Below are 109,641 nucleotides of genomic sequence, written 5' to 3'. Positions count from 1 at the left end.
TGGGGCCCCTCGCTGTTGGGTTCCTGCTGGAGGAGACTTTGTGGTTGTGCATCTGCCAAGGAGAGATGTTGGAGGGGATGTTCCTTCTTCCAGGCTGCATCGACTCCCCGGGTACATGCGTTCCATATAGTATGTAGGTTTGGTTCGAGCCTAACTGCCACCCGAGGCAGTTTTTCTGCAGCGTGATGATAATAGGACTGACAAAAACTGTAGCTAAAACACCCAACCTAACATTTTGCTGCTGCGAACCAAGGAGCTGGGAATGGCCGCCTTTCCAAAGCTTCACCCTGTGCTAGTTGCGTGGTAGTTCATTTTCTGCATGGAAAAGTGATGGTAAAGAGGGGAGGAAAGCAGTCCTTGCACTTTTGAAGGGTCACATTTCAGTTTGGCAATAGGGAGCAAGTGAGGTGGGCTTGGGTCGGCCGATGCCTGGCCCGCAGCCCTGCTGTCCCCAAGCCACAGCATACCTGGCTACATGCCCACTGGCTCAGGGCTGTAGCTCCCGGGGTGCCTTGAGCCCCAGTTTTCTGAACATTTTAAAAAAAACACCTGGCTTTCTGTCTTGGCAGTGGCATTGTTTGGTGGTTGGAACGGGCTGTGCAAGGCTCGTTCTTCATTCTCCACAGTCACTGGCATAACTTGTCCTTTGTCTCTTCTTCTGCAGCACATCCCCCAAATGGGCGTTTAACCAGATGCCAGTGTAGGAAGCAGGCAGCTTTCACCTGCCTTATCACCACTGCTGAAGTATTTCAGCTGTACTGCAGTGTGGAGGGGATTCTGCATCCTTCTCTGAGCTGTCCCTGGGTCTCCTTCTGTTGCCAAAGCGCTGTGTTCTTAACAGGAGCAGGCTTGGGCATGGCCAAGGAGGCCAAAGCTGGAGCTAGTGCCTGGTCAGGGGGCTATGGGGGATGTCCCTGCTCCTCTCCAGGATCTCCAGTGCCTTGAGATCCAGCAGCATTGCTTCTGGACATCAGCCAGAGCTGAGGGGTAAGTGCTGCAGTTTTGCCTTTCACCCAGCCCCGGGAAAAGCACTGAGACCTGTTAATCAGACCTTCTCCTTCCTCCCACCACGTGGAAATGGGGAAGGAAAAACCGGCTCCCCTCCTCTCCTGGCCGGGATGGGAGAGAGAAGCTGTTATTTTACTTTCCATTGCCTCGTAGCTGGAAGGAGGAGGAGAAAAGAGGATGTGGAAAGGGAGAAAGGAGAGGTTTGAGGCATGGGGATCCCCATCAATGACCACACTGGGGTCTGCCGAAACCTGAAATGGGCATACAAGGTGAGCAGTCCGCGGTGTGGCACCCTCACCCTCAGAGCAAACCTTTACCGAGTTGTATGGTAACAGCATGGAGCAAACTGGGAAGGCAACCCAGAGAAAAATCTGTCACATCTGCGGTTGTGTCAGGGGCGTTGCTGGATGTTATTTGTAATATTTAATCATTATTTTTAGTTGTTCCAGTTCTTCCCAGACAGAGAAGGTCATTCAAGCCATTGCTCAGCAAAGAAAATGATGTTAAGCTGGTAAAAAAAGTGAACTCCTGTGGGTTTGGTTTTTTCTCCTTTTCATAATTTTGCCATTTTCACTTTGGCGGGTGCTGAGATTTCCTGCACGCCTCACCTGAATGAGGGCTGAGCGTGGCAGTTACAAAGATAAGGGCAGAGCAGCACAGAGATATGGAGGTGTCTGGGTTAAGGCTTGCCGAAAAAACCCAAAAAAACCCAAACCGACCAAAAAAAAAAAAATGTCTTGGCCACAAGCACAAGGGGTATGTGCCAGTGTGGTGGGCGCTGGGCGAGGGGGAAGCTGGCAGAGGGAGTGCAGCCCCTGCCTGGCCCTGGCTGTTTCTGTGTGATGCCTGGAGTGGGTGGGAGCCTCTTGGAGAAGGGCAAACAGGCCTTCCACGCAGATGGGATGGGTCTATGCACCAGACAGCACATGCTGGTCCTGGAGAAGGTCACTGTGGCAGCAGGTCTGGAAGCAGCTCCGGGGTTATGGCTGTGGGTTGCCTTTGTGGTGTGTGGCAATGGTCAGGGGTGCTGAAAGAGCACCCCACGTGTCCAGCTGGTGTGTGGCTTGACGTTGCTGGCATCATGTACCTCAGTCAGAAGGAGCTGTTACTGCTGCAAGAGGAGGCAGAATCAGGTGTAAAATGTGATACATGGGAAGAACTTATAATCCTGTGGCAAGTTTCTCTTACTTTTTCTGCTCTTTATATACTTAAAAAAGAGAAGCTGAGAGGTTTGGGGCCTTCCACAAGCATTTATCTTGGGCTGCCAGCTCCAAACCTACCCTTCCTTGAGCACAAACTTCCTACTTTGCTGTGGGCTGGTGTAACAGTGTTGTGTGGGACGAGCAGTGCCTTCTCTGCCTCAGCAGTGTGATGCTACCCAGAAGTAAATGACTGCAGCAGCTGTCAAGTAACGAAAATTAAATGTGTGTGTTAACACACCTCTCCTCACTCAGATTCTCATAATTAGGCCAGATAGAGCAGCTACTAATTTGAATAGTTTCTGTGGCTCCCCTCAGACAGTCTTTGCAGCAGCAGTCCCTGATTTAATTGGGCTATGGAAAGACATTACCCTTTTCTGAACCATTTGCTAGACCTGCTCACCCCCACAAATACTGACACATGATTTTACTGCACAGAAGCCAAACATAACAAATCAACAAATAACTCATGGTATCTGATAATCCAGGTGACGTAGGTGAATAATTGCCTAGAAACTTACAGGAAGATGCTTGAGTGCTGGGTTTTTTTGGTGGTGTCAAACAAACTGTGAGTATCAGCTTGCATGGTTTGGCTTTTTGCAGGAATGGAGATAAAGATCTGAGTCCAGGACATCTAGGGCTAAGTCAGTTCAAAGGTTCCTGACAAGGGTTTGTCTCTGGGAAGAATGTGCTTCACACCCCATTAAAGTGGTCCTACGTGGAGATAGCTGTGGTGCACCAGGGTGCTTTTGCTGGTGTGTAAGGCTGTCCACACCGTCCCATGCCACCCTAGAGCTCCTGAATCCCCTGTGTGAACAAGACCCATCATTCATGGATCATGAAGTCAAAGTGAGGCAATGTAACCTTCAAATCCGATATCATGTGCAGTGCAAGCCAGGCAGCTTATTAATTTCAACTAAGGCGTCTTTTTTTCAGAAAAACCAAGCAAACAAACATTTGGGACTTAATAATTTCCAGCAATAGAGAGTCCACAGCATCACTGGGTAAGTTGTTGCAGCGGTTAATTATGCAATGGAGTTACTGTAAACTCAAGTTATACCAGTGTGACTGAATACAAAATTTGGCCTAGTTACCCAAAAGGAGCAGCACTTTGAAGTCGCTGTATGTCTTTAAATAAAATTATTCTCCAGCAGAGGATGCAGAAATGCAAGACTTTTCCTCTAAAGCGTGCTCAGCAGTCAGTCGGTCTCCAGTGTACTACTGGAATATTAATACCAAATCCAAATTGCACCCATGTTTAAGACAGTTAATTGGACTTACTTACACATAAGTCTGTCTGTCATCGTTAGGGCTATATTGCTGCTGGCTCTGATAACATTTTTATCTGTTAACTTCCAAGCTGCTACGACTAACACCAGCTACTCATGAAATGAGTCAGCTAACTTTCCTTTTAACCGTTTGTTCTGCTCCCTGAAGGTGTTACAAATGTTGTGGTATGACAAGCTGGTCGACACTCATTCCTTTAGAGCTTATGTAGCAATTTTATTGTCACAATAGGCTTTCTAAAAAATGGGGTCAGAGTTTTGCAGCAGCTGGGAAGAAACATTTCCCACTTCAGTGCAAAGACCTGAGTGAAAACAGTCGTTTTGATTTATTAAAAAAAGCGTCTTATGATGAAAATTGGCATTACAATATCCAGGTTTTTGCTCCCACAGGAACAATTCTTACAGGCTGTCTGAATTATCTAGAAACGGCCAAGGCAGACTTAAACTGGATTATAAGGAAATACCCTGCAAACCACTGCAACAAATCATTACTAATCACAATCAATTGGAGTGATTAAAGCTCTGAAATCTGTCCTGAAGTTGCATTAATGAATGAGAAACTGCACACAAGTGGCACTGCGTTTCTTCTTCCCAGCCAGCCGTTGTGCCTATCATCTCCCCTCTCACCCAGCAGGTCGGAAGATTTTTCCCTTGAGCTGATGTCCCGATAAATGGCTTTTTCATGCTGGGTGAAATTTTCATGGGAGGACTGGGGACATTTATCCCAGAGAAAGAAGCAACGCTGTAGCCTGTTACACCCTAGAAAGATGTTAACTCCTATAGACTAGTCACACCCTCACTCAGGTAAAACATTTTCAGACTAGCTAACTTATCTCTTCACGTGTAAAATGTCTGTGGTATTCGTCTTAACTTCCTGTGCCTAACTGCTGGTGCTATGGTTGCTATAGTATATGGCCAAGAAGCTACGCTTTCCCACCCCAGATGTGAACAGAGAGCTCCAGCATATATTTATCTTTTTTTGCATACTTCACAGAAAGATTTTGAAGCTTAAGAAGTCTCTGGGATTATGTTTGTTCAGTGTTTCAATAACCTCCTGTGAAAATACTCACAAAGGATTATTCTTCTTTCTGGTCCGCGATGATTTACGTACTCCTCCAACTCAATGTTTGTTTCATGCCGATTATAAGGGCCATAAAAACATTGCACTGAAGTGCATCATTTCCAGAGGCCACTTGCTCTCTTTGCTGGGAGAAAATGAGGAATCACACCCCAGAGGATGCTTTCTGGACAGAGGATGGAGCTTGCACTCCTCAGGCTGCACAACAAGGTGACAAAATGCAGCTGTGCCAGAAGTCCACTGTCACCAGCGCTGGCTGGGAGCAGAGTGCAATGGGTGCCCCCGGGTATGTTTGTGGCTGACAGCATCTGAGGAAGGCCCCATAAAGTCTAGTTCTCCTTAATCCATCTCCTCAGCAGCCCAGAAAGGCTGTTGTAGTTGGTGGGATGTGCGTGAATCTGAGCCTTTGAAAGATGGAACAGGATGATCCTTCCTCCGTGCTTACTGTACTGGTGTGAACTTGGTCTGCGTTACAGAAACCTTTTATAATGTCCCTGTGTTTTATCCTCATCCAAATCACCCAGAAGAAAAAAAAAAGTCCGAGATTATCCAGCGCCCACGTTTCCATGCCCCCTGGGAGACAGACATGAATGTCCACCACCTGCTTCAGCTGGGAGCTAGAAGGTATGTCTACAGACATCGGTGCACGCGCCTGGGAGAGCAGCAGTGTAATTGCTGAGTGGTGAACAACATTTATCGTGTCCTGGGATCCTTCCCCATGTACACCCACTTTATGTACTGCTTTCCTGTTTAGAGGGGAGATTATCTCAGCCTGCAAACACTCCTGTAGCGAGTTAGCTTTGTGCAGCTCTCCTCCGTGTGGCAGAAGTGGTGGTGAGGATGCCCGACGTAAGGAAACCTGTGCACCACAGGACCTGTCCTCCGGGCTGCCCTGCTGCTGACTGCCCTTTTGAGGCCATCTCCTCCAGCTGCTGTGCTGCAGTAACCCATGTCCACACCGCGCCTGCGGCACCGAGAGCGCCGTCAGCTCTCGGTGGGTTTCGCAGCCACTGGAAGAGGCACTGCTGGGAAGAGATGTCAACTCCTGCTTTAGGGTGCTCCCATATCCCAGGACAGCACAGATATCCCTCAAAGGCTGGGAGAGGTGACCCAGATCCAGCGCATTGTATCTCCCCAAAGGGTGTTGCTGCGAAGCGGTGCTTGTTGATGCAAGTGCTTCTTAGTGACAGGAATGACGTAGGCGTGTTTTAATGAAGAGTGGCTTTAGCTTCACCACAAGTCCCTGTGTGGGAGGATTGCTTTGCCGTGGGGGGGCTCACCCCACTTCTCTGCACGGCCGCTGGCCCCAGGCGCTGGGGGATCACCCCTCTGGCTCTGGGCAAAAGTCACCTGAAATCTCTCCTTGCTGGTGGTGCTGGTTTTGGTGAAGGAGGTGATGAGCTGGGCTGATAATTGTGTCTTCACAGCAACAACAGATAAGCAAACATTTGAGGAGGAAGAACCTAGTGAGGGGAGAAAAAGAACCTGTATTTCTCATGGTATCAGGACACCAGTGCTTGGCTCACAGTTGGATGTGAGCTGTGGCTGTTTCAAGCCAAAATATTCTAACACGGCAAAAGGGCCAACTGGTCTTGGGGGCTGATCACCTTCCCCCTTCTGTAGAAGCTAAAGGGCTGTTTCTCCAGTGTGTCTGCTCTGATTTAATACTCACCTGAAAGGAATCAGGAGTGCCTCTGCAAGCACCTAGTGCTTCTGTGAGCCTACGGTTCATCCCTACGCACATGGACGTGGTTCTGCATGAGCCAGTAACAGAGCATTTTCTGCTTCATTTTTTTTTCCATAGTCTTTGTAAGAATTCCCTGTTTTTACCTTCAGCCATTACTTACTGAGTAAACGGATGCACTTGCAGGGATATTCATCCCTGGCGTTCATCCAGGTTACCTGGACAGCTGCCAGAGATCCTTCACGTTTGTTCTTACCTTTGTGAGCCCTTCTCCCGCAGCATAGCTTCTCTTGGAGAAACCTGGCATCTGACCCTAGCATTGCTCCTCCATTTCTGTGAACAGTTTTGTGGTTTGCATGTTCGAGGCTGTGTTCTGCTTTTCTGTCTATCTAGTTCACAAATACTCACTGCTGAAATGATCCTCTAGCAGACCTGACTGCACGGTGCTGTGTCCAGCAAAAGCAGGTTTTTTGCTCTTCAAAACCTTTCCTGCTGCCTCTTAGTGCAGCATCACTTTGTGAATCAGTGTCTCACTTCTAATGGTGAAGAGCCCTATTCATAGTCAAGATGATATTTCTGGCACTGGACATAGCCATCTTCTGAAAAGTCTCTCCTGCTCCTGTCTAATCTTTCACTTTTTAATTGTGCGGGTTGTGCATCAAAAACCTGCTTCAGTAGGTACTAGAAACCTTTGTCTGAAGACTCTTGCAAAAAGGTTTTGCTTCTTTTAAGTGAAACAAATCTTTGGAGAGCCACCACTGCTAGTGTGTGGTTCTTCCCATGCTTTAGATGGTCATCAGTGCTGTTTTCTGTAAGTTCATTCTCAGTGCTTCTTGCCGGTGTCTCTGTGGACCCTCAGTTTGTATCCCCTTTCTGCACGCATTGCTTTAAAGTAGTTCTTTCTACCTTCATGAAAGGACAAAAAACCCCTCTTGCCGTGGTCAGTGCATTCCCGGGATGCTTTGATGGCCTGGAATCCCAGGTTGCTGCAGTGAGGTTCCTGCTCTGCTGGTCGCCCTGCCTCCCCATCGCTCTTTGCCCTGCCTCCACTTCTGATACGAAATCAGCGTTCTCTGCTGGTAGATAAGGTGAGCCCCGCGGCAAAGCAGCTAACGAAGATGAGTCTTTGTTATAATAACAGGTTAACAGACGAAGGGAGCGATTTGAGAGGGAGAAATCTACTTTACCCCACAGTAACAGTACTGGCTGACTCCATCTGCAGCTCTTCCAAACAAGAATATTCTGGTCTCCTAAAGGCCATTGGTAATTCTGACTATAATCCATGCAGGGGAATCAGACTTGAAGTCCTTGTCAATCTTCTCTCCCTTTCCACTGACACCAGCCCATTTTCAGGTCAACATATTCATTTATAAGTTGCTATTAAGTCTACAACACTGACATGGCATTTCAAAGTAAATTCAATAGCAGAGGTTGAACAATGCTCACAGATTATTAATTTATGTAACTTCTATCAAAACAAAGGACAAAGATGCTTTTAAAGAATAGTCTTTTATTAATACCATCAATACTATTATTACGCAGTACTAGCAAACATATAATTTTACATTTAGCTGTGAATTTATTTTACAGAAAAGAAGATGGTTTGCACTTCCAGCTGAAGATCTGTTGTATATAGCATGGCTGCTGCCTTTGATTTCTTGTCTGGAGTGATGTGATTCACCTTTGTATAAATAAAATGTGCGCACTCTCAGTCTTCACTGCTGTTGGACACCTGTAAGTCATCTCCAAACTTAGCAATATGTGAAGGCTTTCCATGCAGAATTGGAGCGACGGCGCTAGCCAACACATTGTCTTCAAACACAGAATTTGCCTCAAAAGTATCAGCTGATATTTGATGTAAATTGGCTCAAGCATTTGACAGGCCTTAAAAAAAAAAAAAAAAAAAAAAACACAACAAAAAGGCAGCTGATTGACAACTGTGAAAGCAGATGCTTTTTTTTAATACTGCTTTGAGGGAGGGCTTGCTTGGTCAATGTCCTGTCATGGTGTGACTGTAAAGTTTGAGCCAGAGCCAAAGCTTACCAACTCTTTCGCTTGTTGGCATGCTTTGATGTCTAATTTTGCGAGGGCTGGGATTACCCTCAGAGATTGAGCACAGGCTGTTGAAGCAGCTCGCCTACCTCTAGCAGCCTGCAGGAAGGATGGGATTTGCACCCAGCTGTAGAGGTGCGAAGGTCTCCAGGTCAGCACCAGCTCCTCTGCGCTGTTCCCATCAAGTCAGAACAGAGGATGGCTCAGCTCTCCTGGCTTTCAGGCCAGGCTTTGGATAAATGAATTTTCTCTGCCTGGTTTTCTTCCTCAACTACAAATGGAGCTGAAGATGGTTGGCAGGGACCTAAACATTATGTTCTAGATGCCCAAGTCGTGGCAGGTGAATCTAACCCACACGCTGAACTGCTAAAGGAAGCCACACAGGCTCTCAAACGCCTGTCTCCCCAGAAGCCTTGGCCAGCACAAAAACGGTTCGAAAGCCGCTCTTCCAGCTTATGACTGGGAAGATTGCAGGTACTTTCCCCTTTGCCTGGAGATATTGTTAGAAGGCAGCAGAGGCCCGTTTTACCGCCATAACAAGTTAATTAACTCCATTTTCCCCCAACTAAGCTGAGCAAAAGTTTTGTGCAAGCCACATGTGCTATAGTGAGAAACAGGGCTTTTCTCCCTCGTTCTTGCTGTGCCCACAGTGATATGGCTAACAAATGCTGTTGTCTTCTCAAAAGGAAAATCATGCTTCTGAATTGTTTCCAACGGCCTGGGTTGCTCTTTTGGTTTCTAACTAAACTCGCTGCATTAGAAGAAATCCCTGTTGCGAATTGCCTGCTTCCCTCACCAAGCCCTTGTGAATCATCCACCAGGGAACAACACGGTGCCGCTACCGTGCTGAGCGCAGCAGCTGCCAGGCTGCTCTCCTCGTCTGCTGCAAGACGATGCCCAACATGAGCATTCAACAGCTTTCACAAGTTGTTCATGCGACTTTCAAAATTTTTGGCCTTTTTTCCCCCCTCCCTGTTGATTAAAACAAGTTATGCCACCAAGGTTTTGCAAAAGAGGTTTCCAGATACTTTTTGATAGCAGGGTTGCCGATGACAAGAAGTGTTAAAACCCTCTGCAAATCAGGAAACTTATTCTGCGGTGCAATCTGTGTAGGGAAAAGTTCACTTGCCACTTTTTGTGCTTGGCTCTGCCAGTGCAGATTCAACATCTCCCAGCTTCGATTCCCGTGAAGCACTCTCAAAATATTTGTCACAGACTGCTTTTGCTCAAAACTTACAGGAGCAGAGCAAGCTGTGCAACACAGCATGCCAGCATGCTTGTGAAAAATCCCTTCTGGATGCCTGTCACTGCTCTGCTTAGCATTTACCTTTGCACTTGCTATAGCCATTTTCTTGACCTTGCATTTGCCTCCATGGCACTTACCCACTTCCTTGCTCAGCTGCAGATCTCGTTGGCTGGCTCAGACATTGCTGCACACGCAGCAATCTGTCAGCTAGACAGTAACTCCACTGAGGAAGAGATGTGCTGATTTCATCTGACATTGGCACATGAATCTGATGAAAATATCAAAGAAAGAATCCATTGACGCAGGTGTTTTTGTAGACCCATTTGCACGATTTCACAGACGTTGCTCAAATAGATGGTTTTTCTGACCACCATAAGGAAACCTTGGGTTTGATCATGGAGGAAGAGTCACCACCCATGCTGTAACAGCGGTGGTTGGGATGAAGAGTTGTGTAATCCATGTGCCAGTGACCCACAGCTAATGTTTTGCATACCCTCCATCTGGCTGCTGAGCTACCCTGGCTGCTACTTTCACAGCACCAGCAACCGTTGAGTCTCCTTTGTCACCTGCAGCTGGATCAAGCTGAAAACCAAAGAGGGGATGAAAGAGATCTGGGTGACAGCTTCTGCAGGGACCTTCTGGGCTGTGTTGGGCCACAGGGTACTGTCATGTCCCTGGAGAAACAAGGATCGAGGGGAAGGATTATAATGCATGTTTGTAATGCTGCAAAACTGCAGGAGGACAAAGAGATATTCGTGAAGACCTGTCAGAAAAACAAATAAAACTGAGAGCTGTTCTGGTGAGTCAGAAATATTTGGCACTTTGCAAACTACAACACTTGATAACCACTCAGCTGCTGAGAAATTCAGTGTACTCAAGGGTAAGGTTTACAATCTCCCCTCTTAGCTACCAGATTTTGATAGCTTTTTAGGAAATTATGACATCTCTTTGGGCTTCTTTGCCCTTGTCGTCTCTCTTTGTTGTCTTCTCCTTTTCTTATCTTTCCCACCCTTCACAAAGACCTCCACAAGATGACAGAATACTGCCCTTTTAACTCTTTCTTCCTCTCCTCAAGCTGCCAGATGTTCAGCACTGGTTAAAATTGGTGCCCTGGAGGGATCTGAATAAGACAAGAAGTGTGAAACACAGTTGTTGTCCATCAGTCAGCCTCCAGGGTGACAAACCTGCAGGCTGCTGGTGACAAACCAAGTCATCTCCCAGCCTTGGGCTCCTGCCTCTGTAGCTTCCTTCTCCACAGCCTTGGGGCTCTGGAGAGGGTAAGCCATGCCCTTGCCTCTGTGCTTTTCAGCAGGCTGAGGCATAGAGCCTGCCTGCTTTGGGGAACTGACTTTGGATGGGTCACACGCTGCTGTGCTGCGTTTTGGGTGTTGCCCTGGAGGAGGCTGTACATCTGCTTCATGCCGTAAGTGCCCCTCTGCTAACAGCGGGGAGTGTCACACAGGGTCAAACCGGTGCTGTATTTGCACTCCTGATGTAGTTCCAATATTGAAAACACCCAACTCATTAGATTCACATGATGGAGCAGCAAAGAAAGTGCCTATTTATGGAGGCTGAGGAGAAATCCACAGAGATGTGGGTTGCTGTTATTTGTCTGGATGGCACCTCCTGACATCACGAGTGGCTGGAAAGGCTTGCTTAGGAACAACGGAGAAGGCAGCTCTGCCTGGATGCCTTAAAGCCCTCATGCAATGCTTTCAGCATCTAGAATTGCATTTCTTGGGGTTTTTTTTACAGAAATCTTTTGCAGGAAGTTTGATGTACAGGGAGGGTAATGCTTTCTGAGTCTTGTTTGCAAAGTGATTTTTCAAGCACACCATAGAGATTTTACAAGGAGTAAAATGAGGTGTTTAAGTAGAAAATAGAAAAAAGCCATAAGAAAAGATTTCACTAAAAAAGAGTTATAGGTAGATATCAGCTGAAAGGAAACTCTGGCAGGTCTGGAAAAGGAACAAGCAGTCCTGCTTTTCTGCACTGAATTTCCCGTAATGTGAAAATGCAGTTTTGTAACAAAACTATAAAAGGCTCAAGTTTTTAACAAAGTCATATATGTTAGGGTTTTCTTTAAAATTTATTTTTGGCCCTGGTCCATTTTATTTTGACTGCCAAGTTCTTCTTCAAGAGTGTATCCAAACACTCAGTGGCCATCAGTGCTGGATCCTCCTGGCCAGAACGCTAGCAAGAAATGTTGAGGATACCTTGGCATTTATTCAGGTGGGTCAAGAAGAGAGCAGGTGGCTGCTTGGGACACCGTTTCATCAAGAGCTGTCAGTCCCTGGCATCCCTGAGCCAGGGACTGAGTCGATGTGTTGTGCCCGGCTATTTGGAACGGAGCACCACTGGGTGAGGGCTCCTTTGCCAACTCCAGATCTCGTGTCTTTTTGCAGCACTGCCTGGCTTTGCTGGAAACACCTCAGGGAAGCACAGCCCAGGGGTGCTTGCTCTAGACTTGTGGTGCTGCAGGGCAACGTCAGCTGTGCACCAGGAAAAGAAATGCTGAATGGCTGATGCACGCAGAAAGTGAGGCGCAGGACCAGCTCTGCAGCACACGCTTGACCAGGTGAACTTTGCTGCGGTGTAGACTTTGGAAATGCAAAATTACTTCTGACTGCAACAGGGGCAGGAGCTCTGGATCTGTTCGCCCATTAAATCTCTGCAAGGCGCACTGTGGCGGGGATGTGAATGTGGCTGGAGTGAGCTCTCTGGGAGACACCCATGCAGACCTGCCCTGGACGCCTGCGGAGGTCGCCTGTTGTCCCTTGAAGGCACAACTCTGGGATGACAGCCTTTCAGTGCCTTTTAGGTATTCGTGTGGATTCTTTGTTTTGCAAAAGCTCTGATTTAGGGTGCTTTGATACATGACCTCTTTCTTCATATAATGGACAAGTCTCATTTCTCGTTTCACGCTCGTTTTCCTCCTTTCTACTTTTTGCTTTCCTTTCTTGTTGTTTTTTCCCTTGTTGTGACTTCTTTTTGTGATTTTCTTATTTCCCCGCACCTTTTCTTCCTTTTTTTTTCTCTCCACTCACTCTTTCCCTTCTGCCCCTTCGTTGTGTTTCCCATTCCCCAGCAGCTCTGGCACCCATCAGAGAGGACAAGGCATCCCTGTGAGTCTGTGTCTCAATGAACCGATCCTCACCCCAGCAAAGTGGGGGTACCAGAGAGTCCAGCTGCTGGCTAAGATTCTGCTTTGGTTTTTGTTTGCTTGGGATTTTTTGTGTTTTTTTTTTTTTTTTGTTGCAAGATGCTTCATCAGCCCGTGAGGTTGGTAGCCACAACTGGAGCAAAGAGTGAAAGTGGGTGGCTTTCGGGGAGCCACTGCTGATTTCTTTGCAGCAGCAGCATTTCTGTAACGTGTGGGTGGACAGATCCGACAGCCCCACCATTTACCCCTTCGCACCCAGGGCTTTTCTCTGCCTCGAGCCCCCTCCTGAATCTCGCCGTTCCCCATCTCCTTCTTGGATACAAAGAGAAGCCACCAAGCTGCTGCCCGCCATGTGCCTTCCTATTACTGATCATGTGGCACAAGCTCATCTGATCCTGGTTGGGGTTTGCTATTCGGGGCTTGGCAGATACGAATGTAAAATTGAAACTACTCGTTGCTCATTTTATCTGTTTTCAGGCCGGTACGTGGTGTGCCTCTGCCTTGAGGCAGAACCTGATGCTGGGACCTGGCTGGTTTCAGTTTCATCAGTATATTCTCCTCGCAGGCCAGGTGTAAGAAGGTTTGCATTTGCAGTGCTGGATCTCAAAGCATTTAAACTGTTAACTAACAGGGTTGCAGACACTTTTTATACCTATTTTACAGAAAGGTAAAAAAAAAAAAAAAAGCATGGAATTACTACTGTGTTTCGTGAGAAGAAGGAGAGTGTAGCTGCCTGGGGTGGTTGTCCTGCTGTGGACGTTTATACCGTGGAACAGTATTTGTATGCTACAGACCTTACCTGTTGAGCATCCGGCTCGAACACTGACTTCTGTAATGGATCAGTCACCAGCAGCACAGGAATATATGCATATATGTCAAAATACTGTGTTACTATTGTTGTCTAACCACGTTTGCATCTATATAAATCGAGCGTAAAATGCATATAATGATACCATGCATACGCATTTGTGCAGCATATACATAATGCACTCATTTGTATGCAAATACAGTTGTATATGTATATAAATATGCTTTTCAAGCATGACTTTAACAATGGAAAAAACCACTTTTTCTTAAAAGTAAGCTTCTGTTATGGCACAGCCTCCATGCTGATTCTGGCTATAAATTATTTTTCTCGTTGATGACAGGTAGCTATCAGTTTTCCAGTGAAACAAAGGAAAAGAAGATGAAATAGTTTTCAAGCATTGCATTGTACCATGCCATGAATTTTCCTTCCTACAGGCTGAAGAGAAACCACTGAATTATACTGTAACTGTCAAGCGTCCTGTTTTTAGTTTGTTGCTCAAACACAATAAAATTATTTAATATACAAAAGCTATCATGCGAAGCCAGTCAGTTTTTCCTCCAGCAATATATCAAGGAAAACAAGAAATGAGAAACGCACCTGAAAATGTTGAAACATTGACAGTAGGATGTGGGAGAATATTGTAATAGATCATATTTACGACAAAACAGAAACTCAACACCCTGAAAAACATACACACCACTTGAACTGTGTTTACTTCGAGGCACGTTGGCCTTTGCATAGGGGTGGGCCGGGTGATTCAGCTGAATCTGAAACCTGATAAACTCTTGCCTTCTGTTTTTACATCACAGCCAGTGATTGCACATGACACACTAAAAACAGATATCGCTATGTGGACACTACCTTTGGTATTTATCATATCAATCCTGGTAAGGATCATTTCTTGTGCATATTGTACTTCAGTCTTTCACTTACGGATGTCTATACGTGGGTGATGGGGGATGTATGTTTAAATGGGAGATCTTGAGCCTAGATTGTAAGAGTTGAGAGATGAGTTTGTGTCAAGTATTTTCTTCAGTTTGCCTTCTTTTTCTTTTTACAAAATGTGGCAGCAGACTGTTGTTCCCAGTAACACGGGATGCCTCATTTGAGCTTGTTCAGTGAATATGGTTTTGTCCAAATGCTAAGTAAGAGCCAGACTGAGCAGGAATTTGAGCTGCATTAATCGCACCAACCAGTGAAGTTGTATTATTATTTTTCTTGGCCTGGAAAAAACTTATGAATGCTTCTGACGTGAGCTCTTGCACAAGGAAATTTAAAATTAAATTCTGATTCCTTCAAATAGTGCAACTTGGAAATGGTTTCCATGAAACCTTGTTCTCAAATCTTAATTGTTTACATTTTTGCAGATGCTGAGAACAAATGAGGTATGAACAACATCAAGGGAAATTGTCCAAAAATACATAGTAAAAATTTTTACTAGCTATTTTTAATAAAAAAATATGTTTTAATATTAAATTCTTTCTTCATTTACGTAACTAAATATTTGTTGTGGTACTTCTTTCAAGCCAGGGTGGTCCAGCTTCAGCAGCCGCTAAGTCTGCAGTGACATCTTGGCAGCCCAACGCCCAGCAGCTCCATCTCCCAGTCTGGGGAGCACAACCCCACCGTCGCCCCTCTTGATGTCTCCCTTTTAACCTTTCTCCTGGCAGCAGCACCCACTGAGCCCTCCGGCTGCTCTCTGCCACCAAAGCTGCTGTAGACAAATTGGGGAAGGAGGAGGGCGTTGGCTGCAGCTGTGGTTGTCCAGTTTGAAGACTTACTGCTGATTGCTGATGGTGAAGAAGAGGAGGAGGAGGAGGAGAAGGAGGAGGATGCAGCAGCTGCTGTGAGAGCCCCGGTCGCAGCAGCCCAGCTCCCTACAGCATGCAGTGAGGAGGTGAAGGAAACGGCACTTGGCTGCATTTGGGCAGCTCTCCCACCAGCATCCAAGGTTCTCCATCTCCTCTGAGAAGAAGGGGTGGGCTGCCTGGAGGCTTTCTGGAGGCCGGAGCTGCACCACTTTGTGCGAGGATCTGGCAGTTCTCGACTCTAAAAGATGTCCAGTGAGGTGGGCAGCCAGCATGGACACATGTGGCCCTGATTTCAGCTGTCCAGGTGTAAGTCCAGAAGGGCCTTCCTGCCTCTACGGGGAATGTTCAGGACTTTGTACTGTGTGTAGCGGGAGACAGACCTGAGACAAGGTAACTTCAAATCCCTCACCAGCAAGTACCCTGACAACACTTTGATGGCATGAATTTTGGTAAACCGAAGGACTGGGTCTTGGTAGGCTTGGCTTCTCTGCCCAGGCATCCTCTGTGAGGTCCTCTGCACATTATGTGGGTTCACGGTGGTCCAGTTCCCCCCCTGCAAAGCAGGACTGATCATTTTGCCTTTCTTTTGCCATCTCTCCGCAGTGCCTGGCCAGCCTGTTAGCCTTGTGGTATGGCCTGTTTCTTACTGTTGAGCTCCGGAGGGCTGCAGCCCTGCTGGGGTGTATAGGTGCTAGCATACAGCGGGTAACAAGAAATATTATAAAAGTTTGTGCCAGGCAAGGCTGAGTGCCGCGTGTTTTGCTCAAGGAAGTGATCCCTTGAGATTATCGGCGTCCTGACTGTTACTTCTGGCTTGCACAGAGCCAGCGGACACTTCTGGAGCCCTGAAAATCCTGGGGATGCTATGGCATGGGAATTGGAGATTACACATTTTCCATGCGCTATAAAACAAGATGGGTGGGATCTGCTGGCCAGAAGGCAGCTGGCTGAAGGTAAGTGTGAACTACTGGGAGCAAGAGCCTGGCATCCCCGTGGCTGGTCAGCTCCACCACCTGGGGTGGTAAATCACCCGTGGGAGGGATTTGATTCCCTCCATTAACCATGGAGTGACCGTAAATGTGACACCGGCCTCTCCCCGAGCCAGCCAGACCCTGACCTGCCAGGCGGGAGGCGAAGGGCGAGATGGAAGGAGAGCAGGGGAGCGGGGGCATTAGCACCACCTAATTGTGGTGAGGGATTAGCAGATCCTTAAATTCCCTCTGTGGTTCTGTGGTTGGTGGGGAGAGATGCGCACTCCCAGGAGTGAAGTTAAGCTCCTGCTCTGAAACGTGCTGTGGAGGGACTGCCTTTCTCCAGCGGCTGTGTAGAAGTCCCCAGCTGTTTGGGAGAGCTTCAGACACCCTGAACTCTCTTAGCTAGGCAGTGCCAATGCCCTGTGCACCCGGGAACTGTTCAAACCCTGCCGTGTAGGGAAGCCCTCAGTTACCCTCGGCTGGGAGGGGATGTGACTGAGGTGCCATGCCACCGTTCTGAGACCCAGGCTCCTTGGAAACGTGGACTGCAGACAAAGTCAATGCCTTCTGAGGGATGTGGGAGAAAACTGGAGGTGCTGAACTCCCTCATCCTTCCTCAGAAAATAAGGTTTGCCCCAGCTCTTAATGATACCAGGTGCAAATTGGTATTTTATCGTTGCTTTTTGTTCTGTTAAAACCTTTGTACTCTCTCACCATGCACATATCTGTAAAAAAAAAAAAGAGCTGTACATATACTACAAATGCTTTCAACTTCATGTAATCTCCTGCTTGATTTGATCAAAACCTCAGAAAGTGAATTATACAGACAGTAGTAAAAAGACAGTGCAGATCCTTTATTTTGGCTGCCTCAAACCCAGAATATGAATAGAAGCTCTGCTTTATTCCAGTGATGATAAAAGGCAATCTTCAGGTCTTTAATTTGAAAAAAAAAATAAAATAAAAATACAAGTCGATGCTAAGGATGATAGGAGATACTGCATTGTAGAGGAGTGGAAAATGGGAGCAGGAGTAGGAGTAGAGAAATAAAAAGGTGGAGTGTAGGAGGAGGGCCGTGGGAGTAGAAAATGAATTGTGGTGCATCCATCAGCATTTTGGCATCGTGGGAGATGAGATAAACTTAATGCTGTCATTTGTAGATGCAGTAAAATTTCTTGTACGGAGCCATTGCTGTGCTGAGCTGTTTTAGGAGGAGGAAGCCCCCCTCCAACAGCCAAATGGATGGTTTGTTCACTGCAGTGTGTCCTAAGCGTGGTCGACGGCGTTTGGGGTGCACTGGGAGAGCGGTGCAGGCGGGTTAGAGCCTGCAGCTCGTGTGACCCTCATACTGTGTATGGCATGCATGCCACTTCGTTGCTTTGACTCTAAAATTGGTTGATGTGAAAGGATTCCGCCCCCAAATACTTGATGGAGAGAGATCCTATGAGGAAAGCAGAGGATGATGTACATGTGGACTGGGACATTGCAGAAGGACTCACTCACTCAGGCGGTTCTGCCAAAGTCGGAGCAGACTGCCTGGATTACTCATCCCAGGAAAGTGCACGGCATCATCTCATCGGCCTTCATCCTTCCTCCAGGCCTCAGCAGACCTGGGCCCAGCCGAGAGCCTGCAATAGTCAAAATCCCCATGGCAGAGATAAGCGCTGCCTGTTGCGTTGTGAGTCACGGGGCCCCACTTGCCAAGCAAATGCAGCATTTTGAAGGCTCTGGTTTAATCAGTCTCTACTTCCACGTCCTCACTCCTCACTGCAATCTGCTGTCTGTACCCACTGCTAAGTTTTAAGCTGCAAGAACATCAGTAACGCGGGGCACAAATGTGGCAGAGCCCTGCCAAGAAGGTGAGGTAAGCAACGGCAACACCACGTAGGGCCAAGAAAGGGCACTACAACCCTTATCCTGCAGAAAGAGCCGGGCTGAGTGATGAACACACCAGGGCTTCCTAAAATTCCCCAGCAGTAGCTTTCTTTGAGGTCAGGGAATAACATCTCTACTTTTGACAAAATAAAAAAGCAAGGAGTGCAAGATTTTAAAAAAATCCTTAGAAGAAAGCCTGGGTAATAAATCCATTTCATTTAGCAGGATGGGTGCCAGTCTGGCTCTTAGGTTTTTTGTTGGTTTTTTCCCCCCCAGACACCAAGGAAAGAAAAAGAAAATGTTTCAGTGTTCTTGGGCACTTCTTTTGTTCTGGCTTCCATTTAAACACGTCAATTCGCTGTGCATCCCTGGCTGCTTCTCACCATTATATAATCTCTGCTTCTTCAAGACGGGGCTCTTTCCCTTATTGCAGGGCAACTACTACACCGAGTTGTGTAATGCTGCTGGATAAAGCTGTTCCAAGCTGAAATGTGGCATGCAAGTTATTAGGCTGGACTTGGACTATTTGCCTTTTTTTTTTTTAAAAAACTGGAAAAAAAAGGGGGGTTTCTAAAATGCATAGGCTAAACAATATAAATTTGTGGGTTAAATCTTTTAAAGAATTTAGAAAACACAGAAATGACTTAAAGGCAAAGCGACTCCGAAATCTGACAAGCAGCCAACCTATAATAAGGTATAATCACCTTTGGCGTTTGGGAAAATAAACATGACAAAACCAGTGCTTTAAAATTTGATCAGTTACTATGCACTTATGCATATGTTGGACTAACTATATGGTTAGGTGTCATCACATGTCTTAAAAAGTGTTTTCATAATAGACGTTATGTATATGTAGATGTATGATCTGTCACTAAATTATATGCTGTGGGCCTAAATCCAGTTTTATACTCTCTCTCCTTCATTATTGTTACTCATTTTCAGGAAATATTTTTATAGGAACAATGAACGGCATTTAAATAACATTACCGCTCTGTGCCTGGGTACAGAGGAGGGAAAAGTAACAGGTTTGCTGGCTCAAGGGTGACAGTTACCCAGCTCCAGCGGTTCTTTGATGGGCAACATCAAATGCCGTGGCTGGCTGTGAATTCTGTGACTTACGAAGGCACGTCTAAAGAATGTTTTTTAAAAGCACTCCTCCTACTGAAAACAAAACAGATTTTCTAAGAAGTTGGGCTTGCCAGTTTGAACAAGGTGTCGAGTCGTGCCTCATCCCTGGGATCGTTTCCCTAGCTTAAGCAAACGTCTCCCTTGTAATTTTAAACGGAGTAACACTCCTGTGTTGCCTCGAACATACATCTCTTTGTATGTTTATGCGCTCGGGTGGCAGAGGTGGCGTGTTCTTTAACTGCCGCCTCTTTGGAAGGGGGGAATACAAGCCTTACTAAATTGTGTGGCCTTGGGGTTTGCCTGGAAAAATATAAGGTTTGTTTACTAGTCGACTTAAAATGAAATTATCCCGAGCTCCCGTGCCTGCCCACGGAATAAAGCACCAGCTCACGGTATGAAAACACGCTCAGCCAAAGGGGAGGTTTATCACTTCGGGAGGCGCAGCCACTTTCTGGCGAGGAGCCGGCTTGGGAGGCAGGGATGGAGGCAGGGAGGCTGTCGCAGCCGCCGGTGCCGTCCCCCCGGGCGCGGGGGCTGCCCGGTCCCCCCCGCGGCGGGCAGGCGGGCGGCAGCGCACAGAGCCGGCGCCGCCGGGCTCTGCTGGGAGCGGGGAGCCGCCCGCAGCCCCACCGTGCACGCTCTCCTAGCCGCCCCCTAACCCCAACCCAGGCGCCCGACGCCCCCCGGGTCGGCAGGCAGCGACCGGGGCGGAGATCCTCCTGGGGGCACGTTCCGTGGCGGTGCCCCGCAGCTCCCCTGCCCCGGCTGCTCCCCGCGCAGCCCGCGGCCGACGGGCGCTCACCCCCCGGCGAGGCGGGGGAGCTCCGGCCCCGCCCAGCCCCTCGGCGGCGCCGGGCCCGGGGCGGCGGGGGGCACGGCCGCCCGCCCGCCGCTGCTCGCCCTCCTCCGCCGCCGGAAAACAAAACCACCCAGAAACAGCACGGGGGCACCGGCACCCTCCTGCCAAACCGGCCCCGCGGCGGGAGGCGGGCGGGCGGCGCGGCGCTACCATTGGCGCGGCGCGGGCCGTCCCTCCCCGCCGGGAGGAGGAGGAGGAGGAGGAGGAGGAAGGCTGGAGGCGGGCCCGCGCGGGGCGGTCGCTCCAGTCGGTGCGCGCCGGGCGGCCGGGTCGCTGCCGTTGCTGCCGCCGCGGAGGGCAGGGAGCCGCCAGCCGGGTAGGGGCAGGGCGGCGGGGCCGGAGCCGCCAGGGGAGTTGGCGGCCGCGCCGTCGAGGCCGCGCCGGTCAGCGGCCGGAGCCTGCATGGGGCGGCGGCGCTGAGCCCAGCCGCCCCGCCGCCGCCGCCGCCGCGCTCCCGCCCCGGCCCCGCCATGGCCGAGGCACCTCAGCTGGTGGACATCGACCCCGACTTCGAGCCGCTGCCGCGGCCCCGCTCCTGCACCTGGCCCCTGCCGCGGCCGGAGTTCAACCCCCCCAGCTCGGCCACCTCCAGCCCGGCGCCGTCGTGCGGCGGGCAGCCCGAGGGGGCGGCCGGTGCCGCGGCCGGTGCCGGTGCCGCCGCCTCGGGAGCGCTCAGCGCCGACTTCATCAGCAACCTCAGCCTGCTGGAGGAGAGCGAGGACTTCGCGCCGCTGCCCCCCCGCCGCCGCCCCCCCAGAGGCGGCCGCCTGCCGCTGCGGGGATTTCCCGGCGCCCGAGGCCGGCTGCCGCCTCCACCCGCCGGGACCGCCGCCGGTGCCGCCGGTGCCGCCGCCAGTGGCCGGTCTGTCGCCGGGCCCCGTGGCCGGGCAGCCCCGTAAGAGCAGCTCGTCGCGCCGCAACGCCTGGGGCAACCTGTCCTACGCGGACCTCATCACCAAGGCCATCGAGAGCTCCCCCGAGAAGCGGCTCACCCTCTCCCAGATCTACGAGTGGATGGTCAAGAGCGTCCCCTACTTCAAGGATAAGGGCGACAGCAACAGCTCGGCCGGTTGGAAGGTGAGGGGGGGGTGGCGGGGTCCCCCGTCGGTCGGGGGTCCTGGGAGGCTCGGCTGCGGGCGCCGCACACGCTGCCGTCCGGGCCGGGAGCCGCGGTGCTGCGGGCGGCCGGGCCCGCTCCGTCCCCCGGGCTGCTCGCTGCCCGCCGCGCCGTCTGCAGCGCTCCAGCTCCCTGCCTTGTTTTCTTTTTTTTTTTTTTTTCTTCCTGGAAATTGTACTTTTTTTCACCCTTCCTCGGGGAAAAATCCTAAGGGAAAAAAGCGTTTTCGCCCTCCCCCCGGTGGGGCGCAGGAGGGGCCAGGGCGGCTCTCCGCCTCCCCCCCCCCCCCCCCCCGCCCCGCCGAAAGGAAAAGTTCACGCCGTGTCACGGCGCCGTCCCCGGGAAAACGCGGCGAGAGCGCCGCCGCCTCCTGCGCCCCCCGGGGCGGCCGGCCGGGCTCGGGGTCCAACACCCGCGTCGTGAGGGTGGCTGTCGGGCGCTGGTCCCCGGGGGCTTCCCAGCCCCGGGGCGGGTTGGGGCGGGGGCGTGCCGGCAGCCGGCGCGGCGGGGTTTGCCGTCGGGCGGCGGAGAGGGGACAGAAGCAAACAGGGATGGGGAAAGAGCGGGGGCAGGACAAGGGTTGCAGAAACGGCGTGTGTTTAATGAGTAAGCCGCTGTACTTGGCTCGATGGCTTGGTTAAACTTGGGTTGCGGGAGCGCCTTTCTGCTGCAAAGTGCTGGGACAGCGCTGCCTCCCGCAGCCGTAGCGGGGGCAGCGGCAGCCCGCAGGCGGCGGGGGCAGCGCCCAGCCCCGCGCAGGCTGGAGCCGAGCGCCCGGTGCCGCTCACAGCCGGAGCCAGGCCGTGGGGCCAGCTGCCGCGCCCCGCCCGGGGGGGGCTGCGCGCCGGCTCCCGGGGGGCCCCGTGGGCACCGGGTGGCCCTGGGCCCGGCGTCGCTTGGCGCGGGGCCGGGCGGCCGCGCTGGCTGTCGCCCAGCGTGGTGGGGACAGCGCGGGGCCCGTGGCCCCGTCGCCTCCGTGGCCCCGTCGGGTGGCGAACGCTTCGCTGTGCTGGGGACAAACGCTCCTCCTCGGCCTCCGGGAAGGTGTCACCCACCTGTGCCCCTGCTTGCGGCGGAGGCAGGGCGCCTGGCGCCGTGGCACTGTTGCGTGACAGCGTCGGCGGAATGAGCTTCGGCCGCCTGCGTCAGGCAGAGCCTGGCCGCCCCGCCGGGGGTCGGCGGTGGTAGGGGACTGTCACCCTGTCTGCGCTGCGTCTGACCGCGGTTCAGCGCCGGCCGACTGGGCTCCTCGCTTCGCTTTCTAATATCGGTGTTATTTGCCTTTCCCAAACAAGAAAGCGTCGTCAAACCCTGTGTTTATGTATTTTTAATCGCATCTAGTTAGGAATGTTTGTTACCTTTAAATGTTTGTAAATCTACTTCATTTATTTTTTGGAGGTAAGCGATGTCCTGGTAAGGAAATGCAGATCAATCTTGAACTCATTTTTAACCAAAGGCTTTTGAGGTTTTTTAAAGTAATTTGTTAGTTTTTATCATTGTGTTGGTCTGAAAAATTTAAAGGGTATTTGCCTGAAGACATCTTTCATTAAAACCTTTAATAGTGAAATAATTGATAGCTGACAACTTTTAAATACGGTAACTTGTCACTTGAAGATGCTGGTTCTTTTTTTTTTCCTCCAGTGATATGTTAGTCTCCTTGAAAAAAGCAAGATACATCAAGTGCTTTTTTCAGAATGAGTAGAAGTGACCTAAAAAACACAAACCAACCAAAGTAAAATCAAAGACCTCCCAAATTCAAGCAAGCAAAGAAGCTTTGCTAGCCGTGTGACTTACTAGGTGCTTCCTATTTTATTGCTGCTCTTCCTGTGGTGCTTCAGCAAATACAGAAGCCTCGCACACCTCCCTCTGACAGGCTGAGCTCTTCTGTGCCCACATACCTCCGTTATGACGGGGACAGCAGTTACCAATATGTTTTTTGGCTGTAGTACCCTCTGGTAGGGTGCAGTATGTACCCTGCCACTGCTGGCGGGTAAATACACGTGCTCTCCTACCATAGTTAATAGTTGCTGTGTTCTGCATCAGGCACATGTTGCCCAAATCCCTTCCTTTGGCTGCGTCACTGCCAGGCTGCTCAGAAAGTTACACGCTTACAGGTTTTACCGATTTAGCCAGGTAAGTGCAGTGTTCCTTAAACACACAAGTTTAGTTACTGGCAGCCACAGGGTGTCGATGCTATAACTGATCTGGTTGAGGCACGCAGCCCGTTTGCTCGCTCGTCAGCATTTCTCCATGGCTCGGCTTGAGCAGGGATCGTTTTTATTTTTCGATTTGGGAGCTGTTGGTTTGCTTGTGGTCTGGGGGCCGGGAAGCTGTCGTGGGTGCAGGTGGAGGGCTGGGAGCGCAGCCTGGAGTCAGCCACGGGCCCTGGCACAGGAGAAGCATCACTCCAGCGATGAGCACAGATGAGTGGTGGACTTTCCTGCCGACAGAGAGGGAGCGTGGGTTTGCCTTAGAGCCTGGTACCGACTTAGGGCTGGGAGCACATCGTGCGTGTGTGTTCTGCAGGCTGAGGAAGGAGGGGGTGTTGTTTTTTCCGCCCCCCCCCCCCCCCCCATCCCCTACCCCCCCCCCCACATCCACCCCCCCTTTAAACAGAGCTTCGAGACACTTCATCTTGGTGGAGTTTGCATGTTTGTAAGTGCAGCAAGGCACCTTTTTGAAACGATACACAAAATCTATGAAGTACACAAGGAATTAAAAAGAACGTGCACTTTCCGCATAGCGGCAAGGCTGTGTTTCTCACCCAGAAGATGAGGGCTGACTGCTCTAATGCTTGTGGGTATGTACTGCCTGGATCTAGTGTCTGATGCTGAGCTGCTTTTTAGTTTTTCACTGAATAAAGAAGTTCAGCGGTGTCAGCGTTATCTGTTAGGGGCTCAAAATAGCATCCAGGTTCTTCTGAATAAAAACATTCACATAAAAGAGGCTTTTTAAATAAGGGTAGAAGCCAAAGGTAGTAGCATGAAATTGTCAGTGGTGGCTTATTAAAGGAGGTAAAATTGTGCTCAGTTCTACATACAAAGTTTATTCCAGACTTTCTTAGCCCAAACTCTGCTTTATGAACAAAAGCCCTGTTGAACTCTAGGGGAGCAAAGTCCACATGACCCCCCAGGATGCAGCGGCTATCTTGAATGAGGCACTCGAGATACGCTTTGCCAGACCGGTCATGGTGTTGGTTGTGAACGGGTGCCGAGCGGCCAGCAGAGAAACTCAGCGAAAATGGAGTGACTCAGAGAAAGCTGAAGCAAGAACAAGATCTGTTTCAGAGATAACAAAGAAATCTTTGTGGAAGCTGCATGGAAGAACAAAACCTTTCTCCTAGTAGTAGTCAAGTGAAAGCAACATTTTCCCTTACCTGTGCTAGTGCGGGACATAGGGCTTAAGACAGTCTACAGTCCTCCAAGAGCTCTGCTACAGCTGTAGGTAACTCTTCCTTTACTCAAATCTGATAGCTTTTTGGCTAATCATCATGGATAAAATATAAAACATCTCCTGCAGTGCGCGTATTTCATGATGCCTCTGCTTTATGGCAAGATTGTTGAGATTTATCGTAAAGGAGCTACCAGTTAAGCTTCCTTGAATGGTCTCATCCCTTTAGCCTGCTTTTGAAAATGGGTCCAAATCAAACCCTGTGATTTTTCTTAAACAGAAAACAAAGAGTTTTGGTGGCACTCCTCTCGGGGTGGATGTGGTGTTTATTTTTCACAGTGGCAGGTGTTAAGGTCACAAGGGTATTTACACCTCCTCAGCTTCCAGTCTCAAGGAAACCTGATCCCTTGAATTTATTTGTTACCGTTGCCAAAGGAATGAGAATAGGTGATACCTAACTGCAGAAGGATGAATGGGTGTAAGCCTGAAGGCCTGAGGATGAAACGGGTGTGGGCAGGGTGCTTTGGGTGGCCTTCCCATAGGAATACTCTCTGGTCATGACTCTTACTCTGTAGTGGGTTGGTCTTCGTGCAAAATAAATTCTGGGTTGTGGTGTCTTTGATTCAAAAGCTACATGTAGTATGACATGTTTGAAAGACTGAGAAATTAAGATTAATCTTCACATAAGTTGTCCAAATTTTTTGATTTTACGTCAGTGACCAGTTTAAATTGTGACAATTTATACAATTTATTTGAAGTGAAGTGAGTACATCTTTTGAGGTTTTTAGTGCACATTTTTTTCCTACATGGACACAGCACAGCTGAAGATTGCATTGAAGAATTGCTTTGTATTCCCTCAGTGCTGGTAACATACCTGTAGGCATTTACCTCTGTCGTTTTAGATGCTTCCCTAGGTGATTTGCGGACCCCCTAGCATCATGCATCGTGTCATACATACATACATCACACACGTGCATATGCATATGTAAGTATGTATGTTTGGTTTCCTATTTATGGATTATACCAAGTTAAATGCTATTGCAGTCATACCTTTTTATGTGTGACATTAGTAATAGACTCAACAGCTGGAAGCTCCGCTCTGCAGAGATGCCTGCTTTCAGCTGGGGCACACTTGGAGAAACAGCCGGAGCAGTTCCAGCCTCTGCCCACCCTGTGGTGAGCTTTGCTGTTTCATGGCTTGCGTACCTGCTTGCTGCCACTAGAAAGTCATTCGTAGCAGCCTTCGTTGTCTGTCTGTGATTTTTACCAGCTTGCGTTTTGCTTAGTTTCGGGCACGAAAGTTCAGTTGAACCTTTGCAGGTGCAAGGTGCTCTCCTCGCCTGTGCCCGAGTAACTCACAGCAAAGCTGTATCGCAATGCCAGCCCTTAATTCTTTGTTCCTTTTAAACTTATTTTTGCTTCTCCTTTTATGTTTGCCCTTTTGCCCTCAGCCCTTGCTTGAAGGAAAAAGCCCATTCTGACCTCAAACCTGTGCGTTGCTGCCCTGTTTTTGGGGTGGTGTGTGGGCTTCCCTGGCCCTGTCCGACAGGCAGGCTGTGGCCAGGAGGGATGCTCAAGATGCACCTGCTGCCAGTACCTTGTGCTGTCTGGTGCAACGTGTCCCAGCATTCATCAGTGGGTTCGAGCTTCCCACCAGGGCCTTGAAGTATGTGTTGGAAATACTCTTCATTTTCTTTGCCCGTTTCCTATTTGCTGTGACGTCTATTCAGTTACTCCTATGATTATAGGTAAGATTAAACACTGAAACTAAACACCTGAGTGGCTTTGTATGCTGATGTAATGAACTAAATTTTCCTGAAGTGGCTGACTTTAAAGAACTTCAATACAAAACTGAGGTAACTGCTGTCTTTGCCACCATATTCCTTATGACGGCCTCAGTCACTTCCTTAACATCTTGATTTTTGTATCACACAGTTTCACAAGTTGCCAGTGAAATTAGTGGTTTAGGGAATTGGGGCTTTTGCTGCCTGGGATGGAAGGGGGAAGCAGTGTGGTACAAGGCAATAAAGGTGTTTAGGTAAGGTATGTGAAGGGTTTGGGTTTTTTTTAGTACAATGATCAACAGTAAAATAGGCACAGTTTTTGGTGTTTTAGGTTTTTTGTAAGACTCCAGAAATTATGTACTTCTGAGATGTCTGTTTAGACTTTTTTTCTGTTTCCAAAGCATACTACTACCTAAATATATGCTCCTCTGTTTACACAACTGGTGAGTATTTTGTGAAATGAGTGCTTGGCTTTTGGAACAAAAATGCTGATACATTTTGTAGCCACAGATTTGTGAAATATGTAGGGCTGCGGCTACAGAGATTCAGCATTCAGCCCTTTCTGTTTTGGGAGAAAGTTTGCGTATGAAGCAAAGATTTCAAATGGCACGGGTTTTATAACCTTGAGTAATGAATACTGAAGTAAGACATAGTGAAGGCACTTGGTTAATAGTTTATTGTTTTCCTCTTTCAGAAATACATGAAAGATGGAGATATTTACTTAATTGTCAATTACCATGAAGAAGGAACTTCAGATTCACTGACACTGTCTGCAGATAGTCGTAGTTAAGCATATGGTAGTGCATACTAATATTTTAATGAATTTTGTAGCATTTTGTTTGTAAGTCTGGTTGCCAAGAAGGGTTTTAAATATTGGGGAAACATTTCTGTTCGCGGTGATGGGCTGTATTTCAGAAATGAAGTGCACTGGGAAGAGTCACGTTTTGAAGAGCAGCATCTCTGCTGCTCCATAAAGAGCTTCAGCATGAATTAAATCAATCTCCTGAGGACAAGCGCTATTCACATTTAGGTATTATTTCTAAATATACTTAGTAAAAGTTATTCACGTGTGTTCATCAGACAAAGGTACTTCTTTCCTGTACTGTAGTTTGTGATATGCAGATGTCTTAAGTTAGTTGTGCAGCAGCTGTATCGTGGGGTTTCTTGGTAGGTCTCCACTCCTAATGGAGGAGGTGGAGGAGTAAAAAGAACAAAGCCAGCTGCTTTTGCTGGATTGATGATTATCTGTTAAGAACTTCTTTAGACCTCGTGCTGGATTTCGATAGTGGATACTGATCTTTACCAGATCACTTAAAATAATACTTCAGGAGGCAAATGTATTTAGTTTTGAAGCACTTCTGCAGGAAATGCTAAAGGTTTAGCAATGCTTTGTTTTGTAGTACATGGGACCAGAAGTGGCTAGGTTTAAAAAGGTAGCCACTGAAAACCTCCTGTGACTCTGCAAGCTGCTGCATCAGTCAGAGATGTGAAGTTTGCTGGAGGAGCAGAGGGCAGTGCTCCATTTGCTCAGACAACTTTCTGTTGTTAAAGGCATCTTGCATCGCTGCACGGTATCAATGACGCTATAGTTCTGTTTGAAAATACGTCTTATTCTAGAGCTAATTAAACTTAAAGGTACAAGTCTTCTCTTGTTCTAGTCTTAGAAACCTAATTTTTGGGAATGCTAGGAATCTATGCAGCTGGAAGCTCATTCAGTCCTGTCGCTGCTTCAAGCCAGTGCGCCAGGGATGGCTGTGATTGCATTTCTGAGCAGCCCATGTTTCCCCATGTGCTTCGCTGCTGTGTGCAGCCCAGGCTCGTGTTGGTGTGAGTGTGCAGGGCTCCTTTTTAGTTTTGTCAAGGCTGTTCTTGTTGCCTAAGTCTAAGGGGTGTAAATTCTGGGGCCTGGCACGTACGTACTGGGTATGCGTGGGGCATGGTCTCTAAATAGTACATATTCAGATTTAAGTTTGGAGTGATGGCCAAAAAAACGCTTGCAAACAGAGGTGCCCTTAACCCATAGTATTTGCTGAGTAAATTATATCTCCTAACCATGCTTTGTAATATGTAAGACCTCTTATTTAATTAACTTTTTTTTTTAATATTTATTACTCAGAGGCCACTTCCTACCTGGTGTCCATGTTCTCCTGCGCCAGGATGTGAAATGATGAAATATGCTGCTCTCTGCTTCTTGCATGTGGGTGCCTCCCTCTAAAAATGTTAGAGACACCCCTCTTTTAATTTAGTTAGTGCCAGAACGAAATTTTTACCATGCGCAGAAATCAGGAAATTAAAAACTTCTAACGAAACGAACAGTGTGTGTACATGAAGGAGCCATACGTGTGAGCAGCCTTTGTGCTGTCCTTGGAAACTGTAGTTTTGGGGAAAGTTGAAGGTCCATAAAGGCAGAAGATGCGGGGCAAAAGGGGGGCCACTTGCTGGTGAGGCTGATCTGTGGCTGGGTACCTGAGCAGCCGGGGCAGTGCTGCCTTGCTCTGCTGTCCGTGTTGCAGAGCAGAAGGGTAGCAAGCGAGCAAAACCGCTGTATCTGGGAGGGCCCTACACCACTGATGGCCACCTGGAGCTGGTCTTGGCTCCCTGCGCTGGAGCTGGCGGTGTGTAGATGGGCAGCGGCTGCGATGAGCAGGCTGTGTCCCTGGCTGCCCTGCTGCCCTTCTTGCTGGCAGGTCCACCTGGGGAATCCCTGTTGTTGCTGATGGTCTCTGCTTTAATGCTGCAGTGATATGTGCCTCCTGGCATAGGCAGAACTTGTGGCTCTTTTGTCTATATGCTGACCTATTTAAATCTATACAATTTATCTCAAGTTTTATTTGTTTTCCTGTTTTGTTTTGGTTTTCCTCCTCTTATTTTTCTTTTTTGGCAGTTACCGCGAGCAGGCAGCAGAGGGTCTTTGATTTTGCTTTTATTGGGAAGGGGAGCTCCAGGGCGTTGGAATATGGACATATATTTTGCAGGAGAAAAACAAAGTGCAAAGTGCATGCTTTTTTCTCTTTCCTGAGTAAGTGCTATACGCATAGTTCAGAATATGGACCCAGTTGTCAGAATACTGTTGGCAGTGTCACTTGCAATGAGAAGGTAGCAACTTCTTCAGTTTTCTTATGCTTAACTCCAGAAACTGTGACGTGGGTGGAGTTTCACTTACCCGTCACTGACTTTTCAAACTACGCAGTTAGATAAGACTGAGGCAACTTGCTGTAAATGTGGTGACTTGTTAGACCGCATTTATTGTGCAAATGAGCTTACATCCTGCAAGATCAGCAGAAATGCTTAATGTTTGCCTCGATGGAAATTAATTAAAATTTGGCGACTGAAATTAAAGGAATGGGTTTGTTGTCCGTTGTGTTATATGAAGCAGCCTTTTGGTTCCCACAGTGGGAATTAGTGCAATTGCAAATGTGTTTTGGCATATGTGAGTTTCAAGTCCGAGCCATTGCTAAGTTCTGGCATCTGTAGCCTTCTCAGATTCAGACTAAACTTGTTTCACTTCTGCTGCTGCCCTTTAATACATGTTAAATGTATTTGAAGCTGCTAACAGGAGTAAGGATACCAACAATCCAAAAATACACTGTGGTGGTGGAGGCTGATTTGCTTGTAGCTTGCATTTGCTTAAAACTGATTCAAGTTAATATGCTAATTTGAATGTAGTTGTTAGAATAATAATAATAAAAAAGTACCTGTGCCATACGTATCTTGGATATATATCTGGATTTAAATTTTGATTGCCAAAAGCATACTTACAGACTGAGAGATCTTTAGTGTTTGCCCACTAAATTATATCTTACAGTGATGCTTTGCGGTACATAAAACCTCCTAATTAGATATTCAAAAAATGAAGATGCTGTTATTCAGAGATGCTTCATAGGAGGCCTCCGCAGTTCTCCCCTGTCAGGATGTGAAAGGATTATGGGCTCTGTGCTCCCGCTTGCTGTTAACGTGTTGATTTTTCTTTCCAAAAATACTCTCTTTTAAATGTGAAACTTCAAATTAAATGTAATTATTTGCAACCCCCACAACACCTTCTCCCAGAAAACCTGGCTCTTGAAGGCACTCTGGTGGTGCACTGAGGGAAGAGGGATTATTCCTGATGTTGTCCCCCCTCTGGAAATACGGAATTAGTAGGTATCATTTGTAATCGTTTGGTTAGTCCCCCTCTTCTTTCCTTGCCCCTTTGCACCGTCCCCAGCAGGACTGCCCTGTGCGGCTCCAGAGTGCCGCCAGGCCAGGTCCAGGGGCGGCTCCTGGCTGCCCTTCACAGCAGTCCCCTCAGATGCAAACATGGGAAGGCACGAAGAAGAGGTGGGGAGGTGTGAGCAGAAGGCTTTTGGGGGAAGCCTGGAGCCTGGCTTCTGCCCCTGCACTGGCAAGGTGCTGCTGTGCAGAGGTCCCTGGGTGTTAGAGCCGTGACCTGGCGCTGAGCCCGCTGAAGTGCCGCGGTCTGTTGGGCTGCTCTTGGGTACCTCTCTGTTTTCTGCTCGGGTGTGAAGAGGAGGTCAGGGAAGGGAATCGCATTTCCTCTCAGCAGTTACAGGGAGAAGTCTGTAGTGATTCACCACACAGGTTCCTCACGACTTACGGTACATCCCTTGGCCTCTCCGGAGGATGCCGTGCTGTGCTGTTACTCCTCAGTAAGGTCTTCCAATGTCTCTGGAGGTTCAGGTGAGGAAAGCAATGCTTGTGCTAAAATGAAAGATTTGTGATGTAAGTGTTCTAAGAGAAATGTTTATTGATTAGGTTCATTACTACTACTACTACTATTCTTTTTGTTTTTTAAATGAGCTTTGTGGTGATGTTAAGGTAGGTTAAGTTGACAGAGCCAGCTCTGGCCCAGGGTTTGCAGTTGCTGTTTGCCTGTCGCCGCTGCTCCGCTTGTCCTACTTCAGCCCTGCCTCTCTGAGCTGAGTTCTGCGCAGCTGACGGATCTGCAGCTCAAACCAGAAGCTGCTTGAAATTAAGGGTGAGGATACAGCCACACGTGTGATCTGATCAAATTATGTTACATAATGCAAACGTAAAGGAAAATGCACTACATATTTTTATCTAGCTAGATATATTTGGATCTTGATTAATATTTAGAAATCCATAGTGGAGGAAGCAAAACCAGAAGATGGTGTATTATTTTTTTTTAAGATGTGAAACCCCAGAGTGTGACTGCATGTTTAACTCAGAGCAGCTTCACTTTTTCATACTTGTTACAGTATCTTGGCCCTGCCATCCTTGGGATGGCATTAAATAGGCAGAGCTGGAAGGCACTTCTGCATTTTAAATGCAGGTGGCACCATGCTTGGAAACCTCAGAGACGGATGGAGTGGGCTGAACCAGGAGCCTTCTCTTTCAGCTCAAGTTGAGGGATTAATTTTTTTTGCCTTACTTTCCCTTTTTCCTTGACAAATATACACAGCCTCCAAGTAAAACTGCGTGTCAGATCTTTACGGCTGAGGGTTTGCCTTTGCTACAAGAGCTGAGAGTCTCTCCCAACATTGTGTGAGCATATATATTCTAGCCGGTGGGGTACTGATGCTGGTCTAGGGTCTGGTCCCTGGTGGTGTTGGTTTATTGGGCCCTTATCCACAAATGTAGTAAGTCCAGTAAATGCCTTCTTGAAATAAAAAGGAGGACGGGAGTTTAAAGCAGTGTTTTAAAATGCAGCCTGTTGCAATTGATTTTGGGAAAATAAAAAGATGCTATCTTGATGCAGAGTTTTCCATGCTCGTTAGGAAACTTGAGTCACTCTTGAATAATCCAGTTTGTTCAGTCTTTGAAAACCTGATACTGCACTCTTGCCTATTTCTTCTTTACAGTTCTGTGGCAATGACATAGTAGTAGGTATTAAAAGGAGCAACCATAATCTTCTCTGCTTGCAGTCCAAGCCAACACTAGTCATTCCCTGATGCTATGAAGTCATCCGTTGCTTTGAGGTTTCTAACTAAGACTTTGCTCCAAATGTCTGCTCTGGGTGAGCAGTAGTGGCATTAGTGGGGGATTCCTGGTGCCCTCCCGCTGCCACTGACCCGTCTTCAGACCATCGTCTTGTTGCTGAGGGGACCGGTTCTGCAAAGTCCACCCCATTCTTTGACAGTGATCCCTCCTTCCCCGTTCTGGAGCTCTGGAACAAAAATGAAGATGTAAATGGATTTGCAATGATTGCACAACCTGATTATGCAACGAGGCTGACGTGGTAGCGTATACATATGTAGAAAACGCCTTTTTGAAGAGGTGACATTAAGCGCAGTTTCACCACCTTCTCCCCAAAGATGAGGGCAACTGCATTTCTGGCTTCACCCCCTGGATGGTTAAGCTGCATATTAAAGCGCACCAAATACTCGGCTTCTGTTGACTGAGGATTATTGTCGATGGAGCAAAAAAATAAATTGGTTCCTGTGGACTGTTTATTTAGGAAGGAGTTTTTTAGCTTGAGGCCCAGAGTCCAGGTAATTAACATTACAGTAGTCAGTCTTGGGGCAGTGTCCCACACTGTAGTGAGTTTTTGTACTGTCAGCATCATCTGAGCCTTCTAAATGTGTGTTTTGTTTCTTTTTTTCAAATGAGTGATGGAGTTTCAGTTAGAGGCAGTTCCTTGCAGTGGGGAGCCCGATTTTTTACTTCCTGCGGGTTTTAATTTCTCTAGAAGAAGATGCGCAGCACTGCCGACTCCTGTCTTTTGTGTGAAGGGGGATACTGATGGCATGGTGCTCTAACTGCGTTTTTGGAGTGGGCTGGTTTGCAAGGCTGCCTTGACACCGAATGAGACGCAGGCATTTGTTCCATTGCTTCGCTGGCGAGTTACCCTGTGTGTCACACGGGCTGGTGGGCAGCTCTGCCCTGGGAGCCTGGAGCAGGACCGCAGCTGAGCAGAGGTGGGATACCCCTCACCACATTCATTCACCCCCTCAGGGGTGTCTGCTGGCTACCTGTGTCCTCCGTGGAGCTGTGAGGGAGCTGTGGGGCTGCAGCTGGGGCTGGGGTTGGCTCCCACAGTGGGCGGTAGCAAGTAGCTTCTTGCAGATGTCTTGGAGGTAATTGCTGATGCCTTGGGGCAGAGAATAGGCTTCCTGAGGTCCCTTCTGTGTCTTCAACTCAGCGGATTCACATTCAGCTACTGGCCTTGTGGGAAGTTGTTCTCCCAGCTAAGATGTGCAGTGTCTAGAAACTTGACTCTATCCCATCTTGCCAGAAATGGCAGGTGGCGGTGTTAATGTGATGTGCTGCGGCTCTTCGCCTGGCTTTGGCTGGTACTTTTTTACTTCTGTGTGGGAAAATAAACCTTTTTGTCCCTCAGTTGCTTCCCTTCTTGCTTCTGTATTAATTCCTGGTAGGTAGAACAAAGAAACTATGGTACCTTCACACATAATGCTTACTGCCGATTGAAAGAAGGATTCTGCAAACTAAGCAAGTAGACTGACCTGACAACTCCTCATGACAACTGCCTCGTTTAAGTTAACGTTCAGAATATTTTTATCCTAGTCTTCTCCTTAGAGGCTAATAGAGTGCTGCTAGAGTAATTTTCAGATGAATCATGCCATCTGCCATGCGTGCTTTGCTGTTTCAGCAGTAGGGGAGGAGAGGGAATATATATACATACAGTGGTCTGAAACAGTATGTTTGCATTCACTGTAATACTAATTTAAGTTTCAGAGCTGCTGCCTCCCCCTCCCCAGCAAGCATTTTATGTTTCTTGCTTTGGTTATTAGTTTAACATGCGGCTCCAGCACTGATACTGCTCCGTTGGATGATCAGTGCCAAACTTTGCAGAGACTCACAAGGCACAGGGCACGCTTGATCTGGCCCGCTAGTGAGTGGAAGCGGACCACTGCAAAGTCCTTTTTTGAAAACACAGTTCAAATGTTGACCTTTGGGACTGCCAAACTGAGCCAGCTGTTATTTGCACACACACCCCCCCCCTAAAAATATATATAAAAAAGTAATTAAAAAGTTGTAGACAAATGAAACTGGAGCAGGCAGTCTGGCAGTATAGAGGGAAAGGTCACTTGTGGAATGGGTTCTGTAGGGCTGATGTTCAAGACTTGCTCTTCCAGGAGCTTTCCTGAGCCAGGGGAGGAGTGTCCTCCAGCTGTCTTACGTATGGGAAAGAGCAAACTGGCATTTGAAACCAAAAATGCATAATCACAGTGGAGCGTTGGATGTGTCGTTTCCCATCTCGTGTTTTGTCCAGAAGCAATTATTTGGGAGGCCAGCCAATCTGTTAGTAAGGTTCATGGGTTTGGAGAGGGCTGGAATCATAATTTCAAGGAGTTTGTACTTCAACCCTATCCCATCTTTGAGAACAGGCTATGATATTAGATAGTGCTTTAATTATTACCAGGCAGAGTGAATTCTTCTGTTCTAATATATTAAAAATCTTCCCTTGCTGCCTGTCCAAAGGATCTAATTTTCTTATAAACTGATTTGGCTGGTGAACTGTTGTACGAGAAAGTACTAATAGATTTTGTGCTTTGTTCATGTCTTTAAGCTTTTTACAAGAATTTTATCTCACGTGCTTGGTTTTAGTGCCCTGACAAATCATATTTGAAGAAATTGAGAGCAGAATATTGAAGTGCGGAGCAATGAAAGTGTTTGCCTCCCTGTGCGTGCATTTCACCCGCGCCCCTCAAGGGAATGATATATTTGGTAAACTCCAGAATTACATGAGGTCAGTTGAAGGCCTGAGCAATAGCATGCTCTCTTTTTCACACAAGACAAATGATTTTTAAATGCCAGGAATTAAAAACAAAGATTGCTTGCCTATGGAGAGGAGTTGTTGCACCAGATATCGAGCTGACATGCAGGCAGATTTCTGCTACCCTTAGACGAGGGTTAGTTTATGCCCTGAAGCAAATGGGTTATTAACTCTTGTAATTTTATTTTAGCATGTTTAACAACAGATACTGTTGTTTATAAACCCCATTTAATCCCTTTTTAATCACTGCAAGTTATTTTCCAGTAGTTATCCTGCAGCCATGGGTTCCAATGGTTAGTTATTTACTGAGTAATACATAGCATTTGTCTGTCTGTGTATTTTTTTTAAGTCATTCTTTAATGCTTTGGATTGGAGTTTAGAAGCTAAAAGAAAAGGAGGAAAAAACCCAGACTTGCGCCTCTTCCTCCGTTGCTGCCTTCTCCTCCCTTTTCATTCCCCAACTCTTCAAATACCTGTCGCAGCCCCTTCTTTTTGCTGTTTACTCTTTGGGCTCCATCTGCTGCATCTTCATTTCTCTTCACTTTTTGCTGGCTGCTGCCGTTGCTGATGTGAAGCACCAGCGGGGTAATCCTAGTGGATATTTATTAGCTTGGGCTTTGCTCTGCACCTCAAGGCATTTATTGATAAATAAGGGCCTTGTATTATGGGATGTATAACGGGCCTTGTATTATGGGATGTATAACCACGAGCATGTGATTGCCCTCTGCGTTGGATTTGAGGATGTAGGAAACAGTGGTGGCATCAGTGGCGTCATGATGCTCTTAAAGGAGGCAGTGCTTTCTTAGAGCCAAGGGTACTGTGGGGGGAAGGCTGGCAAGCAGGAGGTTCTTTGTGCGTGAAATCAAAGCTGTCAACTTCAAAACTATATAGCTGAGAAGAAATACTTGAACTTTTAAAGAAGATTTTTAAATTTTAAAGAATCTTTTAAAGAAGAACTTTTAAAGAAGTATCTACTGGCTATCTGTGTCCTCCGTGGACCTGTGAGTGAGCTGGGGGGCTGGGGCTGGCTCCCTCGGCGGGTGGTATTACCAAGTAGCTTTGTGTTAGAACTCACTGCCTGTAATATAGGTCTGTGGTCACTTCTGCACTCCTTTCCATTTAGCATTCCTATGTGAAATCTGAGGTAAAAAACCCCCAAGAATCTAAATCTAACAGCAGTGTCTCGCTAAGTCATCTAGTTGGGGATGGAAATTAAATTTTGCTCTTTCCATCTCTATAATGGCTTCCCCTTTCAATCTTTTTTGAATGCAAGAGCATCATTGGCGGGTGTAGAGAATGGGCACCAGGGGAGGTGGAGGGCTGAGTAGCTCTCCCAAGTGAGAGGGAGATGGAAGCTGTTGGAGCTGGAGAGGTCAGTGGGAGGGGAGGAAAAGAATAATCCACCATAGTTTTTGGCATCATTGCTTGATCTTTTCCCCGTGTTTCCTATCTGCTCCTGGGGCGAGAGCTGGTATTTGCTGTTTTTTTCACTGCCAGCCAACTGCTGCACCACGCAGCACAGATACCCAAGAGACAAACTGGTGCTGCAGCCTGTCCTTTGGAAACCAGGCTAAAGCAAAAATGCACCAAATACCTTAATTTTCAAGTTACAATCCAAGTTGAGACAGAGATAAGAAATGTTTGCGCCAAAAATCACTTGCCAGGTTAGGTGTCTTTAGTGAGGCACATTGTGCAAAGGTAGGAGCAAATGATGCATGCACAAAATACTGCTCACACCAAGGTCTTCAAGCTTTTTACGTTAGCCCATCTGTGACCCAGGGGAGTGCTGTGGCTGTGGAGATTTCTTCTGAGGTAGAAGTTTCCAAGCTGCTCCAGTTGTTCTGCTGAACAACAGGGTTTAGTAACACACCAGCTGAATGTGCAGCTGTGGCTCAGGGAGGCGTTTCATTTTCGTGAGCCAGTTCTCGGGGCGGCATTGCTGCGGTGGCCCAGCAGCCGATGTCCCTGCCCGATAGCAGTGTGCAAAGCTGGGGATGCGGGCTTTGCTGTGCTGTCCTCTAAACTTTTGGGATGACTAACTGTCTCTTTTCCTCGCTGGAGGTCAAGGAAACTGGGAATCAGAATTTTGCTCTTCCGGCCTGTGTATGTTTGGATACGTGTGGATGTCCCACCTGCTCAGAAAGAGGGGTGGAGAGCCTCAAGCCTTTGCAGGTTTGTTGCTCAGTTCTGACCACTGTGCTGGGACCTTTCAGCATCTTTCGAATATCTGCCCTCTCCATGCCAGCCGCTGGGATGCAATGCTGCCTTGCATGTGGGGTTAATTTTGTGCTGTCAAGTGTGTGTCTGAAATGGAGGTGCATATATATGGATATAAGCTGCTTTCTAACACAGCGTGAAAGATGAAGAACGAGAATGAGACAGCTATAACATTTATGTCTTTCTGAGTGTAGGAGCTTTGCCTCTTGGCTCTGATTAAGCCAGTGTTTAGGCCATGAACTTTTTTTTTCTTTTAACGCTGGGAGATGTGCTATTACAAGAGATTTTGCCATTGGGGCCGGATGGCAAAAAGCAAATACCTGACTGACTTGAAATAATTTGATTAGTCTGTCTTTTGCTGGGAGAATCCCTTGCTCAGGCCTATCCCAGGGATAAATGAATCATGCGGAGGAGAAATTGAAATTGCCAACCAAGGCTTTAAGTTTGTTGCTGTTAAGTGACTGTTAAATGAGCTTTGCTGTAGGAAATGTGCCTTTTCCTAGAAACATCTTTAACACAGTCTGAATTATACTGAAATATGAATTTCCCTTCCAAATTTAAGGGAAAAAGATAATCAGAGGGCAGAATACGCTTTTATTGTCAGAAGCTTCAGACTGGGTTTCCTGCTTGTGCTGCTGATTTGCTAAAGTACCGCTTAACACCGAGTTTTATTGCATGAGGAATAGAGATAGAGCAGCAAAACCTATCAGTACTGCCCTGCATATTCCCTCTCCCCATTAACACCTTTTTCCCTCTGCAGTGTAAATCTTGGGTTAATGTTCACATAGGTAGCACCAGTAAGAAAAGTTGACCTTGATTACCATTTAAAATTGGAGTTTTCATCTTGTGCTGGCAACCTAAAGATCATGTGTTTAACTGCTGATGGGAACCGGTCCCAGTGAGGTTCTGAGGTTCCTCTGTAGCGTCGAAGCTTCAAAGAAGGAAATAGAGGTTTCTTCTTTGTCCCTGACCAATTAGCTGGTGTGTAGACCACAGTCCTCTTCTGAACTCTGTATGACAGTTGCCTGAAGTTAGAAAGCCTAATAGTTGCCTTTAGTTAAGCCTAGTGGTTCATTCCTCTCTGTGCTTTGACTTTTGTGATTCAAAGTGCCTCTTGGTGTTGCAAGGAAAGCCCTTGGGTAACAGGAGAAGGGAAAGAAGACTGCTAGATATGAAGAGAGTTACGTAGTCCACTTTTAGCTTGGGAGGCTGGTCTGTTTGGGATTGGTAGTCAGTAAAGGACAGTAGGTTCCTGCCCTAACTGTTTGCAAGCAGAAACTTCATCAAGCATGGTGAATGACTCCCTAGAAAGGAGGCAGCCCTTGTGAACATCCCCAGAGGTCTTTTTTTTGGCTCAAATTGGTGCACCCATCAGTTTAGGGAAAAGGCCAAGGGACTGTTTCAAATGTTGACAAAATAACCTCATCAAATTCAAGGTTGTAGTGCTGAGTGTGTGAGGCTAAGATGGTATCTCAGACCACGTTGTTTCCAGCTCAAGTGAAGACTGTGTATTTTGGCTCCTTGGGGAACTGGCCGGATTTACCCTGTTGTGCTGATCTTGAGAGTTCAGGAACTTCCAGGTTTTTCTCTGTATTGGCTGTATTTTGGCAAACTGATTTGGAAACCAGGCTCTGGGCATCTTCTTGTCCATACCACAGTGGCCACTGAAGGACTAGGAAGAAGGTTCTCTAAGAAGGCTAAAAAAAGAAAGAATCTCCTAGTCTGTAGAGAAGTCACAGGCGTCACACGCAGTAGCAACAGTCTGTTCCTCCAAGGAGGTGGAAGGGTGACGGTCCTAACATGGGGTTTAACCAGTGCCTGACTGGGAATTCTTAACTCTGGTCTCTTGAAAGTCTGAGCAGAACCACACAATTCATGCATAGTATAGGTGTTTTTTTTCAGTCAAATAGTGTAACTTCCATCCATATGCAGTCGGAGAGGGTTCTCTCCCTTTTCCATTTTGTAAGCAGGAGCAGGGACACAGGGCAGTATGCTGCGCGTCCTGCTTGCGTATGATGAAATATGGTCTTGGAGCCAGAGGTGGCTGTGACGCCCGTCAGTCCTCAGGCTTGCCCACTCTCAGGACAGACCTAAGAAATATCTGAATTGCAAGTTGTTTTGTGCTTCCTAGAAAGTCTGCAAAGGCTGGATGATTTAGATACAGGGACAAAGGCTATAACATGCCGGTAACCTCAGCGGGTTGCAGAGAAATTTCCTCATATCTGGGAGCAGTAGGGTTTTGAAAATCAAAGCAAACAAATGTGTTTTGGTTGTGGTGTTTATAAGAAAAGGTGAGAGAGGAAATGAGAAGACTTTGAAATGTGAGTTAAATTGTGAGTGCCATGAGTTGTGTTTTTCTCTGTTTTTGCTTTGTAAATTACTGCTTTCTCTTGCTGAGGCTTAGTAAGGAAAGTTTTACTTTCTAAAGAGAAGATAAATTGTGTCATAAAAGAGAAGGAATGTCTTAAAGGTATGTAATCTGCTATGTAACGGAAGGATTTGTTATGGAGAAAACCTGCAAAAGTAAGACTGTATAGGTTTTTCCTATTTAAAAAAAGTTTTCACCTGGAAGCATGAACTCTTCAACAGCATTGTTAATACGGGTGAGAATTAAAGAAAAAGATACAGAATTAAATGAGTGTTGTAAACAAGCTGCAATTAATAAGGAAGGTAACTTGCTATGAATTGTATTTAAGAAAATGGCTATTCCCATGCAGAAAATTAAAATAATAAAGAGATTTAAAAGAAGGCCTTGTGCAATTCAAAGCTTGTGTGCTTTTTCCAAATTTGTTGTCCAGTATGAGGTATAATGTCTGTCTGCAAGTCTTGTCTTCAGACACATGTATGATTTTCCATGATCTTTGGGTCAGAGGGAAGAGCTTTTTTTGCTCTTACTGGTGTACGACAGGAAAGAGCAGACTTTTGCTTTCTGAAGCAGTGTTGTGCAATGTCATTGAGCAGACCTGTTTGCATCACAAGCCAAAATGGAAATAAATAATAATTAAAAAAACAATCCATAAGCTTAAAATAACAATCCAGAAGCTTAAAATGAACTATTCTTCCTGCATTTTTAAGGGTTGAAATCCAGAGTGTGAAAGGGATTAAAAAATTCTGAATGTTTCTGTGGGATATTTATAAATCCCATTTTTTTACCATTCCAAATGCTGGGTGCTTGTGCTTCCCTGTAGTGTTGTCATCAAAATTGTTTTGATTTGTAATGCTTTTTGAAGTGTAGCCCTGATGTGAAATGTGGCCCCCAAATTATGGAAACTTTACTCAGTTTAGAAAAAACCTTTAATGAGTCACAAGGCAGTAATGAATCCAGCTTCTGTGCTCATCACTGTAATATTCATTATTATGGCTAACTGTCGTAAAACAACACAAAAAAAAAAAGAAAAAAAAGAAAAAAAAAAAGAGAAGGTTCAGTTCAAGAGTTAAGTAGCCCTGCTTGGGATCTCCTGTTTTGCTCCTGGTGGGTAGCAACTTGCTGACAGGTCTAAGGTCTGTTGCGGACCTGGTGGTCTCCCTGAAGGACGTTGCTTAGGAGGGGCTGAAGGGTGCTGTGGAGTTTGGGGGCTGTGTACTGGGGGCTTGCAGTATTTGGGGGCTGCGAAATACAAAGGACTGAAGGTAGCTAAGTTGAAAAGGGGGTGCAGATCGTGGCGTTGGGGTTATGCCAATGGGAAGCTGTGTGGGACACAGCAGGTGTGGGGTGGGTAAATCTGCAGGAAGCCATGGCAAGGCTTGTTGTGCTTGCGTAGCTTTAGTGTGTCAACCTTCCACATGCCAGTATTTTCACTTATTTTGACATGTATTTTTATTGAGGACAGCTGACAGGAGCAACTGCAAGTAAAGGCAACCCTGACTGTATCAGGAAACTCCACAGAAGGTGGTTCCTTCTATAGCCTAGTTCCAGCCTATAGCCTAGGGCGGCCCCAGAGGAGCAGGGTTTCAGTGTCCTCGCTGGCGGTGGTGGGACAGCTGAGAAGGAGCATGGGGCAAAGGAGAGGACTGGCGCTGCGTGGGGGCTGGTGGTGGAACCTGGAGCTGAATCTGGGACCATGAGTCAAAGTCCCATGACTCCATTGCAAGACCATTAGTCCTTTTAAGTAGCTGCCAAGAATTAGGGCTGATGGATAGCACCAGAACAGAACTCAAATTATTTGGGGTTTTTCAGCTAGAAAGCAGCATGGGGTGGAAACCAACACTGCAGTGTGTTTCACAGGCAAACTTTGGCACCGTCAAACATGCACGGGAAGAAAAAATCTGGCTGGCTGCAATTGTAGCTTTTGAGTCCTGGCCACTGTTACCGAAAGGATCTTGAGGCTTTAAAGGTCATGATGAATATGAGTTACCAAAGCGTGCGTAAGAAGCTGCAGAAAGGATATGCAAGAAATAGAAATTGTTCATTTGTACATTTAAACTGTGGGTTTAAAAAGCTTGCAGTCAAGAGACACCACTTTAAAACGCAACTTAGTACTTTTATCTGCATGTTTGGTACAGTATTAGACTTTTGGTCACAAATGACTTGGTAGTTATTGATTGCCGGTTTATTAGGAGTAGAACCCTGGGAATTAGCATTTGCTTTTCATACTCCAGTCTAAAGTACTAGTTTACAGTTTGTTATTCTACATACAATGCAGAAAAATGTCTGGGTTTTTTACTACAGCGAAATATTGGAGAAATTTCCTATTCTCAGTACGTGTTATTTTAATTCAAATAATTCTGCATTCTTTGTATGTCTATGTCAATTACTGTATGTGTCAAATATGCGGAGTCATGGAGCTTGCAATTCTTTCAGACAGATACTTCCCCTGGAAACACTCAGGGCTGTCTTTGTGATGTTCACCCCAGATTTTTCCTTTTGCAGTTTGGTCAAATACAGTCTATTTGTGTTTTCTGCTATTTCAGGTATTTTTATTTCTTTTTAAAAAATATATGCTACTTAGGACTTTTATATAAAATTTTCTTATGCGTTTTTCTATTCTACTTTTTTGCTTTATTATTCTGTTGTTTTAAGTGTTCTAGGTATGTAGGCCACTCAGTGTGTGCTTATAAAAATATATGCGCTCCAAATCTGAGCTTGAAATAGCCATCTTAATTGGTCTGTGCTTTTATTCTAAGTCCGTAAAATAATGGTGCTTATTTTCTTCTACTTGTTACAGTTCTTTTAGCTTGCAAATTGTGTAAGGACTGATTGCACCTTGCTTGCAATGCTCCTGCTATTATGTATTTCTGTGTTAGGTAAAGGATGAGTATTTTGGGGATGCTGGGGTTTCATCTGTCTCCTAATACTTTTCGGTGGGACATCTTGTGTGGTTTGTATGTAGCGTTTGGGTAGGCCTGCCAGAAGTAGGTCACTGTTTTCTTAGTGCAATGCACAAAGCAAGAGATAGCACCTTTACTCTAGAGTTCACAGCCAGAGGTCCCGAGTGTGCAAACGCACGACTGAGCGGTTGTGAGCATGTTGTGAGCACTGGAACCTGGTTAAAGACAGCTCCTGGGGAGCAAAAGTGCAGGGGAGGTGAGAGCCTAGACCTTTACCTCAGCTCAGGCAACCCGTTGTTTACAGGAGCAGAGTGGTGGAATCACTTTGGCAAAGAGGCTATTTGTCACAAATTTCATATTCTTTGGCAGTTTCTGCAGTATTTTTTCTTCTGTATTTTTTCCTAAGGTATTGTTTTTGCAGACCATATTGAAAACATGCTTCTTTTTCTTTTCTAATTTGATTGTAATAAGGGCTTTGTTAATCAAAAATAAGTGCACTAAGGCAGAATGACTTGGTTATTTTTACATTTTCCTGTTTAAAAAAAAAAAAAAGCCTCAGTAAGTGAGCCACAATGAGCCGTGATGTATTTCCTCCATCAGGATGGAAAATAAGCCATTTATTATTTCAGCTCTGACTCACAGTGAACCTGCTGACACTGAGACATTTTTATAATCATAAGGAACAGGTTAGGGCAGTAACTTGGACGCCAGGCTGGGGATTACCTACTTATTACAGTGTTTTACAACCTAGATGCTTTAGGTTTTCTGGCAGAATGTCCTAAACCTCACACCAAACACCATGTTGTTATTGTACAATTACTGCTTGCAGGTTTTGCTGTAGGTGGTGCCAGCTAGACAGATGCCTTCATTATAATTACTGTTTTTACTATATATAAAGATTTAATCCCTTTAATCCATGTAAATTTTACTGCTCTTGAAAGTGACACTAATAGTTATACTTCTTGCCCTTCCTCTTTTGTCTTACGTTGTTCCCAAACCGATCGGGGCTGGGCTGGCTCCATCCAGAAATGGGAGATTTCCGAGGAGAACCTGGGGTTCTGCAGGAAGCGGCGCTGATGACTCAGTAGACAGCGCTGGTGGTCATTGTACAGTCCCCTGACACAGTCTGCAAGAACAGCAGCTCTAACTCCAGTGTCCTGGCCAAACTCCAGCTGAATAATTACTTTCTGCCTGCCTCGAATTCCTCAGCAGCTTCAGCTGGAGCAGTTGAGCTTCGTTTTCCTTCTTATAAACAATCCCGTAGTGTTCAAGTGGAGTGGCTGCTTCATCACACCTTGGAGGTAACTGTGCTTTGATGTCAGGTGGGTGACTTCACCCTCGCACTTGTGTGTAGCCCGAGAAATGCTCTGGTGGATTTTTGGCTAAGTCCTGGCTTTCATTCTTTGCATTCGTGAAAGCATCTGTCCCATCATGTTTGGTGCTTGTATAAATAGCTTTAAAATATATGGCCCGGGAATAAAAATAACCAGAATTTGAGTGTTTGACTGGCTAAGCCAACTCCTAAAATGCTCCTTTTACTATGACATGTGTGATATCATCTTGCATTCTACTTTTTCAGTAACAGCCTGTGGATACTATCACATTTACTGATATATAAGGGCATCTTTGAAATTCATGGCCTATTGATAGATAATGTTGGAAGACGGCTGGGAAAGGAATACAGAGATCCTTATTAGTGAATGAGCTTAGACTCTTTCCACGTAGCTATTTAAGCATAGTAGGTGATGTCTTACTCTTTGATAAGCATCACAGTGGGCAACCTGTAACTGGATGTCTCTAGTCTACTCGAACCCACAGCTCTACATATGTAGTGAATCAGAGAAGTAGGAAGGTATGTCAGAAAGTTACGTCTACTTTGAGAGTGTCTTCAAAAATAAAGAGTGTAGCCAGTGCTCTGCTCTGGGCCATGGTGTTCAGACAGCCCCATTCCACCACGGTGGGAGGAAGGCTGGCTTGCTCGATGGGAGGGACCAGTCCTGCATGTGGATGGGTACTGTACCTCCTTCCACGTATGGGGGCTCTGCCAGTATTTTATTGCTTTTTCCTCTAACAGCAGAGACTTGATGTCTCTGAGAGAGGGGGTGGCTGGTGATTCAAGAGATTGGTGTTGTGGTTTAACCCCAGCCAGCAAATTAAGTACCACACAGCCGCTTGCTCACCCCCACCCCTGCCCCAGTGGGTTGGGGTGGAGAATTAGGAAAAAAGGTAATACTTGTGGGTTGAGATAAGAAAAAAATAATAATTGACATAAAAATGAATGTTATAATAATAACAACAACAACGATGATGACGATGTAATGAGGAGGAGAGAGGAATAAAACCCAAAGAAAAAACTCAAGTGATGCACAACAGCGTTGCTCACCACCTGTTGACCGATGCCCAGCCAGTCCCCGAGCAGTGATCGGCAGCCCCCGGTCAACTCCCCCAGGTTATATACTGGGCATGCTGTTCTATGGTATGGACTGTCCCTTTGGCTAGTTCGGGTCAGCTGTCCTGGCCCTGCTCCCTCCCGGCTCCTGTGCACCTGCTCATGGGCAGAGCATGGGAAACTGAAAAGTCCTTCATTTAGGGTAAGCGCTACTTAGCAACAACTAAAACATCAGTTTGTTATCAACATTATTTTCATACTATATCCAAAACACAGCACTGTACCAGCTACTAGGAAGAAAATTAACTCTATCCCAGCTGAAACCAGGACAGTTGTTCTTTGCTTGTCAGTTGGTTTAATCTGGTATCTGGCTGATGTGTTCCCTGAGCTGCACAGCTGAAAGACTCTCGTGTCAACTTGATTTTTGTCAGTGTGTGACAAATGGAGTGTGATTCATATGTGCCCTTACACATTTAACACATGCAAAAGTTACTTGCAAGAGACAAACTGTGCATGGAAGAACTGGTTGACATGGCTGAAGATCTTAGTTGCTTGATTTTGTGTGTGGGCTCACACGCACAGAAACTTGAATTGCTTTCTTAAGAGGAAGATGGAGAAGTTAACCCCAGAGTTAGGCTTATGCTGTGATTTGCTGTTGAGTTCATCCGATGGAGACTGTGTAATCTTTTGCTTGCCAGATACGGAGTACGTGTTTGAGTGCAAATACTAAATCAAGATTCAGTGAGATTTTCTATGCATTTAAGAGCTACCTTTTTGTCATTTATTCTCCTGAAGAAGTTAGGCTTTGTATATTCTTTTCTTAAACTGCCCTTTAATTGCTTCATCCTGTCTCTTCTTGATGAGGAGACTACTCATGTCTTCTCGAAGACTGATACTTAACAGTGTTCTGTAGTTAATCATCAAATCCTATATTCAATACATACTTTACTGTTTTGTCTCTTCCCTCCCTGGGTGCTCAGAAAGTACACTAGTGTTGCAGCATTTCTGTCATCTCGCAATATTGGATATAGGCACTCTTGGATTTGATGGGAGTCAAAATAATTCGTTGCTTAACCAATGCAGATTGCCCACTTCACTGTGCATCAAAATTTGAGCACCGAAAAGACTGCTTGGTAGGTTTCCATAGTGAGTTCTGCTTGGTGTTTTGTTTTTAAATCATCTTTAGGGAGTATGTGGTAGTGAATATGTTGTCAAAATCTGGATGCAAGAAGGTATATGGATTAAAACTTAAGCAGGAAGGGTCTGATAGCTTCAGGCTGTTTGGAAATGGCAAACTTGAAGGTTCATCATAGCAGCCCAGGAACTTTCACTAGCTCTGTTGAAGCTCTGGTGTGTGTTAAGGGTGTGTGACAGCTGACTTTCTGAGAAAAAAAAAAATCTAATGGTGAACATGCAGTTTTCTTAATAAGTAAATGTTAATGTCAGGTTTCATAACTGGTATGTTAAGAGGCAGACAAAGTTACTGGTTGCCTTGCTTTTTTTTTTTTTTTTTTTCTTCTTTTTGGAGGCAGGGCAGCTCGGTGTATGAAGTCTGTCTTTTAAGATGCTTCTTCGTAATGCATAATTTCTGCATGTTTGCACGTAGGAGAAACTAAAGTATGTAACCAGTGTAGTTCTCCTTAAATTGTCCAAAGGTCCAAAATTTTACCTGGTTTTCTGTAGGCTTGTCAGCTCCCAGTGCTATGGATCTTCCAAGATGAAGGGGAGATACTGGATTCTAGGCTAAAAACCATATCTAATCTGAAAAATCTCAGTATAGGAAGAGATTGTACAAAATATGCAAGTTGAAAGGCAGTGTGGGCACAAGTGAGAATTTCTGTTATGAACCCTTTATTATTTATCATATGAATCTTGCTGGTAATCTGACGTTTACTTTAATGATTGAATCATTTGTTCATTTATTTATTTATTACCTGAACATGTCTTGAAGGGAAAACTGGAAGGCACAGGTTTTGAATGGACTTTGTGGTGCTTGCAGAACCAGAGTGAGCTTCTGGTAGCAGATTTGGAGCTAGAGTTGTAGTTAGTAGGTGCTTTCTTTGGGGTCATGTGGATGTGTAAGTAGGAAGAGCTGTCTGATTTAAATTTAGAGTAAGAAATTATCCTTGTGTGTGTATTAACAAAGAATGTATAAGTAGGTGTTCCTTGGGAGTTAACAAAGTGGCTTTTTAGTAAGGTGGTTGTGTTGTCAAATACTTTGGATTTTATCTGCTGTTGCTAGTTAAGCTGTAGGACTGCATTGCTGGCTTGTCACCACAAATCCCTTCCTAGGCAAGCCACCTATCCAGCTAAGAGAATATTCTGCTTGATACGTTCCTTTAAACTTCAAAAGACTGATGCAAATAATTATTTATGCAATAGCAAAGATGTTACTGTACATGTTTTGGGAGAAAAAGTGTTGTGACAAAAATGAGAGTTGCAGGACTAAACTCTAGGTACTTAAATCCAGGTTAGTAAAGAAATGTGTAGGGGTTACATATTCCCTTAGATGCACAGTGCTGGATAATGAGCAGATTAATAATCATAAAGCAGGAATGTGCTGACGATGTAACTCTACATGTGCTAAGCATCTTTCTACTACAGTTATTTCATATTATTAGCTTTAGACTTACTACGAAAGACTGGTTTAAGGCTAGGAATGAATTAAATTCTACCAGCCTCATATTCACTCAATTTGTCAAGCTAAATCTGTATTAAGCTCAAGTATGTGGGCCTTTCTCAAGCCATTTGCTTTATGATAAGAATTTTTGTTGAGAAACTGTAGCTGAGTATATGTGGTGGACTTGGCAGTGCTAGGTTATCAGTTGGACTTGATATGATCTTAAAGGTGCTTGCCAGCCTAAATGATTCTGTGATTCTGTATTTTACCATACATTTCTGGGGAAAACTTGGGAGCATTCATTAATAAAAATTTGAATTTTTTCTCTTAAGAACAAGTATATATAATTGGACCACTTCTGGATTTGTCCTACAGGGAGACTGAAAAAGTTCTGTGAGCAGTATTTTGGTAGAGTCTAATTATGGTAGTCATTCCAAATATTTAATAGGAAGGGTCTTTCTAAGAAGCATATTATTACATTAAAAAGACTAGAGTGAGAGCACAGAGCTCATAGTGCAGAGGAAACCCAAACTATAATGTGTCAGTAATGATAGTGTGATCTTTATTGCCCCTGGGTCACCACTCACCTCATTCCTTTGAGCCATTGCTTGCTCTGTGAACCCACCACTAAATATATCCAGCTAAGAAGCCTCTGCCCTGCAAGGTGATATCCATGGAAAAGCAGAGAAGGCAGGAAACAAGTCTTAAGCAGTTGTACCGTAGGAAGTATTTAGGTGTGGTTTTGAGTCTTCTTTCTTTCTGGGGCATGGAAAAAAATCCTTTTTTTAAAGTGTATCACCTGCACACGGTTCTTTTCTTGGGATGGAGAACATAGTTGCTTTGTGCAACTGTGCTCCATCCCCTTTTTTGATTTTAATCTTAAAAATGTTTTGTTCTTACTTGCTACAGCATTCCTGTTACCTTCCCTCTGTTATATAATACACACCCTGCAAAAGTTGCTCCCAGAAGGAGGTTCTGCATTGCAGCTAGTGGCTTTTTCTTTACATATATCGAGAAGTGGACCTTCTAATGATGTTTTCTACAGAGCTGGGGTGAAAACACCTCCCTGTGGCCTTGAACACTGGCCTTTGTGCAAGTCATGTGGGGACATAGGGGCATGCTGTGGCATGGGTGAAGCTGCGATGGCTGCGAGCGTTGTTTGAACCAGAGGCTGTGAGGACTGACCTGGTGCCCAGAGGGCTTATTTTGCTTCTCCTCCATACAGCCCTCTGCCGCATTGGGAGGAGCAGCCTGCATTTTCGTGGGAGGAAAGCCCTCTTCAGCAGCATCAGTCATCACTCCAGCTTTGTAAGACTGCAGTAAAAGGAGAAAGCCCTGCTCTCCTAGTGCTTTTGCCTCATCCCACTGCCTCCTTTCCCCAAGGCAAGGGAATCCCAGCATGGCGCTTCCTTCGCTGCCACAGTAGCCTGAAAGCTGCCTGACCATGATTAAGGATCACAGCAGGAAAAGGTGGAGGATCAATAGCTTTTGTAGAAGGAATGAGGCTTGGACAGGTGTGGTTAGTTGAGTCTGGGTTTGAGAAGATAGAGGATGGGCAAGCTGTGGTTGGAATGTGTATGAGGTAGCTGGATGGAGGATGTCATGCTGCAGGGAATGGAAAACACCTTGTCGGGGCTGTTTTCAGCTTCCCACTTACCAACCTGGTAATGCCACCAGATTCAATTTTGCCTGCGTTGTTGAGAAACCTTAAGCTGGTCCTAGGCAAGTATCAGTCACACGTACTTTGTCTTTGATGCCAGAACTGCTAATCGGATCAGGAAGTCTGGGTATGCTTTTTTCTACAGCAGTGTGTGGGCAGAATGCTGTGACTCCTGCTCCTGCGGGTGATTGAACTTGCCGGGTTTTAAGGCTTTGAGACTTTGCCCTCTATCACATGCATCAGCATGAAAGTGGTGCCAGGCTAGAGCTTCTCAAAGAGGCATTTATGTGAGGAGGCCAAGTTCAAAACCACGCTTGGAGTCACTGGCTGCAGTAACATGCTAGAGGGGCTGTAAAATATAAGGGAAGCTGTTAGCAGAAGTATGAGAACATGCATGGCCAAAGCCCAGTGTTTCTGCTGTGAATGGCCTGGGCAAGTGGGAGTTTCCACTGAAATGGGTAGAGAAACAGAAGTGAAACTTGTATTTTTATTCGATTATATATAGGTAAAACAAATCAGAAACTCTGCTATGGCCAGCATGACAGCTTTTAGAGGGTTTTAAACTCATGTTTATCTTGGAATTTCAAAATGTATAAATAAATGGCATGAAGTTAGAAATGTGGAAAACAGGATAGACACATGACCAAGTGTTTATAAACATCTATCCTGTCCCACACAGCACAGTGTGTGATGTTGTTGTTTCTCCTCCAGCAGAAGGTAAGGGGGGAGAGAGCGCGGTCACCAGAAAGGAGTGAGCATAACTTGCTTTAGCACAATCTGAAATCCTTTCACAAGGATGTTTTTATTTTAGAGCACAGAGTACTCTGAATCATCTAAAATAAAAGTATTTATTTTTCAAAGATCCTTTTTAGTTCATTACTTATTGCACGATTTCAGTTGTAGTCGGTGTTTAATGGTTGGAGACTGCAGCAGCTCTCAAATGCACCCTGGTCCCTTGGAAGCTGCACATCTGTGTTTTGACTTGGCAGATGCTTTTCTTTAAAGGACTAACTTGTTGCCACTGTTGGAAATAATCTTGGGAGCCAGAGAAGTCCTTCCTCTGCAGGAGGAGGTGGTGCTGAAATTTTTCCTGACTCCAGCGAGAGAGACACTCTAATTCCTTGCATGGTGCTAAAACGCAGCAGAGCAGAGCCTGCTGTGAGCTCTGCAGCAGCGCAGCGCCCAGCGGAGTGGACTTCTCTGAGTGCGAATCCTTGAGATCTTTTGTAAATGCAAATGTCCTGCAGCCCGTGCTGTACAGCAGCTTTACGTCACCGTGTACTTTGATTCCTTTGAAGTGGTGAAGAGCAAAATACACTTCTTCCAACTCTTCCCCCTGCCTCCTGAAACTTGTAGCCCCGAGAGGCTGATTGCCAGCCAGGGCAGGGTTCTGGTCTCAGCATGGTTTCCTGCGTGAACCTCTGCCCTCCCATCTCGGGGCACCATAACTCTGTGGCCAGGCTGTCAGAAGCTCTCTTCCTGCAATTGTTATCCCGACATCTCCCCTCCAGTTTGTTTTACAGCACAATGATAGCGAACACAAGGAGGAAGGAGTGGGGAGGAGCTCCGGTTGTAAAAGGATTTCTCCCCCCGAGTATTGCTGTCTGTCTGGGGAAAGCTGTGCCTGGCGTTCTCACCCCCTGGGGAAGGACTGATGTAGGGGGAGGAGGCAGGCGGTACCCCATGGCGGGGCATCTGTGAGGTGAAGCTGGTGAGACCTGGAGACATTTGACCCATCAGGTCTCATGTCAGATTTAAAACCAATTCATCTGGGTGTGCACTTATCACTGCCTGCCTGCAGGCTCTGTTTGCTACCAGGCCATTGCCAAATGATGTTTTAAAAGTGAATTTCAGAATATAAACGTGACCTTTGGTGGATTAGGCCTAAGATCCTTCTGCTCGAGTCTTTTCTCTGCCTGGGACCTGTTGTATTTGGAGTTCCAGATCAAGGCATGTATCTGTCCTGTGAAACACCTTCACATTCAAGCAAAGGCTTTGAATTTATTTTGTGGAAAGCATGTAATTGTAATTTAAAGTAGATGGAAAGCTGGAACACTGAATTTTCAAGTTAAACGTATCTTTATACATACTATGTTTTGATTTTCTTAGTTTGTCCTGTTAGGTTAAGTGAGTAGCAAATAATGCTGACGGTGTCATATTGGGCTCCTAAAGTATGATGTAGTATTACTGTCATTGTGCATAAAGTACTTGTTAAATTTTACAAGCTGAGAGTCTTTATCAAGAAGGCACTTGCTGCTGTTGAAGCTTTCAGTCATATTTCTTGTTAAGAAGAAGAAATGATGAAAATACTGAATAAAAAAGTTAATCCCATTGGCTATCTTAAAAAAAAAAAAAAAAGCAGTAAAGGTCTCCAGTCTTTTAAAGTAACTTTCATTAGGACCATTATATTTTTCTTAGAAATGATGGCTTGTATATACTACCCCAAGTCCTAGAAGCAAGAAGGCAGAACAAGGCTGACTTGCATGTGCAGACATGTCTGCAAATAGCAGCGAGGACAGAGTTCACTCATCAGCTGTGAACAGGGCTTGTAAAGGCAAATTAAAATACTGTGGGTTACTTAAGTTAAAACTTCAGTTAAAGACAAAGCTGCAACAAATGTGATACACAAAAAGCAATTGAAAACACGTGTCAGGCAAAAATATTCTAGAATTTGTGTGTTGGTGTGAACCTTAAATGAAAGTAAGTTACCTGAGCCTGCCCCTTTGAAGGGAAAGACTTAGCTGTGCTGTACAGGGGTTGTTTTCTGCTCCTAGATTTAATGCACAGCCTGGGAGATCTGCTTTGAGTAATGCCTACGTAACTAACTTGGCTTTAGCAGTGTGGATGGAACAAAGATATCCCAAGACCCGATTTCATGCTTAATCCATTTCCTCTATTCACTTTTCACTTGGTTGTTAAGGATATAAGATATTCTGGAAACAAAAAAAAAAAATCATATTCATGGAATTGTAGGGAGGAAGAGGGATTTTCACTGGATCATGGGCTGTAAATAGGGGTACACTGTAAGTTTTGGAAGTAGAACTACCTGCAGTGCCAGAGCAATGTTCACATGCAGTGTTTTAAGAAAACTGTAGGAAACAAAGCTTCAGTGTGTGGTGCTGCTAATGAAGCTGCTAGCTGTTACGTCCAGAAAATGAATGCCCACTTTGATTTTTGCCTTTGAATTGTGGTTTTCTGATGCATAAAGAGGAAAACATCTTGAAGATAAACCAGTCCTCCATGAAAGTCACAATTCTTTCTCTGCACGGTGGGCAGTTGGTGCAGAGTAGATCCAATTTCTGTCTCCAGACCAATTATGGCTTGTAGGAAAAGGCTTAATGGGTAGGTAGGTGTAAGTGTATTTGGGAGGAAGACTGGTTCCCAGTGTAGTACATGTGTTACGTACCCTCCTCAGTCTCTTTTTGTAGCCTGGGCTGGTAGCTCTTTGGGTCACTGACTTGGTGAGCTTCTGTGCCTGGCACAGTGAGGCCCTTTCTGCTCAAGGTCTCTGGGTGCTACTGCAGTACAAATATTTAATGATAAAACATGCTTATCTCCCGCCAAAAATCTGGCAACATCCTTATCGAGATATTATTAAATTGTCAGTTCAACCATATGCCGAGCATTTTAGGCGAACAAATGTTCACGCTGGCTCTTGTGCAATACATGAAGACTTGGAGAGAGACAGGTGGCCGTGTTTACACCATTGAGTACTGCCCGGTTCCTTACAAACAAAAAGTTGCATTAAGTGACTCTTGCTTTATAGCAGATTAAAAATTTATGGGCTTGATACGCTTGAGACAATGTTAATTTGATTACACTTAAAATGTTAATTGTAGGTTGGTGGAACTTACATAGTTTGTGTATTAAAGATGTCTCTGCATTGCCCATGAAAAAGAAATAGGAGAAGTAGGTTTATCAGAACCTCCCCACAAAAAAAACCACCACCCTTGGCAATGTAAGTATGGTTTGAAGTTTAATAGTATTTTTTCTTTCAGAGTAATTAACAGAAGAAACCTTCATCTATAAATGTCATTAGTTCTAGTACTTGCCATTGATAAATGCTCAGGAAAATCCTGGTGCCTTTTTAGACACTGTTCCCTTTTTGTCTGCTCTCGCCAGATGACATCACTTATTATCACACCTTGGTTCTTGGAATACATGAGCTTTAAAATCCACCAAATAATTGTCAGCTCTTTCATTCTATCTTCACTTTGTCTCTTTTTTTAGGAGTGAGAAGTGGGGATGTTGTTCTGTCACTGTACTAGCATTTTTTCCCACACTTTTGTTCTTGGAAGGTAGCCTGTCTGGCAAAAAATCAAAATAGTCTGATTTTTGTGAAAATGCTTGGAATTTTCTTTCAGAAATCTGTAGTAATACTGCGCAGTCTTAGCTATGGTTAATCAAAATGATATATTTATTCATTTAAGTGTTGATTTTTGTTTTCTCTCCTATGGTCTTGCTTTAAAAATAAATTAATAAATTAGTCCTTGTGGAAGCTATCTACTATGACAGCAATTTGCGTTCCTTTCATTAAGAAATTTATTCTATTCTGGGGACCTGCTACAGCTTGTGGGATTTGATTCCCCTTCCCCTTTTTTTTTTTTCTTTCTTTTTTTTTTTTTTCTCCCCAAGGATAGACTGCACCAAACTTCCGTAATGGTGAAGAGAGAAGATGGAGATGATATTCCTTCTTTCTTGTCTTTATTTATTGGTGGCATTTAAATACACTGGGAGATAATAAACTGAAAATGAATTACAATTTATACTGAACATTTTCTTCAGAAACAGAAATGCTTTCAGAATGCTTACTGCAAATTAATTTGAAGGTAGTTGCTGATCTGTCTTTATTGATGGATATTACTTTGTAATAATTCTACTTTTTCTACCTGTGTCATTTCTTTGGGAGAGAGAAGTTCACATGCAACCCCCCCCCCCCCCCCCCCCCCTTTTGTAAGTATAAACATCAAGAACATTAATACTTGCAATCTTTCATGCTGTTTTAGGTGAACTTCCCTTACTCAAAGCACTATTGCTTTGCCAGTGTCTACATTATCTTTTTGACCTGTGTGTTACTGTCTCTGCAGTCGTTCTTTTGCTGGGATGAGAGCCCGTGACATAAAGCTGTCCTGCAGCTCCAAAGTACCAGGAACAATGTCCCCCAGCCCCCAGATGCCTGCTAACACCTTCCTTGCAAGCTGAAGCTAGAAGAGCTGGACACCCCCACCGGCAATGCAACTCTCCTCTCAGAGGAGCCTTGTGGCTGATGGGTGTCCCTTAGGACATAGAGGGAGCAAGGAGAGGCTTGCTGCTGTTTGGAGCAGAACTTCTCAGACACATGCCCATAGCTGTCTGGGCCTGTTAAGGGTGATCTAAACTTTATCCATGCACTAGCTGAAATACAGCTTGCAGTGACTGTGTCTGAATGCTGTTTTCTGAAGTAGAGAGATGGTAACATCTCCTCAACCCATCTGCTTGTCAATTCATCCTGTGCTTTATGGAGAAGTAGTTGTTTGGTAACTGTATTCTACAGGGAAAGTCCATGGTCTCCCCGAAACCTGCTCCGGAGCAGCGTAAACCAAAGCTGTGCTGGGCCAGCTCTGTTTCAAGGGGTGGATAGAGTACATTGGAGTTGCAGTGACATAGTTTTGAAAGGCTCAAACAGTGATGAGTCAGTGTCCAAGATGGTTTGGGAACATGAGGCCCTTTGTAATTTTCCATTTAAGTATCTGAAAGACTTTAGGCTTTTCATAAAATACAGAGAGTCCGATTCCTTTGGAATTGCCATGGGCCAAGCTGTCAAAAGAGCACAGAGGCAGCATGGATCAAAGTGCTGTTTAAGACGGGATATGTGGCCATCCCTCCCATGGCAGTGCTAGAGTCTGCAGGGTGTCCAAGAACACCATCAGTGGAGACAGGCTAAGGGAGCGATCACAGAATCACAGGGCAGTTGCGGCAGGGAGGTACCTCTGGGAGATTGTCTAGTCCAGCCCCTTGCTCACAGCTGGATCTGCTAGGGCTGTGCTCGGGAGCAGGTCCAGTTGGGTTTTGAGTATCTCCAAGGGCACAGACTCCACAGCCTGCCTGGGCAACTTCTGCCGCTGTTTGACCACTGTCACAGTGTTGTGGTTTAACCCAGCAGGCAGCTAAACACCACACAGCTGGTCACTGGCTCTCCTCCCTCAGTGGGATGGGAAGAGTATTGGGAAAGAAAAAGTAAAATTCATAGGTTGAGTAAAGGCAGTTTTAGTAGGACGCAAACGGAAGTGAAAATGATGATGGTGATGATGATGATAATAATGAAGGAATTAGAAGGTACAAAACAAGCAATGTGCAATGCAATTGCTCACCACTTGCTGACCGATGCCCAGCCAGTTCCCGAGCAGCAGCCCCCGGCCAGCTCTGCCCCTGGTTTATATGCTGAGCATGGCACCGTATGGTATGGAATAGCCCTGGGGTCAGCTGGGGCCAGCTGTCCTGGCTGTGTCCCCTCCCAGCTTCTTGTGCCCCCCAGCTTACTTGCTGGTGGGGTGGGGTGAGGTGAGAAGCTGAAAAGTCTTTGACTTGTTGCTAAGTAGTGTTTGTACTAACTAAAACATCTAGTGCATTATTAAAATTATTCTCATCCTAAATCCAAGGCACAGCACTGTACCAGCTACTAGGAAGAAAAATAACTCTGTCTCAGCTGAAACCAAGACGTCTAAGGTGTTTTTTCTTAAAACAGGGAAATAGTGATCTACTAGGGAAAAGGGTAGATAGTGCCAGGGACCTGATGAGATGGTATTATGAAAGCAAATGACTGCTTTCAATTTTGCTAAAGGATCTGAAATACATTTCAAACAGATTTGAGATCATTGTTGAGAAGCCAGAAGCTGCTCTGTGTTTGCACGGCAGCTCTAATCATGGGGACAACACCATGCTCATGTCCATTCACAGTGTGGTTGCAAAGATGTCACCTCATATCCCTTACTGGGCCATGCCGCATCCTGCCTAACCACCTCCGCCCCCGTCCCCTCTCTATCTCATCAGATCTGAATGTCTCGTCTTCACTTTCAGGGCCTCATTTAACCTACTGTTTTTTTCCTTTCCACTTTTACTCACTCCTGTGATGTTCACGCCAGCTTCTAGTTTGCCTGCATTATCTGTCTCTACGGCCTACTTAATGCATCTGTACAAAACCTGTTTTGGTGGGCTCTTGTTGGAGAGAAACCTTCCACAAAACCGCTTCATTATCCTCATTCTAAAGCCTGTTTCAAGTCTTTGTAGTGTTTTAAAGACCTTGCTAGTAGGCTGGGCTTCTGGTTTGCTCCTGCTCCTCCCTTGCAGATGTATGTTCCCTCATCGATTCAGTGTTATGCTGCTCCTGTATCACTGGTTGCCTTGCTGTATTCTCCAACCTGAGGTGGTAACCCCCTGCCTGAGAAGCCACTGTTTTTTCCCCCTCTGCAGAAGGCCCTGTGGAATGGGATGCAATCCCTGTGTTGACGGGATAATACATAACACAAGAAAATGATGGTAGGTCTCTATGAGGTAGAGACCTGATGTGTTACCCAGGTGGACCTGCATGAACAGCTCCCTTGTGTAGAAAGCCCTGTGGTCCAAAGGGTACAACCAGGTTTAAGAATTAAAGTGAAAACATGTAAAAGGGGACAATGGGAAAATGTTAAGAAGTCTTGTAAGGTGACCTCTGTTAGATGAAGAGGTCTGAACTCTTAAAAATGCTACAGCCTGACCTTGGTTTGGGTAGGAGGGGAACAGCTGTGAGGTGATGTGGTCTCTGCAAAGCTGGTCTGCATCAGTTTGGGCAGGATTATTGAGGGAGATCAGCTGGGTGAAGGCCACAGAAAATAAAATAGAGCAAGGCTGGTTGCTGGGATTTTTAAAGTAACTCCACGTGTCTGTACTCCAGCGTACTCTGTCCCTGGCTTTTGGGCAGTATGCTGCCCAAATCATCCTTGTGCTTGTGGTGGCATAGAGTTGCCTGTGGTTGGGCTGGAGGCAGGGAAGAGTAATGAAGTTGCTGATGGGTTGATGCAGTGCTGTTGGCCTTGGTGTCATGACCAGCTGAATTTGGGGACCATTGGTGTACCCTGTCTTGTCTGTGGTTGTGTTTGTAATGCAAAGCACCCACCACTTGGCAAGATTAGGTGGCTGTGAGTCCAGTGACTGCTGTAATAAAGTTTCTAGAAGATACTTCTCCCCCTTTCAAGAGGTGTAATATAGGTAACATCACCATATAAAGTGAGTGATCTTGTTGCATTAATATAAAAAAAGAAAATTTTCTTTCTTTGTTCTTGTAACGTGCCATCTATCTGTGGCCTAAAGCAGAACTTTGTTCTTGCTGTGATTGAGGTACTACAGAAGTAAATGACACTGAAGTCAAGAGAATCAATTTAAAAGTAAGGTCACCTTTATAGTTGGATGCAAAAAGATGTCTCATCGCAGTAAATCAGACTTTGGGATATGTTAGTAGTCATACACACAGAGCAACACTTACGTGTTGGCTTTGAATATCTGAGTTCTTTTTAAGGATTGCTCTGCATTACGAAGTAACTTTGTGCTTTATCATTAAGTGTAGTGTTACACTGGTGGCTCTAAAATGCTAATTTTAATGTACTTAGTATTAATAAAAGGTTGGAATTTCTGAGAAATATATTTGTTCTTGTTATTTTTTGTTCTTATTGCAGCGCCCAGATGCAAAATTAAGAAACTTGGTAGAAGGTGATTCTTTTGTTCTTACAAGTTAGATATGCAGGAGCTCACTTGCTCGTTTTTAGCTGCTCCATGGACAGGGGGTTTCAGGATGAGCATGAAGCTGCTGGTGTGCTCCTGCAGGTGGTAGTTGCATGCACGTGCATGTTTCAGGGATCTGTCCTCTGTCCCTGTCCCAAATAAAGTCATCTTCAGTTTACCAGTTTTTAACCTCATCCAGTTTTGCTGAACTTTGGCCCCAGTGGAGATAGGAAAGGGAGCAGTATGCAGTAAGGTCTTACCTGATCATGTTCCCATCTCTCCTGTTTAGCAGGGAACCTTATTCCCACTTCACTTGAAACCCAGAGCTTCTGAAACAGAGTTTGCGTTTCTATGGGGTCCAGCAGGACTGCAGACTTGAAATTTCATATTAGTTTGTCACTGAATGGCCCTTCCCATGCTTGTCTTCTGAAGAAAAAAATATTGGGTGGAGTTGAGCTGTTTGTTCATCACTTGCCTTTGAGTCCCTGCGAGTTTTCTTGTGCTCATGTAGGTAGTTCCCTTATTCCTTATTTGAACTGTGCAAAGCTGCAGGTTTTGTTTTTCTCATTTAGCCTAAGTTTTCAAGAAAGAAAAGAGATCTTCAAAGAAAAAATATTTTTTTAACTGTGATAGAAAAAATGTGTTTGAAAAAACTTTGAATTGACATATAATACACCTTGTTGTGAGTAAGCAGGTGATGTAGTAGATCCAATGAACACTTAAGATACAGTAAGTATTTGTGGCAAAGAGCCAGTAATTTGTACGGTCATCTGCAGATTCTGTCTGGTGATTTGACCTGCTCAAAACAAAGTTACATTGGATGAACGTTAATTCATGCCTTTGTGTATGTGTGTGTGTGTGTGTATTTTTTTGAGAGAAATTTACTTATATGTGTTGAAGCAACAAAAAATTGCACATGACTATCCAAGGTGAATAGATGTATTTGGTCAAAATAAGATGAATATGATGGAGAACCAGTAAAGTGCTGGAAAGTGATTGAGTTACTGGAGTCATCAGCTTGATGCATTATTGTTGACTGGGGGGCAGAAACTAAGTTTTTGTCTAATTGCTATTTATATTAATTATATGTTGAGAATAGTGTATACTCTAGATGACTACTGTGGTAACATCAACAGCTTTGTGTTTTCTTGAAAACTCAGGATCGTAAGCTGGAAGTTTACACTATGCCAGAGAATGAATAAACTTCAGTGTGGCTTTGTAATTATTATAACAAAAAATACAGGTGTGTACTGTATCTTCTGCTGTTACAAGGTGTCGAGTTTGTTGTCTGTTCCTCTTTTCACATTCCTTTGGACTCTATTATGACCAAGCTTTTAGTTTGAGCCCTGATTTTTATGTCCTCTCTTAAGCTTAAAAAAATTAAATAATTTATTAACTTCATATATAGAGGGAAAAGTGGAGGGAAAGAAAGGAAAGGGGGGGCACTGTTTGCTTACGTGCACCAGACTGTAATGCTCTCTGACCATTAAATGTCATTATCCCATTCTTGTTTCACTTCTCCTTCCCCCATATCCATATTACATTTTTAAGTCTTTTATGCAAAATATGTCAAGCCAGTTATTTAATCATCTCAACGGAAAAGTTTGGTCTCGGTTGAGTGCTGAATTTCAAAAAATGTGTATTAGCTTTTTCATCTCAGGCTAGAACTGTTAATGAGTGCCTGTCTCCTACCAAACATCACTAGCTTTGCATAGCCTTTGTGAACAGTATTTAAATATATATATATATATATGTGTCAAGCTGTCCATTGCCAAGGAAGGCAAGCTAACAGTGAAAGTGTTGTTGAAGGCTCTAGATTTTAGGGATTGGAAACATATTGACTAAATATGTCTTTTAAAACATTGTTTTGTTTCAAACTTGTTTCAAAATATCCTGGAATTCCCTATCAGGTCAGTAGCTGTTGACAGTAAAAACAAAGTAACACAGTAAACATGGTTGTCTGGCTGAGTAAGATTCTCAAAACCAAACAGAGCTGTGAAATTAGTGCATCCGAAACCCCAGGAATTAAGAACAAGGTCAGTACTGTCCAATGAACTTTGCTTCTGATTTCCCTTAAAAAGGGGGAGGAAGAGAAATAGCCAGTAGGTTTTAAATTTCTCCATCCCTGTTTATAAGTCTCAGACATCTGTTTCTGCCATGGTGCAGTCATGCTCCGGTGCTCCCCCTGCTAAAGCGTGACATGTCCCTGTGCCTCAGTCCGTGTGACACCTGCCCCGGTGCTTTGGGGAGGGTGAGTGTCTTTGAGGTTGTCCCAGTTGTGCCTCGGCAGGCTGAGAGACCTGACCAGCATCCCCACATCCCCAACGACAGGCAGAGATGTCCCTGGCCCTGCTTGATAGGATGGTCCCTCTCTTGCTGCAGCTCAGAGTCCCTGTAGATAGTGGCCATGCAGTTTTGGGGGTGCGCTGATGCTCAGGTTTGAGTCCATTGGCAGTAAAATGGCTGGTCACTCTGCAGTGTGCCATTTTCTGGGTTACACGGCCAGGACGTTGGACTTGGTGTGTTTCCCCAGTCTTGTGTATTTAGCTGAAGCTTAGACTTCAGAGGCTTGTGGTTAGCAAGTGTCTCATGTGTGGCGAGGGTGGGACCCTGGGGAAGGACTGCAGTGCCCTGCTAAGTGAGCATCCAGGTTTTGTTTGAATTTACCTCTTATTTTTGGAACCATGGGTGACTCATTCTTGGAACCCCGTTTTTCAGAAACCCATCTGCATGCAACGTTGCCAGGATTTCTGCTACAAATATTTTGTCATTTGCTCTTGAGACAATCTGTTGTTTCAGTCCTGGATGAAGTTCTGTAGTATGTTGCTTGAGACATCATGCAAAATATCTAAGTGGTGGTGTAATCTAGGTGAAAACACAAGGTTATACATATTTTTTTAAATAGAAAATTACTTGGTTTTATCAATGAACAAAACCTATAAAATATTTTATAGAAAACCCCAAGATTCTAGTGCGCCTATTCCTTCCATATCTGATTGCATCAGTTGGGTTAAAAGTCAGCCACCTTTTCTTTTCCAAGGAATATTGTGGACTTCTCACATTTGGTGCTCATTTTGCTCCATCCTTTCTCACCAATTTCACATGCTCAGAGCATTCGTTGTGCCTGGAAGCCCATTTGTTTCAATTTTATTTTTTTTCCTCTGGAGACAGGTCATTCTTTTCACTAGTACCTCCCTTGGTGTACGTACAAAATCCTGCCTTTGCTAGACAGTGATATAGCAGAAGAGTTGCTGAGAGCTTTTAGAAGTTGGAGGTTTGAAAACAAGGCTCAATCTTTACTTCTGAATGACAATTCTTACTCTTTATCAGACTTGTGTGATGCTCGACAAATCTTTGTTTCCCCTGTATGTGTGCGTACAGAGACGGATGGTAGTTCAGTGTGTTGTTTTAATAACAAATGGCAGTATGCTACAAATAAATTTATTAGGGAAATACTGAATACTCAGAGTCTTACAACCAACAGTGTTGGGTTGTTAGTGTTGGCCTTTCCAGTGTTGCCAACAGTGTTACCTTCTGTTGTGTGATCACTTAAGGGGCACAGGAAGATGCTGTAGGGTGGTTGCTCATGATAACACTGTGAGTAGCAAGGGGTAACTGCTGAAATTCTGTTTACTGGGATGATTATTTTTTTTTGAAAAAAACTTCTCAATCTTCAGGTGTTTGTATTATCCTTGTCTTTTTCTTCCAGCCCCAAAGAATAAAATGAAAAAGTCCGCTGATAAGGAAGATGTCAGGAAAACTGTTTTTTGTCACCAAGTGGGAAAGGGGAATAAATGCACTTGCCATGGTTGATACTGGAGTGTATATGTTTACCTGTTCTCGTGGCTCTCCTATTTAATTGGCAGTCTCTGAAAAGTTAATTGCCCAACCTAGCAAATGGCTTAAGATTTCAAATGAATGGAAAAAAATTCTCAGTCTTCCAAAATAGCCTCCTGGAGGTGAATCTCATGGAACCTGCAGACAGAAAGGTCCAAAACCTCAGGAAGCAGCTCCAAGACGCTATGGAAGAAAACTTAATTAAGAGTTAGGTCAGCTTTATGTGTTTGGGAAAGCTGTTACAGATGAGGTTTCTAACCGTAAAGAGAACTCCAAAACTGGAGCATGAGTCGAGTGGTTGCCAGGTTTATTTTGGCAGAAGCAGCATTGGAGGTGGTAGCTGATGCTCAAGGTGTGCTAAGAAAAGCTCCTTTCTGCAGTGAGTGGCTTTGAGTTTGAGGAAGCTTCGCGTACTCACAAAATTCACGTAAGGTCCTTACGAATACTGCTCGTTTTGCACTTGCCCCTCTTCCCGTTCCTATAGCTGGGCCTAGGAGCAGGCAAGCAGTGCTCTTTCCTTGGCCACTGCCAGGCAGTTCTTTCTCTTGGTGCTTCACTAATGCTTGTTTTGCTCTCTGGATACCATGCGCCTGGCAAGCTTTCAAGCGCTGGTAGCTCCTCTGTGCGAGAGAGGTGGGCAGGTCTGACAGCACGTAGCTTTGCTGGCGTACTTAACTTTCACTTGTCTTCTCCCTGCAAAATAAATAAATAATTGACGCGTGAAGGGGAAAAGCGTGGGAGGAAAAATGTCAGGAAATTCAAAGGTGAAGCTATTTCCTCCCTCAGTAATATTTTTCTTCTGTGTGTTGTTTCTTCTCTTCAAACAATGGGGTGAGTTTAATCCATTCTTGACCATCAGCCTTGCCATTGTTTATTCATAAATCCTTTCATGTGTGTGACGGACCTCAGGAAAAACCCACACTTCCATTATGAGCCCTCTGGGCAGGCTCTGTGTAGTACGGTGCCAGTACAGCAGGGCTCCAGTCCTTTTTTGGGGTCCCTGAGTGCCAGTGAGTTAGTATTAATGGTGAAGCATATGATGTGCATGATTTAAAGGTGTAGGCTGTGAAATTTGATAAATCTGGTAAAGCTTATTTAAAAAAACCAAACAGATAAATATTCCAGATACTCAGAACAAAGATTTCTGATGTTAATTACTTTAGCGTAATGGTGTTTAACTTTTTGTGTGTGTTCATGTGTATGCACACACTTGCATTTGGGGGAAGGGGTGTTTTGCTGAAACAGGTGAAAGTTAGTTCTGTAGTATAAAACAGGAAGCAGATGGGTGCTAATTAAAGCCCTGTTGATGATAAAAGGGTGACTGAGCTTTTGAAGCAGCTGCTTTCCTAATTTTATATATAGCTGGTATGTACTTTATATAAGAGCCGGCCTCCCCACACTTCATTGTTTTCACGAAGCCGGAGGAAATGCGTGTGCATGTGCGTGCGTGCTGCCACGGCTGAGGGATGGCACTTGCAACACTTGCTGTTTGCTTCCTTCTGTGCGCTAGAGAAAATGGTGTTTTCTGAGTGTCTGACAAAGGTGCCAGGCACCTTTTCCTCTCCCTTCTCTTCTCCTCTGTCTTTCCATGTGCCAGTAGGCACAGGGGCTGGCGGGAGCGCCTGTTGGCAGTAGTGCTGTAGATAAGGCAGGGCAGCTTACTGCCTGTTGCAGGTCTTTATGTCTTGACTCACTGGGGAGAGCAGCATCTGGGAGAGAAAGTTAACTCTTTGCAGCTATTTGTTTTTTCTCTGCTAGATTTCCGCAAAGTGCTTAACAACCACTTTGTTGACCAAACCTTTTGGTCAACAACCAAAATACCGGTGAGGGTGTCAGCCTTCTCTGTGTTTGACCTGTGATCATCATTATGGTCTTTAATCTTCACAAGTGCTCTTTATATGTCCTTTACTATCTTTTCTCTTATCTTGGGGCTCATAGGATGGATAATAAATTAATCTTCAAAAAAAAACCCCAAAACCCAAAAAAACCCCAAAAAGATTCAAGCATATTGTATCAAAATGCAGGCAAAGGAAAAATAGCACCAGGTCTTCATACAGCAGAAGTAGCAAAGTTAATTGTAGTATTTTGATGCCCTCCATAGAAAATGAGTGTTTGACAGAGAAGTGATAAGTTTCTGTTGACCTGAGTAGCCTAAGTTTTATCCATGTATTGAATTCTTGTAACCTGCTTACTGGCAGCTTTTGCTGCTGGGAATTGGTGTGGGTGAATTGGTTTCTTCATTGGGGAAAGTGCCAGTGTTCAGTCCCGGTGTTGGGGATGTCATCATTCCAGAAGAAGTAAACTTGGTGTGGGCAGGAGGAGAAAGAGGAGGAGGAAAATTTTGTCAGCAATGAGCACGAGTCCAGTTACATGCAGATTCAGGGGATGGCAGCTGTGGTGTGGAAGAGTAGCTTCTCTATGGGGAAACTCTGGCATTGGCCACATTTCTTAATGAGCAGTGCTTGGAAATCAGGATTGTATTCAGCTGAAGCTCTCGTAGGGATGCTCTCTGGGTGTCTATTTGAAGAAGCAGCCTTTCTATTTTGAAGCTGCTGCTGAGGCTGCAGGTTCCTGAATTCATTTGAAGCAGAAACTGCTTGAGTGGCAGCCTCTGCTGCTACCACCCTGTAAGCCCACGACTCCCTCCGAGGAGCCAGAAAACCCAAAATGTTCAGGGAAGCGTTGCCTGGTTTAGTGGCTGACATTCCTTCCCTCAGTGTCGCCGAGTGACTGGTATCTACTGTGGCTTATCAAGCAGCTATGATGAAACTGCTGTACAGTATGAGCCATGGTCTTTAAATCTTTCTCTGTTAATACTGTTAGTGGGGGTTATTCCCCCATGTCTTTTCACTCTTGTGGGAAGATGACCACAAACTGGCAGAGCTTCCTAACCTGGACTTTGCTTTTCTTTGTTCCCTTCATGTGAGGGGCTGACCAGTCTTTCTGTAAGGATGATCTCAAAAGCCTCTTGCCCCTCATAGCAGGAATGAGAGGAGGCAGCTGACAAGTCCACCTCTTTCCCTGTCCCTTGCTAACATTGCTGATGTTTTGTGGATGTCCCCTTTGAAACTGTGCACTTCGCTACTGCATCTCTCCCTGGCTTCTGGCATCTGAAAGGAGAACCACCAGGTCCCCAAATGCATGGAAGAATGGCAATGTTGTCTTCTCCATTGGACAGTATGTCTCTTGGAGGCTTTTCTTACTCTGAAGTCATCTGGGTTGTCTGCATTTCTGGTTGCGGGCTCAGGGAGTTGTGCTGCATCACTACAACCAAAGCTATTTGCTGGAGTCTACCAGGTGCCAGAACCTGGTCTGGGAGAGCTTTCCTTCATGCACAGACTGCAGGGTTATGAATTCTCCTCTGCAGTATCGGTGTCTCAAATGTTCTTGGCTTTATGGCCCTGCGGTGTTTGTCAAGAAGCTGTTGCTGTTTGAGTGTACTTTGACATCGTACTTGAGTTAATCTCCTTTGGCCTTATCCTTTAAATCAGCCTTTTAACAAAGTCTGGGGGCTGGGTTTAATCTTAGGTGGTTCTTGCTCTTTTTCTAGAGTCAGCAACTTAAAACTGTCTATTTTCTTCTTGTGATGCAGGTGTATTTAAGCCAGGATTACAGGAAAGCCTGTGCAATCAGAGGGAGGACATTTGACTGCCACTACCTTCCCTAGCTGCCTTCTGAAGGATTTTAAAAGTATTTTTAAGGCCCCAAGAGTTTATGGGCTTTAAGCTGAGAAGAGCTACAGTAGAAAGGATCTTAACTTGCGAATAGACTTGATTAAAAAAAATAAAAATCTATGTGGTTAAGGCTATTTGAGAAGTGGGCAGCCTCTGCGGCAATGTAGAGGAGTCGTGCAAGCTGCTGCAAAAGTTGCAGCGGGCCCTTAGCTGTGCCAGGAAACAATTGCCTTGTCACTGCTGCTGTCTGGCAAGTTCTTTCTTAGGGTAAAAGGCCTTTAAGCCTGCTTTAAATGTGTTTCTGTGGCTTTTATTAGCCAGCTATACTGCGTAGAAATCACTGCAGCTGTGGGATTGTACAAATCACAGACTCCTCTATGGTTCTCCAGTGTGTATCTTAATGCTTTGATTGGTCACACTCAGTCTTGAATGTTTTCACATTTGAATACTTAACAGAAACATAGATGGAAATAGGTGAGAATTGCTAAAAAAATCTTTTTCCTGTTTAAAATACCAATTAATTTATTTTTAAGAGCTGTAGAGCATAGCGATTTGTATTTTTGTTGTCAAAATTGCTCAGCTGCTACTCTCCCTGGAAAGTCAGTCAAATGTGTTGGATGTATATGTGTGTGGGGGATGGCTGCTGTTCTTAGGCAAATGAGCAAGATAATTTTGAGCTTCCTTATCAGATGCCCTAGAGATGGCTGGTGTTGAAGGAAGTAGGCAGCAGTGGAGGAGTGAATGAGGGGTCCTTGAATAATTGACGGAAGAGGAAGAAGGAGGATTGAGCCCATGGTAGTTTTGCCAGTTTCCATTATTTGATCCTGATGTGTGCAATGTGTTAAGTGGTAGGTCCTGAACTCAGCTGATACCTTGAGAATTTCATTAAAAGGTGTGTCTAAGGGCGTACTAGACTTTGTTAAAACAGTAATTGGTGCCTAGATACCTTCAAGGTATGAGGTCCAGATCCTTCAGTCATTGCTTCAAAGCTGAGTTTTGGAAGTACCTTTTTTACAAAGCCAGTCTTGGAAGAAATGTTCTTCTTTCCTTCAGCTCTTTCCTAGGTAAATGAGAAAGATGTAGTTAAATCAGAGCAGTTGTTAATTGTAGTCCTTTTAAGAGATACAGACTTGATCTTGCGGCAAACAACAACTAGCTTGTAAATGTTGAGGTCAAGACTCTGCCCTCTGAGCAGATAATTATTGTGTTGTTATCTTCTCTAATTTTATTACTTTTATTATGGGGGGAAATAGGGAGTAAGGGAAGAGGAAAGGATGGAGAAAGGGTAGGGTAGGTAAGCTTTCCTATTTTTATTTAAGGCCAAGCACTGTGAAGTAGATATATTCAATAGGCTTCAGTGTAAAAGCAGATAAACTGGAATTATTTATGTTTACTCTCAACTTCTACCACTGCTTTCTTCAAGCTTCAGATACCAACTTTATCAGACAGAGGCTCCATTACAATATTGCTCTGTTGGAGAGGGTCCTTTGTTGCTTTGTCAAGCTGGCATACTTTGATTTAAAATAAAGTAGATAATGGTGATGACTGTGTCAAGCCTGGCATACATACAACTGGTGGTGGGAGATAAAGGGAAGAAGCATTAATGCACACAGTCTTATCTTTAGGAAAACTGTTTTTTCCCCAAACTATTATTGCCCAGTTGCCAATAATTTGGCTTAGCCCAATCCCCAGTTGTTATGTTTTAGGGGCTGACATAGCAACTTGGGAAGTTTACAGCTTGAAAAGTTCCATGAGCTCTTCTGATTTACAGATGATCTTCTCTTTCATGCATGTCTCCTTGTACTTCTATTTAGTTACACACTTGAAATTTGGGGATGGGGGAGGGAGTTCTGTTGTTGCTGTTTTGCCAGAAACGTTCTGCAGGTAAGTTGGTAAATGTGTTCTGCCTCCAAAAGAAGGTTATTTTTGGATGGCTGTAGCACACTGAGGTTTGCTTGGGTAGACTGTAGATGTCTGTGGGGAGAGAGAGTTACCTTGCCAAGCAAGATAACTTTATTTTTGGGTCAGGAGTCTGTATTTTCCTAGAAAATGAGATCTTTCAAAGTTCATTTTAGGGGGATCCAAAATAAGACTTCTTCAGCTGTGGTCATTCATTCTATCTTTTGCCTTTTTTGAGTTGTTTTTTGGAGCCTGTGTGCTTGGAGGACTTGAGGCATGAATATGACGTTATGTCAAAGCTCAAACTTTTAGATTTTGAAGAAGTATTTTTCACAAAGGTGGCCAAAGGAAACACGTAGTTGAACAGTCATGTTTCTTCCCTCTTATTTATTGGGATTCCTAAGACTTCTCTAACAGAGGAAAGGCGGAAATCCTGCTGCAAGAGAATTGGGTGCTTGAAAGATAATGTCCAACTTTAACCCTATAGAAAACATCCTTGAGAAATTCCTGAAATGTAGTTCTGTAATTTCTGCTTTGGCACGTAGACAGTTTTGTATGAATTGTGTGACTTTTGGAACGATGTCTCTGTTTTGTCTAATCCACAGGGCATACTCTTAGGAGTCACAATGGGTTAGTAATCATGTCCACAGCAGATCGTGATCCTGATCAGCAGCAGGGATGGCATATAGTTCAAAGGCTCTTTGTTAACTCTCTGCCTTAGTGTCAGGGTGAGCGTAGGCTAACAGTGCCTTACTGGGGCTCTGCCTCTTCCAGCTGTGTTACCTGCAGTACCTGGGTGCATGTGAGCTGACTCCAGAAGAGCTGCTTTGGTTTTCCTATGATTTCAAAACAAACCTTCAGCAAATATGGTTACTTTATGTTCTGCTCTTTTTTTTTTTCGTGTCCTGTTTCTTGCTACTTTTTGTTTGTGTTTTGTTCTGAGCATGCTTGTGAGCCAAACCATAGCTGTGTTTACAGGTTGCAAGGCTGTGTAAAATGATGAATTATCTTCTTGCTGTTGTAAGTCAGCAGCGGACAGGAAGAAAGTTGGAAATACTGACTAGGCAGCATATTGCTGCGTAGGCACTTAATGTTGTTACAGTGTGATATAAGTTAAAATATCGCTTATTTCCTCTTTGCTGTTCAAAACAAGCTGAAGCATGTTATGACCAGGATCTAAACAATAACTGAAAAAGTAAAAACAAATGGTTTAACAGGGAAAGGCATGGCCTGCCAAATACTCTGCGTAATTTATGACTACATGAATAATCAACAAAGAAAATACTTGAAAACACCTGACTTTCCAGGAGAATACTTCAGTTTCTTTTTACAACAAAATGAAAATGTGAAAACATTCCCTGTAATATCTTCAAAACTGAAAATAATAAAAAAATTAAACAAGAGTAGCAAGGGCTACGGTGTCTGCTGGAGTTTGTCAGCAGTTTAATGAATCTGTGGACGTAAACCCATAGATGTATCAATGACAATTATTATAAAACTTCATAAACAAACTTGGCTAGGTAAATAATATTGGAAAACATACCTCAGTAAACACACTTGCTTTTTTCTGTTTCATCCTTGTTTTTAGAGACCCTTATGTGATCCACAGAATAAATAACTTCTTGTGTCTTGACAGCTATTGCAAATGACAACCCCTACTGCTGACATTACTGCTGGTTTTAGTCTGCTGTAAGTTTGTGTCCTGTAAATTATTTTTTAAAATTATTTTTTGAAATGAGCATTCTGACCTAGCAAGCCAGTTCACTCAGGAAAAGAGCTTGTGCATCTTCGGAGTTGCACAGGGAGCTGTGTTGTTTCTCTCTGAACATCTGCAAGAGGGAAAACTAAACTGCGGTACTTAAAAGAAGCAAAAGCTGTCAGGAGGAGACAAATACTGAGCAAGTCCCTGTAGAGTGTCTTAAGACTTCCTTGTTGCAGCCCTTTGAATTGATTAGGGCATTTTAGCTCCCTGTCCCAGCTGTGCTTTTGCCATAGCACTTTAGTGGACCTCTGGGGAAAGCTGGAGGAGAGCTCCTCCTCCTCCTTCATCTTTGGGCAAAGGCATGGGAGGGATGGGAGGCTCATGGCAGCCCTTGTGATTGCGAGGTTGGATGTTGCAGTCCTTAAATCTAAATAATTAGCCAGGCAGGCTTAGGCTGCCTGGGTACCCATGGGCTTCTCATTGCAGGGGAGTGGGAGCAATGACGGTGAAGTTTGCACCAAGTGAAGATTGTGACCTCCAGGAGAAGGGAGCCTAACTGGAAAGTTGATAAGAGCTTTTTGAGTTTGTGGGATTAGTGAAGGGGAGTGGAAGACTTTAGACTTTTCAGAAACAGTGTTTTCTTCTCTGAACTGATAAGGGTGATGGCAGTGTCCCTCCTGGGACACCTCCTGTTGCACCTGGCAGTCCCCAGTGTGCCCAGAGCCTCCTTGTGTGAGGCTTTGTGCAGGGGAATGGGAGAATGAGCGAGGTCTTCTCTGAGCAGCTACAGTGAGGCCAGCCTCCTTGCTTATAGCAAATGGAGAGAAATAGGAATGGGGAAAGATTAATCAGGACTAGTTAGCAGGAGAAAAATAATATCAAAAATGCCTAGCAAAGCTCATTTTTGCATAACAGCATCCCAGTCTGGGAGCTGTCTTCGTTTTTGTCCAGTGTGGTCCTGTACCTGTTTAGCAGCAGGTGTGTATGTAAAAGGTCTTAAGCCACAATGGTGTGGTTTATCTTCCTTTTTATTGTCCTCATTGTAATATTTTACTGTTTTTTAAAAAAAACGGATGTTTGGGTATTGTGATGAATGCTGATGCACTGGAGCTCTGGCATTTTACTCCGTTAATTCCATTCTTGTCATTAAAATCATGACTTTTTCTTGTCCTTTTTACTTTTCTTGTTTGGGGAGGAAGAAAGCAAGTAAATAAAAGGCTGACGGTTTAAGTCACTGTTGCCAGATGATATTCTATGGGAATGTGGACTTGCCAGTATGTAGATTGTAAATAGTCCTTTGATTTAATAAGGGTCTGTTAAGTGCAGAGTACAGCCTACAGTGGTGAGGGAATAGGAATGCTTCCAAAATGGGTGTGAGGGAAGAAATTACCCTTTAGTTTCCCTCCTCTGTGTGCCCAGCTTGCTCTGAGAAGTAGGACTCTGCCTCTCGTAGCCTACTGAAAGTTGTAAGCAATGTCTGGGGGTAACTTGGTTCAGAGCTGGTGCTAAACGTTTTGCAAGATTGGGTGACTGTGGCTTTATAATGCTGAACAGATGTTATAAAAACCAGCGATGAGCACCAGCATTTCTTGAAACTGCAGCCTGGAGAATGTCACGGAAAGCAGTGTTCAAGAGGGAGATGCTGGCATCAACAGTGCAACCACCCGTTAGGAGTCCTCCAGGTCCTGAGACCCTCTTGTGAGAAAATCAACTAAAAACCCTTTAAGTACAAATGCCACCTTATATGAAAGAGGCTGGTTGCAACTGGCCGGACAGTTGAGAGGGGCATTGCATACTGGAATATAGCTCAAGGGTACAATGAAGTTTGGAGGATTTTTTTTTTTTTGTGGGCATTGTAGTACTAAATCATGTTATATAAAATCTACTAGGCTGTGGGAGCAAGCTTGAGTTGGAAAGAGCTCTCCCAAAGAGAGTATGCTGGTGGTCTGCCATGCTTCTGTGGTGGGGGAAAAAAGTACCAAGGCAAACTGTGTTCAGAGAAGCTGAGTAGAAACACAATACCTAGTGTACTGCCTCTTTAGGATGTACGAAGAGGAGTAACTGGAAATCACTGCTTGCTTCTGCAAAATTTGAGGTAAAGAACAAGAATGAAAAACAGGACACAAAGAAAAAACGAACAAATACTGAACTGCATAAGGCAGTATCCTTCATCTACATATTTGCAGATGATGCAGTAGTTTGAAGAGAACTTAAATCTGATCCCATTCAAAGTATTTTAATAAAAACTGAGGAAGTCTATTTTTTCTGCTAATATTTTGTTAACAAGAAAATTGTATTTTATTTTCTTTTAATATATGAGACAGCTAAAGGGAGAATTGGCTAGAGGAAAAAGAAATAGTAAAACCAGTGGCTTTATACACTGGAGAATACTCACATACAAAAAAACCTAACGCAAAGAGAGATGTCCCTGTCTTCTTTCCTCAGTTTCTCTTGGTTACTACAGCAGCACCAGATGTTTACAACATTAGGTGAAATCCAGAGGGTGGTTGTTACTTTTTAAGCTGACACTGCTCCCTTAAAAACGTGAAACCTTCAGCATCTTTATCACTAGATGCAGTAAAGAGTCTCCAAAGATGCACTAAACAACAAAATTTGGCTCAACTCTGCTTTATTTTCCTTTGTGTAGCTTTGGGTACTATACTAAAATTTTGCTAGCCTATCCTTGCACTTGCTGTAGTCAAAATAAGGATCAAATGCATAGTGAGATGTAGCATAAGATATCATTCAGCCTGTAAATGGAAGGCTTTGCCCTTCTTTTTACAAGACTTGCTGTTTCCTTCAGCCAGGGATTTCCTGTGGGGCACAGCTAACCCTGCTGCAAAGGAAGCTTGCTGCTTTCATTGACTCTTTGTTTCTGAAAAACTAGTATTCAGTGACACCCATGTCCGGAGAATTTGAGTCCTTTGCTTGCTAAAGGAAAAGACTCCCTTTGCTATGCTAGTACAAGTGTAATAAGGAGATGTATTTTTTATTATTATTATTCCCGCCCCCCCCCCCCCCCCCCCCCCCCCCCCCCCAATCTAGACAAAGACTCAGCCAACCCAACTTTTTTCTATTATTGCATCTGTATACCCCACTTGGTATGTTGGTTCCCAAAGTAAGAAATACAGACCGGCTTGGTGCCTTTCCTGCAAACAAGCAAACATCTCTCTGCTGTCCTCGTCACATCAGTTTGTGCATCGTAGGTGCAGTGCTGCAGGTATGCTTGGCTCCATCTGTAGATCCATGGGTACAAACTGACAGCTGCTCCTTCTCCGTGTCCCCAGGGATAGGTCTGTGGTCAGCCAATGGACACTGTTGCAGGTTAAATAAGTCCTCAAGCCTCTCCAGCCACAGCTAGCCCATGGGCAGCACAGCAAATGGGGCAAGTGTCCAGTGCATCCTGTTTTGCTTCACCAGCCTCAGTTTTAACTTAGTTTCCACCATTGTTTATTTTCCACTGTTGAGGGTAGCCCATTGGGTCCTGACAATCTTTCCAACCCTTTGGGTTATCAGTGATTTTGTGAAAGCCAAGAGTCTTGATACATGAGGATGAAGAGGTGTGGCTCCCTAGTAAAGGATCCATCTGAAACCAAACATTTAGGGTTAGTTCTGCTTGTGCCTTCTGCTTCGGTCATAATGCAGGGCTTTTAGCATTTAACACTTACGTTGACTTCTCAGGCAGGGATCTTTCCAGTTGTTTCACTTATCCTGTTAAAGCTTTTGGAGTAATCATATCTGTTTGTGCCCCCCCCCCTTTTTTTTTTTTTTTTAAATACATTCTTGGAAGTTCTGTGCATGTCCACAAAGGCCAATGGAAAAAAAAATGAGACCTATTTTTGGACTGTGATGTTTCTCACCCCTGTGGTTTACACAGAGGCTTTGGCCTATTTCTCACCTTACTGCTGCTTATTGGTGAGAAAGTGTTTCTAGTGCTCCTTTTAAGAAGATCTGCTGGTCTAATTAGTATTGATATATTTAGCATGCATACACATTTGTACCTCTTCATTAGATCTCACAAATGTCAATAAAGGGCAGCTTAGTTTTGGAAAGAAAAAAAGGGGGAAGCTTTCTATAAACAGTGCTGTACTCTTTGTGATGAATTGGGTGTAACCGTGGAGAGTGGCAGAGGTGAAATAGGCTGTCTGTTAAACAGGAAACGAGTGATTAACATTTTTTGTCTTACTGATCATAATTATTCCCACTGGCTGAAAAAAAATAAACACCCCTGAGTCTCTCTTTAGCTGCAGAATAAAACTTTAAACTATTAGTCATTCTGGCATTGTATGGATGAACTGCTACTTGATTACTCCAAAACTGTATTTATTTATTTTAAGAAACTTTGCTTATAATTGTAATTCTTGTTTCCTTTGCAATAACCTGCTTGTCCTCTGCATTCAGCTGTCACCTCTGCTGCGGTGCCTGCGTCCCCTATTCAGTTGCATTCCTGGTTGCTGTGTTAGAGCCTGCGGTGAATGTTCTAAGAGGGCTGCCTGCCTGTCACAAATCGCAGCAACCTTCCCCACAGCTTACTGCCCTGCAGATAACTTTAGTGGTTTTGATCCGTGTGATGAGCGCATATTAGCAGTGGTGCTGATCTTGGCTGTGCTGTCATTCAGTGTGGCATGGGAGTATCTGCAAGTGTTCTCTCACTTACCTTTCTTGAACAAAAGATATGTACGTGTGATGGCCTATATTCTGCGGGACTGTTTTGAAAGACATTAATTGCATCACTGACATCTGTTTGTTTATTAATTGAATCTTTTACCAGCTTTTGTATGCTAGCACCTGGGACTGATGTCAGGGCACCCAGGTTATGCATGCGTCCTCCTGCTTTGCTGTTTCTGGTTACTGATGTAATTGCAGCACAGGCTGTGTGTGAAGGCCAGAGGTCTGAGAGCACTTAAAGGGTGAGAAGGGGCCCCACTTATAACTGGATCTTGTTGAAATGTTCCTCTTCAGTGAGGCCTTAGTATTGGCCTCCTGTGTCGGTAGTGGTCTTGGGAAATGCTTCTTCATCATAAGCGATATATGTACATATGCACACATATATATACACACACATATATATATGTTCGATAGTGTGGAAAAAAAATGCTTATTTACAAATAAGGAGCCATTATACTTGTCAAACACTTGTTTTCCATATGCTGGAATAGAAAGCTTACAGCATCAGTTTTGTAAAAGCAGTATTAGGATTGTCTGGATCACCAAATACATAGTAATCCCTGCTAGCTTTGATTTTTTTTCCACCTGATGTTTATTTAGTCCCTTATTTTCTACACTCCACAACTTCTGTTCTATCCTGATGGCTATTTGCTGCTTTTTTAATTTTTTCTTTAGTTCTTGTTGTTTTCTTTCTTTCACTTCTGAAAACTAATAGATTTTAGACAAACCTGTTGGCTGTCTTGGCTTTCCAGATGATTTTACCGGGGAGGGATGAAGTTCCATTTTACAAATCCCTTTTAAAAATCTCACAGTTTTCATATGCATCTTCGTCTGTTGTTTTTCCTAATCAGTGTCACTTAGTTTCCTTGGCTTTGAAACGCTAGCAAATGTTTATATATTTGGTGTATGCTGTGTTGATATTCTATCATGCCTGTATTGTGGTTATAGGAATAAGTGTGGTTGTAAAACAGAATATTGGCACTGATGCAGGTGATTGTTAACCTGGTTGTGGCTCTGCCTCTCTTTTGGAGGTACAGAAAGTGTAAGGGTGGTCATAAGAAGCTTTGGTTGGAGTTACCATGTGTGGAACAATATCCAGGTGTGTGCTTGCCCTGTGTGTATACTTCTCATACTATGCTTTACCTTGTTGATGGTTTTTACACTCATTCTTTCTAAATGCCTGTGTAGGGATAGTAGGCAGGTGTTACCATCTCATTAGAAATGTCCAAACTGTCATTAAGGAAAAGTACTTCAAAGGACTCCACCTAGAATAAAGAGGAGGGTATCTGGGGATAGTGATTGGGAATTACTCAGATACGTGCCAGTAGAGTTGCCAGTTCTGACATGTAAGTATGCGTAGCCAAGTCCCTTAAATATCAATGTCTGGAGCTGTGCGTGTGTTTTCGGTTACTACATACCATGTTCCAGAGGAGAAAGCTCCAGTGGTTGTGAAATTCCATCCAGTCCCTAGTGCCATGTGTGGCAGCAGGATGCAACCTGGAGGATGGCCAAGCCCCTTTGGTGTCCAAAGTTTTTTTAGTCTTCTACAGCTATGAGAAGGAAGCGTAGGAAAGTATAAATCTGCGGACTTAACTGCAGAATGTGCAGGACTTAAATTAATACCACTGACATGTGGTCACAGTAGACCCCCCTCTGTGCAGGAGAGACGTGTACAGTGTTGTATTGTGATAATATACGGTCTGTCCCATTCTTGTACATTTGCTCAAATTTTATCAAATGGAACAGCCTATGAAAGAATCTCCATGTTTAGAGATGGTGTTTCATGGGTGGTGCTCCGGGATAGACTCTTGTTATGCCACCATCTGTAATGAAAAGCACAGCGAAACAGTGCAGGGTCCCTCTAGTAAGACTGAATTGTTTCTGCACTTCTCCCAGCCAAACTTCTTAACCGTATAACAGTGCAGGACAAAAACGAAGTCAAAAAAGAGCACCCCCCCCAAGAACAAAGAACCCAAAAAAGCATGAGGGAGGAAATCCTGCCCTTCCACCTTCATGCAGCTGCTGGTGGCAAATTGCCAGCATCTTCTAAATACAACTCTTCGACCTGAGGCTAAATGACATACTTTCTGTCCATGCTCTTATCCGACAATGGAGAAGGTTTCTGAGCTGTAACCAAAGAATGCTACAACTGGGTCACAAAAATAGCTATTTCATTAGCATTTGGACCTTCTGACACTGCAGATAGATGTGTGGTTGTATTGGTGAACATTTGTGGTATCAGGAACCACATGCTTTTGAATGCAGCTAAGGCTGTTTTATGAACAAGCATGCTATCTGCTAATCAAATACTTTTGAGTGTCCAACAGTAGTTCTGAGGCAAACCCAAGCTCCATGTGCAGCATCTGCATCTGAACTTCCTGTATCTCATAGTCATTAGATGAGACAAACAGGACTGCCTTACACCAGACTGTTGTACCAATGGCAATTTTGGTACATCTGGAGTTAACAATGTTCTCTTTCCTCCTTAGCCTCCTCACCCTGCCTCTGCCAACTTGGCAGGATGGTTGGAAACCACAGCAAAGCTGGTGCAGGCAGTGTGAGTATTCCAAGGAGACCTGCCTGTTTCACAAAGTATGGTCTGCTTGGTCTTGGATAGGTGCTATGTGGTGTCCCTTGCCATGGTTAGCCCATGCTGCTGCTGTCTGGCTGTTAATGCTGAAGGAGCCCTGAGCAACTGTGCGGGTGAACTTCCTGGCCTTTGCATACTTCCCTAGGAGTGTTTTTAATGACTTCTTTTTAAAGTGGTGCTTGCCACGGAGGCTCCAAGAGAAGGGTGATTTGAACATCTGAACCTGCTGTAGAGTCCCCCTACATAGACCCTGAGAGACAGGTCTGATGTCCTCTGTAACAACATATGGAAATCCTGGGGTCTTCCTTTCTCTGCTGCAAAGCTTTTTCTTTGGTGGTGTCTCCACAGAGGGACTGCGCTGGTTCTGAATCCTGCTGTAATCTGTCAGTAACAGGACATGCTAACACAGCTGGCTTGTGTGCCAGCCACCACTGATCACAGCAGACACCTCTCAACAGCGATGATGTTAGCAGATGAACTTCTCTCCTATGAGCCCTCAACCCTGACTTTTTTGCCAAGCACGTTCCTATTGCAATATTCTCCAACTATGAGTCCAAATAAATAAATAAGCAATCAGCCCCCTTTCTCTCTCTCTCTTTTTTTTTTTTTTAAATTATTTTCTTTGTTTGAGTTGTGATTATCTTAGAGGGTTACGGCAGAAGAAGTCTTGAGTGTTGTATTCCCTGAAGGTTTCTCTCCAGCTTCCAAATGAGTTTCAGATACTGTTTGGAGAGACCTGAGAACTACAGTCAGATACTGTGCCCCAATCTGTGTTTGCAGCCATTTCAGCTGATGGTAGTGCAAGCTGAATAGCCACGTGCAGCCCATGCGGTTGAATTAGGTGTAGGAAGCAGTGGACTGCTGAGATGTCTTCTGAATGAAAAATTGATGGGCAGTCATTAAGCTGTTAAGAGAAATGCTTGATCTGTGTATTATGGAAGCAGTCTTGCTCTTAGGGCCTCCCACATTGTTACAGCTGCATCTGCCTCTAGGGGCCAACTCCTTCTGCCTTTGTTACTAGTTACTGGTGAATTTCTTTCCCAAGATGCCATGGTGTCTTGTATTGCAGTACACTCTGTGTGTGCACCTTGATAGCAAATCCACACATTTTTATAAAATGTATCAGCTGTTGCATCCATTCCTTGCTCTCCCTTTCAGTGGCTAACGCAGCACTGTGGCTGAATGGGTGCTGCCTGTGCCTGCCTGTGAGGGTATGAAGGGTGGGAGATATCGTGGGCACTCACAGGTGCTTTTACAAAGTTTTGGTCTTGCAGCTCCCCAGATACTCACAGATTCACAGTTAAATCCTGCTTGAGGAGGTTTGCTGCGGAGTTAAACAGGAGCTCTGCAATAGGAGCTCTGCTCTGCTTCCCTCTCCCTTGCATACACCAAGGCACTGGGGGGGAGGAAGGGTGGCCAGCTGCATGGTCTTGCTTCAGGAAGTACAGGCCTACAACATTCTCAAGTTTGACGAATCAACTGTGGTTTTGGGTGCTTTTCTTCAGTAAAACACCAAAAAAATGTACTGAAAAAATAATTATATACCTCAACTTTAATTGTAATAGGGGCATGAGTTTTTTCAGCTATGAGGTTAAAATTAAGTTGCATGTTTTAGTATGAATGTCTGGGCTTTAAGTGCAGTATTAGATATTAGCAGAGCTACTCACACCCAGGGATTAAATGGCTGAGCCATTTATTTCTGTAATTGTTTTAAAACATAAAGCAGTTTGAGGGTTTTTTTTGTTGCTTAGAAGAGCAGCAAGCAGGGTGCTGTCGCAGCAGTGTGATTCGGCTGTAGGAAATGTTGGAAATGCAGCTGAATGATATAAACGTGTAGATTGACAGGAATAATTTTCTTGGCTTCACGGGTTTTATTAGCTGGTATGTGTTCATCATGTTGTGCTTAGGAGACACTGAGTTTGCGTATTTTGGCTCTTAAATCAGCAAGCAGCGATAAGCGTATCCACAGGTCCTGGTCCACACACCGAAGTATGACATGAAGTCGGCTTGCAGACCAACAGGAGCGGAGGCTCCCAGCACTTTATCTCAAAGGCGGAAACTCAATCCCAGGAAACACCCCACAGGTGGCAGCAGCCCTGCTGCCGTCCTGGCCAGGTTTTGATAAAATTCCAGAGCGATCTGGCATGCGTCGCCGCTGCATGGAAACTTGCCTCAAAAGTCAGACGCTCGCTTTTCACATCATTCGGGCCAGGTTTTGGGAAGCTTTGCTTTGAAGTCTTGCTGAAAGCTGCGGCCAACGGTGTCTTGCAGCGTGCCGGTGCCGGCGGTGCCACTGAGCACTCCGGCCGCTGACAGCCGCGCTGCTCCTCCGGCTGCCAAGATCCACTGCTGAAACTATACTTTTTTATCAGGTCATGTTTGCGTCTGGCAAAGATTTGTAGACACAACATCATTAACAGCAGTGCATATTTTCACAAGATTTACCTCTTCAACACTTTTTCCAAGTTAGTAAATCATAGCTTCTTTAATGTCCTGCTGGCTGCGTGAAAAACAGGAATTTATGTAACAAGCTCTGGGCCACAAACCTTTTCCTGTTAGGAAAATTTTTTTTTCATTACTGGCAGAGTTAGGAGACAGCTCTGTTACTCAAAGAGCGACCTCAGATGTCCTCAGTACAAAAATACCAGATTATAACATTTTTGATGACTAAGGAATAGCAGCATTTTCTTAAATATTTAACACTTCTGTTGCAGAGAAGAGGGAACTGAGCCTTAGCACGATATTTTCCTTGCCTGATGTTTTTGTGTGTCTGATATGCCTATTTTGATAGTAAGCAGTAAGCCCGAGCCAGCTGGGTATGTTTACAAAATACAGTAAAGAAATGGACTGGCGCAGGAGGTTTTCTAATCAACAGAGGCGCAGAATGATTTTCTTGCGACATTTCTGGAGCTGGACTTGTGTCAGCCGGGGCGTCCAGTGGTGGCCCCGGGGTGACAACAGGGGGCTGGGCCCAGCCAGCCTGGTGGGACTTCTCAGCCAGCCCCAGTGGCTGTGGGCCACTCCGGAGGTGGATCCCAGGCTTGCCCGTCTGTCATGCTGCCTGCACCCGGTGAAAATAAAATGTCAGGGCCTTCCCCAGCACCCTATAGATAGAGGCTGAGATTTTGTTTGCAGGGTTACCTGCAGTGAAGAGATACAGTCCTGCGTTACTGAGTTAGTATGAGAATGGCTTTCTTTCAAAATTGAGTAAGGAAATGCTCAAGTTGTTGCTGGTGTTTTGTTTAACTGGGATAATTTGTTAGATGGTTCTTTGGAGGGGAAGGAGAGGTTGGAAAGGCTTCTGAGGTGAGGCACATGGTTTGGCTCCTCGCTGTGCTGCCTGAGCAGCGAGCTGCTGTGAGGCCATGTCCTGCCATCTTCTGCTGCTGAAGCTGGACCCCCGTGGGGGTAGTCTCAGGACGCTGCTGCCTGTGAGTTGTTACAGTCCTGTCACACCTCCTTGCTGCCCTCATCTGCTGGAGGTCTCTGCAGCCCCAGAATAGCTATCCCTGTTGAGCTCTGCCGGTGGCTGGGCCTGCTTTGGCTGGTTGGCTTGCTGTGGTCCACAACGTGTCATGGCCCTTGCACGGAATTTGAGACCATTGTCTCAGGTTTGAGTCAGGCCCTGTGAGATGACTGTTTTCACCTGACAGGCCCTCCTTATGGTCTTGGCTCCTTTTCTTCCGTCAGCTGAATGTATAGGCAGTGGGGAAAGACGTGCATCTTTGAGAAAGCCGGTCTGCGCAGGAGGATGGGTAGGGTAGAGGAGTGAAGGAAGACATTTCTGGAGATGTTGCTGTCACAGGCAGCACCCTAGGTTAGGAAATACAGCAAAAGCAGCCAGAGACCAGAGCAGTGGCTGTGTCCCTCGTCCTGTGGTTTGCCTCGCAAGGCAAGCGAAGCTCCACAACCTGTATCATCCTCATGGTTTGGTGCTGTAGTGGGTCTTGGGTGTCAGGTTAAAAACTCAAGGTAGATTAGGGGAAAAGGTAGGAAGACAGGAAAGACAGACAGGGTTTTTGTAGGTCTGGCAGCCATTTAGTGTTTTGAGATAATTGGCGTACTGACCTGCTGGTCAAGATCAGCCTTACCTACTGCTTTCTGGAAACAGTCTTTCCATTTTTGCTCCCCCGATTTTTTGTTTTTTAGAAAAACAACTTGCTAAAAACAACTAGGAATGGAAGGCAGCTACTGGTTTGCTGGTTTCTCTGTTACTGAGGCCTAATTTCTGGTTTACCCATTTCATGTGTTGCTTTGGGGTTCCCTCCCACTCGTTCTGCATGAATTGCTGTCCTAGCACAGACCGTGGGTCCCCATGTAGACTGTGCTACTGTCCCACTCTCCTACTACCACCTATGGCTGCCAATTTCAGTGTTCTTTGAACTTGTGGCCTTTTGTTAGCAATTACGTCAAAATATAGGACAGCTCTTCTGTTGATACAAAGTTCTTTACATGTGCTCAGCAGAAAATTACATGAGGAAAAAAACGTTTATCTACAGCTTCGTAATGCAAAGGGTAGTCTCTTGTGAACAGGTCAGCCTGTGGGCTTGGATTTTGGATTTTTGGAATTTTTTTTCTTCTTCTTTTTTATTTTTTGTAGTTAAGAACTGAGTGGCTGAGGAGATAATGAAAAGCTTCAGTACCTCTGGTCAGTCTTGGCACAAGTTATCTTGTGCCCTCGGGTATTAGAAGACTCATTTTTGCATATTAAAATGTTGATTTTGAAAGAGAAAGATGGTTTTATGACTGAGGTTTTAAATGCAATTTTGTCTGTGCTGTTTGCATTACTTTCTCCCTTATGATTTCTTAGGCAATTTGTGATGTTTACTTATAAAAATTAGAACTTAATCCTCAACTGGTTTTCCATATGTGTTTTCTCAGATAACAAGTAATACAAACCTCACTGATGCTCAGTGGCAATACTCACAGGTTGGCATGTTTGCGGGGTTTAGGGATGTGCAGGATGAGAAACCATTACAAGGACCATCGAACAGGATCTAGTATTCCTGAAGTTTGCATAAAATAATAAGAATAAAAAAACCCTGCATGTAATCAGGTTCAACTCATTAGAGTGAAGCTGATAATGAGATCTTCAGTCATCTTCTTGGTCTTCTAGTATATTTTGTCTCCTTTATGAGGGATTTGTATTTTGGAACAGCTCCTTCGGTATTCTATTTAACTTTTTAAGTCAGATGTGATTGGGCCACATGACAGACAAATTGACGTGGCAGCTCCTTGTAAGCTCATTTCAGCCAATTTTGAGCGGTGAGCTGATAAAAGATGTTTCCATGCTGGCATGTTTTCCCATATCATGATTACCTTTATGTTTTGTAACAAAAGGAGAGTGTGTTTGGAAACACAAATATTAGTATGCCATAAAAGATGGCGTGTTTTCTCCATTTCTTACACCTTATTTTGTTTTTCAGAATTCAATCCGTCACAACCTGTCTCTGCACAGCAAGTTCATCAGAGTGCAGAATGAGGGAACAGGGAAGAGTTCCTGGTGGATGCTCAATCCTGAAGGAGGAAAGAGTGGCAAATCTCCTAGGAGGCGAGCAGCATCCATGGATAACAACAGCAAGTTTGCTAAAAGCAGAGGCAGAGCTGCCAAGAAAAAAGCATCCCTTCAGTCTGGTCAAGAGGGAAATGGTGACAGCCCCGGTTCGCAGTTCTCGAAGTGGCCTGCAAGCCCCAGCTCTCACAGTAATGATGACTTTGATAACTGGAGTACATTTCGACCTAGAACTAGCTCTAATGCTAGTACAATTAGCGGAAGACTTTCTCCTATTTTGCCAGAGCAAGATGATCTTGGAGATGGGGACGTGCACTCCATGGTATACCCATCATCAGCCACCAAAATGACGTCTACTCTACCTAGCCTTTCAGAGATGAGTAATTCTGAGAACATGGAAAATCTTTTGGATAACCTTAATCTCTTGTCACCTAATACGTCAATGACTGTGTCAACCCAGTCTTCATCTGCTACCCTGATGCAGCAAACACCAGGTTACTCGTTCGCATCCTCGACCACAAGTATAGGTTCACCAAGTCCAGACTACAGGAAATTTACGTATGCTCAGGCTAGCATGAACTCTTTGCCACAGATTCCTATGCAGACTCTTCAAGACAATAAATCAAGCTATGGATCGATGAGCCAATATAACTGTCCTGCAGGACTTCTGAAGGAATTACTGACTTCTGATTCTCCGCCGCACAATGACATCTTGGCATCAGTAGACGGTGGTGTTTCCCAGGCTGGTGGCAGGGCACTGGGCCAAAGTGTGCTGATGGTTGCTAACTCGGTGATGCCAACTTATGGCAGTCAACCGTCCCACAACAAAATGATGAACCCTAACACCCGCTCTCACCAAGGACATAACCAGCCAACACCTGCAGTTAATGGTCGTGCCTTGTCACACACAGTGAACACCATGTCACATACATCAGGTCTAAATCGCTTGTCGACAGTGAAGACTTCTTTACAAGTGCCTATGAGTCACCCGATGCAGATGAATGCTATGAATCCGTACGGCCCTGTTAACAGTTGCAATGGCTACGGAAGGGTGGGAATTGTTTCCCTCCACCAGGAGAAGCTTCCAAGTGACTTAGATGACATGTTAATTGAACGGTTGGACTGTGACATGGAGTCGATTATCCGTAATGACCTTATGGATGGAGAAACATTAGATTTTAACTTTGACAGTGTATTACCTAACCAAAGTTTTCAGCACAGCGTAAAGACAACCACACACAGTTGGGTGTCAGGCTAGGATGTAGTAGGAGGTAAGCTGTGCTTTTTATGATAAATCTGAGAAACAGCTAAATGGAAAAGAGATGTCGAGATGCTTAAAATCTGGGTGGTCTTCTGTGTTGGCATGTGAAGTGCCTCTATTACACTCAGTCACTTTCCAGTCCTTAGTTAGTCTGAAAATCAGGTTTGCACCAGTGCATTAGGATTGCCACGTACCAACTTCTGTTACTTCATGTGGAGCACTGATGTTTTGCCATTGTTATTTTAAACAAAAAACTTGCTGGTAACTAGCAATTAATGAATACATTTTTTTTCCTCATTTAAGGTATCTTAAAGCTAGTTTGAGCATATTTTAATAGGTTTAATCTTTTGGTGTGAATGTTAATTTGTTCTTTTTGTTGTTTTTTCTTCCCTTCCTAGGCTACGGTTATATTCTCCAGACTTGTCTGACAGCAGGAACTGAGAAAAGCAGTACAAAGATGTCCTTCACCTTCCTTTTTAATTTTCTTGACAAAGCTATGCGCATGCACTAGCTTTTTTTTGGGTCTTTTTTTTTTTTTTTTTTTTTCTTTTTTCTTCCTTTCGTCAGAGTTGGCAGCAGACAGAGTATTTTCCTGTACAGGATGTTTGCCCAAGGTTTGCAGGTTATGTGCTGCTGTAGATAAGAACTGTGCCATTGGAAATTTCATTACTCTGAAGTGCCAAATTCACTACACCATATAATCACAGCAAAGACTCTTACTTACATCATATTGTGCTTTTGGTTTTGTACAGTATGATCTGTAGAAGAATAATTGTTTTTTAAGACTATCTGTTTTGGTCCAAGAAAAGTTTATAAACTTTTGTAAGAATACTGTGATGATCTCATGCCCTAAGTAAGTTTAACCTTTGTTGATGTTACCTGTGTTTTGATGAATTGAGATAACTGTGGACTTGCCTTGCAGCAGTACGAACTGCATTATTTTACTCAAAATTGCCACACATTTCATATGGGAACAGAATAGCCTGTTAAATACGATCCTACTAAACTCACTGACTATTCAAAGCAAACAGTAGATTAAATGTCATTTGATAAGTTACCTGTATTCCTGTAAATTTATGCAAGAATATATCTGGATTTCATTGTCAGACTAATGACTTTATTGTTGGACTTAAGAAAATTTTTGGAATACTTTCCAAGCTATTTTTCTTATAATTAAAGTCTACTTTTGTTACATAGTCAACTTTAAAAAAAAAAAAATATCTGAGATCTGGCAGCATTCATAAACTCTTCATTTTGTACAGTATTTTAACTGGATTAAGTACATGTTTTTATAAATTTCCCTAGCACTTGGGAGTGCTAATAAAGAAAAAGCTTAATAAGGATCTTGAATACAAAACATTTCTGTCCCTTTTTTTGTTGTGTGATGTATAAATATAGACAACTTTATGTTTAGGAAATATTTAATCAGTTTTATATATGCATTTTTAGAAATGTCATCTGCTTCTACTATCATTTTAACTCTGACTACCACAAAGTGTTAAGTATTCATTGTTAGATGCTTGTACAATGCTTCACATTTATATTTATTTCATGGAGGTCTCATAATGTTTGTGCACTCAAGAGCAAGACCTTTGGAGGATGTTGATAATCTTACTAAAATTAATGAAAAAATTGCCATTTGTCCTAAGTAGCACTAGTTCTGGGGTTTGTCAGTGTTTCTTTTGTAACGCAGTACGTTTGACGAGGCAGAAGTGCTTCTTCTAGGGTGGGTGGCTAAAACTTCTGTGACACCTTATTGCAGGACAAAACATTACTTTTTTTTTTTTAATTAAGAAAGATAAAGTAAGTGACAAAGTTATACAAATACATCAGCTTTACAGTAGGGGAGAACATTATCAACAGAGGGCTTGTTCCTGTGGAAAAACTTGCTGTTGTTGGAGTAAGTACACTGACAACTAATGCCATGACTGAGCATTTTCAGATTGGGTCTTGGATAAATGATTTCTGATTTTTCATAATCGCACGATGCAGTTTTCATGGATGTATGGATAACAGGTCCCACCTGTCTTTTCACTTTCACACATCATTTGTGCTATAGAAATCCGTGGAGCTCTTTTATGCACTGACAGGATGAACAGCTTTTGTGCTAGGGCTGGTGTTGTGAAGAAGGGGAGAAATAAGTATTTTTCCACTGAATTTTCTTTTGTCTACATAGCCCACAACTGGAAAACGTTCTAATTGAAAATTATCTTCCCTGTAGTGATGGCATGTGGTGGAGAAAGAAATGGGATGTGCCAAGAAAACGAAGTTTAGTAACAAGCCATATATTTAATGATCCTGTTGTGACTTTCTTAAGGCTCTGCAACATATTTATTGGTGTGCTAGCATGTAGCTCCCTGTTGGGCTTAAATCACTACTAATTGCAGCTGGTCCTACTTTTGTCCTGTTATGGTTGTCAGCAGTTCCAGAGGCTGATGTTAAGCTATCCTGTGATATGGAATCTCCTCCAGCGTAAAATCAGTCTTTGAAATTCTGTTGAGTAAAATGAAATGTTCTTAGTGCTGAAATCTCAGTGAAGCCACCTGCTTTTACAGGCAAATCTCTCTAGTAGCATCTTTACCATCAAATTCATAGTCTCTGGAACGTGATGGTAAATCCTGGCAGTGGAGCAAGTGGAGGGCTCACATACAGGTTTTTTTTCTTTCTGTTGCATGTGCAAAAATGTTTGCTCCCAAACAAGCACTTATATGCATAGACCAAAGCAGTTGTAAAATTCACCTCTGCATGCAAAGAAAACAGTACTTAATGCTATACTCCACGGGGTTGCAGCTGAACATGCTACATTTAATAATATACCTCCTGTTTATTATTTACTGCTACTGTATAACTTCCGGTATACAGATATTTTCTTCATTTCCTTTTATAACTATGAATGACATAAATGTAGCCGTTCCTTAATTACAACAGTCTGTAGGAAGCCCCTTATAATTATTATGAGAAGGCAGTTGTAGATAATCAGAGGTTTGGGCTGTGTGGTCACATTCATTTTCTTCTTTTTTTGGTTGTTTTTTTTTTTGTTTTTGTTTTTGTGGTGCCATTCTAATATTTTGAAATTGTAATTCTGGAATACTGTGAAGTCCGGTGAAGGGGAATGCTGTCTGCCTTGAAAGCAAACATTATGTGACCTCTAGTAATAAATCCTTTTTCAGTAAAAGTACCAAGTTTCTGGAGTAACTTAGTTTGTCAGAATTGTTGTAAATGATTGGTTTGTGAATTGTGCAGATGATCTTACCTATGCAGCCTTGTTTTTGACCTTTCTCTGGTTTGTACTGTTATTAAAAGTTTATTGTATTATAGAGCTGTTCAGATATTTTAAATATAAAGATGTATTGTTTCCATAATATAGCTATATGATATATGTTTAGGTAGTAGATGCATTAATTGGAAAGCTCTGCTTTGATAAACTGACAATTTGCCTACACCTATAAGCAAAAGTCATATTGCTTATTATTGGCTTAAGTCAACAGAGCATCCCTAAGAAGAGAAGTTAAAATTGGACCAATTATAAAACAGTCTAAAATTTGCACTTGTTAAACCACTGGATATATGTTAGTACTTTTTTATTTTTTTACTGATTTGAAATTCCTATTTTCATTATGAAATTGCTAGGATCCTTAATTTATGACTGATTTTAAATAAGGTATTCTCATTATTATTTTGGTAATCATAATGTAAAATGCATCATGGTTTATGCAAGCAAAAAGCAAATTACTCTGCATTAAAACTGGCCTCCTTTTTGAGAGTGTTCCACAAACCAGCAATATCGTGAGAGATTGGCATGTACATACTGCTAGTTCTATTTGCGAGTGGTGTGACAGCTCTTCAACGCTTCACTGCTCTGACTTAGTCACATTGCAGAATTAAAATTCATACGTGGATATTTTCAGAAAAAGTGCCTGATGTACTTCTACAGACACACGAGAACAATCCCTGACAGTTTGTTGTATAAAGCCATAAATGTATATAAATAATGTTTAAAAGGTTTTGTGTCCTTTCTTGTATACAGAAAATGAGATTTGTACCAGGATTCTACTTGTGATTAGTAATCCTTCTACTCAGACGTTGTCGTAATCACTTTCCTTACCGCGTAATCTTTTTAATGATGATGATCCCATTTGGACAATCCTGATGGCATTAGCAATTTTATACAGAAAAATACCTCATGGTACCAAGTCTTGCCTGGCAAGATGATACCATATGAATGAGCAAACACTAACTGCAGAATACTCAACAAATTTTCCATTACTGGGTATAAAGGGATTTCTCTCTCTTGGCATTGCTTCTGGAATTGGAACTGTGGCAGGTACAGGAACCTAATAGGGCTGTGTTACCAGTGTTTTGTCACAACAGTGTGTGCTAAAAGTAACTTGTTTACAAGTCTTTGGGACTAAACGCAAGAAGAATCCATGCCTGACTCTTAGGGCTCGTGAGAGATCTTTGTGTAGAGACGCTTTGTTACTGGAAGCTGCATTAGGCAGCATCGGACCGTGTTGCCAGTGCTTCAAACAAGCCTAGTTCAGAGAAAATTACAAAAAAAAAAGTCCTGAAATCCATTCAGAATGGGGATTTGTAAGTATAAGCTCTTAATAAAATTGCTATGACATGAGATGGTAATTAGTGTATCAGAATGTTATGTAATGCATTGTTAAAGAAGGAAAAAAAAAAAAAGGACGTTAACATCCATCAAACCGCAGGAAAGAATTAGTCTTTTAGTCCAAATTACATGTTAGCTCCTAATGCTATTAAATGTGGGAGAGAGCCGGCTCTGGAAGGACATTTTTCTCTTCCTTCCGCTCCCCCTGTCGAAATGACAAAGTCCTCTTGGCCCTTTTTACCTTCATTTTTGCCTCTTGCCTGCCTCTGCCCCTCCTGCCTTCCTGAAGTACATACTTTTTCCTCAGGGTAAGAGTTTTTTCGTTGCCCAACGTTTAGGTGCTATAGGCCAACCTGCATGGTGCTGCTCCTCTCGCAGCCGTGCTTTGCACCGTGGCGGCAGGAGTGCTGATGGGAGTAGAGAGAGCCGGAATGTCTTAAGGGTTGTTTCTTTTTAAATTTAGATTGTGTTTCAAAACAGAGCTGGAAGAAAGAAGGAGAGGCTGCCAAAGCAGACAGCCAATAACACCCACGCCACAGTAGTTTGTGAGGCCCGGATCCCTGCTTGCCTGCAGGTGGGGAGGGAGGGGGGTGGCAGAGTGCAGGCTTTAAATGAATTGCTGGCAAAATTGCCAGTTTGATTTTAAAGTGATCAGAGGTAGAACTAAAGAGCATGGAAGAACGCGTTGCACATAAACCCAGAAACATTTACAGATATTTAAAAATTAATTTCCCCTTGTCCTTTGCAGTTGCATCTTTATTTTAGCTTTACCCTTTTCTCTACAGTGTACATTTTGGAAGGGGTTTTGCACATTAGGGGAAGCTGAGGATATCTTCACTGGCATTTTGAAAAGCCTGACTTCTGGAATGGGAGGGTTGTAAGATCAAAAGATACTCCTTTTGGGTGTTCATGAAGCCATTGTTGGAAAGGTTGTACATCAAACTGGTACATGGCTAGTTACTGCTGTCAGGAGAGGTAGTCAAAGCTTGTCTCTTGGGAAGGGGCCGGCTAGCAATTTATGCCAATCTGGCAACAAGGGATTTGAATCTGCTGATCAAGCACAGAAACCTCAAAGCATCCTTGTGCTCTGACTCAGTTCTGCATCGATGTAATAAACATGTTTTTGTGCAGAAATAGCATCAGGTATTATGTCATGTCAGTTGATAATCCAATTAAAAATACAAATAGTGTTAGATGTTGCGACCATTTATTGTGCAGCTGGTGTGCAAAGATGGGTTTTGTGAAGATCCTGAGAAGGAATAACTTGCACTGATCAGTGCCTGTGGTCATGCCCGCTGCTGGAACTGTATGCAAATCCCTGTTCATTACCTGGTGATGTTTTCCTTGGGGTAATGTTCTGGCATGTGCCAAAATGATAGCCAAAATGAGGAGGCAGGGACAGCGCCCCATCTTATTTTATTTTATGTTTTCCTGCTTGCCGTCGGACCCTCGGGCAATCAGACATTTTGCATGTATTTTTTGCAAGTAAACTTCTTGCGTGGGTGTTTATCACTGAGTTGGTGGGAAAAGGGATGAGGTCTTCATGCACTACAACTGGAGGAGCACTGCAGGAAACTTCTGGTGGGTATAATAGGGCTTTGGAGTGGAGAACTGGACAAAGAACTCATTCATAACTTAGAGCCTCAACATTTTATATCCTTGATAGGTACTCATCTATAGTTGCTCATGCCATCTTTAAATGAAGAGGCCTTTCTAAGTGGTTACATTTCCTCTTCAGTGCCCTATGATGATACCACCTGAGCAGACAACTTGCACAAGAGCTTTGCTGGGTCTCCAGGGACGTGGGGAACTGTGGCAAGAATGTCTAAACAGTTTCTGAAATATTCAGTCGACCTGAATTTTGCTGAAGTCAGGCGTTAATGGAAAAGGCCATTATAGAAGTGCATGTATATGCATTGGAAAGGGAGGGGGGGATGAGAAATTCTGCAGGTATAACAAGCTGATTTCTGCGATGATGAAGCAGGGCAAGTCGTTGTTTTGAGGGGTAAAGGAGGCTGGATTTCTCTGGGGTAAGGGCTCAATGTAGCAAAAAAAGATTTACTGCTGGATTTTGAAGTTGTGTCCAGTAGCAGCTAAGACAGCACAGTATCCTGGCCTGATCTGTTGCTTGGGACTTTCTGACCAGGTGAAAACAAGTGATGAGCTGTGAAACCTTGTGGCAACTGGAGTTTCATCTCAGGAGCCCAAATAAGTTACCACTTCCTGCTCCTCCCTTTCTTTCCCCTTCACCCCATCGATATACAGCACTTGACAGGAGCATTACTGTTGGGGTTGTTTTTTTAAATCTGTCCACCCTGCTCAGAGCAGTCGGGCTAGGCAAGGCTCTGTGTCCTTTCAGCCCCAACATTGGTGGCTGAGCTGTGCTAAGTTAGCTCTTTGCCTCCTCTGAGCTGTGCCAAGTTAAGTTTTTTGCCTCCTCCTCCCTTAGCCCATACAACGGGCCTCTCAAATTAACACCCAAATGAGCCTGAAAGCCAAAGGTGATTCACTCCAGGAGATGACTCCAGGAGCCCTTTGAGGTGGGAAGTTTCATCAGCCTGTGGCTCTCCTGCTAGGGGGATTCTAAACTGAAAATAGCCTGGGGGTGGCAGGTGAAGTCCTGGGAAAGAGGTTTGTCTTGGAGCCATGCAGCTGCTCCACCACTCGCCCTCTCCCACCCTGCCCTGGTGTCCTTTAACCCTCGCACTGAGCCTTGTTGGTCTGCAAGGCAAGGCTTTCACAGGGTTTTCTGAGCAGGGTTTCTGCAGGCCAGATTTCTCATTCTGCTACAGGAAAACTCTGCTGGTGTAAGCTCATGTGTCAGGAAGTTTATTTTCAGCATAAAGTAAGAAGTGCGGCCCTCCTGCCTACAGACTTCTTGCACAGCTGGCTGTCTTCATCCCAGTGGTCCTGGTGAGGTAGGTGCAGAAAGCCAAGAGCCTGCTGGTGACTGAGCAGCGTGCCAGGCAGATGGGGCTATACTGACTCCAAAAAGAATATTGAATAATAATGTTTGATGTAATTATATTGAATATGCTGGACTCCAATGTGACTGCTGGGAAACCCATTGCTTAAGTAGGACTTAGTGCCAGATAAATTAAGTTAAAAAAAGGGCGATGCTGATCTTTGCAAGAGGTGCTAGTACAATCATAGGAACCAGGCTTGACTTCCATGTGGGGTAACTTCACAGAACGTGTAACACAGGCTCAGTGACATGAGGGAGACAGCAGCCATGTTCCTGCTGGAGGGAGGGACCTGTGCTTCACAGGTATGGTGAAGTCAGTGAGCATGGGGACACAAGTGATCAGTGGTTTGAGAAATTTCCTCATCTAAGTTCCTGAGCCAACTGGGATGTAATGGAAGTCCTCTCAGTGCCTACATTGCTCTAAAGGGTTGGCCATCCGAGTGCGAGTAGTACTCGGCTTTTCCAGACTAGGGAAGCTGCCATTGCCTTCCCTCAAGGACCTGTGCTGTTCAACGAGTTTGAACAACAACCAGCAGAAGCAGCCAATGACTGAATTGCTGAGTGCACCGTTATACATGGTAGTAAAATGTCAGGCTGTGCCAAGAGCTGCAGACGGGGTTCAGCTTATTTTGTGACTAGCTGATAAACCAGCAGATACGATAAAGTGTTGATGAATGTGGAACTGAACAGTGGAGAAGGGAAAAATGAGTCTAGTGCGCACGGTTGCATAATGAACTCTGGATAAGGTCCTACCACCATGAGAAAGATCTTAGAGTCATTGGAAGGATTTCTTACAAGTCTCGACTCACAATTAGCTGAGGACAGAAAGACACAGCAGGAATAAGAGTAGGAAAAGAGAAAGAGAAACATCTGTTGTGCCACTGTTTACATGCAAAATACACCTATATTGTAAATATTGCATGCTGCTTGGTTTTCAAAGGCGGTATTGCAGGGCTACAAAGAGCCAGGAGCAGAGGCTAAAAAGAAGGGATGAGTGAGGATGGCTGTAGCTGAGTGAGGTGATAGAGGTTTGTAAAATTGTGAATACTGTGGAGAAGACAAATAGGAAATGATTAATCAGTATTTCTCGTGACACAGCTGGGGGCACCCAATGAAATGATCAGGCAACAGGTTTAAAACAAGAGGAAGTACTTCTTCACACAGTACATAATTAAAATTTGGAACTTAATGCCACAGGATGTTGTGGAGGCCAAAAGTATAAATGGATTCAAAAAAGGTTTATACAAATTAATAGAAAATAGGTCCATCAGTGGCTATTAAGTACAATGGCCCGGATGTGGCGTCTAGCTCAGGAAGTCTCTAAATGGCCAGTTGCTGGAAGCTTGGAGCATGTACCAGGGAAAGGATTACTCAGTCCATGACCCACTCCTTATGGTCTTTCCTCCTGCACATCCGCTGCTGACCACTATCGGGCACTGGACATTGGCATAAGTGGACCTTTGATCTGACCTTACAAGGGTTATCTTCAGATTCTTAGTTGTGCTGGGAATAGGTACAGCCAGAAAGAGCTGCCCAACACCCTTCTGTGAGGAGGTTCCAAACATCTGTGTGTCCCTTTCCAGTTGTCTCTCTGTGGTCATGGACTGGTTGGCTCTGTGTTGGGACTCTTGATATCTTTTACTGGGAGGTGTCAGCTGCGTTCTCACCATAATAAACTGTGATGTAACAAGTGCAAAGTACCTGGATTACCTAGATTTGTAAGCTTTTAGGGCAGAAAAAAATGCACAAGGAAAACACAGCAGGGAGAAAAAAAACCCCTCGCTTCTTCCCGAGTAGCTTTTCCCTAGCAGCTCTGTGGAGGCTGTGCTTAGAGCAGGGATTAGATAATGTGCTACAAATCCCAGCCTCCCTTCTACACCACCCATGACTAAAGCACTACTTTTTTTTTTAACTTTTTTTTTTCTTTTCTTTTTTTTTGGCAGATAAAGGGTTAAAGTAATTCATGTAGGCATGTGCAAGCCTTTCAAAGACAGTCAACATTGGTACTGGACAGTGAGCCTAGCAGAACTGGTCTAGTAGTAGTAATGTGTCAGTGGTACCAACTTCTCCAGTGCTGACAGATAAGGTCAGCCAGAAGAGAAATGTGTGTGAAATATGCAGTTTTATCTCTTTCTAAATATTTTAATGATGTAGAATGGAGCTCTAGTGGTGGACAGAACAGCATTTTCTTGCTGGATCTAGTTTGAGCTCTTTCCTTTGTATGTTAACAGAATGACACCAGGCTTGTTAACTCATCATAACTGATCAAGAAATGCTGACCTAAACATGAAGGAAAGGTAAGGCTTGTTATCCTGCCTATAGCTGTGACAGCCCATTATAGGACTTCATGTGAAGAGACACTGAGTAGACATCACAACCCAGTCTTGAATGCCAGCAGCTATAAATACTGGGTGAGAGTGAATTTATGCTGTAGCTCTCCAGTCAACATGCAGGAAATCACAGACTTCACTCGAGTGTTGAAAATATAATGCTAATGGACTACCATATGCATTGCAAACGTAGCTGCCTTTCCTTAGATCTGTGTCCAAAGCTGCTTCCTTTGCAAAGCTTTGAAATGTGAAGTCTGATCTATGCTGACTCTTCTCAAAACATTCAAAAAGAATTTTTAAGAAAACTGTCACCTCTGTATGTTCCCCTTCAAAAGCGAGTGGTTATTTTCTCTAAATTGCCACTATTAAAAGAAAATGGAGATATCTAAACCTCCATAAATGCAACCTATAAGTTTTTTAAATTAACATAATGTTTGGCACTTCAACTGACTGAAACCTGGGCTTTTTAATGTATTTCAAATTGAATAATAGAGAACCATGTGTTTTATAAAGCACTGGTTAGGCATTATTATCAAGCAGATCGATTCCCTCTTTGTCTTTTCTCACCCACCTTCTCCTTGCCAATAGGTTTGGCAATGGCTTAGTGACCCCCAAATCATGGGTGCAATGTTAAAGACGGGGCACCCAGAGCTCTTTCCTGTTTATATCATCATCTGTGATTATTTAGCAGCTTCTCTTTTGCTCACTTTCATTAGTAGTGTTCACAAGGTGTGAAAGCACTTCCCAAACATGATGAAAAGATTCCTGTTTCTGAAAAAGCTTGCAGCTGATGATTTATAGTAAGCAATGGTTTTGTATAACTGGTTTTGAAGGCTGCTATGTCTCTCCTCAAAGTTTCCTAGTTTGTCCTGAACTAGACTTTGATTGCATTAGCCATTAGCAACGTTAAGGTATGTTGAGGTCATTGTGAGAGCTTCAGGAAGCTCTCTGCCACCCAGGAAGCTTTCTCCCACCCATTCCCAAAGCTGTGCAGACACTCTGAGCCTATAGCAAATGCAAAGCAAAACATGTGAGCCTACTCCCTCTGAATCAACTTTATTTGGAGGTGATTTTTATCAACTTTTTTTCTTTTTTTTTTTTCCTCTTGTGAAATGGTTTGCTGGTATTTACACAGTCAGTTACTGCGGCTCTGTGGAGAAGTGGTAACTTCTATCAAGCAGAAGTTACGACTTCTTGAACCTTTGGCCATGTAAAGGGAACCCACAACCTAGTTGGCCGTGACAGCTCCCATATTCACTGCATTTCTGTGCATCCTCCTAATTTGACTGAGGAAGGCCTCATAATTCCCTAAGTTAAGACGCAATTGCATACCACCATTACAGTTGCCTTTTGCGCATTAGTTAACTGAGTGATGATACAAAGCTGTTTCTGGCAGCCAAGGGGATGAAATCCAGCTGGCAGAGCTGCTGGCGTGGGGTCTCAGGCAGGCAGCCCTGCTCTCTCTGTGTTTCTGGTGCTGCTGTGCTAATTGCTGGAATGTGACTCCTACCCACGGTGCAAGGGGAGAGCATGAGCCCTGGCAAAAGAAGGCTCGCCTAGCCCACTGCCAAATCCCTGGCTGCCCCCAGCTGTTCAGGCTGCTCAGCTTGGGTAAGTCGCTTCTGCAATGCAAGTGCTTGGGAGCTGCCCACCAGCAGCCCCGAGCCCTCCATGCTGATGGCTGCGTGAAGGGAGTGGTCCTTGCAGGGCACACGATGGTGTTGATTTTCTGGTTTCGTTTTAAGGATTTAGTTTATCCAGTTGGAAAAACACTCATCAAAGGCAGTAGGTAGGATGGTCTCCGATTCTGTGTGGTCGGGTTCTTAGAGGCTTTAGTGGTGCAGGCATAATAAATTGTCCTCAGCAGTTGCGAAAGCAGCCTCTAACTTCAGCAGCGCTGGAAACCATGGGAAGACAGCATTTGTGTTTACTTTGGGTGAGCGCTATCTGTTGAAAAGGGGACTCTAGGGGACTTTTATTTTTTTTTAGGGGAGTACTGTTTTAAAGATTCAAAAGTGTGATTTTTAAGGTCCTGATGCATTCATGATGTTTGAAAATTACTTGCTTATTGCTCAGATAAGCATGGATTCTGATATATTGATAAGAACAGGTTTAATGAGAAGGGAGGGGATTTTGGACTTATTTTTCTCAAGACAAAAGAAAAACGCAGCTCTGATCAGTAAATTTAAATTAAAAAAGAAATAATCTTTATTCCTTCATGCTCTTTTGGGTTATAGACAATTCTGAAACATGTTTAACTATACATGTGAACAAGGCACATCTTAGTTATTAGGTTATTAGGCTTGTGTGGAGATATAGTTGACTTTTAGTATGACACAGTCAAAAATCCAATAATGTGGAGCACAGATATAAACATAGTCCTTGACAGATGATGGAAATCAAGGGGTGCTAGGCTTCTGGGTCCCCTATTTTTAATCCTGTTCCTATGGTCCTCCCTTCTTTGGAGAGATTTGTACTGCTACTTATCAGCATAGTATATGGACGAATGGGGCCCCACTGGGCTGGGTGCTGGAAAAACCTGCTCCAGGAAATCATCTCTGATTTGCAGCCTTTATGGTCTTTGTTGAGAAAAGGGAAGCAGGGTGGGAAAAGGGAAAACAAAGAAATGGATTGAGTGGCATGCTGGCAAACAGTGTTATGATCCAAACCTTTCATTTTTGATTTTGTTGTGGTTAGCAAGAGAGAAGCTGAGTGGAAAGAAAAGCAGAAGGGCATGAGTTGAAGAAAGCTATGGAGGTAAATGAAATGGGATTGGAGAGGAGAGGTAGGGGCCAGGTGGAGAAAGTAATGGGAAAGAGCAGACTCAGTTACTGGTCAGTGCAGGACAGGGCAAGCTGGGGAGAGTTACCAGGCATTCAAACCAGTGGCTTGGCAAGATAGACCTTGTCTGAGAGTTACTGTCTTGAAAAGAGCCAGCAAAAATTGCTTGGGGAGCAACCTTACGTGTCCAGGCAAAACAGCTTCTCAGCCAGTATGTCCTGTGTGGCATTGTACGCTCTTTATGCCAAAGCTGATAAAGTAACCCAAAACAATGAGCTTAATGGAGGTATTCATAGCTGAATGAGTAACTGTATAATATTACGGAGTTTATTGACAGTCCTTTATAACATGAATAGTTTAGACTACATATGGAGAGTGTTTGGCCACCAGGCTGCTGGGAACCATGGGCTCCCAGCTCCTGGAGGAGTCATTAATGGTATCTGTATGGCTGATCAGCTGTGAGCCATGAAAATGAGCACATTGGCAGTCGCTGGGAGAGCCTGACACCAGGTAGAGCCATTCTTAGTGCAAGTGTGATACCAGCTGAACTGAAACGAGGCAGATGGCAATGGAAACTGAGATTATTCAGAAATGAAACTGTCTTTGAAAGACAAAATGTTACCTGAATCCCTAGGGCTACAAGTGGAGATGTATCTTGGGTTTTGTTTCCAAGACATCAAATCTGTTTTCAGATTTTCCTAAATACATCTTTGCTTGCTGTATCAGCTTCTAAGCTATCATCTATTTGCTCACAGGATCAAGGTGAATCAGATGAATTTGCGGTGTCTAGGTAGACAGTCTCAAGAAAATGGTGGACACATGCACTCCTCAAAGACCTGTTGTCAAGGCTGTGGAGGGGGCTGGTTTTCTGCCCATCTTTAGGGAAACTGGAAATGGGATTCATGTAGCTAAGTGCTGAGTTTTGGGATGGGACTATTAGTGTTCTGTGCAAACTGGCACTCACCTGCAAAAAGAAACAGCTGACACACCTTTCAGCTCCAGCCAAATCCAACACTGTCTGTGGCTCCACATGTTAGTGACTGTAGAGCGTTAGAGACTCCAGCTACTTGTCCTGGCCCTTTTGCTGACCATGCAAGGCAGCTGCTCAGGGAACCGGCTCAGGGAGCTGATTCAGCCAAAAAATAAATTGCCATAAAAGAGGCCTTAGGAATTACAAAGTTGGAGAAGAGCAGCTGTGGCTAAGAGATGGAGCTATACTAGGTCAGCATTTGCTCCAAAGCAAGGCACACACAAACCCAGGCATTATTGTCCGGCCTAAAAGCTAAAGAACTGCTTAAACCTTAAAACTGGAAGACAGTTGTGGATTTAACAGCTTAAATTTTCCAGTGAATGCAGTAAGCCCTGCCTGACTTGGGGTCTAAGCTTACCTCTGGCATGGAAACTCCCCAGTGCTTCTTCTTCCAATGCTGGTCTGAGGAGTCTAGCCCCATTTATGGTGCTAGCCACCCCATTCCCCGTTGTTTGAGAGAATTTATGACAATTGACATGCTCTCTCCACCCCTTCTCCCACGCTCTGGCAGCTCTGGTCCACAGTTTAACCCCCTAGAGAAACTAGTAGAAACCAACATATGCGTACTCCACAGTACAGAAGGATTTATAGGTGGCCCTTTACTTGTAAATGTGGATGAATCTGTGCAAGATAAGACAATCCATACATAGTCCAATGCTTGAAATTACTCCCAGCTCCTCATAATTCTTTTGGAGAAAAAACGTCTGTTTGGAGGAGAAGACAGGGTTTTTGTTCCTGCTACTCCTTCTCCATCCCATCTTTAGACTGTGCAGTGAAAAAAATTGTTATTTTTTTGGAGCCTGTGTTGGATGTGCAGTGCATTTCACTTTCAGAGCATTCAGCTTCTCTTTGCAATGGGCAAGTGCTCCATAACCAGGTGTAGCAAGCTGCTGTTTCCAATCTAACAACCTGTTCAAACGTGACTTTGTGATAAGGCATGAACATGTCCACAACACATGATACTTGGAATAGGTCACTGTTGAGATATTTTGCTGTGCTTTTATTAAACTGGCTGATGTCCTCAGTTTGAACTGTCTGGTTCTAGCAATAAAACTCAGCAGCTGTGAAGTCTATCAGGTGCTGAGGGACCTTTAAGCATAGGTTAAGCCCAATGTCTTTAGGTCTGAGATGTTCAGCTTCGGAAACTTCATGCTATAAAACTGCATTTGTTGGAAAATTTAAGCTGCTAAATCCACAAGTGTGTTCCAGTTTTAAGGTCTCAGCTTCAGCATTCGTTCAGCTTCTAGCCATCACACTCAACTAATATGGGCTGGTAAAAGTTAAAAAAAAAAAAAGAACAAATGACTCCAGAGCTTCTGTACCATACCCCAAAGCCATGTGGCTACCTACCTATTCCACAGGAGACTTCAGGAGCTTAGTTAATGACAGCCTTTAAATATTTTGAGTTCTTCAGATGAAAATACTTACGTATGCCTGTATGTTGTTCCTACTGAGGCTGCTTCCTTGGTTAGGCTAGGGCTTCCCTCTCACCTTCATGCGCACAGTAGGGAAGAGGGTTATGTGTACAAAAGCCATGCACAGGAGAATGGAAGGAGCCCTTTGGCCACTCCCAGGCATTTCCAAGGACCTGAGCTGATAAACAGAGCAGGTGTTTGAGCTAACTTGGAGTTTTGGGCTCAGAGCAAACATAGGAGGGAAAAAAGTGCCTGAAAAACTCCTCAGCTTACATTAAACTACTTTTTTTTCCCGGTCACCTGGTACTACAGAAAATGACCAGATGTCCTCTGTTCTGAGCAACCTTTCTTAGTAACACTATCCTCTCTCCCTGTGGCAGCTCAAGCATTTGTCAGTGGATTGGATTCTTGCTGGGCAGCTGTTCTTGTTTGGTGTAACGGCGACCCAACGAATCTGACCTATGTGCTGCACTGAAGAACATATTTCACTGGATAGTTTGAAAATAACTTTCTATTTCTTTTCCCATTGCTTTATTATCGTTGTTCCTAGGGCTGCCAGGACAGTGGGAGTCCCAGACCCAAGCTAGCATGGACAGGTTAAGCTGATTGTTTGCTTCTCGGTCACACTTGGTCACACATGGAACTGTAATAGCCCTTGGCTGGGTTTCAGAAAGCAAAGGTGTGCAATTCTGTGGCGGCTCCACCCCAGCCAGAGATGAGGGAATTATTCTCCCTGATTTACAGTAGCGAGAAGAAATGTTCCCTCCTGCAAAGTTGCAACATAAGACATGAACTGGCTGAGCTAACTCCTGCTTTTCATTTGGCCTCTGCCTTGCACCAAAGTGGGACCTGAAGAGCAGAAAAACAAGCAACTGGTGTGAACGTTGTTATTGGAGATGCTAGGCTGGCCTTTGTAGGTATCTTCTTTAAAAATACCAGTTTTTATCAGAGCATGGACAAACAAGGAAGGAATGCTGGCAAGACCTTATGTCTAATTACTGAACCTAAACTGACAGTGCTTGCAAAACAATTTAAATGGTCGTCTTTGATATGCTTCTGCTGATGCTCCTGCCTCTCTGGGTTGAGGGAAATGATTGCTGCTTCACAGGGGATCAACAAACAGTATCAACAAACCTTTCCTATTTTTCTCATACTGTATGTGGGCAAACTGGTGACCCTTTACCACCGCAAGTGTCTGGGTGGAGACTGCTACTGTTCTAAAGCAAGGGGCTGCTTGGTGAAGAAGGGCACCAACAGCCTCAATTCAAGTGCACTGGAGTGAACAGGTATCTCTGGCTTGCTCATTGCTGATTGAGATCCAGGCATACATGTAAAAACTGTGTGTGTGTATACATACACTCGTGTTATACACATTTTTTTCTGTGTGTGTACACAAGCACACATACAACTTTTATTTAAGCCTGCATAGCATAGCCATTGTTGCATGACAATAGGCGTTGAACAAAGACTGATGGTGTAATTAAATGGAATTCGTTGCTCGGGTGAAGAATTCAAGCTGCCTTGCAAGAAATTTAGCCAAGTGTAGATTGATGGAAGGGCAGAAGGAAGCACTGCAACAGTGCTGCCTGACCATCTGCATAATGCAGGTCACAGGACTTGTCACAACAGCAGTGCACCTTTTGACCCTGATTAAGATGCCATTGCTGAAGGAAAACCTACTCTGCCTCTTGGTATGTCATAACAGTGCTGTCAAAAGTAAATCTGACTCCCAGTTAGGCTAGGTAGGTTATCTCACTCCCAACTTCAGTTTTCTACAAAAGAGATACCTACATTCAAGCTTGTTTCCCTCCACGCTGGATTCTCCCTCTGGTCCTTGGAGAGATATAGGTGCTTTTGGGGTCTGATGTATCTGATCCAAAGTTAGACATCTAAAATGAGTTAAGGTGAACTGCATCCTCTAACACCCTATTTTTGTCTGTTGGCTGTAAAGGGAGTGCAAAGTAACCAACCCTGCTGAAGATGCTGCACCAGTTGCCTAACCTCTGCCTTCAGCCTTTGGATCTCATCCTTGTATTTTCTGATAAAGCGGGTGAATTTCTGTTCCCTGGTAACGTGCTGTGGTTTTATCTCTTAATCTTAGTCGAGGAATGGATTGGAATGATTGGCTGGAATGTTCATAAGGCACATTTTAAAACGCTTTGGTCATTCTTTGAGTGCCTCTCTGATTTCCAGTGTTCCCCTTCACATCAGAGCTGGGTACGCTGTACCAGTAGTAGTCATATGCTTCCCACAATAGATTTAGCACAGGTCTGTTCAAACAGCCAAAGTCTATGTCTGTGTTTTGGCCAAAGTGCCACACTGCAAGTTTGCTATCAAATCATGGCCCATGATCTGTCAGTCATGGATGCCTGAGGGGATTCTCTGCCTATGGAGCATCCCTTAAGACAGTTGCTTGATGATTATTGTGGCTGACATTTTGACAATACTGATTTTGATTACACTTCTCATGCATTTTATTGATTTCTTCATCTTCTGTCTTCCTGGTCCAAATGTTAGTGCCCACCAAAATATTTCATATATTGTTAAGCAGTTTTACAACCCCTGTTACTGCTATGAAAAACTGTGTCATGTTAGGCTATCATTTTAATTTGATATAATTTATTTTCCATAAATCCATATTGATTATCATTAACTATATATAATTGTACATCATTATCAATCTTTCTTTCAGCCACTTTGTTATTTTACTAGGGTCAGTATCAGACTGATAGAATGGGGTTGACCTATTTATTTACCATTTAGCCTGGGGTACTAATATGACATTACAATTTGGCCATGCTCTTCCTCTTTTTCCAGTTTTCTTCCACCCTTGAGTTTTGAGGGGTTTTGAAGTCCTGATGCACCTCTGTCTTCAGCTTGCTTAGTATCTTGCCTAGTACAGTGCTGAGTGGAGTCACACAGATGTTATGGCACGAAGGTGTCAGAAATGTAAGGGTTTGGACTGTCTTGAGTGTCTTACTCCACTAACATCGTTGTTGCTTAAGAGAGTTGTAGTGTTACAAGTTTTTTTCCTCTGGTAACATGAAAATGTTTGGTGGGAAGCTTGGAAACTAGCCTTTAGAATGGGAGCAGTGATTTCAAGAAACGTTGTTTGTCTGCAGATCCATAAAGGCGAATAGTAAAGACAAAACTTCAAGCCATGTATGGACTGTCTGTATTATTAAAGCGTAAGTTAGTGCTTCCTGAATTGTAGTTTGTGGATCCTAATGATCTCTGAGGCCATGGTAAATACCCTTTGCATTTCACTGGCACATCAGATTTGCCAGTTGCAATGTGGTGTCTTGTCTTACATGGGGAAGATGCTGTGATGCTGACGTGCATACTAGGAGTAGCCCACCTTCTTCAGCCTCTATGAACACTCACCCTTCACCCCATGGCACAATCTGCCATTGTGCAAAGGATCACAGCACACTAATGGGCTCTGCTACTACATTCCTCGTGGCTCTGAAATGGTCCATATAAACTAAATGCCCAGGGAACAGGTGTGTGGAAGAGCTGCTTGGTGGTTGTCCCTGACCTGGGGATCCGTTCTTGAGAGGAATGAGTTCAGTGTCCTTAGCTGTTTGCAGCCCAGACACTTCTGCAAAACAGGCCTAATTATGACAGAACAGTCACTGGGAGGCACTGAAAGGCATTGCTGTTTGCTGTAAAAAAACCCCAGGTGTGGACCAAGGCACACTGCTGGATTTTTGGAGACGTAATTAAGAGGCCATCTACAATATAAACAGTACCAATAAAGTTGGCAGAGTCACTGCCAGAAGCTAGCTAGTGAAAGGCATCCTAGCTTATGTTAGCCCACTGACTGTATCAGTTTATTGAAGTTTATTCAACCCTTTGCAAAGGATTTGATGATGTTGCGGATATTGGCTTGTTAGTTGTGCCTTTGGGTTATAAGGGTGTTTCAGGCTAAAGAGATTTTGGAGACAAAGGAATAAACCTATAGATGTGTCTGACTGGTTGATCTTGGAGGCAGCACAACTATCTAAAAGAAAAATACCCTTCTAAGGATATTTTATGATGGAAATAGAGTTGTTTAGTTGGAGGAAATGAATATTATCCGGTGGAAGCTATTGCCAAGGTCCTGCCATTATTCACAGAATCAACATATTCCTAGCTCTAGGGAGAGGTACTCCACCAAGCAGGGTTATAGTTCAGGAGTTATTTCTCTGGGAACAATAGGAAGGTCAGAAATGCTGAGAAACCTGTAAAGGGAAAGGAATATTTGCTCTCCAGGTTGTTTGTGAACAGCTTGGGTGCTCTCTGTGGGAGGCTCCAGGCATGTCTCTGCCGGCAGGATCCAAAGCTCATGTCACCCTGAACACCTACACAGCAGGGTGCTCTTGCCAGCTGGGGAGCCCAAGTCTGGAGGGAAGCCACTGAAGTTTGACCTGTGTTGCGTGCGTGAATGAGGTGGACCATTCCCATGGTTTGGCAGAAAGACAGAGAGCTAGCAGTGAGAGCCTACTGGTTTGGGATAAGGACTTGTACCACTTGGATTACTTCTAGCTCGTGGTGTATGCTGTTGTTATTGCCACATTGACATCTCAAAGCAGCAGATTTTAGCTCTGATGGAGAGATGATGGAATAAGCAAATCAGGCAACGGAAAGGGTCATTCAGGAGCTCCAAGAATCCGTGCTGAAGAGTGTGTCAGTGTCTGGCTGCTAATACTGTGAAAGTCTACCTTCACTCGAAGAGGAGCTTAAGACCACCTTGATGCTGATTTTCAGAGTGGCAGCTAATGGTGCATGTTGAGCAAGGCAAAATGGAAAAAACCCATAAAACACACAAACTCTTTAGAAACTGAGGGCTTGCCGGTGCACACGCTGCTCTGCTGTGAATTTTACATCTGCCTGTAGATCAGAACAGGAAGCAAAGCTTTGAGAGCTTTTGTCAGAAAACCTCAAAGCTTTTGATGGTATTATAAATGTCAAGTATATTTTAAAGAGGAGGAAAGTACCAGTCTCTGTTATGTACAAGACAATAGGGACTCTATAATATTACAGGAAGCTGCATGTGAGAATTACAGAGAAGTTAACGTCTGTGATATTAATGCACTGTAATAACTGAGCTCTCAACATATTCAATTTAAGGCCTCTCTCAGTATATTCCCAGGCACATGCATATCACACTGGTTGAAATGTGGAGTGTAGGCTTGTCATTTGAAAAGCACTTACAGAGAATTTTTCCCCAAGTTCCAGTCCTCCTAAGTGAAAAGGTTAAAATAAAACAATCAAAACCAAGCTCTTATGCTTGATTTTATGTCAGATAAGTTGGTCAGTAAAGAGAATTTTCTTTAGCTGCTGGTCTTGAAAAAATGAGAGAAATGGCAATGTTAGGAGGATGGGGAGTGGGAAGGCAGGCTATTTCTGGACCCTGCACAAGAGGTGAGCTGGTAATTGTTCGTATCTCAAAGATGTTTGAAATAAGCAAGGAAGTAAAAACTTCTGCCTCAGACCTGGATATGCGGTGAACATGAAAAGCTACGATTACTATATGCTTGGACACGCTGTAGGAAGCTCAGAATAAAAAGTGACCCTGAAAATGCTTCAGTAATCTGCCACTCCTTTGCTGCTGGCCTCGTCCCAACCATCTACGATTCTCTCTTGGCTGAACTGAAGCAGAACCTATTATAATCCACCCAAGACTAAATTGTCTGTAGATAATTGGACAGTAGAGAAAGTGAATTAGAAAGTACAAATGTATCCATGGGAGAATATAAAAAACACATTAAGGAGACCTGAACGTCTGTTCTATCTACCTTATTCAGCAGCATTTTAAAACTGGTTTTTTGTTCTTCATTTCATATCATAGATTGTTGTGGGGAATATTTCTGAGCTGATAATATACATGGCCTGAAAGCACTATATTAAACCTTTCAGATTTATTTTTTTCTATTTCATACCAGTAGGCCAATGTTGACTGTGTATAAAGATGGATATGTGAAATTTAAAAAAAAAAATCTAGTTGTCTTTATAAGCTGAGAGAGAGAATAACAAGTGGTATGGACTACCAGAGCCCACTGGGGCTATTTCTAGGCTTTGTTTTGTTCATGTGAAATGTTTAGCCAGTCTGATGAGTAGTAGGGGGAGAAGGTATCCTGTAAACTCAAGGAACGTCTTGCCATTCTATAAACATTCACTTATGAGCTCAAGAAGAAACCCTCCTTTGTCACCTTTTTCAAGTATTATCCTTTCCCACTAGCCTTGCTACAACATGCCAACTCTCCCAGACCAATAAATGTGAGAACAGTAGATGTGGTGAGGATAAAATTTCCTGAATTACTGGTGAGCACAAGGCTGAGCTCTTGCTTACAGCTGCCTTGTGTTCTCACCACAGGAGTAAATGCCAGACTGCAGGGCAGGCTGCAGCATGGCTCAAGGCTCCCAGTGCTGCTTCTTCTTGTATACAGTTTGTTTCTGACTGTTGACATTTTTCTGATCACACCCCTCTTTGGAAAAGAGTCATAGGGGATGTCTCCTTGGTGGACTTGTTTACCTGCTCTGCCCTGCTGCTGGGCACCTGTCTGTCCCTTTTGCTATTCCCCGAGTGACTGAAGCAATGCCCAGAAGGGGACTTGCCAGACTTTTCTGACAGCTCTCTGAAAGCTTGCTTGTCTGTGCGTGCCTTTGTGGTAATTTATAGTGGCAATCTTTCGAGGTCTAACCCAAAGCCTACTGCAGCCAGTAGCAAGCCTGTGGGTCTATTCCTGCGGTTAAACTGAAGCATGTGCATGATGGGTCAGGGCCCAGATGTACCAGAGGGAGATGCCTGCAGGTCAGTAAGGATGGGATGCTGCGAGAGAAACAGTCAATGGGGAAGTTTAGATTGGTGTGAATTTGAATTCACTTCCCAGCTGATGGCAGTGGGACTTGATGGTGCGCTCATTGTACGTGCATGTGTAAGTGCTTCTCTGAACTGTGTCTTTTGTTGGTAGGGAAGGAAAAGCAGAGAGTAGAAAAAAGAGCATAATTTCCAGAAACTATTCTGAAGCATTTTAAAACTAGCCTCCTTTTAAGCCCAAGAAGTTAAACTTCACAGACATATTTTGATGATTTACACTTGCGGATTGAGATTTATCATGTCAGCGACTTGCACTTCCTTAGTATTACTTTCCTAACTGTGCTGAATCTCTATATCTTTAGGTTTTATTAGTCAGATCAAATTCCTGGTGCCTGGAGTAGGATTTGTGTAGGCAAAGAATGAGGAAGATTGAAGTCTGGATAATCATTATTATTTCAGCTCTGCTTTCATGCCTTCAGAGGTCATAAAAATCATCCCTTGCTGCAGATATTATTTTTCACACACTAAAAGGAAAGATTAAAGTAGGTTTTCTTTTTTTGTCCTGGACTTAGTGAAAGACTTCCAGGAAGTATATTTCCCTTTCTCAAGACAAAAACATGGGGTGATTGAAATGCAGGGAATCATTTTCATATTGTTCATTTCCCACTGCAGCTCAAATGATTGCACTTTGGAGCTCCCCAGATCATAGAGGTTTTGATAACGTTCAAGATATGCTCAAGATCCAGTCACCCTTGAGTTAAAAGGATGCAAACTGTCTAGCAAACATGGCATTTCCATAGGAGATTTAAATTGGTTTGCTTTTGTAGTGTTGTTGCAAAACAGGCACACAGAGCCACCTCACAAGCAAAACAGAGGCATCAAAAAGACAATATACCTTCCTTCCTGAGGCAGATATTTCAGGAGTTGGGGAAACACAGCTTCCTGTGTTCTCACACGGATTTAGATAATGAAACTCTTGACTGATTCAGAAAGAAGAGAGCATTACACAGTTGCTTGAAAATATTACTACATTATCGTACAATGTGCTGTAGCATTTAACTGCCAGATGTAGTGAAATCTTCTGCGTACATGTCCTAGAAAACAATCATAACCCCCAGGCTGCAACTGGTCTTTCCACAATGTACTTAGGCTGGGATGGGAGGAACCGAAGGAGTGGTAGATGGGGGGGAGGGTGGGGGGGTGGGGAAGCGTAGCAATAATGAACTTAAAGAGGTTAGAAATGGCTGGTTCATTTCTGTTCTTTTAAAGATGTGATTATAGGTGGGGCTGGTAGCTTTGATTATCATTACAGTCACGTGATACCTGGCAGCTCAAATATTCTGTTTTTAATTATTACTCACGTTCTCAGAGCTCATGTGGGCTGAATTTTTCAATGTGGTGTGCTCCCATAAGGTAGGCAGATGAGACCAGAATGACTTCCCCCCCCCCGTCCCGTCCCCCCCCCCCCCGTCCCCCCGAAAGGATAGCTCAGGATAAAGTGTTTGGTTTTTTTTTTTTTTTTAATTACTATCACTTTGGTGATTTTTCCTTTTTTTCTCCTTTTATTTTTTTTAAATGCTGTCATTTCCATGCTTCCCTCTGTAGCACAGATTTAAAATACATAGGAAGTGGTTGCTTTTCTATCAAAGATGGCTCTTTTCCATCCCCCTGAAAATCTCTCCAGGCTTGATCAAGTTATAAGCCACGTGAAATCTGCATTTTGCACAGATTTGAGGTAGAAACTTGCAGATCTTTTTAGATTTCAAATCTCCTGAAGATATCTTTCTCACCGGCCATCTTCCAGCCCTGGCAATGTCCTCATGTGCATGCTCCATCCCTGCAGAGCAGGGTGTATGGTGCACTGGAAAGCATCTCCTGTGGCTGTGTCTTGAACTGCTGTGGACTGAGCTGGGAAGAGCTGCTGGAAGTGAGATCAAGACAGAGAACAGCTCTCCTGTTCATTATATTTTCCTGGTGCCCCAGTAGTACGGAGGAGAAAGCTGTCTTACCCCAATATGGGGGAGTGGAATAAAGACCTCAGCAGGTAAAGGTGACAAGAAGGGAGAGGAACAATGCTGGGAGGTTGAATGGGGGCAAATTCAGTTTTGGTGGACGAAGAATTTAGCAAAGAGGGTGGTGGATGGGAAGGCAGCTGGCGTCAGATATATAGCTGAATAAAAGGGGAGGCTGGGACGGACAGAACAAGGAAAACTGGAAACAGTGAAGGAAGGGAAATGGTCTGGAATATAGACTAGGATCATCGGGATGCAGAGTCATGAAATGGCTAGATGAGCATGATGTAGCTTGAGCTGGGGGTAAGGAAGTTGGCCAGGGACAGAGGCATTTTGGAAAGGTTTAGAGGAAATACTGGCCAATATATTCACACTCACCTTCAAATCCAGAATTCCTAAATTTGATCAGCTTTCATGCTATTGGTAGGTCATTTCTGTGCTATCCAGTCTGCATCGTTTCCACCCTGTCACAGTTCTTTTAAACAAGGCTTATACTGTTCAAAAGGAAGAAAAGTTCTACAAAATTTTAGACTTCAGATATCTTGAATTCCAAATGATGATGATGTTATCTGAAAGCTTCTCTACCCAGCATATGTTATGCTGTACAGATGGATGAGTCCATCTCCAAATTTCTTTCAGTCCAAAAGCAAGATGAAGTGAGAGGCTAATGCAATGAAACAGCTTAGGAAGGTACATGGCAGGAGTGGCTACACACATGGTGATGGCAGTGGTTGCACAGGCCAAGTCTGTTTTCTATTCATAAAGAGACAAGCAGATATCTTTTCATTTCTCTCCCTCCTGAGTTTCTGCAAACCTTTTTATCCCTGTGAGGCAGAGCTGGAAGCAGCAAAGAGCACTCACAGGATGGCCATGACTCTTTGAGTTTGAGCAGAACTTAAAACTTCATATTTGAAGGCCATTTGGCCTGGTGCAATAGAAATATTCAGTGTCAGAGGCTGGATGCGTTCTTTCCCACATGAATGAAGAGAAACACAAGAGACTTGTCTATTCAGACAGGACCCTGAGTTGGGAGATGTTAGCTCCTGCTCAGGGTCCGGGTGAAAAAGATCCACTAAACAGGTATGCTGTACTGCTTCTACTATGAAATAACCACTTTTTTTTCAAAGCATGTGAGAACATGGAGAACCATAACCACTCATGCTAATGTGGATTTGGCAGTATGATCTCTGAACACCTCAGGGTTTCTCAGTGCAAGATGGCAATATTGCAGTACTTTGGGAAAACAGCAGAAAAGGCAGGCTCTGACTGGAAATGAATTCCTAGACCTTCTGAAATACTTCTATTACTGCTGATACATGTATGTAAGAGAAATGTGAACTTTTGCTTCATGTCAGAGCCTTGCTGGAAAGTGGAACACAACACAGCTGTTATCAAGAGACTTGAGTTCATATTCAGTTGAAACATTTGATATCCATGGTGGTGAGTGGTGCTGAGCAAGCATTGCATCAGTGACGCTGCTTGTTGAGCTTGTCCGTTGCCTCTCAGCATCAGGCCTGAGACAGCTTTTGGATAAACAATTTGTCCTGTCTTTGAGGGCATTACCATGTTGTGTTTCTACCTGAACAGAAACAAGACCTTGCTGAAAAACAACTATTGAACTTGGGTTAATGGCAAAATCATGGCACTTTAAAGCAATTGCAATTAAAAGATTGCCTCTGAACAAGCCATCCAAGGTAAGGTAAGACAACATCGGTAGTTTGCTGGTGGGAATGTGAGTTTAAGGAGGATGGGGTACCTCTAATTTTAATGGGGGTTTCTGCTAGCTAATTCTGCTGTAGAATGAGGATCCCTGTTTAAATTTTCTTCTCCCATTTCCTTTTTCTCAGTTCAACAGAATTAGAACTGATGTGTAAAGTGCTTATATTACTAGGAACAACAGTAGGAAACCCTTTGTTAACCTTAATTTCCCATCTAATATTTCTCTGCAGCGTCAGCCAGTCTCCAAGGAGATAGGGTTGTTGACAATAACTCCAAATTGGTATGTAACTGTCAGGTTGTGCAGCTTCTAAAGAGCAATTTGTTAATTTTGCCCCTGCTCATTTGTTGGTGGTTGGTGCTTTTTTTTTGTTTCCCCAGAGGTTATGCAATATCCAGAACTCACATCTCTTGAATGTTAAGTAAATGACAGACCTGAGTTTCCTACCTAAGAAAGAGTATATTTCTATAAGGCTAAATCCAGCAGGTTGCTGAGATCCTCCTGTAAAGGAGGAGTCTGCATTTTTTGAAGCCAAGAGAAGGTGAGAGTACTCAGTACCATAGGAGTTACACAGTTAGTTGCAGGATCTAGAATTTTTCTTTTAAGATTAAATTCTAAGATATGGAGAAACCCTACTTGCCAGCAAAAAACCCTGAAGATGTCTGGTATGATACACGGTCCTATTTCTGGACAGCATGGACATGGGTTTGAGAATCCACTTAGCTCCATGGAATGCACCCAGAAGAAATGCATATATTCTGTGTCTGTGAAACACTCTTGGTAATTACAA

At 44.3% G+C, this 109,641-nt stretch overlaps 1 protein-coding gene across 1 annotated transcript; it reads left to right on the top strand.

Annotated features, from left to right (window-relative positions):
• The first annotated feature begins 20,442 nt into the window (after positions 1-20,442).
• FOXO1 (forkhead box O1) lies at positions 20,443-87,188 on the top strand. The gene is given in 4 exon segments (XM_056329362.1): positions 20,443-20,907; positions 20,909-21,245; positions 81,838-83,194; positions 83,583-87,188. Coding segments are annotated over 3 exon segments (1,950 nt in total). The 5' UTR covers positions 20,443-20,638; the 3' UTR covers positions 83,182-83,194; positions 83,583-87,188.
• Positions 87,189-109,641: the final 22,453 nt, after the last annotated feature.

This window comes from Falco biarmicus, chromosome 2 (genome assembly GCF_023638135.1).
Source record: "Falco biarmicus isolate bFalBia1 chromosome 2, bFalBia1.pri, whole genome shotgun sequence".
In the NCBI taxonomy this organism is placed as follows: domain Eukaryota; kingdom Metazoa; phylum Chordata; class Aves; order Falconiformes; family Falconidae; genus Falco; species Falco biarmicus.
Note: the sequence above shows the minus strand (reverse complement) of the source record. Positions and strands in the feature narration are given on the sequence as shown.